The 143612-nt window shown below is 39.8% G+C and overlaps 12 protein-coding genes and 1 pseudogene across 15 annotated transcripts; 8 read left to right on the top strand and 5 right to left on the bottom strand.

Annotated features, from left to right (window-relative positions):
• The first annotated feature begins 12213 nt into the window (after positions 1-12213).
• On the top strand, positions 12214-14454 carry LOC147862939 (uncharacterized). The gene has a single exon (XM_087321162.1). It carries the CDS (start codon positions 12214-12216, stop codon positions 14452-14454), a length of 2241 nt encoding a protein of 746 aa, XP_087177288.1.
• A 1442-nt stretch (positions 14455-15896) lies between these two features.
• On the top strand, positions 15897-19517 carry LOC147862938 (serine/arginine-rich splicing factor RSZ22A-like). 2 transcript variants are annotated; one of them, XM_087321005.1, is made up of 6 exons: positions 15897-16056; positions 17108-17196; positions 17574-17838; positions 18248-18343; positions 18468-18650; positions 18732-19517. In XM_087321005.1, exons 1-6 carry the CDS (start codon positions 15968-15970, stop codon positions 18781-18783), a joined length of 774 nt encoding a protein of 257 aa, XP_087177131.1. In that variant the 5' UTR covers positions 15897-15967; the 3' UTR covers positions 18784-19517. The 2 variants fall into 2 exon arrangements, with proteins under 2 accessions (XP_087177131.1, XP_087177132.1); XM_087321006.1 differs by having other exon boundaries at positions 17574-17844; positions 18278-18343.
• Positions 19518-22510: 2993 nt separating this feature from the next.
• Positions 22511-26021, top strand: LOC147862937 (uncharacterized). 2 transcript variants are annotated; one of them, XM_087321594.1, is made up of 6 exons: positions 22511-22766; positions 23034-23759; positions 23977-24069; positions 24268-24636; positions 25240-25410; positions 25722-26021. In XM_087321594.1, the coding sequence occupies exons 1-6, from the start codon at positions 22518-22520 to the stop codon at positions 25962-25964; spliced, it is 1851 nt and encodes a 616-aa protein (XP_087177720.1). In that variant the 5' UTR covers positions 22511-22517; the 3' UTR covers positions 25965-26021. The 2 variants fall into 2 exon arrangements, with proteins under 2 accessions (XP_087177720.1, XP_087177719.1); XM_087321593.1 differs by having other exon boundaries at positions 22511-23759.
• Positions 26022-28684: 2663 nt separating this feature from the next.
• On the bottom strand, positions 28685-31767 carry LOC147862936 (protein NUCLEAR FUSION DEFECTIVE 4-like). The gene is made up of 3 exons (XM_087321345.1): positions 31370-31767; positions 29748-30595; positions 28685-29637 (listed from the first exon to the last, which is right to left on the bottom strand). The coding sequence occupies exons 1-3, from the start codon at positions 31700-31702 to the stop codon at positions 28992-28994; spliced, it is 1827 nt and encodes a 608-aa protein (XP_087177471.1). The 5' UTR covers positions 31703-31767; the 3' UTR covers positions 28685-28991.
• A 17461-nt stretch (positions 31768-49228) lies between these two features.
• On the top strand, positions 49229-58886 carry LOC147862935 (Metallo-hydrolase/oxidoreductase superfamily protein). The gene is made up of 8 exons (XM_087321569.1): positions 49229-49416; positions 49644-49758; positions 56958-57083; positions 57410-57568; positions 57837-57955; positions 58040-58234; positions 58324-58414; positions 58545-58886. Exons 1-8 carry the CDS (start codon positions 49271-49273, stop codon positions 58626-58628), a joined length of 1035 nt encoding a protein of 344 aa, XP_087177695.1. The 5' UTR covers positions 49229-49270; the 3' UTR covers positions 58629-58886.
• A 928-nt stretch (positions 58887-59814) lies between these two features.
• Positions 59815-69501, bottom strand: LOC147862933 (cytochrome b-c1 complex subunit Rieske-4, mitochondrial-like). Its single transcript, XM_087321633.1, has 2 exons — positions 69284-69501; positions 59815-60688 (listed from the first exon to the last, which is right to left on the bottom strand). The coding sequence occupies exons 1-2, from the start codon at positions 69447-69449 to the stop codon at positions 60066-60068; spliced, it is 789 nt and encodes a 262-aa protein (XP_087177759.1). The 5' UTR covers positions 69450-69501; the 3' UTR covers positions 59815-60065.
• On the top strand, positions 61907-62666 carry LOC147862934 (uncharacterized; annotated as a pseudogene).
• A 6604-nt stretch (positions 69502-76105) lies between the features above and the next one.
• On the top strand, positions 76106-81957 carry LOC147862932 (Ribosomal protein S21 family protein). The gene is made up of 2 exons (XM_087321823.1): positions 76106-76705; positions 81634-81957. The coding sequence occupies exons 1-2, from the start codon at positions 76153-76155 to the stop codon at positions 81681-81683; spliced, it is 603 nt and encodes a 200-aa protein (XP_087177949.1). The 5' UTR covers positions 76106-76152; the 3' UTR covers positions 81684-81957.
• Positions 81958-85343: 3386 nt separating this feature from the next.
• LOC147862931 (uncharacterized) lies at positions 85344-89892 on the bottom strand. 2 transcript variants are annotated; one of them, XM_087321616.1, is made up of 7 exons: positions 89144-89892; positions 87434-87622; positions 87120-87211; positions 86899-86958; positions 86716-86785; positions 86124-86327; positions 85344-85808 (listed from the first exon to the last, which is right to left on the bottom strand). In XM_087321616.1, exons 1-7 carry the CDS (start codon positions 89870-89872, stop codon positions 85401-85403), a joined length of 1752 nt encoding a protein of 583 aa, XP_087177742.1. In that variant the 5' UTR covers positions 89873-89892; the 3' UTR covers positions 85344-85400. The 2 variants fall into 2 exon arrangements, with proteins under 2 accessions (XP_087177742.1, XP_087177743.1); XM_087321617.1 differs by having other exon boundaries at positions 85631-85808; positions 86137-86327.
• Positions 89893-92033: 2141 nt separating this feature from the next.
• Positions 92034-95830, top strand: LOC147862930 (pentatricopeptide repeat-containing protein At4g13650-like). Its single transcript, XM_087321168.1, has 2 exons — positions 92034-92051; positions 92314-95830. The coding sequence occupies exon 2, from the start codon at positions 92950-92952 to the stop codon at positions 95329-95331; it is 2382 nt and encodes a 793-aa protein (XP_087177294.1). The 5' UTR covers positions 92034-92051; positions 92314-92949; the 3' UTR covers positions 95332-95830.
• Positions 95831-111324: 15494 nt separating this feature from the next.
• On the top strand, positions 111325-115102 carry LOC147862929 (GTP-binding protein YPTM2-like). Its single transcript, XM_087321131.1, has 8 exons — positions 111325-111468; positions 112745-112817; positions 112918-112965; positions 113067-113114; positions 113599-113670; positions 113771-113926; positions 114025-114128; positions 114646-115102. The coding sequence occupies exons 1-8, from the start codon at positions 111455-111457 to the stop codon at positions 114737-114739; spliced, it is 609 nt and encodes a 202-aa protein (XP_087177257.1). The 5' UTR covers positions 111325-111454; the 3' UTR covers positions 114740-115102.
• Positions 115103-120937: 5835 nt separating this feature from the next.
• LOC147862928 (vacuolar iron transporter 2-like) lies at positions 120938-123910 on the bottom strand. Its single transcript, XM_087321274.1, has 4 exons — positions 123547-123910; positions 122296-122381; positions 122076-122190; positions 120938-121545 (listed from the first exon to the last, which is right to left on the bottom strand). The coding sequence occupies exons 1-4, from the start codon at positions 123870-123872 to the stop codon at positions 121251-121253; spliced, it is 822 nt and encodes a 273-aa protein (XP_087177400.1). The 5' UTR covers positions 123873-123910; the 3' UTR covers positions 120938-121250.
• A 4561-nt stretch (positions 123911-128471) lies between these two features.
• LOC147862927 (serine/threonine-protein kinase UCN-like) lies at positions 128472-130638 on the bottom strand. Its single transcript, XM_087321418.1, has 2 exons — positions 130096-130638; positions 128472-129773 (listed from the first exon to the last, which is right to left on the bottom strand). The coding sequence occupies exons 1-2, from the start codon at positions 130506-130508 to the stop codon at positions 128672-128674; spliced, it is 1515 nt and encodes a 504-aa protein (XP_087177544.1). The 5' UTR covers positions 130509-130638; the 3' UTR covers positions 128472-128671.
• Between the last annotated feature and the right edge of the window lie 12974 nt (positions 130639-143612).

Here is a 143612-nt window from a genome sequence, read left to right as displayed (position 1 = left end):
CTTTGTTAATAATCTTTATGTATAAAACACTATCAAGATTCTTTTTATTTTAGTTATATATTTATCTTTTTGTAGACTTTTAATGTGAAGCTTTCCTACTTCACGATAGTGATCTCTGTTGTCTCTCGGAGTCCACTCTGCTTGATCCAACTTTGTCAGAATCATCCTATTTCTTCCAACACTCGCTCTCCTTGTGGCCCTTTCGACCATAATAGCAACAGTTAGTGGCTTTGTTTTGCCAGCTTTTAACACCACCTTGACTACCCCTACCCGTGAAGGGTCCACTATTATCGACACTTCCTCTTTGCCTCTAGTTCTGCTCTTGTTGGCCGCCTCCATTGCGTGCCGATCCACGACCTCCACCACGACCTCGGGGCCTATCTGCCTCCATGTACAACACCTTGTTGTCTGTGTGCGTGCTCATCGATGCACCCACGTGGTTCTCCTCTACAAGGAGCATCAATTAAAAGTCAAAAAAGGACGGGGTATTCTCTCTATTGCAAATAGTCATCCGAATCGACCCATATTTCTAAGCTAAACCACCAAGACAGATCTACATCATCTCTTCTTCATCCACCGTCACGATGATGGAGCCGAGTGAGTCACAAATTTGCTTGATCTTCATGGTATAATCAGTGATCGACATACCTCCTTGTCAGACATTATTGAGCTCTTGCCCCAAGCATCATTCGGTGACTTTGCATCTTTAATGTAGCTGAGCATTTGATCGCTCACACAAGATGCAAAGCAGTACAAGACTCGGCTTGATGCTTGCTCTCAAGTTGTGTGACGACTTTGGTGCTACAATCGCTCCTTCCACATAACTCCAATATTTGTGGCCAAGAAGATATTGGTGCATCTTGTATGCCAAGATGCATAGTTTCTCCTGTCGAGCTTTTCTGATGGAAGCAATTTAGTTAGGCCTTTGTCCATGTTCACGTTGTTCGAAAGAGCAGCTCTTCGTCGTTGTGTTGATTTGCTTTGTCGGTAGCAGAGGATTCTCAACCCTCGCGCTTTGATACCATGTAGAAAAATAAGATGAGGAAGCTTACGAGTTAACAACACAGACGACTAGACCAAATGATAGACAACAATGATAGACAACAGTTAGAAATACACCCAGAATGAGAGAGAGAGAGAGAGAGAGAGCAATCAACAAAGTATATTTCAAAATAACAACACTATGTACATCAAAATGTGCTCAGTGAGCACTCTTTATACAAGTCCTCAAAGGATTGAGAGGTACTTCAATGCTCATAACTGAGCTACTGACACTGACTCCTAAAATATTCCCATTACTATGAAAGGAATATAGTCCATAACGGCCATCAACCTATTCCTTAGCCGACCAGTTGTCGGCTTCTTCAGCCAACTCTCATTAATCAAATCGGTTGTCATCTTCCTCGACCGACCGACCTATCGGCTTTTAGCCGTTCGACTCAAGTTAAGCTTGTCTCTCAACAGTATATTTTTGGGAAAATAGGTCCCTCCAAATGGGAAGAGCATGAGCCGAATGGAATGGAATGGAATTGATAGGTAAACTCGACCAAGGCCGAAAATCAATTTCCAAAAAATCGACTAATCGACAATCGATGGATAATCAATTCGGTTATTAGCCGAATAGGGAGGGGGCTATAATTGTAAATGGCCTAAATGTGCCCTTAGTGGGCCATAATTGTGAATAGCCCATATTATATATGAGTATAAATATACTTAGGGCAAATTAATGTAGTTAGAATGTAGATGATGATAATTATTGTATAGTTATTGTAGGTTGTTGCCACTATAGTTTGTAACTAAGAGAGTAAGTGAGAGTGAGAGTGAGAGTGAGAGTTGTACCTTTGCCGCCGTTTGCTAGACGAAGATGAGCTCAAGCTCGGTGCCTGCAAGTCTCCTTGTATTCCCCTGTCTATATAATGAATTATTTCTTGGGGTTTGTGGACCCCTGTGGTTTTTCCCTTTCCGGGTTTTCCACGTAAAATACTTGTGTCTCTGTATTTCTGTTCTTGGTTGTCTGTGTATTGTCATTCATGATATTTGCACCCACATACGTTGTCGCGGATATCCGCGTATATGTGTCGAAAAGGGGGTTGGACCACCAGGGTCTTGAACGAAGGAGATAATAAGAGAAAGCGAGAGAAAGGTGTAGTGAATATGTGGGTCCATTTCCGAATACCTTCGCCGGCACATGGGCACGGATATGGGTACCTAACCGATCCAGACTAGTTATCGGATGCCTGATGATGAACTGTTGAGAATCAAGCTCAACTTGGTCTAGTGTGTGAACTCACCTTGAGAGTGAAGAGACACTCCAACGGTCAAGAGTCACCATTATGTCACCACTTTGTATTCTAGCATTTAGTATGAGTCATAGAATCATATTCTATGACACATAACTTATGAGCTTTCACATTCCCCATGCTCCATGAGTCTTGTAGTTAATGAAGAGAGAGGGTGACTACATAAAGCACCCTCCTCCCACCTTGTATAATGTTGAGTCCTTCTCCTTTGTTAATATACTTAACCTTGCGTATACTCTGTGTGTGTGTGTGTCTCTCTCTCTCATACACACACACACACACAGTTCACACCTATTCCGCTTCACAAGAATCCATCTATTGATTCTTTACATGGTATCAAAGCGATTTGGTAGCTCGATCTAGCCCATTCGCCTCATCGTGATCGTGTGTTGTGCTCATCGCTATCGTAGCTTTACTACATAGCTCGCATTCGAAGAGAGAAGAAGAAGAAGAAGAATCGACATAATGAATACTCAAATGGGGAGCGCTCTCCCTACCGAGAAGTTGGATCGAAACAACTTCGCATCTTGGGAGTACCAAATGCACCAATACCTTGTCGGACAAGGCTATTGGAGCTACATCAAAGGAGCACATGAAGACCGACCCACCGAAGCGGCTCCCGGATACGCGACATGGGAGCAAGCCGCACGCCGCGTGATGTATTGCTTGGCAACATGTGTTCACAATCACATGCTTGGCTACATTCGCAAAGCCAAGACGCCGAAGGAGGCATGGGAAAATCTACGAAAGATTTTCGCCGCCAACACGACCGCGAGGAAGCTTCAACTCCGCCAAGAGTTGAACAACATTCAACAAAGGGACATGTCCATCACAACATACAGCTTGAAGATCAAGGAGCTTTGCGACTCGCTCGGCTCAATAAGCGTAAGTATAGATGATGATGAGATGGTGCAAATATGCCTCGGCGGCCTTACACCACGGTTCGGTGCGATGCGAACCGCCGTTCTAGCACGGGAGAAATCTCCCTCCTTCGTCGAGCTCCAATCAATGCTATTGGTCGAAGAAAACCACATGCGTACAAGGAGCAATGAGTCGGAAGGCCACATGCTCTACACGCACTCTAATGGAGGAAGAGGACGTGGATGAGCGAGAGGCCAATTTGGCCAAGGACAAGGCGGACGAGGTCCGACCTACGACAACACATCCCAATTTCGGCCGCAAAACGGAGGCCAACAAGGAACCTTTGTAAGAAGGGGGAGCTTCCACTCCGGCCCGAGCCTTCAAAACGCAACCGAATGCGGATATTGCGGAAAGCTCGGCCACCACGAAGAAGAGTGCCGAAAGAAGATGCGTGAATCGGCTTCCACAAGCCGACAACTCACGAATTACGCACACAATTCCGACTACGAAGAGTATAGTGGAATGTACGAGAACAACTCCGACTACGAAGATCATGGCGGAATGTATGCACGCAACTCCGACCGTGGCGGAATGTTCATGATAAAACATAGAGCAAACTCTATGTCGGCCTTTACCTCAACTAGTGCCTCCGGTCCGGAAGATGTATGGTTCGTCGATTCCGGTGCCTCGAACCATATGACATCGCATCAAGAATGGTTCCGAGAACTTCGAGAGCCGAACCGACCCGGCTATGTCGAAACCGGAGACGACACTACGCACCCGATTCGGCACATCGGCAATGTTCCGTTCGGAAAAGAAGGTAAGCAAAATTACATTACAAATGTCTTGCATATACCGACCATTACGAAGAATTTGGTCTCCGTCGGCCAAATTGTAGAGCAAGGGATGCAAGTTCGATTTAATCAAGGCGGTTGCTTCATTGAAAAAGAGGGCCGACTCATCGCACGCAGACGAAGAGAGGGCCGAATGTTCATTCTCGACTCACACGAAATGAAATACGCCATGTTCGCAAAGGGCATGAAAGCCGACTCTGACATAGAGTTATGGCACAAGCGGATTGGCCATATAAATATCCAAAAGCTCAAAGCAATGAAATCGAAAGGAGTTGTCATCGGACTCCCAACATTCAAAGAGAAGGAGATTGAAGGTGTATGCGAAGCGTGCCAATTCGGCAAGCAACACCGACACCCATTCCCGAAAGAGCGGAACGTGAGCAAAGGTCTACTCGACGTAGTCCATTCCGACGTATGGGGACCGGCGCAGACGGCTACATTCGGCAGATGCCGATATTACGTGCTCTTTATCGACGACTTCTCCAAGCACACTTGGATCTACCCGATGTGGAAAAAGAGCGAAGTGTTCGGACACTTCCAAACTTTCAAGAATGAAGTCGAGAAAGCCACGGGCAGACATGTACGTTGTCTTTGATCGGATGGCGGCAAGGAGTACTTCTCGGACGACTTCACGGCGTATCTCTGAAAGGAAGGAATTCGGCAAGAATTCACTTGCCGACACACTCCGCAACAAAACGGAGTAGCCGAGCGCAAAAATCGGCACATCCTCGAAGTAGCACGGGCCATGATGAACGAGAAGCATATGCCCAAGTCATATTGGGCCGAAGCTGCAAATACGGTCGTCTACCTAATGAACCGGTGCACAACATCCGGCGTGCACGAGGTCACTCCGCACGAAAATTACTTCGGAAAGAAGCCGGACTTATCGCACATCCGAATATTCGACGCGATAGCATACGTGCACATCCCCGACGAGAAGCGTCAAAATCTTGACCCAAAGTCAGAGAAATGTATCCTCGTAGGATACTCACTAGAGAAAAAAGGGTACAAGTGCTACAACCCTTCAACTCGAAAATCTCGAGTAAGTCGAGACGTCATTTTTTACGAGTCTGCATCCTGGTACACACCAGAGACAACTCCGACTCCGACTCCGCTCGACCCGGAATTCGCCGAACAAGAGATCGAGGATGAAGAATGCCTTACGCGCATATTCAAAGAAAGTCCGATCATGACCCGATTAAGCAGACCACAAGAGCCTTTGAGCGATCAAAGCACATCACGGCCTTGCCCAAAGATGGACAAAGGCAAGGCGAAAATGGCAGAATACGAAGACGATCTCTTCGACGACGATGAATCGACTCACTCACTCGACAGTGAGTTCGGCGGTTTCGAGGTACCAATCAGAGCTAAGAAAGCCCTCATCTCTGCAAATGAAAAGCTTCGCCGATCCACCCGTGAGAAGAACCCCGTAAGCCGATTCAGCTACAACGATTATATGGCGTACCATTACGCCTTTATGATGAAGGTAGCGATAGTACGGGAGCCGGAAACCTTTTCTGAAGCCGCAAAGGACCCGCGATGGATCGAAGCAATGAACGAGGAGATGCAGACACTACGCAAGAACGAGACGTGGGATCTCGTTCCCACCTCACCACACAAAAAGGCGATCGGATGCAGATGAATTTACAAAGTGAAGTACAACGTCGACGGTTCCGTCAACCGCTACAAAGCGCGACTCGTAGCGAAAGGCTACGCCCAAATGCACGGAGTTGACTACGAAGAGACCTTTGCCCCGATGGCAAAAATGACGACGGTACGGACCGTAATTGCACTTGCTGCGGCGAAAGGGTGGCACCTCGCACCTCCATCAAATGGACGTCAAGAACGCCTTTCTACAAGGCGAATTAGAAGAGGAGGTGTACATGATACAACCACCTAGCTTCGACTCGAGCACCCATCCGAAAGTTGTATGCCGACTCAAGAAGCCACTCTACGGCCTCAAGCAAGCACCGCGTGCTTGGCATTCGAAGATAACGCAATATCTTCATCAAATTGGATTCCGTATGTCAAAATCGGACAACTCCCTCTACATACAAAGCGATTCCGAAAGTCTGATCATCATCATCTTATATGTGGATGACCTAGTCATTGGAGGTGAGCATCTCGTCGAAATCAATAAGGTCAAATCCCTCATTTCCGACAAGTTCGAGATGACGGACATGAAGGAGCTCCACTACTTCCTCGACATCGAGGTAATTCGAACTCCGGCCGGAATCATGATCTCTCAACAGCACTACATCCTCAACTTGTTATACAAGTTCGGTATGACTGAGTGCAAATCCGCGGCAACCCCGCTCGATCGCAATCTCAAACTAGATGTGAACTCTGGCACCAAAGCGTGTGAGCCGACTCAGTATCGGCAACTCATCGGGAGTCTCATCTACCTCACGATCACACGACCTGATCTCAGTTATCCGGTCAGTCTCCTTAGCCAATTCATGCAAACACCGTGTGATACTCACTTGGATTGCGCTAAGCGAGTTCTACACTACGTGAGTGGCACAATGGATTGCGGCATCCTCTACAAGACCGCGATGCCAATATGACTCGAGGGGTACACAGACGCCGATTGGGCCGGCTACAAAGCTGATAGAAGATCAACCTCCGGATTTGTTTTCTCCCTCGGCAGCGGAGCAATATCCTAGAGTAGCAAGAAGCAGCCTATCGTCGCTCTTTCGAGTACATAGGCAGAATATAGGGGCGCAACTGTAGCTGCGTGTGAAGCCGTATGGCTCAAGAGGATTTTGAAGGATCTGGGCGTACCCATCAAGGATCCGACTTCCCTTTACTGTGACAACATGAGCAATATCTATCTGGCTCGGAACCCGGTGTTCCACGCGCGGACAAAGCACATCGAAGTGCACTATCACTTCATTCGAGAGCGCGTTCTGGCTGGTGATGTCGACCTACAACACATTAGCACCAATCTTCAAACGGCTAACATCTTCACTAAAGCCTTAGGAGCCGACAACCTATGGCAATTCATGACCGATCTCGAATTGACGATCCCTGACATGCCAAGCTTGAGGGGGAGTACTAAAGACACTATGCAATAACGCGTAGATTCCGCAACCGCGCACTACGCAATAACGCGTGGAATCTGCAACCACGCAACGAAGCAGCGAAGAGCCGATCTACTGTGCAAAGCCGCGAAGAAAGACGCAAGGCGAAGCACAGACTTCACAACTACGCACGCAAGCCGAAGCACAAACTTCGTAACTACGCACAACGCAAGCTGGAGCACGGATTCCACAACTCTGCATAAAGCGAGCCAACGCGAGTCGACGCGGACTCCGGAACGCGAGTTGAAGCGGATTTCGGATACCGTCTGAAACCGACCCGACTTGAGCTTGAGGGGGCGTGTCGAGAATCAAGCTCAACTTGGTCTAGTGTGTGAACTCACCTTGAGAGTGAAGAGACACTCCAATGGTCAAGAGTCACCATTATGTCACCACCACTTTGTATTCTAGCATTTAGTATGAGTCATAGAATCATATTCTATGACACATAACTTATGAGCTTTCACATTCCCCATGCTCCATGAGTCTTGTAGTTAATGAAGAGAGAGGGTGACTACATAAAGCACCCTCCTCCCACCTTTACGTTGAGTCTTTCTCCTTTGTTAATATACTTAACCTTGCGTATACTCTCTCTCTCTCTCTCTCTCTCTCTCTCTCATACACACACACAGAGAGTTCACACCTATTCCGCTTCACAAGAATCCATCTGTTGATTCTTTACATGAACACACGGCTCAAACACATATTCTGATCCGGACTTGTCGCCAGATTCCGGAGGATGAGCACACGGTCCCAGAGACTTACCTAAACACGCAAGCAAAGGAAAACGGAAGATGAGAATGTGGACAGAAACAGAGAGAGACACTCAATGACATAGGGAGATCCAGATAGCAACAAAGGTAATTGATTCGTCAGTTGCAGAGAGGAATACAACCGGGCATGGCCGGTAACAGAGCTTTGAGCCCTTAACACACACACACAGACACTAGTGAGCCTCTGGTCAGAAGGACCCGGGCTTCCAGCTACCAACAGATAGAAAGCAAGAAACGAGTAGTCGACTCTGCAATCCGACAGAGCTTCCGCCTCCAAAATGATCATTTTTGTAAGCAATTCTCCTTGATTCTCTCACATCACACCCTCTTATTCCTCTCTTTTTGTGGGACATTAAAGTACCCATTAACTACTCTACCTAGTACCTTTAAATACTCTTACTCATATTTACATTTCTTTGTACATTAACCCGTGTTCATGTGCATACTTGCACACCCTCTTTCACGCGCATCCGACGAAGTTTCTCCTTATGGCCAGTTTTCCCCACGACAACATATACGTGATAACCGGTTGTGGCTGGTCGATTCTCAACATATACAACAAAAAATCTGTAATAAGAGAAGATAAACAAAACTACATGTTATTCAAAGAGATGTTAGAAAACAATTCGGCTAGTTGCCGAATCAACAAGGGTTTAAAGATGGTAGCCGATCGGTTGCCAAAAGCCAATTGCCAAATTCTAAATTCATCTTTATGTCCTAGTCGATTGAGTTGAAGCCGTAATGTCCGAATCGACTGGACCCATTCCTCTTACGCCAATTTTTTGCCTTAGTGACCGGAATCGGTCAACCAATAGACACTTGGTCATCCCGTCTACAACATTCTCGGTCGTGGAGATCTTCTACAGGCCGAGCTTTCCACTAGTTATGCATTCTCGAACGAAGTGACATCAAACTTCGATATGCTTTGAGGCATTGTGGTGCACCGAATTATTCGACAAAGCATCGACTCCCTGATTGGAGCCGAGTTAGGATCAACTTACCGAAACGTACAGGCCAGTTGACCAAGCCATTAAGCTTCTTTCTCTACATTGGACACGGCTACATATTCAACCTCGATCGTCGATGTGGCCATGCACTCATGGAGTTTCGACTTCCACGATATTGCACCATTGCCAAATTGGATATGCTAAACCACACGCTCTAATACCATGTTAATAATTAGAAGATTAACTAATGATTAATTAGTATCTAATTATGTGAATGTTTAATCACGTGTGTGATTAAGTTGCGGAAGATTATGTGATGTGTGTGAGAGGAAGAGAGAGAGAGAGAGGAAGTTACACTTAACAATAGTAAATGGGGGATGATTAACGAGTGTAGCACAAAGAACTCTTACTTATATTAAAAAGACATCATCAAGTTACAAAAATGTAACCCACAATGAGGTATATATACATCTCATGTGCAAGGGTGCACATGTGTGAGGAGAATATAAGTACAAGGGTGTAAGTCCTGCATTAAATGAACTCAATAGTAGGGAATCTTGAGATCTTTCACTTAAATATTAGGAACAAATCCTTTATAGTCAACATTCAAAACAGATTCTATTTATGTAACCAGTGTTGCCTTTTGACGGCCGTTTTGAACGTTTTTGGCAAATTTAACCGTATATGAAAGTTAATTTTAAAATGAAACCGTCAATCTTGACGGGCATATGTTTTATGAAAACGTAAAAATGAAGGCTTAAAATTTCATAATACCGTCAAATTTTACTAAGACCAATACTATAGTAGTATAGTCCTAGGTAGTAGGAACAAATTGTTCAAGTTGCATTGGGAGTGTAGGAATTTGAAAGGCTCACATATGTCACTAATAACTATGTGTGTAACAAAAAGGTAAAAAAACTAATAGAGTCTAAATTATGAATCTTTACTTCCCTTTTCCCCCCTTTTCCCCCTTTTCCCCCATTTTCCCCCATTTTCCCCCATTTTCCCTGTTTGTTCGTTGCTCCCTCAGCCCTGCACCTTGCTGGAAGCTTGTTGCTCGTTGCCAGCTACTCATAGATTCAACATCTCCTGCAGCAGTCCTCCTCAACCATCTAAGGTAGCTCTCTCTCTCTCTCTCTCTCTCTCTCTCTCTCTCTCTCTCTCTCTCCAATCCATTTTTGCTGCTAGTCTTTCCAGAATGATTGATATCATCTGAATAGTTGTGATTATTCATTCCTGTCTTATATGGTTGTGATATGTGCATCACTCGTAGACCTGAACACTGCCAAACAAAAATTCCAAGAAGCGATTCAAGTCACCATTATATGTAGATGGATCCGGAGGCTTTTATATTTCAATTTATGACTTTGACAACCAGCCTTCTCAGTGGATGGATACTATCTTTCTGCTTGTCTGAAATCAAAGTTAAGAAACTGATCTCTCGTCTTGCAGTTAGAAGACAGAATGTGCACGTTGGTCTACAGTTTTCTAATTGCACCCAATCTTCATTTTTTTGGACATACTTGGCCAATTTCTTGTATCTTCCTTTCAATTCTGTTTTCACTTTGTTCAGGTGCTTGTGCTACCTCTACTTCCTTTTGCTCTTCTACAAAAATGGCTGGAGATTTTGCATTACTCAAATAGTTTTGTGATTGTCATTACTCAAATAGTCACTTAAAAACTAACTGAAACAAGAGGGGGGAACATAACATTTGCACTGAAAAAGAAACAACAAAATGTACTGACCTCTTCCACAACGGAAGCAAAGTCTTAGATAACAAAAACACAATCTCCATGATTAAATAAACATTAGTACCTCATAGGTTTCATTCAACTCTCTGCAGAGGATGACACTCCACCAAATTGCAACCAAAAGTTCTCTACTTGATTTCAGCCCTCTGTAGTGGAAGAGACCACGCCAGATGCAACAGACACATTACTTGAATCCAAACCACCAGTACTAACACCACCTTTCCCCTCACCTTGATTGTATACATGCTGAGCAGTGCCTTGAGAATGGTCATCATAAGTGTTTCCATAGCTTGTCGAGTTTCCATAGCCTTGTTGAGCTGAGGTAGGGTGAGCATAACCAGATTGTGGTGGAGGAATAGACCCTTGAATAGCATAGTTTGGTGGGGGTTGTATTGGCCCCTGACTACCATATAATGCACTTGATCCTGGTTGTGAAGCTCCATAGCTAGAAGGTTGTTGGCCATAACTACTTGGTTGTCCATAATTAGTTGGCAACGACCCTTGAGTACCATATCCTTGAGTATTATATCCAGATTGAAGTTGTCCATAACCACCTTGAGAAGAACCACCAGATCCTGTTGAATCCTCTTGAGGGGGATACCCTGGTTGAAAGGAACCCCCTTGCCCATAGGTTGGAGCAGATTCTTGTTGGTTATAGCTCGTGAGTTGATGTTGACCATACCCAACTTGTTGACTTGTTTGGCCATATTGATTAAAACCTGGTTGTTTAGCAGCTTCTTGATTAGGCACTGGCTGGAGATTTTGCTCTTCCGGTTGATTTTTCTTCTCCAGTTTTTGAAGTATGTTGGTTTCCCCTACTTCCTTTTGCTCTTCTATACCCTTTGATTTCTCCAGCTATAATATAGGTATATATATACGATGAAATTTCTTCGAGAATTCACAAATAGTTTGTTGTAAATAGGTGAAAAGAAATCTCTAGAAATTCAATCCAAGGAACTGAGACGATAGATCAAACCCTAATGGTGAGAGTCTCTATAAATAGAAGACCCAAATTTAGACCAAAACAAGCAAACTAAAGAAGCAAAATTTAGTCAAAAAGAAGATGAAAGAGAGAAATTACATTTATTCTCTATTTCTCTTTTCCTTTTTTATTTCTTTTATTCTCGACCTTCAAGCTCTGTCCAACTCGCAGTGACGAAAATACAAACAGCATAAAAACAAACCAACAAATAAATAAATAAATTCAAGGAAAATATTTCCTCTTGGAATTTGGAAGAATAATATCTGTTATTGGGTTAATATTATTACAAAATACCCTTTGGTGTAGTATCACGTAATTACAGCTGATACCCTTCGTATTTTTGTTCTAAATTCTAATACGTGACTCCCCCCCCATTCACACCTTAACATCTGAGTTTGAGCCTCGTCCATTGACTTTTTTCCTATTCCCGATGCTCCACTTCAAACCCTTGTTGTTCTGATCCACCCAAATTCTTTTACTAGTCCATCAAAACTAGTATTGCTCTCCTCTTTAAGGGCAAAAGTTTGGGAATTATATTCATGTAAAATCTCATTGCCCAACAGGTCATAACTAATATGTATGGGTTTAATGATGCTAGTGATTGTTTTGAACTGATGGTATGATCTTTTCTTACATGACCCATTTCTTCTTATTCAGAATAATTATGGCTCCTAAAAGAAAAAACCAACGAACCATCAGTCCGATGTTTGCATGGAAACCACCCAACGATACCAATGACATAAATCTAAACAATGAGTTAAATGAGGATATGGATATGTTTGGGACTGATTTAGAGAGTTTAACTCGAGAGAGTTGTTCCTCTAATATAACTAAAGAAAAGCCTAAGAGAAAATTCCGTGAAGCATGGAGAGATAAATTCCCATGGATAAGATGCATTGTGCAAGGAGACAAAACATTAATGAAATGTGCATGGTGTGAGAAATACGCTAGTCCTGGGCCTTGGGGTCTTGGTTCTGGATGCATTACTTTGCAACTTGATGCAATTTTGACCCATGTCAACTCAAGTGGTCATAAATTATGTGCATCAAAGTGGATATGTGATGTTGAAGGGAAAGCAATGTCCATCCCAAAGCATGTATCACAATTAGATGATATTAACAAAAATAAGGTCATAACAACAATGAAACTCATGTACTTTATTGCAAAAAAAGATTTGTCTATCGCTACATACCAAGAATTATGTGATTTGGCTGTGCTACTAGAGGTGCCTAATATGCCTAAGCAACATGATTATATATCTTATACTAGTAGATATGGGGGATATGAATTTTTGGTTGCCTTCGGGAAATATCTTCTAGAAATTCAAAGCTCAAACCTAATAAATTCCCCATACTACTCTTTGATGCTAGATGAAAGTACTGACAATGGATTAGAGTTGCATCTCATTATGTATGTTACATATTTGCAATGTGGTGGTTGTGGGCCTAAGCAAACTGAATATATGGGTTTGCTGAAAATTCCCAATGGTAAAGGTAGAACTATATATGAACATGTTAAGCATCTATTAGGCGATCGATGCCTCAACATGAACAAGTTGATCGGATTGGCAACTGATGGTGCATCATCAATGATTGGTAGTGAAATTGGAACAGTAACATTAATGAAAAATGATATCCCAAATTTGGTTGGTGTACATTGTATAGCTCATAGAGAAGCATTGGTTATTTCAGATGTATCTAAAGATATCCCTGAGCTCATTCTTGTAGAAAAAATTGCAAATAAGGTATATGCATGGGCTAACAATAGTACCAAAAGGACACATGAAATTTTAGAGCTCTTGGAACAAATGCAATTGGATGCTCATAGACCATTACAAATTCATAATATTCGTTGGTTGTCACGTGGTCAAGTCATGGAAAGACTAGTGAGTATAATGCCTGCAATACTTACTATTTGGAAGAAAGAGAACTTAAACGAGTGGTATAATAAAGCTTGTATCTATAGTGTGCAATTTTGCTTTTGTATGATGGCTGATGTGTTGCATTTGATGAATATCTTGAGCTTGAAACTTCAAAAAGAGAATTTGGATGTAACTTCAATTGGTGCAGAAATTGATATTACAATTTCTAATTTGCGGAGGTCTTTCTTGAGAAATGACACATTTGCGGATGGAACAATGTATTTATCCAAGTTCTTAAGATGTTCTAAAGTTGGGTTTTTGGAAATAGAGGATAAAGATGGCGTTACATATAGACATGAACTATACGTCAAACAAATTCCTATGGATAAAGCAAGTCAAAATGATCCAAATCCCAATATTGCAAAATCTAAGGGAATGAGGCCATTTATAGATGGATCACTTGAAAGTTGTATTAAACTATCTCAAAATTATGTGCAAAATGTTATTGATGGACTAAATGCAAGATTCCCTGACTTAAGCCTCTTCAATGCAGCAAAATTATTCAGCCCATGCCATTATGCAGATGATGATGTGATTAGGGATAGTAAAGCAAAGACATGGTTGGGAATTTTGATTTCTCACTTACAGCCAAATGTTGATGTCAATGCATGTCCTCAAATTTCACATGATGCAAAGGCTTGTGAAATGGAACTCTATAGGTTTGTTGACACTTTACGTTTAAATTGTGAAGGCTATACTATGCATGAAGCTTGGCGTATGTTTTGCAAAATGAAGGATTGGCAAGATAGTTTCCCTCATTTGATGAAATTATGGCAAGCTACTTTGGTTATTCCTTCTAGCACAGTTTCGTGTGAGAGAGGGTTCTCTAAGCAAAATCTCATCAAAGAGATGAAAAGAAATCGATTGAATATAGAGCATTTAGATGATTTAATGCGAGTCTCATTGAATGGGCCACGCATTGAAGAAATACAATGGGATCGTGTACATGAAATTTGGAAAGATGCAAAGGATAGAAGGATATAATATATTGTTTCGTACAAATATTCGATGTATTTACTTTTTGAAGGGCATTTTTTTTGACAAACCGTCAATTTGACGGGCAAATTTTTTGGAATACCGTTCTCATGACAGGCAATGTTAGCCGTCAAAAGGCAACACTGTATGTAACTACTAAGTTACATGGTTGACTAAAACAAGTAGACTTAGTTGAGCTAGATATCTCAACAATAAGTATCTAGGTTTTGAGAAAGGAGAAAAAGAACAAATAGAGCACATGAGAGTGTAGGGAGAACGCCGCAAATGCACAAATTCTATTGTACAAGAAACTCAAGTATTTTTAAGGAGGTTTTGGTAAGAAAATCCATTTTGCGACGAATAAATTGTGCACCATGGGCATAGAATCCCTTTCAAATACTCAATTCGAACCTAAAACCCTAAACCCTTAATTTTTGCAACACTAGCTTTTGTGGTAGGTGAATTTGTATTGTATGCTTTTCTCATACACGATCATTTGGGGAAGTGAATTTATATGGTCATACATTATCTCAAACTGTGCATGGCCCCCCTTATATGGTCTAGTTCTCATAGGGCGACATGAAGGTTATTAGTTGCAATTGCGTGCACACTATAGCTAATAATGTCCTCCAAAACCTAGCCACAATTAAATGCATCCCTAGTTGTCGACCATGCGTATCAACACTCCAACTTTATTGACTTGCTCATTCATACACAAAAGTTACTATAACAACGAGAATTCTATCCCTACGTACTAATGACGAAGCCGACATTAAATTACGAAATTTGGGGGGAGGGGAGGGGGCATGGTTGTAAATGAGGGAATGTGAAGATTGTCATCAAGGAGGAAGGACAGACGGTAGACACGAGCACCCCTCAGGCAGGTCGGAGCACCAACAAGAACGGGTGGCGTTTCTAGAGGTGTCATATGGTGAGATGCAGGCGAGGATACGTCACGTTGGGATGGACGTTGGATCTACGACAAGTACATTGTACGCATCGTGATGGCCAAACCAATGCAGCGTCATTTGAGTGTTCGAGCCACACCGGGACGAACAGATGGATGGATCTCTTCGGAAGGCCAATGAGAGGGCATGCATGTAAATAACAAAAACGAGGCATTTCATTGAAGTTGCGTATCAAGTTTATTTTAACCCTAGTTATCATCTCTCTCTGTCTCTATCTCTCTCACGACATGCCCGAATAAATGGGGCGTCATCTGAGTGTCCGAGCCACACAGGGACGGACAGAGGGACGGATGGATCTCTTAAGAGGCCAGCACGAGGGCATGCATGGAAATAACAAAAACTAGGCATTTCATTGAAGCTGTGTATCAAGTTTCTTTTAACCCTAGTTATCATCTCTCTCTCTCTCTCTCTCTCACACACACACACACACACACACGCACACACACAACTAAGGTTCTTCTGCACAGAAGACGAAGACGAAGAAGAAGACGAAGGAGGAGGAGGAGGAGGAGAAGGAGAAGGAGAAGGAGAAGGAGAAGAGTTAGTGTTCCGCCATGTCGCGTATCTACGTCGGGAACCTGGATCCTCGATCTACTGAACGCGACCTCGAAGACGAATTCAGACAGTACGGCGTTCTCCGCAGGTGCGGTTAATGTTTCTTCTATCATTTCTTCATCTCCCTCCGCTTTGTATCAGATCCGTAGTTCGTTGTTTTCAGAAGCTCTCGAGTTTTGTGGAGGGGTAGGAATAGCATTCATCACATCCTTGTTTCTTCTTCGTTCCGAAATATAGATTTGTCAGATCTGTAGCTGATATGTGTCTCGACCTTGTTTTTTTCTCTATTATTTCTTTTTGAATTCCTTTCAAGTTTTTTCTCCTGTTCTTTAGTTCTCTGTCCACTTTCCAGAGACGAAAATGATTAATAAGGATATTCTGTAAGATCTTTCGTCTGTGACAGAAGACCGGACGATAGACTTTCTTGTGTCTGATTAGAGTTAGGCAATAAAATAACTTACACAGGGACAAAATTTCTATAACAATGCTCTAAGGTCTACATCCGAGAACAAAATGTTGATCTGGTAAGAGTTTCCATAAAAAATTATATCCTGCTTCCCACAATGAAAACCTAAAATAAGAGTTTGATGATGAAGTATGTATCACAGTTTTTCAAAGTTCTACATGTGAACGTTAATGGCGTTGTTCTGAGATATGCATTGGAGAGCAACATGTTTATGGCAAACAGTTGTGCGTCTGATTAAAACTATTCTCCAAAGAAGGAGAAGTAGATCAACATCTGAGAACGAAATTCTATAAAGATATTATAATATCCACCTATATTTGGAAAAATGCTTGCATCTGTGAAGTTTTTGAATATCATAGCTTTTGATGTTGAAGGTCTTAGCAAAACCAAATCGATATGCAAGAAGAATTGTAGTTGAACTAGGACACAGTTTTGGGGGTTGTAGATAAGCTAGTATCTTGGCCAGATTTATTTTTTCCAGTTTTTAAACTTTATCTTTCCATCTTTTTTGTGCTTATCATGTGGTCCGATGTTCCTTTCCTTTGGACCCCCATCAAAGAATGAATTTGGAAATGAAAAGATCAACAATTGCTCGTAGGAGGGTTTCAGAGTGTTGATTTCTGTGAGCTGTTTGATTGTGCTGTAAAAGTGATGTACTTCTTCTTCTCTGCAGCGTTTGGGTTGCAAGGAAGCCTCCTGGATTTGCATTTGTGGAATTTGAGGACCGTAGAGATGCAAATGATGCCATTCGAGCATTAAATGGTATAAAATGCCAATCAGAAATTCTATATCTTATTTAAACCTGAAATTTCAGGTTGCTTTCTGCTTTACGACTGGTTCATTTTTTCTCTATTCTTCCCTGAAAATGTATGTGTTAATATTGGTGAAAGACTTTGACGAATCAATATTCAATATCAGGCCAAAACCTGACATCTTTATTTAAACTCTACAATGTAAGTGTTAGTTCAGGAATGTGAATAACCTATTTGTTCTAATATTGCTTAAATCTTTCTTCAAATTTCAGTTTAATTCTTTGTATAAAGCCTAGTGTTTCAATTCTATTTTTTCAGAATAATGAATATGCGTTTCTATTACAATATTGGTTAGTACTCCTATAATGTTTTTTTGGAAATAATCAGGAAAAAGTGGATGGAGAGTTGAGCTTTCTCGCAGTTCAGGTGGAGGTGGTGGTGCAGGTGGTGGAGTAGGAGGTGGTGGTGGCCCTCGTGGTGGGAGCCGTGGTGGTAGTGGAGGAGGAGATGATATGAAATGCTATGAATGTGGAGAGGGTGGCCACTTTGCAAGAGAGTGCCGATTACGCATTGGACCCACAGGCCTCGGTAGTGGAGTTCGAGCACGCAGCCGGAGCCCCCGTTATCGCCGAAGCCCAAGCTATGGACGAAGGTATATGTCATTACCATCAAGCTAGAAGTCGATGCTCAAAATAAGTTACAATTATTTATGTGACACAAAATCTTTTAGATTTCATGTGACTTTTTCGGCAACCTTTTTCAATTGCTCAGTTTATATTCATACATTCTCTAAATCCTAGGCTCTATAGCCATCAGGAAATATTTGTCGCTTCATAAAATTGTTGGTAATATTTAGGAAATTTGATACCTCACCATTTTGTACTTTACATTGATTTTGGAGTTTGCATCTTCTTTGAGAATCATGTCCCACGATCCAAATGGGATTGCAATCTCTGTCGTTTTTGTAAGAAGCCATAGTAAAAAATAAAACCTTGGAAATGGCAGTTTCTTTTGACACCACAGCAATAGAAATGAATATTTATGTATGTGTTGTGTTACAGTGGTGCAAGTCCCCGCCGCAATGGTGCAAGTCCTCCTCGCCGCAAGAGCCCTGGTGCTTATGGATATAGAAGGAGTCGGTCACCTATTCGCACAAGGTTATATATATAATATTGCATTGGACTTTCATTCATTTTTGTTATACCATATCATGTTTTTTTGAAACAAAACAAAACATGGCCAGTAGTAGAAATGCATGTTTTTGTGTGCTTTGTATCATAGTGGTGCAAGTCCCCGCCGGAACGGTGCAAGTCCTCGCCGCAGGAGCCCTGCAGCTTATGGATCTAGGAAGAGTCGGTCACCTATACGCACGAGACCAAGCTATTCTCCTCCAAGAGAACGAAGTTTGAGTCGGTCACCAGCTCCTCGACGAACAAGCTACAAAGATTCTCCTATTGCTAATGGGTATAGCTGCCTTGACAACTAACCTATGTTTGTATAAGATTGTAAACCATTATTTAACTATATGCATGGTTATTTTATCAGAAGGAGTCCTCTTGTAAAGGAGCGCCGTGTTGAGAGAAGCATCAGCCCTTGATGAGAATGTATGTTTTTCAGCTGTCACACAATTAATGCTAAGAACGCTCTTGATATGACAAACATGCTCTTGGCATCATAGTATGCATGCTGGACTTTTTTGTTGCAACCGGATTTAGATCTCAGGAGTAATGACCAACATCAGAGTTGCTAAATTTATCTTCATTTAGCTCTGGGCAGAATACTGTAAGCTCAGATGATGGATAAGTCTCTGCTCTGCGTGGTTTGATTTTCAAACTCATTCAGCCTAACCTATATACATGCGCTTCAGTCTTATTGTTTAATTATTATTATTTAGAATTGTAGAAAGTTGTGGAATCAAACATAAACAAAGCTCATGTAGGATTTTTTGTTGTGTTTTGAGGTGTGCGTCTGCCATGGATCGATGTGGTATGGCTTCTCACTTGCTGCTGCTTCTTCATTCTTTTTCTTCTTCTTCTTCTGCTTCTGCTTGGAACTTTTGCCTCTAAAATGGTTTTAAGATACTGCATCACCGTCATCATCATCGCTACTCCTAAAAGAGGGTTAATCAGCTTCAAAGTCTGCAATCTTCATTCTTCATTTAAGCATATGTTATTTCAAAGGAGATCAATAGGAAGGCAACTTCCCATTGAAATACCTTCTATGACGAGGATGCATATGGTACCTCTGCTCCTAGCATCTACATGTTGAAAGAAAAGCCGGTTCTTCTTGCATCTTCATGAATATCTTCTACAATGAATTTATATTATTCCCTGTGGTTGCTTTATGATCTTCGAGGAAAATACAGTTTCTCTTGCATCGTCAAGAATATCTCCTACCATCCTACAATGATCATTTTATGTTCTTTCTTGTGGCTTCTTGGAAAGACAAATTGATCCCTTCCTTTCTTCTTCATTCTGTCCTTAATCTACACTGTTCATAGACGCTTTTTAATCAGCTTCCAGATCTGTGATATCTTCCATCTTTGTTTACCATCTTCTCTTCAGTGGGGGTAGTATTGAATGCTTTGTCTTGAAAGGCAAGGTCTATGTGTTTGGAAGTCTCCTACGAAGATGCTGATATGCATGTATGTATCTTCCACATCCTCAGGTAAATGACAGTTTTTGCATCTTCGTCGAAGAGAAGACTGTTCTTGTCTCTCTATAAATGATCTCCTAAGGTGGCCTTTTCTTGCTTACGGCTTCTTTGCAAAGACAAATCTATACCCTCATATGTCCTCCATCCTACCTAATATGCCTCACCATTGCTAAGGTATTTAACTATTCATCACTTCTCACCAAGGCATTTTCTTCGAGGGATGGTGCGACTTTAACCCTTACGTCTATAAATATATCTTAAGAAGTTACACATATAACTATATCACTAAATATAAATCTTGTCTCTCTATAAATGATATCCTAAGGTGGCCTTTTCTTGCTCACGGCTTCTTTGCAAAGACAAATCTATACCATCATATGTCCTCCATCCTACCTAATATGCCTCACCATTGCTAAGGTATTTAACTATTCATCACTTCTCACCAAGGCATTTTCTTCGAGGGATGGTGCGACTTTAACCCTTACGTCTATAAATATATCTTAAGAAGTTACACATATAACTATATCACTAAATATAAGACAGACCTTTTGTCTTCATAAAACCTTGTGTTAAAGGTAGCCAACCATATATGTCTTCGAAGGAATGCCATACCCTCCTTTATAATTCTGTCATTGTGAACAATCTCCTATGCTGTTTTCACTTTTTTTCTGGTAGTGTACGGTTTCTTTACAAAAAACAGTTCTTGCATCTTTTTGTGGACTTCACTAGGGGAACGAGTTTTATATGCTTCTGGATGGTTCTAATGGATTATTAGGAAGGCAAGTTGTTTTGGAGGATAATACATGTACACATATATGGTATATATCATACTAGCTGAGTTTATTAGTTTTCTAAATGTAACTAACTTCTGGTTTGTACCCTCAAATGTCTTTGTGTGGATAATAAATTGAGAAAATCAAGTAATTTTGAATATGGATAATTTTTGGTCGTCTACTCAAGGAATTCAGTACTACAAAATTGGACGTTTCTCCATGTCAAGAAACAAAACACATTGATGCTTCTTAATACATGATAACCATCTCTTAAGGTCATAGGTTTGGAGGAAGTAAAATGATTCATGCTTATAAAATCACCTTCATGAGGTCATGTTTGTTTGCATTGGAAGGAAGTGAAAGCCTAAAAGATGTTAAGTGAAAAATATTTAGTTCAAATGCAATCTTTCAAGAGATGACAAGATTAAGTGAATGAGGCTTTTTTGCATGTCAATATCTCACATTGTCATGTAGTTGTAAGTACAAAAGTTGGCTCTATCTTTTTGTGAAAGAACCTTGCATTCTTGTGCATGCACATAATGCCATGCCAGCATCTTTGAATAGGTTTGGAGGTTGAAGTTTCACATGTATACCATAAACGTTGCATTTGAATGTGTAAACCACACTAACCATCATAGACCCCATTTTTTTTCAATCCATCAATGGATGCACATGTCTTGGCTAGAGCATATCTTTGAACAATGTGATTTCTAGGGTTACATTGGACAAGTCCACTTGTTCTTGTTGAATCTTGATGGTGTAATGGCCTGATCTTACCACATTATAGTATGAGTCGATACACAACAATCACACCATCACATACCTCATAATTGTGTATCTCCAATCCTCATTGTGTTGATTCCCTATTTTACACTTGTTGTGATTAAGAATGATGCCCCATTCCTAGTGCTTGCTAAATCGCCTAATGATGCACCAAAATATCATAAAACCACTTATTGATGATGAATCATGATGCAACATTCAATTCAAGAGTGTTCAGGACCAACACATTTTGGATGCTAATGTTGAATATCTTCCAATGCTACAAATTGAAGTGGGGAAGTTGGTGATTCACCAATCGCCAATCAACTAGATTTTGAACAACCAACTATAAATGGCTTCCAGATACATTCTCGACACACACACACAATCAATCTTGATGTTAGACCTTGACTTCAACACAACATTGATGCATGATGACTTTGAGTGATCTCAGTGTCTTGACCAATGGTCATTTTCGAATCCCACCCATACTTCTTGTGTTCTCTTACAACACATTCTAAATCTAGTCTATCTTGGGTGGAGACATCGTCAATAATGGTATCTCGAATCCGTGTATGTGTGTGTGTGTCGATGTTGTGTCTATGGGTAGCTTAGGTTAGGTAATAACAAAATGGACATAGAGGAGGCTAAGGGAGTGGTATCAACTTAGGGGTATCAACAATGCTGCATTATACTACATATAGAGCGGCAGAATCTACACATCAAGAAACTCAACAATTCTCCTTACATGAATCCATCCCCATTATCATCAGGATTCACCATCTTCTTTCTTCTCCTTCTTCATATTTGGGTTGTACACAAAAGCCCGCCATATCCAACAACAGGTGAAGGAAAGTCGCCCCAGAAGACGGAAGACGGAAGACGGGGTTCTCTCTCTCTCTCTCTCTCTCTTTGCTTCCTTGTTTTGTGTATGCAACAACATCTTTGTCTTTCGAAATTTCCCCCCATTTTCTTGGCCGACGCAGAGAGAACTGAGTCAACAGAGAGGGAGAGAGAACCATTGCCATCTCTGCTCTGCTCTGCTCATTTCCTCTGATCTCTCTCTCTCTCTCTCTCTCTCTCTCTCTCTCTCTCTCTCTCTCTCTCTCTCTCTGTTCTCCCATATGCATGCATGGCCACAATGAAGAATGAACCCCTCACCAGATTCCCCCCCTCTCCACGTCCTGCGGATCCCCCATCGCGCCGCCAAAATCTTCGACGAACTGTGATCAGGACACAGGAATCCGAGAGAGAACCAGAACGAGAAGAAGACGATGATGAGGATGATGAGGATGAGGAAGAAGAATCAAATTATACTCGTTTTTCTCAATCGTCATTACAGCACCAAAAGCTTCGAGGAACTCTGATAAAGAAAGTGGAAGAGAAGAAAGTAGTAGTAGTAGAAGAAGAAGAAGCAGAAGCAGAAGCAGAAGCAGAAGAAGAAGAAGAAGAAGAAGAAGAAGAAGAAGAAGAAGAAGAAGAAGAAGAAGAAGAAGAAGAAGAAGAATTTTCTCCCAGGTATTATATGTCGCCATTGCAGCAAAAGCTTCATGGCAGTATGATAAATCATGTGGTTCGGAAGAACGAAGGCGAAGAAGAATTTCTTCCTTGTTCCCAGTCGCCGTTGCAGCAAAAGCTTCGCAGAACGCTCATAAAGAAAGCGGAAGACGAAGAAAATAGTTCTGTCCGCTTTCATCAGTCGCCATTGCAGCAGAAGCCTCGTCAAACTCGGATAATGAAAGTGGAAGAACGAGAAAAGGATCAGGAAACAGAAGAAACACAAAAACTTATTAGTGATTCTAGACCAAAGCAACAGGAACACAGCTCTGCTGACAGCTCTAGCTGCAGCGATGGTGAATATTCTCGTCCTCGCATTCGTGAAGACCTTCTACCTCACGACTTCTTAGCATGGCGCAGAAGATCTCCCTCCTTGTCTGACATAGCCAACAAAGAGTCGAGCTTTCTATATCCTTCTTCGTCTTCTTCTGTCTTTAACAGAAGCTCAGGACAAGAACAAAGGCAGGCTGACTCTCCTCTCAGCTCTCATTCTTGTCGTCTCCATAGATATTCGAGAAGCCCAGGCTCCTGTCGAATGAGTAATCTACCGCGTTTAACATCCTCAGATCTCCACGTCTACCAAGCTCGCCGGAACTTATCCGATATGAAGTTGGATCAGCATCCCTCTTCCTCTTCTTCCTCTTCTTCTCACAGACCTCAAAATCTTCCTTTCCATGACTGGAAGGAGAATACTGTATTTAGTAAAAAAACGGACACAAAACCACTGCCAAAAGAGTTTTCTAATAAGCCTGAGAATCCAAATGAGAGTGAGAACGAAGTATATCAGAACCTCGTAGAAATGTTTCCTCTCATCAGATCTCTGATGGTATCTAGCTGAAGACCTTGTGTATTTTTTTTTCTAGTATTACAATAGATTAGTTCATTGGCATTTCATCTCACAATACATTTGATGCTTGCCGTTTCATTTCATCGGTCACAATGTATCACCATCATTGTCATTTTATCAGCTACCGCAAATTTGCTCTTTTGCTTCTTTCCTTTACTTTTTTGGCTGCTTTACCTTTTCGAATTTGTGGTATCAGGAAACGTCTGAGGATGGTAGCCGAGGGAACTTTCAGCACCACGCTGCCATGGTTTATACTCGAGCTCCATCAAGAGATGAACAAACGAAGAAGGTAGGAATGAAGAACGCGGTCATCATCATTATTATTGGTCATCCACATAACTACAGTATTAGAAGCTGATGAGCGGTGTAGCTGTAATTAACTTCTAATTGTGTAAGCATGCATGAGAAGGGATAAACAACGACTGCTAGTATAACAAATCACATTCTTTCATTGCACATAATAAACTGCTATATAAACTAATTGCAGGTTGCAAATTGGATGAGGAATTTAAAGAATTCTCGAAGAAAAAATAGCATTGATGATACTATGACTTCTGGGGCTCAGAAAGGTGGTTTTATAAGGAAAGTCACAGTTGAGGATATATCATCTCGAAGAGTTCCTAATGATGATAATGAAATGGAAATAGTTAAGCTTCGAGGTCAAGTCGAAGAGCTAGAGCGTAGGCTTGCTACTCGAGAAGGAATGTTAGAAATTTGCTATCAACATGCAAAGCAAAACAGTGATGGAAATTCTGAAGTCATAAGGTTGTCTGCTCACATCGAAGAGCTACAACGGCAACTAGCCGAAAAAGATATGCAATGGGCATCAGCAAGGGAGCTTCTCCAGCATAAAGAGGTGAAGTTTACACTAAGAATGATCTATAGATCACAATGCAGTTAATTTCTACACAGTGGATTAAGGCGTGTCATTTTACGTGTGATTATCGCACTAGATCTTTCCAATATATTGATTCTCACTTTGCCACTAAATAAAAGAGGTGTAATTTTACCAAGATGGCGGACATTAGATACATCATGATGACTTTTAAGCATTTCCCCATTACATATTGATTCCTGTGGAGGGTAGTAATAAAGAGGTGTTATTTACCCTAAGGGTGATCGATATAGCACAAGAAGTCTCAGGCGTTTTCCCACTTTGCAGATTAGGACCTAGTATTATGGTTGTGTATGTGAGAGGATTAGTGTACCTAGCCAGGTAGCAGCTGCTGTTTCCAAAGCTTATAATGTTGAAACATTGTATCCTGGGAAATATGAGAAGTACCCTCTTCTCTTTTGCTTTTTCAATTTGTCAACTCATATGTGGGAAATCCATACTCTGATGGCGACAGGAATTTGATGTCCATTGAATGGAAGCTTTTATATGTTATACTTATGTATAATGTAATAAAGTGCTCAAAAGCATCCATATACCTGCTAATTTTGGTCTACGTATATGTAGAATGAGATAGAAAGCATACAAAAGCGCATGCATGATGCAGAAGAGACTTGCGCATTGATGACAAGAAGGAATGCAAGCAATGAGGAAGAGCTTAATGTTCTACGATGTGAGATCGCAGCTCTACGATGGCAGATGGAGATAAATGCAGGGAAGCGTGGTCAAGCATTGGAGGTAATTTTTCATTTATCTGTTCATTCCCGCTAATTTAGTGAATACCATTAGATACTTTGCATTATATGCAAATCACACAGCAATCATGCCCAGCCTCTTATTGCACTAACTAAAAGTGATCAACAACTACAAGGCCTATACATATCATGTGGCCTTCATAAACAGATAGATTTAAATAATGGTTGAATAAATGATAGTAGATAGATGCTAAGTAAAAAGTGTTTGTTATGTGTGATACACGGGTACTAGAAAGGCGTCTATTCAAGTGTTTCCAAAACTTAAGAAGATATTGTTTTTGCTTCATTTTACAGGGCATTCCTGATAGTTCGGTATCTCAGATTGATGTTGTGGGTAGCACACATACAGAGTCTCAAGTTTCCCAAGTGGAAGCAGTTAGGAAGGTATACTTTGCTGCCATTATAGTTGCCAGGATTGTTCCGACCGAGGAATGTCTAGCTCTTGTTCATGAGTTAAGAATACAGTTACAATATATGTTACACAAACCCACGTTTGGATTTGACTTGAACAAGGAAGTTCATGAAACCAAGTGCTAGTGTTGCCACTCTGAATATTGAATCGAAGATTCCATGAAAATCAGGAGGCCATCTCTCTGCTTCAAGTTGAGTGATGAATTTATTGACTTGTGTGTTTGCGTTGTACATTTTCTCCATCAACAGAGGTGTTCTGAGTCCTGACGATGGATAGTAGAGACCGCCTTTTGGAATTCTCTTTGCGAAGATGTCTAAATGGCTGTGTAAAGATGACTGATAACCCAAGACAGTAAGATAGTGGGTTGTTGTATTTTTTCAAAATTTCTTCATGATGTGATTTTTTTTCAAAATCACATGCTACACTAATTCAATGCATTCTCGCAGTTCTATGAGAATAAAAAAAATTGCCTCATTATGTAGATGGGCAGATATCATCATTATTCTAACAATGAATATTACTGCTGAATTTCTCTGATGTGTCGTTTGCTTCGGCAGAAAGTGTACATCCCAAGGAAGCGGGGCATTTTCTAAGTTTCCATAAATGCCTACTTATAAGAGGGGTGTACGATGAAGAGAAATTGTGACAGGCTAAGTTAATAACCAAAACTCATAGAAGACTGTGTGCCAGAGGATTACTTCAAACTATCTGAACTGTTCATGTAAGTTCTGATTATAGGTGATATATCCCATTTCTATGATTGGTATTCTATGAAGGCTTAGATTCCTTCCTCAGTGATATGTGTTGTATTGTCTTTGTACATACACACATACACACACACAACAAAGAAGGCTTTTCTAAGGTGGGCTAAAAGGCTTCTGTAGCTTTAGAAATACATAGAAAGACAGGGTTAGATATTTGAAACTTAAAAGCCCTAAACGGTAAGAATAGACACCAGTAGGAACAAGTTAATTGATACAAAAGTAGGAAAGTGATAAACTTTAGGGTATGACTATATATATTCTGGACAAGGTAAATATGCTTGAACAAGTTTAGGTGCATTTTGCAATACATAAAAAGCTACAGTAGGGCTATTGTGGTGTTTTCTTTCTGCGAATCTTTATATGCCAGTTAAGGGTGTTTTGGTACTTACCCCAAAACTTTATATGTTGCATTAGCTTTGTAAGTACAACTGTGATTACTGTGACAAGTAGTCTGAGGATTGTGACATGTTGGGTGTATTTTGGTGTTTTCATCAAATCTTTATATATTATGTTACAGGTATTGTAGTGTTGTAATAGTGTTACAGGTATTCAAATCTCCAAATGGTTTCTGTAAAGTCTCGCTCATTGTAATATGTACTTCATGCAAGTGTGAGGTCAAATTGTAAATTCTTATCAAGTCACATGCTTAGCCCATGGAAGTGTACGCATATGATGTATAAAAAAGACCATCCTATTGATCTATTTGAGAGAAATGATTCCTCCCAACAACCAGAAATCAAAGCAAGACACAATTTGAACATCTAAAGCCAAAAGAATTTATCTAGACTTCTATAGGCAAAATACCATAGAGTGTAGAGAGGAATCCTAAAAACATAGACCACAATCACTAGGATATAAGACACATGGGACATACCATCACGAGATCATAGAGATCAATGCTTGCCATATTTGGTTTGTACAACCAAATGCACTTGTTCACCTTCATCATTCCCTCGAATACAATGTCCAATCACCACTAAACCATATACATACTAGTTATGCAAATTTTGCAAGTGAACACTCTGAAATCATTCCGTATGTATTTTAATGACACATTGGATCTGATCTACTCATACTCAACATCATCCTCCCATATGCTTTCTTTGATCTGTATGCAAATTTGCACATCCTCCCATCCATTTGTGTGGTATCTATGAAAAACTTTCATGCTATGTTAGGCTTATCTTGGTGTTTTCCTTGGAAGAGCTATATATAATCACTCATGAGAAGAACGAGCACTTTCTTTTGTTTTCATATTTTTTAGCTGTTTTGTTTAAATGTTTCCCACCATTTCACCAATTGATAAAAAAAACAGATATGTATTCACATATATGAGTGGACATCCTCTTGAATCAATCTCTACCTCCCTATCTTTTTCAGAAAATGAGTTTCTTAATTGCACTAAACAGTTTGGCTCACCATAACTGCCCATCTATAAAGCTGCATTTGGAAATGACAGCATCCCAAATATAAAATTGCAATATTCCTCAGTTGTCAGTATGCAACTTCCAGGATGGAGTGTCCTTCACCTCAAAATTCTTCACTTTCCTACGTGGTGTAACTTGCTGAGGATTGCAGTGTTTGTCCTTTTATAAATATTTCAACTAGTTTGTTTTCCATGTTTTTTTTCTGTGGATGATCATCTACTGGTTTTCACCATTCAAAGTGTTTTCAGTAAATTTCATTCTGGGTTGTTTAAGTTTACATTTTGAAAAATAATTATAACCATCCACTACTAGCACATTTGACTACGTGGATTTTGAATGATCGGTACGTCACATTGATGGATGATAATTATTCTTGAAGTGAAACATGCAACAAATTTTTGGAACCAAAACGTGTAGTTTTAAGTGGGCATAATTGAAGTGGCTCTTCTTGGTAGCGATGGGGATCAAGATACACAAGAACATAATCTTGAGATACATCACTGTTATGAAGATTAAGTGAAATGTCATAATCTTGCGATACATCACCATTATGAAGACTAAATGAAATGTTGGATTCGTAATAATGTTCAGGACAACAAAATTATTCAAAAGAACAAGCAGATTGTATCATAGGGAATTATTGGGGTGTCATCATAAATCATTATCCAAGAGAGGTATGCTAATTTGAGTCATTATGCAATAGCATGCATAGGGAGCAATTGCTCATGGTTCTTCGGTATTATTGTGTTAATACCAAAGTAAAAATAATAATGTACATAATACATACGAAAAATGTCTTCACTCCATCTCTTTGTTGTAGTAACTTTAAAATCTGAAATTTCATGTTTGGAGTAAAAAGATCTAGAACGGTTTTTATGAAATATCTCATGTCAAGGTTTGCTCCAATGACAAAATAAGCAAAAATTGTCAGGTGCGAATTGACATACTGATCGTCCATCCATCAATGAAGATCATCATCTGTCACGTATTCTTGTGCAATTGATGTCGATGAAGAGACTTTTGGGAATGAGAAAGAGGTCGGAAGGAGAGAAGCAAATGAGCCAACAGGAGACCGGGGCGACAGAGCAGAAGTGTCGGAGGGAAGAGACGTGTAAGAAGAACTCTGAAACTGTTCAGAGAGTGTCTTATACACTGGGTAAAGCCTATAAGTCAAAAGTATACATGAAAGAGCTCCCATCACACATATGCCAGCCATCACAATAAATGCAACACGAAAGCAATGTGCCCCAGTGCATATGAGCTCAGATGTAGCTATACCATATTGTCGGAATACCTCGAGATCATAAAGGTTTCCCGTCAAAAGGGTCGAGAAAACAAATGATGCAACGGGGTCCGCAAGTGTAATGAAGTTGTAGAGCATTCCAAAATGTCGCAAACCAAATATTTCTGAAATTGTGGGAACGATCACAGCAATTTGAATGCCATAGCAAAGACCCATGAGAGATGAGGCAATATGAAGAGTGTTCGGAATGGCAAAGGCAAAGAGAAGATGAGTAACAACCATTAAGAGTTGGGCAATTCCAATCCACACAGGTCGAGGAATGATCGATATGCCCATTATCTCAAAGCCAAATAGATCATTATCTCTGTTATGATAACATATATACTCATATTAGACAAAGTGGAAAAATAATAAACAAACAATAAATTAAAACAGTGATGAGAAAACACACTATAATATATAATATATACGTACTTAACGAAGTACTCTGATAGCGCGCCACCTCCGAGTCTCCCTATGAATCCCCAAATACTCGAAAGCAATACAAACGTGGAGACGCCAGTGTAACCTTGAGCCTCAGAGAGTTGACTTAAATTATTATTTGCCGTCACTGCTGTCCCTACTCCACAGAAGAACGCGAAAAACAAAAGCCAAAAGTCTGCTTTCACAAGTGCTTGTTTGAGATCAAAATCTTCTCCTCTCCGAGGCCCCTTCTTGATCTTCTTCGCACCTTCACCATAGGCTAAGAGAATATCGGCATTTTTTTCTTCTGACACTCTTTTCATCCTTAAATCCAGGAAACCATCATTAATTGCATCTCCAACCCTACTCTTCTTGAAGAATACAATTTGGAGACCAATTCTTAGTGGAACAACTATGGGCGATAATAGAAAAATGAACATGATAATAACTGCTATAACCAAAGCTAGAGAGTTCGGGAAGAGCTCATCTATGAAGACGACCGCGAACAAATAAATTGCAAGAGCAATGGAAACGATATATATGAAGTGGAATTGCCGATGCTCTTCCTCAATCTCAGCATAAGATGCTCCTCCAGCAGGTGGCACAGGTCGGATAAAGCCCATACAGAAAAAGCAAATGAGAGCCGGCCCGATGGCAAGGAAAAGGAGTAGCTGGACCCCATCACTACTCAGTAATGAGATGAAGATTTGAGTGAAAATGGCACCACTCAAGCCGATAAAACCCTTAAGGAACCCAACAATAGTGCCACGACTCTTTGGGAAGTTTCGCATGCATGTGACCAAAACAGCAGTGTTGAACCATGTCATGCTGTTCCCGCCCACAAAAATGGCTACACACATCTGGAATACCCACCACACACATGATTTACAGAGATTTAGTGGCATTATGAAAGAAATGACACTAAATCTAGGAACACATATTATCATATTTCCATACAAAGAGGTGAAAGAAAGTAAGAGCCACATTTTTTCACTGAGATTTAATAGCATTATGGAATACGCAAAATGCTAAATATTTTGTGTTCCAACATGAAAGTAGAATATGAAGAAAAAAAAAGGGTCAGCATTACATGTTTCCCTTGTTTGAACTCACATTTTACCTTAAAGAAAGAGAGAATTTCAATTTGTCAAAGCACATGAAAATTCAAGTTTTTGACATTTACTGGCATTATACAGAATAATAAATGCTGCAAATAATTATGACAACATGAGATTAACAGGTATAACACATGCCCATTTGCTTTTGAAGTTTACATTTGGTATTAAAATGTAGTGGCACTTGGCTCCAACATCAACATCTCCATTAACCCTCAAATGAAACCTCCAATATCCCAATATGGTACGAATCTAATGATCAGATGAGCACGGGCACCACACATACACAACCTCCATTCATTAAGGAAATAGAAATCATCCATGACATGGCCTTCTTGAGTTTTCTTTTGGGATTCTCATGTTTACCTACCCTAAGTTTCTGTGAATGCTACCCTAAGTAATGCTCATAGAAGTCCATTCTAAAAGAAAACAACAAATCAACATACAAAAAGATATAAACAGAAAAGTTCCAAACCAAACAAAGACACAAAGAGGGAAAAGGAAAAAGGGACAAAGAACCTGCCAAAGAGGGCGAGAGGCAATGGTTTTACTCGCGACAAGCCAGAGCGAGCCGAAACCGAGCAATCCTTCGAGAGCAGCTATGGAGAGGATGACCCAGGGAGGGACATGGTTACACAGGATCCCGGCGAGGAGACCCACATTCTCGCCGAAGTCTTTGGAGAGAGCCAGGTAGTTGAGCTCAACTTGGTTGAGCTCAAGCTCCGATTTGAGGGTTGCCGAGTAGTTGGCATATGCGAATGTGTTCCCAGCAAATGCTTGGACCCAGATGGCTGCCACTAACCCAGCCCACTTGATCAGCTTCTTGGTCTCCTCAGCCTTTGAGTCATCCATCTCACTCTTCTCTCTGTACCTCTTCTCTATCTGCCAGACTCTATCTCCTTGCCTGTCTCAATCTTGGTAGAGAAAGATCTGTGTGTGTGTGTTTCACTCTCTCTCTCTCTCTCTCTCTATGTGTCTCTCTGGCACTATCAGAGAGAACAGAGAACAGAGCATTGCAGAATTGTTCACTTTTTATCTGGCTCTATATGTACATGTGTTGTGATTGTGTGAGATCCAATACATACTACACTTCCTTCCTTGAAGAAAAGGATGTACATAACATACATACATACACACATATCTATCTATTTATCTTTCTAACTAACTACGGTCTCTTTCCAACTAACTATGGTATCTTTCTCCGGACTCGTCCCTGAGCAGCATCATGATACTCGCTCTCTAGGCTCGGCCCTAAACACACCCATCCATCAACCACATACAACTTCTCTCAAGACTAGCCACCATTTATCTTCGCCCCCTACTAGATGGTGTAAAAGAAAAACACTATGTTGGCTAACAACTTGAATCTTGGGCCGATGTTATGCGCGAAGTTATATGGATTGTAGGATGTCTTTTTTATGTGTTTGGACAAAAAGAGAGAGCATGTGTGTAGAAATTTGCCTTTTTTTTGTCCCTATGGTTGCAGCTCAATCGGTATGATTGTTTCGTAGTGGCAAGAACATCAATCTCGACGATCTGGCTATGGCGTGATGCATCTAGTAAAATAATGCATATATGTATTGATATTGAACCCATGTGCGCGTACACATTAATAAAAATTTGGGCTAATTGATATGATATAGCCCTAAAACAATGCTCTCTTTCTTTGTCACTTGGAGAGGATCATAGTATGAACCATACGTGCATTCGCATTCACGAACGTTCCAATCATTCATGTGTGGTGAACACCCTCGAAGTATGGTAAATACCATACTTTTGTATTCATTATTTATTATAAGGTAAAATTTACTTTAAGGTAAGAAAGTTAAGGTAAAAAATGTAAAAGAAAAACATAAGAATGTTTTGATAGCATACACATTCGTTTTCATTCGTATGAAACGAATGTTTGCCAATGCATTCGAGTATATTACGTACTATGGTGAGGATTTTTTATTTACCCATGTTGTTGGGCTCAAATCTCAATATTCTCATTGATTTAAATCAATATTCATGTTAAATGTAGGGATTGAACAAATTATGTATGTATGTATGTATGAACATTTGCATGTATGTTATGTATGTACGTATGTACGTACAAGTGTTTGAAGGAGATAAATATAAAGCATAGAGAAAATTTATGTGGTCACACATATTAACAACAAGACCCTTCTCCTGTCCTCAAAGGTCATAATGTGGTCGCTTCCATGAACATCAAAAGCTTCTTAATAATGTCTTTCACGTGTTAACTTTATAGGTCCTTTTTTTCCAAGAGTCCACGTGTTCTTGCAAAATTTAATTGGTAGGCTACATTTTAAATAGACCGATTAGTATATATATATATATATATATAGGCCTTTTTGTTACTCAATTTGTTGCCAACTTTGATTGATAAGCCATAATTCTAATATAGGTCAATAACTGTCTCTCTCTCTCTCAAGTGTGTTTAGACAAACACATACCTTCTAAAGGTATTTGGAAGTGTAGTTCAAAGGTAATGAATGTGATGAAGCTTGAAAGTACCTTACGAGTTTGGATGGACTCAAGTATAAATCACCAAAAGTATTTGAATGAATACAAATACTTATTGAAAAAAATATGAGAATATGGAACTTTTTTTTTTTTTTTTTCCCAAAAAAACACTACTTCCCATTAGTTAGCAAAAGAATTACATCGAAGAACAGCCATAATCAAAACAGCATAATCCTCACCTAACTATTTACAACAAGAGTAACCCACTGCTGCCTCTTTTTACATAGAGACCACCATGGTGACCACATATTCACAACGAAGCCAATGGCGGAAACAACCATCTTGGTGCTTGGTAATTCCATTTAGGACCAGACGCTGAATTAACCATCATAGGAGAGCGACCCCATTTCAGCAAAAACTTTGAGCGAGCCCTGTCTGCTGCATCCGAGTTCCCTTCAATTGAGTTGTACTGTCCACGCAGCCAAGATACCAGCTCGAACCAAATGTTTAGCAACACCTCACCGCTTGGGAGTTTTCGTTGCTGAAAAACAAACATACATCGTCTGGTCCAAATGTGCCAGACCGAGAAGCATGCCACCAACATCCATATCTCCTCAAAAAAACCAGAGTTTGTACCAGGTTCTACTCCAACACTTTTGAATACACTGCCGCCCTGCAATATAAAACCATGACCATGTGGATTTAATTGTTCCGCCCAACCTTCCTTAGTTAGTTTCAAACCCTGTAAGGACCCCCACACAACTCTCCCATTCACCCCGCATGCTACCACTATCCTGAGACTTCGACCCCAAATGCTGATTGCCTCTGCACAATTCCAAAAACAGTGAGGTATCGATTCCAAAGAGTGACCACATAACAGGCAACCAGCCTCCCCACCACGAGACCTCCTCCACTCCCCTACCGCTAACGCCTTATGACTAAGAAGCCAAAACCACACCTTGATTTTTTCTGGCATATCAGATGCCCATAGTCTCCGCCAAAACGACTTCAACAAGTCATCTGATATGCCTTTATCCCTCCAACTATTGCAAGTTTGAGCAGCACCCACTGATTTGGAGCCAATGATTTGCCTTCCGAGCTTAGTACTATAATAAAAAAACCCCACCAGTTTGTTCGTTCCCGGTTTTTGCCACCATACCTCTAGTGGATCCCACTCCAAATCATGTAGAGGCTTGTTGTCCAATAGCCATAGTTTACAATCATTATCTAGCTTCCCTGGGTTTGGGTTTAATTGCCACTTCTTACCTTCCAACACTGCCACCCGCACTGCCAACCACTGACCATTGTCGGACAAAGCACTTAGGTTTCCCCACAAACGATATTCATTAGATGGACACTTGCCACGGATAATTTGTCCATCACTCTCACCTACAAACCACCCAGACCAGACCCCCTCTTCCTTATCCAACCTATCTAGACCATCAACAGCCTTATTTATCAGTTGGGTCACCTTCTCAAGCCTACAAGAAATGCTACCAAACTGACCCTCCCTCCTCTTCATTTTGAAAACATCCCACTCTCTTACTGAACTAACATTGTACCCTAACATGCAGCCCCATGGCAAATATTTTTTCTGTCCAAGCATCATGCCGTCCTCGTTTCTAATCCTAGGGTTCCAAAATAACGGTTGTCGGAGTTGTTCCTCCAATGTTTTCGGTTGCATTAAGACCAACCCATCTCTTACACTTGACCAAGCCATCATTATGGCACGGGCCACCCTGTCCTCCATGCTATTTGGTTGTTTCAGCTTAAAATCTGGACTGAACAACCACCACATCTTTGCCTTCCAAGGGCCGCCATTCCTTGGACACCAAAGGTCAGCTCTATCCCTAAGAAGCAACTTCCACAGTTCAGGACCAGGTTGTAAACTTCGCACAAGTAGCTTACCTAGTAAAGCTTTACTTTGGTGAACTGGATCCACCAACCCAAGTCCACCTTGGTTTTTCGCCTTGATCAAACAACTCCACGCCACTTTAGCTGATGCCCTCTCATGGTCTCTACCCGACCATAGGAACCCTCTCACCATTGCCTTAATATTTTTGATGCAAGTTTTGTCTAACACCCAACATGCCACCGAGTGCCACATGGTGGCTAACGAGAATATGGAACTTACTCAACAATTTTTCCAAACCTAAAAGGGAAACGTGTTGAGAGGGATTTCCCTATTTATTGCAATAGCTTATATGAGCAATAAAATGTTGGAAATATGGCATGTTAGGGTTCTCTTTCACATATGACTTCCTTTACAATTGAGGATGTGTGCATAGGGCACAAGAAATTGACCTCTCGAAAGGCCAGAGATATTCAAGTTATAAAGGCCAAAATGATCAAATGGACGGAAACAAAAAGTAGATAGTAGGTAAATGTTGTGTTTAACCATTTTTGTTACATGACATTCGTTATAGCTAGAGTACAAATTGGATCAAACCTTTTTATAAAGGTGAAGATGCAAATAATGTAAATGACTATAGACAATCGTAGTTGGCTCACTTTTGCTAAATTTATTTGGATATGTAATGGAACTAGAGATAAGTGTTTCGGTTGAAAAATAATGTAAGGGGGCAAACATATAAGTTGGCTTTCGAAAATACCGTTGACCACCTTATCACCCTTCAATTGTTAAATTAAGAAAGTCATTATTGTTGCTTCATAGATGTTGAGAAGGATTTTGACGTGGTATCTCATGAGCATATTTAGAGGTGTGTGGAAGAACTTTGGGTATTGATTAAGTACATGATTGCAATTTCACCAATCAATGAGAAGGCTATATGTCTCGTGCATGTATAATATGGAATTTTAGAACTTTTCAATACCATTATTGTTGTTAATAAAGGATGCTTACTCTCATCAAATCTATTTAATATATGCATTGATGAATTAGAAAAAATAGTTGACAAGTTTGTAAAGGGCAAAGGCATTGAATAAATTTTTGTTCATAATGTACTCACCATGCTTTTGTTCTACGAAAATGATGTGGCGACTTTTACAAATACTTTAGGAGATGCATACAAGCTCATGAGGCAATTGGAAAAGTTTCAGACATATACTGAGTTGACTGCCAACAACTTTAAAATGAAGATTATGCTTGTGAAGAGCAAAAATACAGTTTTTCTTTTTCCAAAAAAATATTATTCATTAGTAGAAATCCTACATACATGATGAAATGATTAGTCTAACAACATTATAAAGGTTGTAGCCATGATAGGTCAATAATAGAGCTCAAAGACTCAATGGAAAACTAAAAAGAATGGCATGATTGGACTTCTATATGTAACGATTGTGTTGTGAAACCCCTTTGAGTATGATTCATCCTAACCTTCTTCCATTCAACGATGAACACATACTAGTGCCTTTGACTTAGCTGAAAGTTTCTATGGACTACTTCAATACCTACTTCGGCTGTTGCATTTGTTGACACCAAAATTCCCATGATGCCCAAGCAACTATTTTCTTCAACATGTCACCTTGTCCTTATGAAGGCTGACCAAAAGACTTTATATCCTCATTGAGATCTACATTAGAAAAAGTTCCTTCCAAATCTTTAATGTGTTTCTCTATAGTCTCCAAGGTCACATTTTCCTTGCTCTGTTTATCACAACTATACCATCACAGGCATGCAGAGGATTCATACTTTAATTGATTTCTTCCAGACCGAACCTAGTATCTTGATTGTCATAATCTACATTCTCCAATGTGACATTGTCATTGCTATTAAGGAGGCCATTATTTTCAATCGAAGAGGCTTCAAGAATACAAAATTATCTTCGTCTTCCACATGAAACACTCGCCCATTACCACCGAAGACCTGACATCCAAAAATAGAATGAGTCTACTCTCCTCATCCCCTCATGAAAATATCTTCAACCCCCAACATCATCATCCCTCATCCTTATCAAGAAATAGAAATTTTGCTTCTTTTTCCACATCCACCCTCTCGCTGATTAACACTGAAGGCTTGTACCTACAAAAACACAAAATGAGTATAATGTCCTCATCCCCTCCTGAAAATATGTGTCATCCCTCGACACCATCTTCGCTCATCAAGAAATAGAAAATCAACTTTTTTTTCCCACATCCACCCTCTCGCTGATTAACACTGAAGGTTGTACATACAAAAACAAAATCAGTATATTGTCCTCATCCCCTCCTGAAAATATGTTTTAGCCCCCGACACCATCTTCACTCATCCTTATCAAGAAATAGAAAATCAGCTTCTTTTTCCCACATCCACCCTCTCGCCGATTAACACCGAAGGCCGAGCGAAAATACTGATTATGCTTATAGAGTCAAGAAACAAATGTCATACACCATCCTACTTGAGAAAAAATCACTTCCCAATGGGATAATGAAAATGGAAAGAGTTGTTGAGTACATGCTCAAGGTTTACAAAAGTTGCTTACGTTGATTTCCTAAAATCATATTGCAAGCAAAATCATCCAAAAACATTTGTATTCTAGTTCTATGCAATATATGAAACAAGGTTTGGAAGATGGGTCGTGTCACACTTCCATGACGATGCATCAATAAATTTCTTTGTTTTTTGGAAAAAATAAAAAATAAAATAGATTTCTTTGTAAATGAGTTCTATTTGCAATGCCAATGTATCATGAGATGGGAAAATGTGGAGGCTCAACGCTTCATACGTTATATTACATATGTTGCACCTAACTTCAAAAACATATTCTTTGATGAGTAGAGAAATCGCAAGCACGGATAAATCTTAGATTGCATGTTATTGTCCACAATCCAAATTATTGCTTATATATCACTTAGTTCACATTCACTTCAATGTAAGAAGAGACCTTGTCACGAAGTTGCATGCGTGCATGTCAAATGCGAGCTAAACCAAAGAGGATGGTTGTCTTGAGGTGTTTATGTTGGAATGCTCAAAGATGTGGATTTCCACACTCGGTTTCTTTCAAATAGTTGAAAATCTGTTTTTAGAATTATCGTGCATGTGTAGAACTTGTATGTGTGTGTTATGTTATATATACATATATGTTTGTAACCAAGTAGATAAGTGTGTATATGTATTTGTAGGATCAAATGTGCAAGTAAGCTAATGCGTAAGTGTGGATGAATGTTTAAAGTGTGTTATAAGGTGTCAATATACATATATGTGTGTATGTTTGTACATCCATTCAATTAATTGACCGTTTGTAGCATTCATTCCCAATGGATACCCCAAGTGTCGAAAAATAGAGCCTTTCTTCACCACGGATATTTGCCATCTTAAACTTTCCAAATCCTTTTCAGTACATTATGTGAGACTAGACTTCCTCCAATTAATATGTAATCTGGAAGCCAATGCAAATTGGTTCCATACAAGCATCCCCTTCTCAAGCTTCTCTCGCGGAGCTTGTAGAAACATGAAAGAATCATCTGCCAAAGCTTGTGCTACTAGTTTTCCTCTAGAGGGAAAGTGTAGAAGCAAGTAGGATGTTTGATGACAATTATTCTATTTGACAGCAAGGTATGTGCAATGTCAAAAGACGAATTGGAGGAAATGTCATCATATTCCATGACGTCATTTATATCCGAGGAAGACAACGAATCCTCTACATCCGAACCCGAGAGGACATGGTGGATCCCTTGATGTATTGTTCCCCCGTGTATTTTGCATTCAATCAAGGTACGTATGAATTGATGGTTAAACATTTATCGAGACTAGTTAAGGTCACAATAGAACAATTAAAAGATGTCTGAAAGGGTGCACCTCCCAATCCTAATGCATGGTGTCGCATGAAGAGCCAACTCTCATGCTAAGAAATGAGAGTGCAATCTACATAACCTTAAGGTGTTGCCAAATCTTCAAGTAAGTTACATAAAAAAGATAAAATTGGAGTCATATGGGGCACATCCCATCACCCATTGTCACAGACTCTTAAAGAGTTAAAGAAACATTGGGCGAGTGATCTTCATGATCACGACATTGCTAGTGCATACATAAACTCACTAATTGACCAATGCCATTGCCAATCAATACAAAAGGAAACACCAGATGACATAGGGGGAAAGATTGTTGCCAAATATAACAAGACTAGGCAGTTAAAAGTGACTTAGGTAGAACCCTTTAAGTTACAAGATATGCTTATGCATGTTCAAATCAAGTATCACACATGCTTGCGGAAAGGGGGCAATCGTGTGACTAGGTATGATTGCCATCGCACAAGTGTGCCTCGATGAGTGCTTCCTTGCACTCAAAGGAGAAAGGGTTCATCGCGATGTGGTTGTACTTGCAAAGAAACATGTGATTCTGTGGAGCGGAAATGAGTTAGTAGTGTGTGTGTGTGTGAGAGAGAGAGAGAGTCAACACAAGGTAGACAAAAAACTAAAAAATTGTATATTAACAAGGAATGATAACTAACCAACCACATACAAAGAAGAGGAGAAGGTGCTTATATAGTCACCTTCTCTCTATATTCTCTTACTAAAACTACCCCTCAGGAAAGGGGGGAAACCTTAACGACCTTATAATTATGTGTCATAAGAGTTATGCCTATGACAAGGGAAGTTGATTTTGATTCTCAACATGCCCCTTCGAGCTCAACTTCAGTTGTTGGACAATCGACTTTCTTCTAGGTGTTGTCTGGGTTCCGACTTTGATGATGTCCGGCTTCGGCGACTTCGGTGACCAACTCATTTTGTGTTCGGTTCTATGACAGTCTTTCAATTTTTGTTGATGTTCGGTTCTATGACAGTCTTTCAGTTTTTGTTGATGTTCAGCTCACTCCCCCTCAAGATCAGCAAGTCGGGGGTCGAAAGACCAAGATCTGTCGTGAATTGCCGAAGCTTGTCGACTCTTAGGGCTTTTGTGAAAATGTCGGCCGTCTGAAGGTTTGTGCCGATATGTTGAAGGTCGACAGTGCGATTATCAACTGATTCTTGCTACTCCAATATATTGCTCTACTTCCGGGGGAGGAGACGAAACTGGAGGTTGATCGTCTGTTGGCTTTGTAGTCGGCCCAATCGACATCCATGTACCCTTCAAGTCGAATTGGCTTTGCCAATTTGTAGAGGATGTTGTAATGCATCGTACCACTTACATAGATTCTTAAGAATCTCTTAGCGCAATCCAGATGAATATTACATGGTGTCTGCATAAACTAGCTAAGGAGGCCGATCAGATAGATGAGGTCGGGTTGGGTAATGGTAAGGTAGATTAGGCTTCCAACATGTTGTCGATATCGTGTCGGCTCGCACTCTATGGTGTCAGAGTCGACATCAAGCTTCAGGTTTTGATTGAGAGGGGTCGTCATAGGTTCACACTCTATCATCCCAAACTTGTATAAAAAGTTGAGAATGTAGTGTCGTTGGGAGATCATAATGTTGTTCGGGTCCGAATTACTTCGATACCTAGGAAGTAATGGAGCTCTTTCATATCCTTCATTTCAAATTGGCTGGAGAGGAACTTCTTGATGTTATTGATGTCAACTATGTGTTCTCCTCAAATTACCAAGTCATCGACATATATTATGATGAATACTTGTCCTTTGGAATCGCTCCAAATGAACATGGAATTGTTGAACTTTGACATCCGAAAGCCGATTTGATGAAGATATTGTGTTATCTTCGAATGTCATGCTCCAAGCACTTACTTGAAACCATAGACATGCTTGTTGAGTTGGCATACCGCTTTTGTGTGTGTGCTTGACTTGACGTCGGGACGTTGTACCATGTACACCTCCTCGTCTAATTTGCCTTGAAGAAAAGCGTTCTTTACGTCCATTTGATGGAGATGCCATCCTTTTGTTGCTTCAACGCAATTACGGTTCGAATGGTCATCATCTTTGCCACCGGTGCGAAGGTCTCTTCATAGTCAACACCATGGGTTTGCGGTAGTCTTGTGCGACAAGAAGGGCTTTGTACCGATTGACTGAGCCATCAACATTGTACTTAACCTTGTATATCCACAGACAACCAATTGCTTTCCGGTGAGGTCAACAGGGAACAAGGTCCTAGGTGTTGTTCTTGTTGAGGGCTTGCATTTCTTCATTCATTGCCTCGATCCATTGTGGATCTCGAGCAGTTTTGGCAAAGCTTTCCGGCTCACGTACAATTGTGACTTTCATCATGAAGGCATAGTGGTATGCCATGTAGTCATTGTACTCGAATCAGTTGATTGCATTCTTTTCTAGGGTCGAGCAACAGAGTTTCTCGTTTGTGTATGCAAGGGTTTTCTTTACTCCAGGTGTCCTCATGATGGGTACACCAAAGTCGTTCTTAACCGAGTGTGCTGGCTTGTCTACACCACTTCCACCGGAGTGGTTGACTTCGTATTCGGGCAGCTTGGCTTTTCCCTTATTTGGTGCGGAACTTGTCCATGACGTGCTTTGATTTCTTGGAGGTTCTTGTGGTCCATTCAACCTGGTCGAGATTGGACTATCCTCTGGTATAAGCCTTAGTTGATCATCGTCCTCCGTGGCAATATCCAGCTCTTCCTCAATCAGTTTAGATGGGGCTACGTCGGGTCCATACCATGATGTTGCTTCGTCGAATACAACGTCTCAACTCACACAAACTTTTCAAGTAGAGGGGTTTAGGCATTTGTACCCCTTTTGCTCAAGTGAGTACCCCATGAGGATGCACTTCTCTAATTTCGGATCAAGCTTCGACAACTTTTCATCGGGATTGTGCACGCAAGCAAGAGTGTTGAATATCCATAGATGGGATAGATCCAACTTTCTTCCGTAATATTTCTTGTGGGGGGAGATGTCATGCACGCCGGATGTTGTACACCAATTCATTAGGTATATGGCAATATTCGCCACTTCGGCCTAGTAAGTCTTCGGCAAGTTCACCCTTTTGCTCAAGTGAGTACCCCATGAGGATGCACTTCTCTAATTTCGGATCAAGCTTCGACAACTTTTCATCGGGATTGTGCACGCAAGCAAGAGTGCCGAATATCCATAGATGGGATAGATCCAGCTTTCTTCCGTAATATTTCTTGTGGGGGGAGATGTCATGCACGCCGGATGTTGTACACCAGTTCATTAGGTATATGGCAATATTCGCCACTTCGGCCTAGTAAGTCTTCGGCAAGTTCTTCTCGTTCATCATTGCCTTAGCCACCTTGAGTATGTGTCGAATTTTGCTTTTAGCTACTCCATTTTGTTGAGGTGTATGTCGGCAAATAAATTCTCGCCGAATTCCTTTTTGTCAAAGGTATGTCGTGAAGGCATCAGAGAAGTATCCTTTACCTCCGTCCGACCGAAGGTGTCGAAATGTCGACCTATTTCCTTTTCGACTATGCGCTTCTAGAAGTGTGTACAACACTTCGTTCTTGTGGCGCATTGGATAAATCCAAGTGTGCTTGGAGTGATCGTCAATAAACATGATGTAATACTGGCATCCACCGAAAGTTGCCGTTTGAGCCAGTCCCCACACATATGAGTGGATTGCGTCTAGGATGCCCTTGCTTACATTTCTTTCTTTCGGGAACGGGTGTCGATGTTGTTTGCCTAAGTGATAGGGTACACATATGCCTTCAATCTCCTTATCTTTGAAAGTCAGGAGTCCGATTGACTCCTTTCGCCCGCATACCCTTGAGCTTTTGGAGATTGATATGGCCGATTCTTTTGTGTTATATAGCCCTTTGTGAATATAACTCATTTCATCTTATGAGAGTTGAGAATGAACATTTGGCCTTCTCTTTGTCCATGAGAGATGAGGTGTCCTTCCTTTTCAATGAAGCAACCCCCGTGGTTGAAATGGACTTGCATGCCTTGTTCCACAATTTGGCCGACTGAGACCAAATTCTTTGTTATGGTCAGAACATGCAAGACCTTTTTAAAGTAGGTTTAGTCAATGTCTTTTCCGAATGGGACATTGCCGACATGCCGAATGGGTGAATAGTGTCATCTCTTGTTTCCACATAACCGGGTCGGTCGGGCACTCGCAACTCTCAGAACCATCCTTCATGGGACGTCATGTGGTTGGATGTGTTGGAGTCGACAAACCATACATTTTCCGAACTAGAAGTGTTGGCCAGGCCAGAGGCCGACATAGAGTTCATAGACATCTTGCCATACTCATCATAGTCGGAGTTTGTGGCATAGTTTGTGAGTTGTCGGCTTGTGGAGGCCGACTCACTTTTCTTCTATCGACACTCTTACTCGTGGTAACCGAGTTTGCCACAGTATCCACATTCGACAAAATTGTATTGTCGACTTAGTTCGGCATGGGAGCTCCCCCTTCAGCCGAACGCTCCATGGGTGTTTACGCTTTCTTGTCAATTGTAGGAGTTTCCCTCATGGCTTGGACCTCGTCCGCTTCTTGTTTGGCCGAATCGTACTCTCCTTTTGTGATTTTGTCCTCTACCACCGTCTGAGTGTGTGTAGAGCATTTGTCCTTCCGAGGCGGTGCTTCTTGTTCGTATATGGTTTTCTTTGACCAGTAGCATCAACTAGAGGTTGATGAAAGAGGGAGGGTCCTCACTTGCTAGGACGGTGGTTCGCATGGTGCCGAACCGTGGTGCAAGGTTGAAGAGGCATCTTTGCACCATTTCATCATCATTGTTTGTCTTGGACTAAGACTTAGTCGCAAACACAATGTACTCCCCTTCCGGAATACTATCCAAAGGTGTGGTTGGAGAGATGGAATAATACACACATACAATTATGAATTATTTGGTTACGTTCTCCGGTACATATACATAGTATCCGGTTATCCGACACACTATTCGATACACAATTCGGATATGAATGAACATGCGTAAGATTAAAACATAAAAGTGTAGAGGGCAAGTACAAAAGATAGAACAATACAGACTTATATTATTCGTTGTTTAATCACTACAATTCGGACTCCTTATATAGGTAGGCGATTCTGATATAAAACGGTGTTCACCCGGATCAGTACATCTTTCCGTATCCGGCACCTCATAATACTATTTACATTACAATGTTTCGTTTATTACTAATTACTTCTTTTTCTATAATATCCTTCGGTTCCTATTTTATCCGGTTCACACCTCTTTCGGATTTTGGTTCTCTGTCCTCACTCCTTCGACTCCAGTCACAGCTTCATTGGGCAACACTTGGCACGCCCTTGGAACAATGCCTTGCACGTCGAACCCACACACCCTCAACTCTCCTCCAAAATGTCCAGTATGCTTTGTTGATTGTCTGTCGTTTGGTCTGGCGGCGTACTCCTTTGTTGTGACGGTTCCTCCTCTTCCGTTTGCAGTTGCTGTTGTGCTTGATTCTCCGGTTGTTCCGCCCGTTGTTCATCTTGTGCGGTTTGTGATGCGTCCTCCGAGTCGTCCATCCTTGGATGCATCGACTCCTGCTCCCTCGACTGATGCGGTTGTGTCTACTCCCTTTCGTCCTCCGGTCACTCTTCATCACACAGATCTACCCGATCAACTTGGTCCACCCCGATCTATTGCATCCAAGTCCAATGTCAGCTACAGCTGGTCATCATTGAACACTTCCAAAATTCTCCGAATTTCGTCAGTTTGTACTTGGGCCATTGCCTAAAAATCGTCGGATAAATCTTCTCGAACCGTGACGATACTTTCTTCATCCATCTTATAGAAATTATCACCGGCTTTTGCCCTATTTTCTGCATATGCTTGGAGCACCTGTAGTTCTGCCACATGTGCCGACCATTCCTTCCATATCACAGCCGAGCAGAGCATTCTTCAAGTTTTTCCTGTATCCGTTGTCGCCGGTTATCGACAATTATCTGGATCCTCTTTATGCCATCTCTATCTTTTCTTCCGGGGCCTGCTTTTCTTGTTTGAGGCGCTTAATCTGTTGTATTGCTGCCTTGGATTGAACCTCGTATGCTGTCAGTTGAGCTTGATATCTCGTTTGGACCTTTATTAGCAGTTCTTTGGAAGCGTTCAATTACCCAGTCTCGATCTTCCAGTAGCCTTTGTCTTTTCCATTGTGGTTTCTTCTCTCATCTTCTCCTTCGTTTCCTCAAAGAATTTCTCTTGCGATCACAGGGCCTCGTTCTTTTCCTTTAATTCCGCCCACACCTCCTTGAGCTTCTCTCATTTCCGGTCAAACTCCTTTTCCATCTCCTTTGTGATCTTGATATAATTTCTCGAAATCGGCATGCTTGTCCTTTAAGTGTCAGTTGACTTGTGCCCCCAACCGATCATCCCGATCCTTCTATTGTCGGAGCTCTTCCTGTAACCGTTCGATCTCTATTTTGGCCATCCTTCGGAGTTTCTCTCTTTCCTGTTGTAATGTCTCTTTTCTTCCTTCATCTGGTTCAGACTTTCTTGAACCATTCGGAGTCCTTCCCACAACTTCTTCTTCTCCTCTTTCACATTTCCCCGCAGTTGTTTCTCCTTCCTCACCGTCATTGCTTGCGCGGCGATATGGTCGCTCAAAGGAAGGTAGAGTATGTAGGTAAAAAGAAACAAGTACGGTGCATTAAAAAAAAAAACACCCACTTTTTTTATTTTGGGAGAGAGCCTTTGAATCCTATAAAAGGGGGGGAGAGGGCTCATTCTTGGGGGGAAAAGGGAGAGATGTAGAAAGCTACCAAAATTCAAAGAGAGGTCAGCTAGGATTGCGAATAAAAAGAGGTGTGCAAGACCAACATTGACAAGAGGTGATGTGGACGTCGTTTGTTGGGACATTGCAACGAAACTCGGGGATCTCCCCCTAAAGCTCTACTCATGAACTTATCTTCTCCATTTATTCTTCTCTTCTTCATCATCTTCTTCTTCTCCTCAACATACTTGTAAAACCTCTTTATAAAGGGTATTCTTTTGTAATCTAGTGTTGTCAACCTACAAAGTGGTTTATTTTGGACTTAATATTGTGAAATCCTTTCGTAATCTCATGTTTTTTGGGTTAATCGAGTGCTTTGCTCTTAATCGTTGTTCAATTCACCACTTGCTCTGGCTCCTACAAGATTTCGACTATGAGGAGGCTTCAACTCTAACGAGGTTTCAACTTTGACAAGCCTTCGACTTAGACGAGCCTCCTTGGTCCAAGATCCTCGTGGTCCCGCTCAAGTAGCACACACATGCACGTTGTCGCGGAAATCCGGGCGTGCGTGTCGAATAGGACGAGACCACAGGGGTCTTGGACTAGGGAGTAAGAGGAGGGAGAGAAGCTTGGGAGTTCAACTGAGAAGGAAGCGAAAGACTAAAATGTGAGAGATTAAGATTCAAGAGAATAAGATCTAAACAAGACAAGATACATTATGGAAAACACCACACCAATCGTGACCGTGTAGGCCGAATGTAAACCCTCTAGATGAAACCCTAACCAGATAGGGGAAAAGAAGAAGAAGAAGAAGAATACGAATGAAACCCCTAAAACGAGATCCTAAAACCCAAAATTTCGAAACCCTAATGGCAACCCAAAGAAACCCAAAAGTGGAAGCCCCTCAAAAGTGACCCCTCACTCCCTCTTATAGTAATAAGGAGTGAGGCACATTACAAAAAGGAGTGGTCAAATCCCCTTTCTTTCAAAGGAGAGTATTTGACCTCGATCTTAGGAGGTGAGATTGATGGGTCTTAACTCCCTCTCCTCTCATCGACATACTCAATGACCACTACTTTCTACACCCATACTTCATGTGCCTCCCTCTAGTCTACAAAGTGCACATCACCTTTATAGCTTTACATCTTACTTTTCCTCCTTACATTTGTCTATTATTCCTATGTTACATTTTTCCTAAGTTCACGTGCAATGTTGCACATCTTGTTTTTATTTGTCCCACCCGAGTTTCTCACCGTAGCCGGAAATCTTCACGACAACGTAACTTTGTGACAACAGCGAGAAATATGTCAGAGTGGTAGATTTGTGCCCTGTGCAAATTGTAGGGATCAAAGGTCAATACTTGAATATGCCAAGAGGATACTTGAAAGGTACGTGACTGGTACCAAGACAATGCATATTGTGGATGAGGCTTGATATTGGTTTAGAATATTGAGCATGACTACTCCCACTCTATGATACAATGTCTCGCTCCAATGCTCTTATTGTAATTGGCAAGACCTTGCAAGTAAATGTAAGCATTTACTCAAAATTCGGATGATCATTGAGAGGCATATGCCATCCCCATGTGGGTCGCCACTGTTTATAGATCATGCGACCCCAAACGAATTATATCACAATTACATACATGCAAAAAGAGGCAAAACCAATTGTGGGGTCAAAGGTAGAACCATCTAACATGAAACATGGAAGTCTCAAATGCAAACAGGTAGAGAATCTATTCAATGGCTCAAGCAAGGGTTTAGATCCTTTGATTGGGTTACTGTTGAGGATTGTATGCAAACATTGGTAGATCTGTCACAAAAGTTGTATAGTTTAGGTGCACCGAAATCAACCAACGAGGTAGGCACAAGATCCACAAGTTTGAAGTAACAAATTGGTGTGAAAAAGAGTAGCAATGCTTGACATTTCACAATAACTTACTACCAGCTCCCCACACACATTCAAATCTCATGTTGGAAGACTACACAAGTGCAGTTGAGCTAGGCAGTTCTCAATATGTGAGATTGAGAAGGTTCGGTGTTTCCATTGTGATGGCTTGACCTTTACTTCAAGGGTGCAAAACTTGTGGCTGCATCAAGGGTTTTTTCTAGCTTATGATCTTTGAAACTTTTTGTGGTTGGAAATTTGTGCAATTTGAAGTTTCTAGTATGTTCAAAACACATTTTTGGTTTTTTCGTGGCTGAAATTTTAATGACAAGGTAAAATGTGAGATGGAAAGGTGTTTGGAATGACCTCTTACTTTTTGTTTTACATTGGGAAATTGATTTGCACGTGTTTTTATTTTAATGGTGGAAGTTTTATGTATCTAAAACTTTGAGATATTGATGTCAACTATTTTTTTAGACGTACACGCTTTTTGAAGTTTTGATGTCAGGCTTCGAGTTGGGCTACAACCTTGACTCGCCCAGGCTACTGTTTTGAGTATTGCATTGAGCCGATCAGGGCTACTACTAATAATCGGCAACCATTCGGTTAAGTTAGAGAGGGTCAAAACCGAACCATTTTAAAATTTTGAATCATGAACCGAACCGAACCATGAAACCGTTAAACCGAACCATTAAAAAAATAAATCAAACCGTAGCCATTAAACTGGTAAAACCGCAGTTTCGTGGTTCGGTTTCGGTTTTCAGCTCAAGTCAAATTTTAAATTTTAAAAATTTAAAATATTTCATTATTTAAATTTTCAAAAATTTAAAGATTTTCTAAAAATATGCGAATAAGGCATGAAAATGAAAAGATTGCTTAAAAACAAAATTTTTGATTTTTTTAAAAAATGTTTTTATAAAATTTTAAAATAAAATAAAATAAAAAACCGTTTAAAACCGCGGTTGTTTCTGTCTATTGAAACCGAACTGAACCGTTGAAAAAAAACCCGAACCTGAACCCAACCGTTTAAACCGTGAAGCCGTGGTTTTGCGGTTCGGGAACCAAACCGTTGCCGATTGTTAGCTACTGCCAAGTTGGGCTATTGGTGACAAAGGTTGTCAAGAGTCGTCGGGCTATCGATCGGAAACTTGCAAGCTTTTTTAGGTGAAGATCTGACGGTGCAAATCGCACACGTCATAGGCCATATGTGGTCATGATTCACTCATCAAGCCTCTTTAGGATTTGGATACATACATACATACATACATACATACATACATGATAGATTGAATGAATGATACATGATAGATTGAATGAATGAATGATGATGATGATGATGGCACCTCAAGCTTCACCTCCACCTCTCTCTCTCTCTGTGCTCATGTCTAAAGGAAAGGAACAGGGGATCACTCTCCCCTGTTCTCTCTCCTGTGAAAATGAAGAAAGAGAAATTATGTAATGGAAATGAATGAGAGGCTGACACACAGCCACGCCATGCCCTCCTCCTCCTCCTCCTCCTCTCTCTAAGGATCCTTCTCTCTCTCTCTCTCTCTCTCTCTCTCTCTCTCTCTCATCATCATCATCATCCCCCATGGCTTCCCTCTCCCTCTCCTGCTCTCCTTCTCCTTCCTCTTCTTCTCCACATCTTCATCATCATCATCATCGCCTTCAGCCTCAAGCTCTTCGAATTTCTTTCGCCAGGAAGGATCCATGGCCTCCTTGCCTTCGTATCTCCAGGTAAATTTTACTTCCGCCCTTCCTTACCAAATGCTAGATGCTCCCATTCTTTGCAAATACCTTTTATGTTTCTTACTTTTGAGTTTTCTTCCACATCTTTGTTCCTCTCCCCTGTCTTATATTGCAGATTTATTCTTTTCTACTTACTTTTCTCTCGTACCTTTCGCTCCTTCATTTTCATTTGACACAGTCGAGTGATCATGTGGCCTTTTGCACCTTGTCTGTAGCTCTATATTGTCTGGTCAAAGGTCCTTAGCATCCTCATCTTCTCGAACTGCAGATCAACCTACAAGTATTCAAACTCCATCGTTAGATGCTCCTCTCCAGCTTACTTATCTTGAGGTAAGTCCTTTTCTAAACAATTCGACAAATGAATGGATGTAATGATTTTTTGAAGATCTCAGGGTTGAATGAAAGTAATCATTTGCTAAACAAAATCATAATTGAATGGATGTAAACAACCATTTCCCAAACAATGCAAGAAGTGAACGGAGAATGGACCTTTCCAAAACATTTTAAGGACGAAATGGAATTAATCCTTTTGTTCCTTTTGTAACCAGAATCACAAATGAACAAACACAAACTGTTTCCTAAAATAAACTAAGAAGCGAATTGAAGTAAATACTTTGCTGGACAATCTTACAAGCGAATGGAAAATCTCTTCTTTTCTTTGGACAGTTCTCTTATCGGATGTGAAATCCTCCTCCTTGTTTCACAAATCTCAGACATGAATAATTATCAGGAGGTAAATATTGTTTAGCTACTTAGGGAACCTCAAATGGATTCTGGCTAGGAACTATCTCTTTCAGTCTTTTAGAAACTCTTAGAAGTGAATTAAAACACCATCTCTTTTGTGAAAGAAGCCTGCCACATGATTTGGAGGCAATCGTTTTCAGTTATATAGAGTGAATGGAAAACCCCCTATCTTAGGTAGAACATTTATCTGGAGGAATCCTTACCTGCAGTTTAGAAAATCACCCCCGTCAAAAGTACTTAGAAAATTTCATTAATGAATGGAAATCTCTCTTGTGGAAACACTGTGTAGGAAATCCTTTTAGTGAATGAACCCCAAAAAGACAAATTTCCTGATTTGGTTGTTCATCCTGTGTCCTTTGTGTGTGGCATCAATAGCTGATGACAGCTATTCTCTACCATTGCCATGGGGTTTTGCTACTTATGCTGATCCACCCTGCCAATGATTATTCCATTCTTTGTAATCTGCACAAACTACAGATCGCAACACATTATGATACTGGATTTCTAGCTTAGATATACCACCCAAGGACATTCATACTCTTATTGTGAGTTTGGGAAGGATGAGACACCACTCTGGCCAGCATTCTCGCTCCAATGCTTTTGCTCTCCCTTTGTTTGTGATCTCATTTGCATGTCTTGCATGAACCTACCTATCTTGCCATTTTTCTTTTAATATTTTACTTGTTGGGTCAACTGACCTGCAGTCTCTGTCATACTAAAAACACCCGCATTGGTTGATTAAGTATGTTAATTCTCTTATTGTTTTACCCTATGGCATTCTAGCCACCTCATACCTGCCGGACTACCAACATTAGCTGATGATGAGAGGGTCTGACTGGGACTGTTCTCCAGGAGTAACACCAGCCGTGGGCGTATTGGGCTCTACGGGGATGGTTGCTTTGTTGGTTTGGCGGTCTTCTTCAATCAAGTTTAGCTCAGTCTGTATCTGATTGGCGAGCTTCATGCAAGTCTTGTCCAGATTCCCAAGTAGCTTCCGAATTTCGGCAACAGTGGCTGCATAAAGCTCTATGTACCCAAATTTGATCTCAGCTCATATTCAGCTACCTTTTCAAGGTCTAGGAAATATACCGCTTTGCTGTGAACCTTATGGTTCTCTTTATGAGCGCATAATAGTTGTTGGTCGGTGACATCAGTGGCTGATGTTGTAGGTTGCTGATTGAATTGTGCTGTCCAGGGTTGTGGTCATCATCTAGCAGAAATTCACAAGTGTTTAGTGAATTTGATCATTGGTGTGGCATGCAAGGTGGTTGGTGGATTGCAGTTTCAGCTGCATGTCGGTGATAATCTGGTTGGCAGTGAACTGCTGTTTGTTGAACCGGAATATTGTATGTCCTTCACAGTAGCATGGGCCTTTTGTAGTGCTCAGATGTTCACCGTTGTAAATTCTTCCATTTCTTTGATGCAATGACCACATCAACTAACTGTACCACTAGTTGATGTACCTTGGAATCGGTCAAGCAGGTTTCGGTTGTGTTGGCGCATTGTTCTACTGTACAGAGTTGTTGATTTGTTGTCAGGATCCTGGCCTCCTTCGTGATGGTTTTCTGCAAATGCTTCTTAGAAAGAAAGATATCTTAACGTCTTTTAAGAGGCCAAAATGGCCTATAAGACCAAAGAAGAGATTACATCTTAAGTGTTGTCTCATCTTTGAGATGGTGCTCCATAATTGACTCCCATTCTTTGGCTAAGTGGTGTGCCTGTCTGCTACTTGGTTTCTTGGTGACTCTCATGCCTTCTTCTCCACGGCTTTAACCTGGTCTCTGTACTTAACGAGCTTCGTCTCCATGGCTCGTGTGCATTTGTAGTATCCCTCAGTCACCTTTCTTGAGTCTTTGGTGGATTCAAATGTGAGGATGGTGTCTGTACTGCTTTTCATTGCTGTAAATCAGCCAAATGTGGATAGGTGGCAGAGAGTTTGCTTGATTCCTGGGCCTCATGAAGCTCGTGGAGAATCTTGAGGATGTTCTCCAGGGTGGCAAGGTTGCAGCCTGTATACCAGCTACTTATTCATGGTCTATAAGTTTTCCACTCATTAGATAGAATCCACTGCCTTTTTGGAAGCACTTCGGTCCTTGATATGAAAGAAATGATCAATAGAAAGCTTTATAAACTAAAAGGTAAAATTGGTGCCAATAAGAAGGCTCAAGCAGAGCTATAGGAATTGATGAAAGGCGAGGGGGTGGCACACACCTTCTCCTCATCATGTGATAAGGAAGCAGCCAAAGAAAACATAAAAAGTAAGGGCAAGGCTCCTAGGGAAGGTCCAATGATATGATGATGTGCATCTCTGAAGCTTCCAACCTAGGCAAAACCATGCTCACAATAGACGAGGGGGAGTTTTGGAACAGTCTCAATGATAACACGACAAGTGGAGCCACTATACTTGGTAGAAGGTTGAAAGTTGTTTAGAAGAGTCAACAACAAGCATCTGAGAGGCTACATGCTCAAGCTCCACTGTACTTAAGAGATATCCAAAGAGGAGCTTGAAAAAGAAAGATATATTATCTTTTTGAGAAAGCCAAAATGGCACATAAGAATCAAACCAGAGATTACATCTGAAAATGTTTTCTTTTCTTTGAGAATAAACCAAAATAAATGTAACTAAGTAAAAAAGTAAACAAAATAAAACGTGACCAAAGAATCTCATTATCAATACATGTAACATTATCAAGCCAACTAGATAGAATTTTTTGTTTTTGAAAGTTCTCTACCATAGGTCGATCCAAAATGGATAGATCTATGAAGCAAAGGAAGCACCTGCGATGGCAGGAGATAATGGCTGTTATTTGTCAATAATATAGGTGGTGAAATCGTGGTCCATGATGCCAGGGCCTTGTGCATGACAAATTGCTATTGCCTGTTCTATTTTAAACCCTTTGTAATGTCCTGATCGGGGGCCTACTTATGTAACCCTTGATTTTCTTGTAGCATGAGTAGGAATAATGGGGCTAAAGAAAGTTGTGATTAATCATTGATGATGAGCTTGTGTGGTTGTATTGTTGTCCAATTCAGTCCTAGCATGAATAGTCCCAGATATTATTGGTCGTCATATTCCATTACCTTATGTAGCAAGCCAAAGCCTTGGTTAAAGAGACAATCTTATCTCCCTCTTATTTTATAAAAAAAAAGTACAATGACAGACATAGTGTTCTTCATGTTCTACTCCTTGATGACACACAATTGGCAATTTATTTCTTCTAGAGGTAAAACGTACCAACGGAAGAGATGGCAGAGGAGCCAGGAATTGAGATGAGTTTGTGAGTTCCGATGATAGCACAATTGCCATCTCTGAGGCTTTGAGCCTAAACCCAACTATGTTGAGGACCTCAGCCAAAGAGAAGATCATTGAAGAAAAGATGAATGCATTGGAGAAAGAAATAGACAAAGAAAGGTTAGAGGAAGAGGATAAACAATATGACTAAACGCCGAATCCCACAATTTGGACATCGATAAGCTGGGACAGTTCGATCAATGTATGAGAAGGAAACTGGGAAGCATAACCTCACAAAAGACCATGAAAAAGACAAGAGTGGCTCTGAAATTAAACCCACTGCATGTGGTGCAAATGAGACCATTGCCTGCACAGCGGTGCCAGTCGACCACAACACCATATGTCTAGTTCGGAGTCTGATGAAAGGGTGAACGAAATAGAAGATCTCAATAATATACAGGTTGTGGGCGCCTCAATGAGTGCCACTCAAGCTTCTAGCTGGAGCTCCAAATGTTTTTCAACAAGGTAGAAGGGTAAGAACAAAAGTCGAGTGGAACTCTTAAAAACAAGTTCATGAGAAGAGATGGGACCCAATGGGGTCACATGAAGAAGACTACAATGAGCCTTGTTACAAGGATGCACTTGAATCGACTAGTGTCTCACGAGGAAGTGAAGGTCAGTGTGAGAACTAAGCCCATAAGGCACACGACAAAGTTACGAAATGAAGATCAATAGAAGACATGTATGTTGCGACCATGATCTTGGGGATAGAAGAGAAGAGGGTGGGGCATACATCAGATTAGACGGGTTATGATTGGGAAAGAGGCAGCTATGTCTGTCAAGGGTATGCTTGGGCATATAAACGGTGGATAAAATGCACATGGTGGATTGGGTGGTCAATGTGGGTATGGCGAATCTAGAAGGCAAAAGATAAAGAGGCCCATGGATTTGTATGAACCTTATTGATTGACTGTATAACTAAGTAAGAATAAGGAAAAGCAGGCAATCTAAAGGAAGTACGACCTCATCACAACAACTGCTTTGCCCATGCCTTATTTTTGTGGGGGTGGATGTCATGTGAAGAGAGAAAGTGTGGAGTTTATGAAGGTTGGAGGTTCTGGGAACAAGGGAAAAGAAAAAGATTAAGATGACAACAAAACACAGTTTAAATAGTTAGAGCTAGCCATTGGTAACAAAAGGATCAAGGGTTCAAAAGCCACGAAAAGTGAGCTTGCATAACTGACGGTCAGGAAGCATGCAATCAAGTTGACATACATTTTGCAGAAGCCATGGATCCATGCAACAAAAGAAAAAGTGCATGCTCAAGAGAAAAAGAAATAGCGCGTGCTAAGGAGAGAGGGTACATTTATATTTTTTGGAAAAGAGCTTCTGAAAGTAATATAATGAGCAAAAGAGTTTGTTCAGGTTCGCAAGTTTTGGATTTCGAACACTTTCACTTTGACAACAAAGTGAATATCTTGGGATAGTGAATCACAAGGGCATGTAGGAGCCCTATGATGACCATGGTGATGTCATCGATTGTAGACTCGCTATGCTAGATCAAGGGAATCTCCTCAACTCTCCATTTTTGGTATCTTAAATTCTTCTTACACTAAGTAAACGGGCTCAAAATCTAATGTAATCTGGTTTAATTTTGATTCAAAACACGTTTTGTAATTTGCGAGATCTATAATCACTTTCTTCCTCCTAATCTACTTAAACTTCTTTAAACCAAATTTACATGGACATATATGTCTAAGTTTTATCTGCAGATGAACTATGTGTGAATAATGAAGCAACAAAAAGAAGATGGGGGATTCCCTTGTGAAACTGTTGGTGAGTTGATCTAATAAGGTTGGCTCACAAGAAGTTAATTGGCAAGGCTATCCACGAATGAAAATGTTCATTTTCTTGTGGGATCTGCGAAGACGTTCTTTTTTGTTTGCTGAACGGGCCACTTGTTGTCTGCTAGGACTCAACACGAAAGAAGTGCTTGGTTAGGCTCTCTACGAGAGAATGTAATGCAGAGACACTCTTTCTTGTGGATCTGAGTAGACTACTCAACTCCCAAAGTTTCGATTTTGTGTATTGAAAGTTGCCATGAAGAATCTTGTGGAATCAGCTATGGTTATGGTTAACGATAAGCATAGTGACTAGAGCAAAGGATATTGCTTTTTCAGAAGCTATCTTTTTGGGTATAATTGCCCTTGATCAAGAGTTGGCCTTGAATCCCTCATGCAAGGTGTCTCCACGACACTCGGAAGAGGGTTTAATTAATCACACTGCTACTTGATGAGCATTGCATGCGTCATTGACTGTGGCAGACGAGGAGATCAACGTCTATTCTCTTCATTGTCTACATGAGCTGGTTTGATTACTCAAACCTAGACTCGATTTGGCTACCAGACCCAAGGCTTGGCATTGGGATTGGGTTCACACTGATTACCCTTTCAACTCACGTTTCCCTACACAGACTTCTAGGGAACATTATGTTCCCAAATTACCCTTCAATTTTAACAAATACCAAGAATACTAAATTATTTCACAAAATAAAATGAAAATCTTAAACTACCTTGACAAATACCCAATACAAACATAAACACAAACTACGCATATTGTTACATATAGCCACCTTTCTTCAAATAATTCTACACATGCATGCAAGTTACATGTACATGTTCGTCCGTGCATAATTAAAGTAAACACACTCAAACCCTGTACACCCAAATTATACATATCATACACGTGCACATTAAAACGAATATATATGTATATGTGCCTTCACCCAAATTAAGATCAGCACTATTATTCCATGAGCACCAATAAATGTTATAAGTAACACAAACAATTGTCAGTTGGACCACAAGTGCACATATATGCGCATGAACACCCAAACAATTGTCACACATGAATACTCACAACATTACACACACATTACTTATCTAGAAGTAATTGTTTCCAATTATTGAGAACATTACAGAAATGAATGAAAATTCCTCTTCCTATGAGAGTGGGTTTATCCCTTTCAGTTCAGAATGGCTTAGAACTGAATGGAAGTTTCCTGCTGTGGTGAGAGGAGCTTACATATCTGGGGGCGAATCCGTTTAGTTATTATGAAGATGTCAGAAAGAATGGAAAACACCTCTTCTTGTAATAGAAAGCTTACTTATCTGAACGTGAATCCTTTTCAGTTGTTGAGGATATCTCAGAAATGAATGAAGAATCCCCCTTCCGTCTTTGTGTGAGAAAATATACTTCTCTGGATGTAATCTCTTTCAGTTTTAAAGAAACCCCTGTTTTCTAGCAAGAGATCTTGTTTATTAGGCAATCCATTTTAATTGATGATCACTAGATTTTATTTTCTGTATTAATCAGCTCTTTTTTGGGTCGATTAGGCAATATAATTTTTTTTTGTAAATACCATGTCCATAGTAAATAGCGATGATAGTCTATCTGATTGAATTCATACAAATGAAATTCCAATTGTTCACGTGATTATATGAACCATTGTCTTCAATATAACTCCATAAGGGAATCTAATATTCTGATGCAGGCAAATACTTGGATTTGGAATATCTTAGGATTACAAATTTTGATTGATCCAGTGCTGGTTGGGAATCTTGATTTTGGCATGCCATTGCTTTATGATGCTAGCAGAAGGAAGCTGAAAGAGTTTAAGGTATTACTTTCTGGATTGATCATTCTTCTAGGTCATCAAGTTTTCAAGCTTGTTGCTACATGCTAGATAGTTTTGGATAGCATATGTAATTGGTTAATAAGACATCTGTAAAAGAATAAGAATGCAAAGGATTGAGTAATGTTATTCAGGGTTTTGGCTACAACTATGTGAACTTGTACCAGCCACAATATTCCACATCTATTGCACCCATGATAAGCCTTGTCTGTAAAAATGACATTCACACTTAAATGTGTTCGGTTGATATTAGTGTGATGATTATTCTTGAAAATATTGTCAAAACGTAATTGTAGTTTTGTGCTTAACAGTTGGAGGATCTGCCTGAGTTAGAGTTGTTACTCATAACCCAGAATTATGACGATCATTGCCATGTAAAAACTTTGGAGCCATTGTCAAGGATGTTTCCAGATATTCAAGTAATTTCTACCCCTAATGCTGAGGAGATATTGAGTAAGCTCTTTAAGAAGGTATAATGTAGATATCATGGTATTCCACAAATTCAATGTAAGGAAAAGGCCAAAGTAGCTCTGATTTTTCGTTATATTTCTGAAACACCCTTGTTCAATCACGAAAAGAGTGGAAAAAGGGATGAGTGGAAAATCGGTGTTTCAATGAAATAATGGAAACTCGGGGATATTTTGTGAAAATAAAATAAATCAGAGTGGTTCAGATGTTTTCCATCTATTTATGAGCCTTGTTTGGTGATCATTAAATTATTGGGTATGTAATTTGTAGGTGGTTTATTTGGAACCTGGTAATAGTATTGACTTCATTGGAAAAAACAAGATAGAGCTTAGGATTCGTGCATCTGCTGGTCCAGTACTTGGTCCTCCTTGGCAGAGACCAGAAAATGGGTAACCTTTTATGCTTGCTTTATTGTCAGCAATAAGAGTACCCAAATTGACTACTTATGTGCACTAATCTGTTAACTCTGACAGCTATTTTGTGGAGTCCAAGGAACCCTCCTTCAGTATTTATTTTGAGCCACATTGTGTTTATGATCAATCCCTTTTGCGAAATGAAAGGGCAAATGTTGTGATTACACCTGTTGTAAAGCAAATTATTTTAGGCGGTTACACTTTAGTTTCTGGACAGCAAGATGCAGTAGATCTTGTAAAGCTATTACAACCAAAGTAAGGTTATTGTGTTATATTAAAGGTCTTCAATACTCAACTTGTTTAAATTAATTTCTTTGGCTGAAATATATCTTGGATATTTGCAGATTTGTTGTGCCATTGCTAAATGGGAATCTGGAGGCCAAGGGTATTCTATCAAAAGTTGTTTCTGCAGAGGGCACAGTAGAAGAGTTCAAGGTAGGAAAATCTGTGAATTTGTTCCTTATAGTATTATAGGTTTATTCATGTGATGAAGAAGTATATTCATTAGCTACGAGTTAATTTATCTAGTACATGTACCGTAAGGATTCTACTTCCAATGGTGCAGGATTTGCTTCAAAAGGACTCTGTGGATGTTCAAGTGTTGGTGCCTGAACCAGGCATTCCTTTAAATGTACCAGTGGATATTTGATGGAATTATGTGGAGGAATATGGCTAATCCAAAAGCCCAAATGTTCATTTGTATACTTTTGGGAGTAGGGAGGTGCAAATTTGGTCAACAATGGTATATCCATGTGCAAACGTAACCCTTAATAATAGGGTCCAGGGGACATGAAATACCTCGTACATTTCTTAAATTATATAGACTCTACCTGCTCTTAAATATGTTAATATTTGTACAAAGGAAATTCCAAACATGGATAATCTTAGCTGGAAGCATTACAACAAAGTGAAGCACTGTACCTCATACATTTACAAGTTTAAAAGGAAAAGTTCTAGTGACAACGTAGCAGATCCCAAAGGGTGAAAAGGGAATATTTCACCAAAAAGGGATGTAACCAAAAAACACTAACGAAATTTTCGGAGTTTCCTATGAATGATTTAGTTAAAGCGTAAAGAACATGCTGAGAAGTATTAAAAGGTGAATTAGGTGTAGAAGGCAATGTTAGACCGTTGGATAACTTAGAAGAACACTGGGTCAAACACCTCTCAGTTGAAAGATGCATTCCAATTTATCAATGATGTATAATATAAAGGAAAATGATAAAGGAAAATGATAAGACACAAACAGTGGAGTTCGAAGATGGCTTTATTAGGACACATACAATGAACACAAGTGCTATTGCCTAGTTGTGACACAAACCTGAATCTTGTACTCCAACCTAGGGATGTTTGATTGCGAATGTCAATGTCAGAAAACAAACTACCTATTAGACATATGCTTTGATAGGCCAGCACTTAGTTGCTGGAACTGCCACTTAAAAGAATAAACTAAACTGTCACAATATCTATTGAGCCCTAGAAGTGAGAATTCTTGAGCGTACTAAGTGAAAATACATTGTTTTACCCACATTATTAAGAACCTTTCACTATGTTCAAATCCACAAAGGTTAAAAAATTATAATGTATTTGCCACATTTCAAATTTGCACAAATGACATTCATTATATCTCAAAAAACGTTTGCCCAAAAAAATATTGTTACATCAATTAAATCATATTCATAATGATCTCATGAACAAGAGCTCTATGCCACACAAAATCTCTTCACCTTTAAGGAGAATGGAATTCACATAATCATTTCCTAATTTTTTTAAAACCAGTTAGGGAACATTTGGCAAATTCATTTCACTTAACAATGGAAAGTAGAATACATTAGTTAATCCAAAAATAATATTGATCTCCATGTTATCCGTAAAGAGTTCAAGTTCTCATTTACATTGGAAAGGGACTTATTGATCGATTGTTATTCTACCAAAATAGTAAATCCTCATTAACATCACATGGGGGTGGTGGAAAGAAGCAAAATGCTCGATAACCATATAGAATAATAAACGCAAATAAAATGCTTAAAACTAGGAGTGTTAAAAGCATCCCTTTAATTGATTGAAGTTTTGTGTAACCAGCAATTCAACCAACGAGCAATTTCTGATCATCTAAGAACTTGTATGTCGGAACCTCAAGGTTGTATGGGGCAGGTCCTTTCCTCACTCTACCAGATATATCATAATGAGAACCATGACAAGGGCAAAACCAACCTCCATACTCTCCAGCATTAGGCAAAGGAACACAACCAAGATGAGTGCAAACTCCAACTACAACCAGCCATTCAGGGTTAATTACTCTATCTGAATCTGATTGAGGATCCCTCAGCTCACTAAGGGACACAGTATTTGCAGATTTAATATCATCATCAGTGCGATGACGAATAAAAACTGGTTTGCCTCGCCATTTCACTGTGACTGTTGACCCAGGTGCTATGTTGCTAAGATCAACCTCTAACGATGCAAGAGCTAAAACATCCTTGCTAGCTGACATACTTAGGATGAACTTTAGGATAGCCAAACGGATCATCGATGCATAGATAAATCTTCCTCCAGTCATCACAAAGTACGTGAATGCTTGCTTGCTTGGGTCGCCGGGAGGATATCGTTCATGAACTGATTCATCATATACAATGTTGGAGTCTGGACCCTTCAAGACACCAACAGCAGATGCTCCTGGGGCATTTGCCACAACCTCACTAGAGAAAGCTACACATTACGAATATGTTTTAGAATAAGCACATCTATATAGTAACCAGAGCAAAATATAAAAAAACCTTACAGGGAAAAATGCAATCATATTGTTGGAGATTAGATGCTGGCAAGAGATTACAAACAGTTATGGTTTGAATCATTGTGCCAAGCTATACCAGTCAGAGAGAACTAGATACCATGCATACTTCAGACATGGCCTCTCAACCTTGAACCACATCATAAGGCAATCATCTTAATCCAGGTAATTAAGATAAACTTGACATCTTAACATATTTTAAATCAACCTAACCTTTCCACTGAGCTGAGGTCCATTCAGCACTAGATGCATAGAGATTCCCCTGATACATCAAGAGGCATTAGCTCAATTCATCGGATCCAATTGTGCATGGAACAAACACAATTAGTTTCCATTACTATATAGAGGGGCTCTATATCTCCAGGACATGGGAGGAGGAGCATGTGTCATATGAAGACGGCTTGACTTGTCTTCATATATTTTGGCAATGGGTTTGTTCAAAATTGTTGAGAATGATTAAAAGTTATAACAGCTAGCCCAACGGTTAGTTAGCCCAACAGCCAGATCTTGGCCTTTATAAAGAGGAACTTTCTCCTCCTGTAAATATGGGCGATCTTTGTATTTTTCTCCCTCCTGTTGTGACATAACAATGAATATTATTGAACAAATGTGCCTTCTCATTTTTCTATATGGTAGCAGAGCATAGATCTGCCCCTCTACAAAACCCTAGATCAGCCCTCTGCAAAATCCTAGATCCACCCTTCTGCTGGTATGACAGCGATTGGAACAGCACTGTCCTAGCATCCAACAGAGGAAAGGGGGATTTTTTCCTTTGGGGATGACATTGCTATGTGATTGAGAAGCGACTTGAGAAAAGAAATCAGAAGAGGAGAGCAGAGATAGGCTAAGTTGAGAAGATGGATGAGGTGTTCTCAAAATTGAACGAGGATGAGGTGAAAACATTGGTGAAATACATGAAGCAGGCTGAGATTGTAGCATCTAGAGATTGTAACTACCACCTTGACGTGAACTCCTCCCAATTGAGTTCAAACTCGATGGACCAGCCACATACTTGAGCTGGTCACGTCGGATTATAGGTGCCTTGGCAGGGAAGCCTTGATGGCTACGTAACAAGAGAAGAGAACGAACTTCCTGTCAAAACGAGCAATGAATGGAAAGCATGGAGAGCTACCCACATGTCTTTGTACACGTGGCTTCTCAACTTCATGGTTCCATCGATCGCCACAACTGTTGATGGAATTTTATGTGTGAAGGAGATTTGGGAAAAATTGCAAAAGATGTATGCTGGGAGGGGAAATAACATGAGAGTATTTCAAATCGAGCATGAGATAGATGCCGCCTGGCAGGGAGATAGGATGATTCAGGAATATGCCATAGAGCTGGAGCGTCTATGGGCAGAATATGATCATTTCTCGCCTGTGACAGTGTGCAATGATCCTCAATGTAAGAGCAAGGAAATTTCTGCTCAAAGAAGAACCATGCAATTTTTGAAACATCTCAACCCGTCATTTGATCAAAGAAGGGCCGTTCTTCTAGCCAAGGTTGAAATTCCCACACTTGATGAGGCAATTGTGACTATGATACAAGAGGAGAGTAGAATGAAGCTACTCTCTAACACTACCGGACTTCTAGGGGTACGATCGGCACTAATGGTGTCAAATTCAAGCGGAAGTGAAAATCGAAAATGCTACAATTGTGGTGAAGCTGGTCATTTAAAGAATGCTTGCCCTAAACCATCTTGGAGGACGTGGACAAACTAGAGGTCATGGTCGAGGGTGCCGAAGTGGTGGAAGAGGAGGTCACCAAGCAGACCTGATGGTAGCAAAAGAAGAGGAAGGAACTAAGGCGGTGTTCACCGAAGAGGACGTGGACAAACTAGAGGTCGTGGTCGAGGGTGCCGAAGTGGTGGAAGAAGAGGTCACCAAGCAGACCTAATGGTAGCAAAAGAAGAGGAAGGAACTAAGGTGGTGTTCACCGAAGAGGATCAAGCTCTCTTGGAAATACTTGAGGAAGCAAAGAGCCTCAGATGATACTTCATTCGTGTCAAGAGGTAACATTGCCACCTATGCTTATTCGGCCACAACTACTAACAACACAAATACTCTTGCCTCTACACCAGAATGGATAATTGATTCTAGTGCTAGTGAATTCTCCTCATATACTCACTTAGCAATGCCAGAGAGCATTCAAATGGCTGACGGTACAACACAACCTGTATTGGGTATAGGTACAGTAAAATGTACCAACTCTGTGACATTGTCTAATGTTTTGCATGCTCCTTCTTTCCCAGTAAACCTATTATCCATAAGTTCTATCATGCATTAGCATCTATGGCAGAAGGAACAGATGTAAGGGGATCTAAAATGAGTTATGAGGAGTTGTTGATACTTTACCACCAACGTATGGCGTTTTGAGTCGGGTGTATTCACACCTTTTTGAAAAGGCTGATAAAACAAAACTTGTTTGTGATGCATGTGAATTTGGTAAGCTTACTAAAAGCTCATATGCTAGTTCAGGTCATTGGAGTTCCCATGCATTTGACGTAATACACTTCGATGTTTGGGAACCATGTTCCACAAATTATATTAATGGATATCGATTTTGTCTCTTTCATTGACCGCTTCTCTCATGTGACTTGGTTATATTTGATGAGGAATAAGAATGAAGTATTTGCTTGTTTTAAAGATTTTCATAGAGCAGTTCAAACTCAATATGGTGCAATAGTAAAAGTGTTGAGGTCTGATAATGGAACAGAGTATGCTAACATCACATTTAGGGCATACCTCTTAGATCAAGGAATACAACATCAAACTACATGCCCATATACACCAAAACAAAATGGAGTAGCAAAGAGGAAGAATAGACATCTTCTAGAGGTAACAAGAAGCATGATGATTTCTATGAATGTCCCAAAGCATTTGTGGGGACAGGCAAATTTGACGGCTGCCACATTGATCAATAGAATGCCCTCTAGAGTATTGGAGTGGAAGTCTCCATGTGAGTTGTTGCAAGGCAATAACTCTGGAATCCTTCCTTTGAAGGTGTTCGGATGTGTGTGTTTTGTAAAGGACAATAGACCATCTGTAGGAAAACTTGATCCTAGAGCTGTGAAATGTGTATTTGTGGGATACTTTGCCACACAAAAAGGCTATGTTTGCTGGAGTCCAGTAGAGAAGAGATTATTTGTGAGCATGGATGTGCATTTCAGAGAGTCAAAGCCATATTATAAACAAGAGGTAACTTCACCCTTTGATGACTTAATTGAGACTGAAAATATGAGGGAAGGAGATAATGGTGAGAGGTTGCTAAAAATAGGATCAATTCCTTTGTTGATCCCTACATCAGCTGAGAAACAAGTGAGTGTAGGAGATAAGGAAGAAGAAGGAAAAGAAGACGAGGAACCTATATGTGTTGGGACTCAAGGTGAGGGGGAGCTAAAGGTGTATACAAGGAAGAGGAGGCAGAAAGAAGGAAATATGAAAACGTCTTCAGTGCCACTTGTGCCATCAAGTTCCATATCCCAACCTGCCTCGACTTCTAAAATACCTATAGAACTCCCAAACCTAGAAATCACAGGTGATATGAATTCCTCTCCTTCTCCTATAGAGGTGAGGAGGACCTCTCGCAGTAATGCAGGAGTTTCTCCTTATCGTTATGGTTTTCCTCATGATATTGCTCAGTTTATCTCTTATTGTAACATATCAGCTACACATAGAGCATTCATTGCATCATTAGACTCTGTCACTTTACCCAAGCGTTGGTAGGTTGTTAAAGAAGATCCAAAAAGGAAAGCAGCCATGCAAGAAGAACTCGGAGCTCTTGAGAAGAACAAAACTTGGGAGATTGTGTCACTACCACTAGGAAAGAAGGCGGTTGGGTGCAAATGGGTGTTTACAATAAAAACAGACCCCAGAGGGAAAAATAGATCGATACAAGGCACGATTGGTGGCTAAAAGATATAGTTAGACATATGGCATTGACTACGATGAGACTTTTGCACTTGTGGTGAAGATGAGCACTGTTAGAACGCTTATTTCCTTAGCAGTGAATAAGGATTGGAAATTACATCAATTAGATGTAAAAAATGCATTCCTTCATGGAGAGTTAATGGAGGAAGTGTACATGGATGGTCCCCCAGGTTTTGGTACAATTCAAACAGTAGGTAAGGTTTGCAGACTAAGGAAGTCACTTTATGGACTAACGCAATCTCCTCGCGCCTAGTTCGACAGGCTAAGAAGGGCTATGGTGGGTATGGGATACCAACAGACAAATGCAAACCATACAGTGTTTTTTCAACAACACAAGTAGCATACTACATTACTTGTTGTGTATGTGGATGATATAATTATCACGGGTAACGATGAAGGAGAAATTGCGCAACTGAAGATGAAATTGGGTAAAGAGTTTGACGTGAAGGATCTAGGATTGCTACGATACTTTCTTGGAATTGAGGTAGCTCGTGGAGCAGCATGAGTTGTTCTATCTCAGCGAAAATATGTATTAGATCTTCTCACAAAAACTGGAATGTTGGGTCTAGGCCCGTAGCTTCTCCAATCGACCAAAAGATCAAGCTAACTGAACTTGCAGGAGAGAAAATTGATCGTGAAAGGTATCAAAGATTGGTAGGTCGGCCAATTTATTTGACTCACACCCATCCAAATATTTCATTTGCAATAAGTGTGGTAAGTCGTTACATGCATGATCCGAGGAAAGATCATATGGATGCAGTGTACCATATTCTGAGATATCTCAAAGGTGCCCCGGGGAAGGGATTGATCTTTAGAAAACATGGTCAGTTTAACATTGAGGGCTATTGTGATTCTGATTGAACCAGTTGTGTTGATGATAGGAAATCCACATCAGGATACTGCATGTTTGTTGGGGGCAATCTGGTCTCTTGGAAGAGTAAGAAACAGTCAATAGTAGCAAGGTCAACAGACAAAGCAGAGTATAGAGCTATTTCTGTAGGAGTTGCGGAGATGTTATGGTGAAGAACTCTCCTAGTGGAACTAAAGGTGAATCAAAAAAATCAGATGATGCTGTGGTGTGACAATAAGTTAGCAATCAGCATTGCCAACAATCCGGTACAGCATGATAGGACCAAGCACATCAAAATAGACAGATTCTTTATCAAGGAGAAGCTTGGTAATGGAATATTAAAATTGAGTCATGTTTCTACGGAACATCAAGTAGCAGATTGTCTTCTTACAAAAGGGACTTGGGCAAGTAAGTCTTACTAGATTGTGTGAAAAGATGGGCTTAGTAGATATTTTTCACCCATCTTGAGGGGGAGTGTTGAGAATGATTAAAAGTTAGAACGGCTAGTTAGCCCAACAGCCAGATCTTGGCCTTTATAAAGAGGAACTTTCTCCTCATGTGAGCGATCTCTGTATTTTTCTCCGTCTTGTTGTGACATACCAATGTATATTATTGAACAAATGTGCCTTCTCATTTTTCTATAAAAATACAGCTAAAAAAGCTTACTCACCAACAAACCTACTCCTAGCTTCATCTGGTATCCCCATCATCATCGGTGAGGAGATTAGGGAATGGGAGAAGAGGATCTATCCACAAAGCTATGACATAGGACCCCCATCTAGACTCATAAAAGGTTGCAAGACTTGGGGATCCACAAAGATATGTTTTAAAGAATCAAGACTACTATATAATAACAAAAAAACTCTTCAAACACTAAATGATCAAACCAGTTTTGCCCCTCTTCTCACCAGCAATCTTTGATCTCTTCATAAGTGTAGGAGAGGACCAAAATTACATGGTGGGGGGGGGATCGCAACTCTCTTTTTGGGAACATGGTTATGGTTAGCTAGTCATTGAAACTTGAAGTATGTCAGATCCTTGTTGTTAACCATCAGGCAAGAGACATGCAAATCATTGATGTAGATCCATTTGAGTATAGGAAAGAAGAGTAAGGTCATGTAATATGAATAATAGGAAATAGTAAAGAGACACCTTTGGAATAATTACATTTAGCCTCCCTTTTTAAATCTCAACTATCTCTTTTTGAGTTCAGGCTATTGTTGTGAGCCTCATGCATAAGCCACTTAGAATTAAGTGGTTGGAAAACGGAAGAATGTGTGAGAGAATATAGGTAAGAAGCCTTCTCAGCTTTTCCTCGTCTCTAAAAGGAATCAATTTATATTTCAACAGGGAGGCTAACTGATATAATTCCAAAAGTACCTCTTTACTATCTCCTATTATGCCAAATACCAGAGCATCCATATATTTGTCTGGCAGGCACCTCCAGAATGGCCTTTACTTTGCCGAGATACGGATGGATGTTGTCCTTATTATTTGCTGGAGTAGCATACTACTTGAAACGCTGAAGGGACACTTTATTGGGTTGAGGCTAAGGTGATTGACATGGTATAATTTAACGCAGAGTGCCAAATGTTGCAGGTGGTCTAAACTGGCACCAAACACATCAAATTCATCGGAGACACCCTGCCATGGCCTTACTTTTCTATCCTATACGCATGTGGATTTATATTACAGGATTTGTACATCCACTGCTGAATGTTAAAAAAACATGGCATGCCATTTGAGTATCAAGTAACCAGCCTTCAAATCCAGGCCAGGTCATGTAACGCTTGGACGAGGATGCATCCTTACTGGAGCACAAAGTGTAGTTACTCTGGCTCAAGGAGGATCAGCTGCACATAATAATCATGCTTGGGATCCTCTAAAAGGGAAGGAAGGCTTCCATTGATTGGCACCGACTACACAATGCAGAGGGCATTCAACAAGGAATGCCAGTTCTGGTCTTCCGAACATGCTCCGGCATAATGCTCAGCAAAATCCCTTTTCCTCCATTCTGATCTTAGCCAACAATGATTGACCACCTAGCACCGCCTGAACAGAATCATGACCCAGGGTAGTTTCTGTAAAAAGGATTGTAATTTTAAAAAGATTTAAAATTTGTATTTACACTAAGCTTGGCTAGATGGACGTTTTAATCCAACTTCCATTCATGTGGGATCCCACTCTATAAAAAACAGATGTGGCCAACACACAATAATCAATTCACAACCTGCTATTATTTTTCATTCTCAGAGAACTACCATGGTTCTCTGTATTTACATCCTTCATTAAGCTCTTCTTACAGGCATTTGCTGCTTCCATACACACCCATTCGGCTTCTAACAACTTGGCACCCTCAGACATTCCAAAGCTTTGTGAATTGACTCACTGTAAATCATAACCAGGGTCAATCCCATCTCCACTACCATCACTTAAACAACCAGCTGATGAAGTAGTCAATGGGAGGAATGGTGAGAGACAACTATACTTGGCAAGCACCAAGGCATATACTGAATGAGGGTTGAACCAGATGCCTTATTCCCTGAAGTGACATGCTTCTTTCTCAGTATTGAGCCTGCTGCATATCAAGCTTTATAATATTATGTGGAACCATCACTGCATACCAGGAAGAAGTAGTTAACTAGACATACTAGGCAGTGGATGCCACACGTCGAGATTGACCATTCTCTGTCTCCCCCACAATCCAGGCGAGGTTCACACGATGAAATGGCTGAATATCAAGGAACCACTGCCACAGAAAGCCAGAAGTGCACTAAGTATGGGCAGCCACAACGGCCATGACAGTGACCTCTTTGTCATCCACTGATTTGAGCAATAGCAGCTTTTTCATTGATACATTGGCAGCACATGCCACAAGGTCAGTCACAGTGTATGGTCACAACCACCTTGACAACCTTCAGCATACTGACAAATCCCTACCTGTTAGTTCCATTTCACCACCCCCAGTGGTCGACGTTCCACTGGCTGCTCCCAAACCAATAATAATAATATGTTCTGAACTTGTACCTCCACCTACTTCCAAAAACAGAAGTTTTGAGCTTATGTCTAGAACATTGTTAATTACTTCCAAAATCGGTCCCCATAGACCATAGGTAATGGAATACTCACCAAACTATGTCAAGCAATGAAAGTCATTTTGAGATTATGTCAACAGCCATGTTTGTATACCGCTATAATGAGTATCTTGTATTTTATCATTCCAATTTCAGGTTTCAGAGATTTTTATCTATGTATGGATGATATATCATAGGAGCACATGTAGCTTTTGTGGTTGTTGGAGACCATTTTAATTACTTCCAAAATCGGTCTCCATAGAACCTAGATGGTGTAATACTCACCAAACTATGTCAAGCAAAGAAAGACGTTTTTTGATTATGTGAACAGCCATGTTTGTATGCTGCAATAAGGAGTATCTTGTACTTTATCATTCCAATTTCAGGTTTCAGAGCTTTTAATCCATGTATGGATGATGTATCATAGGAGACCATGTAGTAGCTTTTGTGGTTGTTAGAAATCAAGAGGATTAGATCTCTCTCTCTCTCTCTCCGTGATCCAAGATAATAAAAAACGTTTTGAACTTATACCTCCAGGTTTATTTAAGCATTACTAACCAAAGCCTAGGATAATTTCTTCATATACACACACTATATATATGTATAAAGAAACAAGAACACCAAAAATACTGCTCTGAGATGAAGAAGACCAAAAGTAACCTCTATTGATTGGGTATCTCCAAGTTGCCAAACCCGCAGGAGCATTGATCCTTCCAAAGTCGATACCTCTTAAATACATCCCATTGTCCACTGGGAAGGAATAGCCAACCTTGGTTGTAAATATGCGAGAAAGTGAAGAAACCTTTCTACCCACACCCCTTATCATCGTCACAGACCTGTATAAAAATAGCAATCAACATTGCCCCTATCAAAAATATGAATCATTATTACAATGTATATGAGTACAAGCATATTTGGACTCATATAATCTTCTAAATCCTAAATGATACAGATAAAGAGAAGAAGCTTCTATTCATGATGGTCTGCGTTTGTATTTGCTGTCAATAGAGAGAAACTCATCTGCCATCATCTATTTATTCCCAAAAATTTGCTTAATACTTAATGGGAACGTCATAATTAGTCATTACTCTCACAAATCCAGATTATTCGGTCAAGGTATCATCATCTAGAAAACATAGCATCTCAAGCATAAAACGCATTTTCTATATTGGTTTGTCAAATGCATATGCATAACCCTCGTGAATGATTTAAGTAGTAACACCAATAAAACTGAACAAGAGCTATAAATGGTAACCTAATTCAAAAAAACTGGGCATTAGAAAAATACGAATAAATACATAAAATCATACTGAGGCAACTATTTCAAACAATCATCTGAAGATCTCGTTTTCATATGCAATCAAATTAATCCAAATAATTGGATTTTACTTTCTTTTCTTAAAAAAAAACTTGTTATAAATCCAAAAGAATATGAATGAATAAATAAAAACTTACAGTCGCAACTATTACAAACAATCTATTGAAGATCTCATTTTCATATGCAATCAAACTAATTCAACGAATTGGAGTTTACATTCTTTTCTTAAAAAAAATCTTTGTTGTACTGTAAACCTTACACTTTCTTTTATGACAGAAAAGAACCTAAAATATCTTGACACAAGAAGCTATAAAGAAAACCACTTTATACTATTTGAATGCAGTATTCAGGGCAATGTTTCTTCACTAGTCGGCCAAACTTCCTTCACATGCATGAATTAATAAATTTATGGAGAAAATATCACAAATTAACTTAGTGGATAGTTCTATGAGTTTCTCCAGGATTTTGTTATTTTTAACAGAAATCTCGAAAATAAGAGAAGATGAAGAAGACGATAGATAAACCTCATAAATTTATCGAAGCTTTAGATTTCCACAGAAAGAGACTTAAACTTGATAAACTGATCAAACTTAAGGTTTCAACACAGAAACACATAAGAAGAAGAAGAAATAGAAATCCACATGATAAACTTATCAGAGCTTTAGGTTTTACGATAGAAAGAAAGAAAAATGAAGAAGTAATAAATGATGACCTGATGAACTGAACAAATCTCTAGAGTTCCACATAGAAACTTGAAAGAAAGAAAGAAAGAGGAGGAAGATGAGAAGGAGGAAAACGCGAAAACCTGGTAAATTGTACAAATCTGTCAATTTCAACATAGAAAGATAGGAGATGAAAGAAGACACACACTTGATAAGCTCAACAAAAGCTTTAAATTTGTACACTGAACAGAGCTCTACGTTACCACGAACCTGATGAACTGGAAAAGTCTTGAAATTTCATAACAAAGCTATCGAATTTCGCACAGACAGACACCAAAGAAAAACCAACGAGAGAGAGAGAGAGGTGCAAAAACCTGTTTTCGCAGACTGCACACTCTCTAAGAGAGAGACAGGCAGACAAAGAGAGAATAATGAGATGAGGAAGAAGGAGAAGGAGATTAAGTATGTATATACTTCCTCTTAACAAAATATGTTATCCACCCCTTCTAATTGTTCAGAGTTTCTCTTGAATCATTTCTATGTTGTTATCGGACCGACCAAGAGTCACCGAAACCCAACGGAATCAAAGCATTTTGTAACATGTATGTGTGAAAATCTACTAGACTATAGACGAACTAATGGAACAAAAACAATAGGATCAACTAATTTCCGGAGTATAAGGAAAGAACACACCATCATGGGAGTGGGTTTTATATCTTCTTCTTTTTCAAAAAGATTTCCTTCATTAGTATTAAGAAAAAGTGTCGGAAGGCTACAAAATGTACAATCAGAGAGTGTTATATACAAAAAAGATGATTAGGGCAAGGGCCAAGGGGTGATGATATTTCCAGATTGGACCTTCAGAGGAGACCGTGAACAAATGCAACTTCCTCCATAACTGCAGTAATTTTTTCCTTTTCTTAAGAATAACCTTCGAAGAGCCTGACATATTGTCATATTGCCCATGCACTACGCTAGTAAGCTCTCCCATAATTCCGGCAATATATCTAAGAGAAGAGGAATTATGGAATCATATCGTCTTTTACAACAATACTTCCATAAGATCCATAATGTAACCATAGATATTGTTTTCCATACATGGGTTGCACACATTTGCTTGCGAGGTTGCTGAAAAGGGGAGACAGAAATTAGATGCCTATTGATGACTGTCATAGCCTTTGGGGCATCATTTGCCTCATACAACAAAAGACTAGAATGAGAACCCCCCATACCGTTGATCCTTAGGAGAAGAGACAACTTGCATTAATCGTCAGGCATAAAGAAATAACTTTATTCCATACATGTTGGGCTAGTGAACAAAACCAAAGAGCATGCTTGGTAGTTTCCTGCAAGTCGTCGCAATAACAACATTGTCTAAGAATGGTTTCCACATTTCCTTTCAATGACTGACCTAATGGTAGTGTTGCATGTAGTAAAAGCCATCTGAAGAGAATATATTTTGTTGGTCGCCTGAAAGACCAAATCCATTTCCAATAAACCTTCAAATGAATGCTTGAAACACACTTATTCCAATGCTTTTGAGTTGCAGGAGTTGGAATATTCTTAGACATGAGTAAGGTCCTACCAAATTTCATAGTGTATTGAAAGAAAGTAACTTTCTGCAATTGATCCATCATGGGACTAGTCCAAGTGGGTTTTATGTCTAAAACAGGTACATGGAATGTAAAAAAATAGAGACAAGTGATGTGACATGTGAGTGGCCTCTTGATGAATAATACGTGGAACAAACATAAGTGATATGTATGTTTGTTGCCCTACCTTGTTGCTATGTGGAATGTTAACAAACACTCAACATCACTGAGCACACGATGTCACAAAGCTCCCACTTCACAAGGTGAATTTGGTGGAATATCGGCAATAATGGCTAGGGTTCACGATAAGGGGCTCACTAGAGTGAACAATGTGTGAATCGAACATTCAAAGATTGAGTTGTGACATCTTGTATATTTGAGCTATATTTGTAAATTCAAAAGAAAGAATTTCCCTAATAAGTAAAGGAATACTAATTTCATAATTATGAATTAATATAGGCCTATATATTTAATTTAAAGGAAAGTTCTAAACACTTGAACATAGCCATTTTTATACTTATTAAAAGAAATTCCTAGAAACTTCTCAAAACTTCTAGAGAAGCCTAAAAACATCTCGACCACCCTAATGATGGTCATGAATAATCTATAAAAACCATTCAAGGAGGGAGGAGTAAATCAACGAAGAATGAAGAAAGCAATCAATCAAGGAATAAATTAAAGTTGCAAATGATATCATCAAGGAGCAAGAGTGTGAAGTGAAGAAGAGGAAGAAGATAGCGATAGGAGAGAATACGAGGGAGAAAAAGGAAGAGCTACCCGTGGCAAGGAAAACGAAGAAAGGGGAATAACATATCACAAGAGCTTTCACCCATCAAACAACAATTGAGAGTTTGAATATTTCTCCCTACACATATATGAGGGGTGTAACTTAAGTCATCTTACAATCTCCAGACGATTAAAATGTTATCATTTAAGTTGTCTAAATTGATATGTTCAATAAGTGTAAGGTAAGTCATCTTACAATCTTAGGATGATTAAAGTGTTATCGTTACAAATAGCAAAAGGATTTTGTTTTCACTTCATCATCTTCGACATCTATTCCACGTAATCAAATGCTCTTTCGTCTAACCATCTCATTTACTTATTCGATCTCTCATTGAAAAAAATATTGTGATTCAACTCGGTGACCACAACCTACATGACAATGTGTGACCCCTTAACAACACATGATCACAACACGCTTGGCACAAGGACCCAACATTATGTCCTTGATTACTTAGGTACTCAAAGAAAGTATAACATTTGTCGTCGAATAATTAAGGCTCTAGACATCCCATTCCTAGGAATGGGAATTTCATAAAGAGTGACCCTTTCTTAGTCATCTTATCTCATCACAACTTATGGACAATAACGATATGCTAAATACTATGAATGGAAATCATGTCATGGGACAAATGTGGAGGCTTACGCTTCACACATGATTATTACTACTCATGTTGCACCTAACTACAAAACCATATTATTCACAAAATGGGGAAACCGTACACATCAATACATGTTAGAAGCCCATCCAGTTATTTGCCATTCAAACCATTGCTTCCATGTGACTTAGCTCACATGCATTGCGACGTGAGACGGGGCGTTGGGGCACAAGTGATGAGAGTGACCAACTATGCACACTTTGCCTGAAACAAGTTTGAGAGTATGAGTATTACAGTTTGATACAATGCTTTGCCTTTGATCATATTCGACCATGCTTTCCACAAATCTTCGATCGAGCCCAATCCTTGCACGAATTTTTCACAAACACAACGTGCACTCTCGATTGCAATATTCATTGGTAAAGTTCTTGAACATTGAGAGTCGCTACTCACTTTCGCATGTATCACGGGAAATGTTATATTTTTGGTCTCATAGGTCATATTTGACCTCCGAAGATGATAATAGAATCTATCTAGCTCTTGGCGTACAACATTATGTCTAGAATATACTCTCCTCCTTTGTTATTATATTACGAATGTTGTCTTCGCTCATATAAATAGAGTAACACTATGTTAATATGTAATTCTACCTATTGAGAATCAAACTCAACCTATGTTTAGTGTGTGAACACACCTTTGTGCACTGAAAAGGTCAAAGGTCACCACTACTTTTTACACATTAACTATGTGTCATAGATTAATATTCTATGACACATAACTAATTAGTTTCCACATTCCCCATGACACATGAGCTTCTATAGTTACTAGAGAGAGTGGATGTTAGTGAGTTAATGAAGAGAGAGGGTGACTTTATATAAAGCACCATCCTCCTACTTTGTAATTGTCAGTTAATCCCCCTTGTAATACTATTACCTTTTTACTTGCTATTCTCTACTCCTTATCAATATACATCATTAATATTCTATTTTCCTATCTATCTTGTGTCTCTCCTCTCGCCTCTTTCACACACATATAACACACAATGTCTCTAATCTATTCCGTTGCATAGAGGCTCGATTCTTTACACCACCACATGTAACATTTCACCATATCACCAATGTTGATATTCAAAACTACCAGTGATTCAATTGACCTTGGTTTGTTGTTGCTTGGGGGCTGCACCCCATCGGTTTGTTATTACCATGGTTGCCATTGTATTTGTCAATGTCGTCATCGCTACCATTCGGACACCACCACTAATGGATGTTGCCACTATTTACATCACCGTTCACAATTTAGTCAACAAAGGAGAAGTTGAACTAGCATAATCGAGAGCGAGAAGGATGAGGCAAAATCCACTTACACTTGCCCATACTTAATCCATACTTAACCGGTAACCAAGCCAATGGCTGATAGCTCATTGCCAAGAGCCATGAGATGGCAAATTGTGGAGTTGATTCTATGGTCAAGCAAGACAATTGGATCGATGATTAGCTATTAATAGTCAAGAGGCAAGTGATGGGCGATAGGCAATTATCAAGTTGAATCAATAGCTATTTGATAACTTAGACGACAATTGATAGTTGGACTAATGACAATGAGCAAATAGTCTATAACAAGGACAACCAAATTAGGTATTGTGGACAACAATGGATGAAGGATGATGAAGCAATGGATGTGCAAAAATATAGAGACTTGTGGCTCAACCACCCTTCAAAATGTGCATCTAAATGTTTCCTTGCATTAGAAATCTCACCCCTTTTTATTGTGCATAATAGTGAATAAAAATCAATATTAAGTTTTTAAATTTATATTGAAAAGAATGAAGTGCCACCTTTTCGACAAGGCCTTGGGGCATCTTGTGAAAAAAAACTGGCACAATATTATAACTTGATTAACTATATTAAAAATAATGAATTGCTCAACTTCTTGACAAGGGATCATTACATAAAGATTTTGCTTCAAAACAACGAGGGGTAGATCAATTATATCGATAACAATATTTTGAATCAAGGGAGCTCAATCGCTTCAACGATTGTTGAATTATAAGTTGAGACATTTCTATTTATACTCCGTCATAATCATTCTCATTTTTATATGGACAACCCCATCATCCCTAACTTTGGCTCACATAGGGTCTCCAGTTTGTCGTGCTGGATCAATTGCTAAGCCAAAGGACATAGAGAAGCACTTGGACACCTTAGAATCACGAAGTCAGGAGGGCATATTTGGGATGTTTTAAAACTCAGAATTGTTGAGTGGGGTAGGGTAATAATACATAGCCATGAGTTCCAAGCAACTTTTGGTAATATTCGTTCCAAAATTACCCGTACGCTCGCGCACGCGCACACACACACACACACACACACACAGACCAGAGTGAGGGTTGTCCTAAGTTCCCAGGAGGGTATGTTTTGACATTACCCAATAACATAATAGAATACAGTAGAACAGAGAGGGGTATCTTGGAGAATTCCCAAAACCCTTTCAACTTTCAAGTTTTTTTATGAGGTTTTGCTGAAGAGAAGTAGAAGAAGAAGAAGCAGCAGCAGCAGAAGAAGAAGTAATAGAAAGGATGGATCTGTGCAGACGCCTCGCGAGCCTCAGAGGATGCAAAAAGCACTGCGTTTCTCCTTCAGCTCTCATGGGACCTTCTTCCAGGTCCCCTCCTCAAGTAATAGAAGGAAGAACGATCAAAAACTCGTTTCCTTCCGCAGAGGATCTTCGGAGAATCTCCCACGGAGGTAGAACTTTCTCCTCTCTGATAACGAAATGGCAGAGTTCCAAAGTTCAAGAAATTTCTGACCTTCGTCCATGTCATCGTCATCATCTCTTTCTTCATCATCAGAAGCAACAGGTACGCCATGTCTATGTAGAGGTCATTGATAATGATATAGATGCTGCTGTTAAGGTATATAGGAAGAAGATGCTTAACACTAAAATCGAAGATAAGCTCAGAGAGAAGAGATACTACATGAAACCTTCTGAGCGTCGGAAGCTTGCCAAGCATTACAAGAAGCTTAACAGAGCTAGACGAGAACTTACTGCAAAGATTCGAACTGTGAAGCATAGAATGGAGAAGATCCAAGAAGTAAGGAAAATAGAAAAAGAGGAGAAACGTGCCAAAGGTAACGTAAAATTCTTTGGTTGTGTTTGCTTTGGCAATATAGAGAATACAGAAAGCCTGGTTTTACTGTGTACTGACTTTGTGTGTATGTGAATCCAAGTTCTCAAAACTTACTTGAACACCCTCACTAGAATATTACTAGAAAGTGGTCTAGTCAGGTTATTTTGTTGAAATCTGAAATTGTCCGACCTTGACAATACAAAATTCCACTTCTAGAGGGATATTTTGGTAAATTTGGAAGCTTTACTTACCCTTCTGTTAGACAAGGTGATACTATTAAAGGGGTTATTCAGTAAAATTTGAAAGCTTAACCTCTCTTTAATATCAAATCCTACTATCAGGGGTATTTTCCCATTTTTGAAAACTTAGGGGGCATTATGGTATCAATTTAAAGAAGTTGTGGGTATGTTTTGGTGTTTCTCATGTTGGTATCAGAAATATTTCATGGTTCTAAGGTTTTGTTCGTTTCCAAAAATAAGAAACAAATTCATAAACTAACTAAATACATAAACAATTATATTATATATATATGTGTATATAAAGCATTGAACTAGTTTCTGATGCTAGTTTCAGTGATAAACTATTTTCGGAATTAATTAGTTTATAAATCTAAGTAGTATCTAATAGAATTTTATTATTAAAACAAAATATTTTGTCAAAAATATCCTTTACAGTTTGACAAAACAATTTTGGTTTTGTATTGATCATGTATTTTTGGTTATCATTGACTTGCCCTATCATTCTTTCTTCTTTGCTAGTGTATTTCCCTCCTTTTAATAACCATTTCTTGGAGTGTTCTAAGAATCAGTAATAGGCAATGGTTTGATTCAGTTCAGTTTGTGAGTCTCAAACTCAAATCATTTAAATTTTTTGAAACTTAAACCAAACCAAACCAAATAGTTCAAGCGTTTAAATCAAAACTATTCATACCGAACCGTTTGAGGAACTTTCAAGCACAAACCAAATAGTTCAAGCGATCTCCAAACCACTAATCTGTAGATTCATGGTTGGGTTCACGTTAAAACTAAATTATTGGCGATCGTAGACTTAATTATTGGCCCAATTGTTCATCATGTCAGCTCATGAGCACTCTGTAATGCTCTCCCACCGTGAGGAAGACTATAGCGCGACCTCTTGCCACTCCTTGCAAATGGAGCAAATGCTCTAAGCAACGAAGATTCTCGTCCTCAAGGTAACACATACCAGTTAATCCATCATGCAGTTCATAGCTTCTGAGCCAATTCCCAAATCTTGTTGGGTTCTTGCTTTGAATCCCAAAAAGCTTCACCACTTTAGGTTTCTAAGAGTATTTTTAGATAGGGGGAAAAACCTCATAAAGAGGGAAAAAATGCCCCTGTAGTCCTAAGTGTGTTCACACACATCATTGTCCTAAGTGTGTTCACACATTACTGTCCTAAATGTGTTCACACACATCACTATCCTAAGTGTGTTCACACACATCACTACCAACCACTTTATACCCAAGCATCCTTTGCTGTCTTGCAAGAGCGAATATGGGGAATAATGGCACGCTTCACAAACAAAGCTATCAAAGCATGTACCTGAGCATCTCTGCCATCCCAACGAAGTTGGTACAACAGAAACTGTAGCATGAGCATCAGCAGGATGATCAACATCCTCGACATAATCAGTACCATCAACATTTGTGTTCTCAACAATAGGATGTTTTTCAGCCCCTTGAACCACATTCCACAACCCCTTTGCTACTAATACATGGTGCATCATATAAGCCCAAAGAGGGTAATTTGTTCTATCCAATTTATCCTCAACAGCAACCATCCGAAATATATCATTGCTCTCAGCAATGGCCGAGGACTAAACACGTTTTGATGTAAAAAATGGATTGTTGAAGGGAATAACGTACCTCTTTGACTTGAAAGATGAACAAGTGAAGAGAAAAGGGAAGCAAATCTGATTTCTGAGGGTTATAGGAATGTCTTGGAAGACTCAAGGAGGCGTTTTCTAGGATTGAATCGACTTGGAAGCAAAAAAAAAAAAACACAATTGAAACTAAGCAGAGAAAGAAAACACTTAGAAATTTGTTTTTTCAACAGCAGAAAAACGCCACCACAGATGGCACAGACGGACTGCGTATGAGAGCCGTTGTGTTGCTGCTCAAATGTCGCTTTGATTTTGATGTTGAAAAAACAAATTTTTGCGTGTTTTCTTTCTCTGTGCAGTTTCAGTTGTGTTTTTTTTTTCTGCTTCCAAGTCGATTCAATCCTAGAAAACGCCTCCTTGAGTCTTCCAAGACATTCCTATAACCCTCAGAAATCAGATTTGCTTCTCTTTTCTCTTCACTTGTTCATCTTTCAAGTCAAAGAGGTACGTTATTCCCTTCAACAATCCATTTTTTACATCAAAACGTGTTTAGTCCTCGGCCATTGCTGAGAGCAATGATATATTTCGGATGGTTGCTGTTGAGGATAAATTGGATAGAACAAATTACCCTCTTTGGGCTTATATGATGCACCATGTATTAGTAGCAAAGGGGTTGTGGAATGTGGTTCAAGGGGCTGAAAAACGTCCTGTTGTTGAGAACACAAATGCTGATGGTACTGATTCTGTCGAGGATGTTGATCATCCTGTTGATGCCCATGCTACAGTTTCTATTGTACCAATTGCAGAGCAACTTCGTTGGGATGGTAGAGATGCTCAGGCACATGCTTTGATAGCTTTGTTTGTGAAGCGTGCCATTATTCCCCATATTCGCTCTTGCAAGACAGCAAAAGGATGCTTGGGATACTCTTACCACTTTGTACCAAGCAAGAAATGAGGCTCGTGTTGCTTATCTCCGAAAACAATTGGAGATCGAGCACATGAATGAAGGGGATTCTATGGACAGTTTTCTTACAAAAATCAAAGATTTCAAGAACCCAACAAATCTGGCCCAAATCTTTCTCAGGTCTCCCAACGTAGGATATCTTCTCTTGGATAGACCACCTTGAGAATGTCGCTAACTATCATTGGCGGTCTGATGACGAGAAGGCTCACTAGATCTATACGCTTCTTGAAGGTGTTGCGATAATGTGGTCAATACAACAACCCATTGCAATCAAGCAATCATGATAGAATTTGCGGCCCCTCATAGGCAGTGGGTTGTTGTATCAACCACATTGCCACAATGCCTTTGACAAACATATTGATCTCGTGGGCCTTCTGGTCATCAAACCACCATTAATAGTTAGCAACATTCTCAAAGTGGTTTGTCTAGGCAAGGATATTCTTCGTCAGGAGACTAGAAAAAGATTGAGCTTGACAGCTCGGAGTTCCCGCTGCTTGAGGGAGGTGGGTGGGCTGATGCTGTGAAGATATGAACTTCATTATGGATTAATTATTATGCATTACATGGAGGACGAGGTTTGTCATGGCTTGGAACATTTGTTCCATTTGTGGGGAATGGCCGGAGTTCACACTATCGTCCTCAAGGTCAATGAGCATTTTGGAGCGTTTATGAGCTGACATGTGAATGGCTGGGCCGAGGCCGAGGGGTTGGCTATAGGGGAGAACAACCTGTTATCTCCACCAATATGTGATATACACAAGAAGGAAGGGGAACCTCTTTTGCCCTTTTCATGCCCAGGGCAGACACTCCACTTATATAGAGGCTCAAATGGGCTGTTACACATGCGCATAGCCCATTTGGGCTATGTGCATGGTGTCTCGCATGGAGCCTCCCATGGGAATGGTTGGGACCTTACCAGGGTGGGACTGAATTGGACTTGGCCAGTGCGAGTCCACAATATGTGATATACACAAGAAGGAAGGGGAACCTCGTCTGCCCTTTTGGCATACGTTCCACTTAAATAGAGACCTGAATGATTTGGGCTACGCAAATGGCACCTAAACGTTATACCTGGCGGCCGCATGGGCTACGTGCATGCCTCATCTCTTGCATGGCTCCTCGCAAGGAAGTGGCTGGAACCAGACCAGGACTGAACTGGACTCGGCTGGCCCCTCTCCACACCTCCCCCTTTTGGACCGAACCTGGGCTGATCTTGGCATATGGTAGGGTTCGGATTGGGCTGGTGTCGTGGTGGCTGCTGAGTTACTTGGGGATGTCGGGCAAGGAATGCGCTTCATGCGCGATACATGAGCTGTAGCGAGTGTGCCACCCTCCAATCACCTGAGCTTTTAAGTGTTGGGGCTGATCTGCTCAATGACAATGTAAGGACCTACCTAGTGGTGGAGGAGGGATTCATATTCCGGGATAACGCAAGGGGAAATATAGATGGTCTGTGTCCCCCAGATGGAAGGTGGGTCGAACAGGGTGGTTTTATGCCTGATTTTCTGTTGCTGTGTGACCGGCAAATTGTACTGCACGGTTTGTCACAATAGTGGGTGGTTCAAGTAGATCGACCATTCCGTGGCGTCCGCGTGCTAGGGGTTCACCTGTACCTGATCGGGTGGTTTGGAGGCAGTCGAGAATCTTGACCATATAGCGCGTGGAAAGGGCTGATCCTAGTTGATGCTTGCACGAATGTTATATGTGCGGATTGCAAAAGGTAGGGTCTGGTCCCAATCCTGGTGTAGAGGATCCACATAGGTGGAGATGATCTGCTTAATTGTTTTGTTCGTCCTCTCAGTCTGGTTCAGTTTGGTTCCAACCACTCCCATGCGAGGCACTGTGCGCGTAGCCCATGCGGCTACCATGTGTAATGGTTAGGTGGCCTGGACATAGCCCATTTGGTCTACGCGCATGTGTAACAGCCTATTTGGGCTTCTATATAAGTGGAGTGTCTGTCCACCAAAAATGCAAAAGAGGTTTCCTTCCTGCTTATGTATATCACAATATCCAAAAACCTGGGTGTATTTTGGTGATTCCCATTTATTTTTTCAATATTCTTTGTTAATGTGATTTCTGTTAGCTTTATGGTTCATGATTTCTCATTTTCATGTCTACTTCAGCTGCTGCTGCTGCTGCTGCTTCTCAAGGACCAAAAGCGAATGGAAGATAGTAGTTGCTTAAAAACAATGATGGTGAAGTTACTCAGAATTCCTCTCTTTTCACTAACTAATTGTGATGTCTGAACTTCTTAGGATAATATCAACTGATAATTTATTTTTTATCTTCCAAATTTCGTCAATCTTGTAAAGAGTTGTAGTTATCATAAACAACAGCACCAAACATGTCTTTAACGATGGTGAAAGTACTCAGTTTTTCTCTTTTTAGCTTAGTAGTTGGTATAAGATAAGAACTCCGAAGATAATAACCAACCATCCTTTGATGTTTTTTTCTTCTAAAATTCTAAAATATTTCATAAGAAAGTGCACATAATATTTGTGCATGCCTTAACAATAGCAAAACTACTGGGTTTTGATCAGGTTTATCAATTATGTCAGGCTTGATAAGTAGCATGGGAATAGTTTCTATGTAAGGCTTGTTCCTGATTAACATTTTCGACCAATGCATCATGAGTTATGTGTTCTCTTATATGAGCTTGTATCTGCCCTCTAGATGAAAGAAATATTTGATCTGTAGTTTGCAGTATGGATTACATATTTTAGAAGACCAGTTAAGTGTGTAGAGAGGTGGCAATATTTCCAATTGTAGCTGGCATGATATTTGACAACATCACCTAGATGGAGTGCCATCATCTCAATTCTAAACTATTCTCGGCTCCCAAATCAAATATTCTTCAGTCACGTGGTATGATACTGCCATATTTCAACTGTAGCCTGATGTTAGGCGTCCACATACTCATTTCATGGAGTGCCGTTGGTAATGGAATTATTTTTATTGTCTAGTTCTTTTGTTATGAAGAGCCACTGAGGTTGCCTGGAGGGGATTTTCTCCAAAGGGGTGTGGGTTGGTTCAAATAGACATGGGCTTCCTTTGCAGTCGTTAGTGATAATTTGGCTTGCGCGACTACTTTGGCCATGGGTCAGATAGTTTTTAAACATCTAGCATTTACGTGATGCTGTATCGTTAAATGCAAATTTGAGTAGAAGTTATACTACAGAGTCACTTCTGGTGAATATGTATTATATTCATGTGTATTGCGTAGAGGAAAGGGTTACGAATCGTTTATATGAGATATTACAACCCATTGTGATCCATTAATATCCTCATCTCATTCTCATGGTACTTTTTCTGGTTATAATTCATATAGTAGAATTTAGTTTGTTGATTTTCTCTTGTCAGATCACTTTCTCTTTCTAAGGAGTATGTAGTTTGACAGAACTGCATAGATAATATACCGCTGAAGGTTTTGTATTCCCTTTAATAAACAAACCGAATTAATTTGTTTTCTGCTTGTAATGATTCATTCTATATGTACACTTCTTTTGTATGTGAACATCACATGCATGTGTCCAATGTGTGGTTAAAACTTTAACATGGTTGATGATGTGATCAGATGAATTTTGCATACTTGTTACCGACATCCATATAATTGATCCTTGGCAAAATCTTAGCTGTCTAGTTCTGATGGTTAATACGTGGTCTAGATTTATCTTTGGGCGTCAAAGTTCAAATTGTATTTCATATTGAAAAGTGCACTCAATATAGCATATGTGCAATATATTGCTATATTTGGTGAAAAAACATCTGATTCATTAGGTCTTTTAACTTTTGCAAGGGAGTATGTCTCAGATCACTAAGTAGGAAGTTCTGTTATTTGCAATTAGTAGCAAATGGGTACATTATGGAGCAGTTACTTCATGTAGAGTTACTAAGAAAGTCACTAGTATGGTTGTCATGTTGTATGATACAATACATATAAACCAAAGCTGGTAAAAGCTTGTAAGCTCACTTGGTTGAGGCAGTGGTAGGTAAGATGAAATTGAAAGGTAATAGAATAGGATCCATTTTCTCAATAAGCTCTTTTCACTTTATGATGCAACCTCTCTAATGGGATGATTATCCATATATAGACTGATTGTATGGTTGTCATGTTGTATGATACAATGTCAAGAGTTTTTTGCGCTTTCAGATAATGTTTACTACCCTCTTGAGTAGCTTGCTAACCCATAAATTGTCAATGGCTTCAGTTCAGGCTGTGGTAAGCTGATACACACACTAAGGTCACTTGTAATAGATGGATCCACTTTCTCAATAAGCTCATTTCACTTTATGATGCTACCTCTGTAATGTGATGATTATCCATACATATTGCTTGGTCAGACCATCATTTTCTGTCACAACCAGTTGTTAGATAACTCCATTTTTTTGCAAACTATACTTTTCAAGAGTTTAGTGATGAATATCATACTGTCTTCCACCTTGGGACTATGAAAGCGTTTTGTAAATATGGTTCTTGGAGAACCTTAAAAGTGTGCATTATCTCAAATTTGAAATAGTGAAAGATTGAATTTAAGTTGGATGCTTACATGATGTGCAATCATCCTATTTGTGCTTTTCAGTTGCCATTAATTGTCTATATTGTATTGTTTTCCACTTTCCAATTGCCAATAACTAGTTTTTTACAATCATTGTTTCCTTATTTCTTTACCATTCGTTAAGCACTGTTTTGATTGGCTATATAAAAATCAATAGTAAAGAGAAACAAGAATGGACAAGGCCATAAATGTTCTTAAACAATGTTGTTGCACTTAAACAATGTTGTAAGAGGTAGAATTCTAAAGGTATCATTTCAATAATATTGTTGATGTAAAAGAAAGGCCAAGGGGCCAAGGCCTTGAATATTGAACACTATTGGAAGATGGTAGAATCCTAAAGGTGATAGTTTGAAGAATATAGCTGTATCATGTCAATTCATGGTATTTATGCATATATTATATATTTTTGAGGCCACTATCGATCAAATTTGATCTATGAGAGAGAGAGAGAGAGAGAGAGAGAGAGAGAGAGAGAATTAGAAGCTTTTGTTGTCCATAAAGAGGCTAATTTTGACTTATGAGACCAAAGTATACATGTGTTCTTGATATGTGTCTCCTTCCTAAGAAGGGGTATTCATACATTGAAGCACAAAGTCTCTATGTGTGAATAAGGCATACACATATGAGCTCAACCTTCTAGGTGGTGTCTTTAAGTATGGCACTTGAGAGAGAGAGAGAGAGAGAGAGAGAGAGAGAGAGCTCAATTGGTAAGGTTGCCCAATAGAGAGTAGGTGGTCATGAGAGAGAGAGAGAGAGAGCTCAATTGGTAAGGTTGCCCAATAGAGAGTAGGTGGTCATGGGTTCAACCCCTACATTCTATAATGGCATCTAGTGAATTAAGAGATATATATCAAGTATATAATAGAGGCAAAAAAATTGGGTTTCATCTAGTGAATTAAGAGAATATATATGAAGTATATAATAGAGGTAAGAAAATTGGGTTTCAAACCCACTAGGGTAAGCTTATTATGAGAGGAGATCACATTCGATGTGTCTCCTTCCTATGATGGGGTTTTAGTCGACAATTAAAACCCTCCATGTGTGAGAGAAATATATTGTTTACATCGAAATAAGTGCCTTAACAAAAGCAAGAAATATTAGTTCCGACAAAATAAGCTATGAGGTCCACATAACAAAAGTTTCATGAACAAGTTGGAAAGGCTTACATAATTAAATAATGTCATTAGAAAGCAAGCAACATATGCAAGTACAATCATAAACATGATCATTTAAAGAATGTATAGCTTTAGTTTATAAACGAACATTTATATTTTGTAAAGTTAAATGCATATACATAATTGAGGAGAATACAAGACAGAGCCTCTCGGAGCTCCTCAGATGATCCTAGAATAACCATCATTATTGTTGCCATGAATGCTTAGATCATAATCAGTGCCTTGATCTATCGGTAAATAATAAGACGTGGGGCCTGCATATCGGAAGTTTTCATGCGATTCCACGGCATGTTGAAAAGACTTCACCAATTGCTGAAGCTCTCTCTGTCTCTTCAGGAGTTGCTCCTCCGAAATTGGTTTTTTCAGCCCAAGGTAAACAAATCCAAGCCCTACCAAAACTAGCCCGAGGACAAGAAAACATACTGAAAAGTCACGAAACGCATGTGGAGAGTTTGCACTTCCAGGAATCCCTTCCACATTGATTCCAAATAGCCCTGTTATGATGGACAATACGAGACCACAACCTCCGAATACAGTTAAATTGTGTGTGATCCGTACGCTCTTATCCTTGAAAGAAATACAAAATAAAAAGTACCATATTGATAAAATCTATTGAGAAGAAAACCTTATGGATGCAATTTAAGGCAACAGTTTTGACAGAAAATACATAATTCAAAAGCCTCGAGAACAAATCTCTACCCTAGTCACATTTTGAAGATTTATGAGCCGCTTAGATCAGAACTATGTGGCAATAAAATCCTACAGTATACAATTTGGGAAACTCTTTTTAATTCAATTTGGGAAAATTCTCTATGCTTTTGAGAACAAACCTCTAACCCTCTCACTATACTAAACAAAAGCAGCACACATATTGATGAGTACCTGTAAAACAGACCTCACAGCATTTTGCATTGCATCCTGGACAGTAAAAATGCGATCACGGACAGCTTCCTGTTCTGCAATCATCTCCCGGGTACTGTGTCTTATAGCAGCCAATATGGCTTGTGTTGAACTTCCTTTCAAATGATTTGCCAATTCAAATAATATTTCCTCCCTAGCATGTAATTGCCACTTCACCCGTATTACCTGTACAAGTTGGAGGGAACAAAAAAAATCAAAAGCTCGTTAGCATGCTTGGAACAAGATTTTACTCATAATACATCTAGATTCATGGAAGCTTCTTGATATATTAAACACACACAATTTACTCTGGTCTTAAACTTGTTTAAACCTGGGAAGTACACATGCCTAGCTCCTATCATAGATGTTGAGGAGGTAATCAACATCAAAACAACTTTTGTTTTTATGAGGATCTTCATTCATCTATGGATTTTCTTTTCTATGCAGCAAATCCAAGACAAATTTGATCATACTTCTGAATGGAGAAAAGTGAAAAATGATACCTATACAATTAAGAAAATAAAAGACAAACATAAACAAAAGCAAAACTTTTTTTGTGTAGTGTAATTCATACCTGAGTAGATAATCTCTTTATTTCTTGGTTTAATATAATGCTAAGTAACGCCAGATCCTCATTTCCTCTCCTGAAGAAAGGTTTTCCCACATTTAAAATGCATCACAAGTGACAATAGAAGAAGCATGTGGATTTTTTTCGCACTAATATTTGTGTGCTAGTGGAACTGAATTAGAAAAACACCTGTTGACAAACTTCAGTTCCACTTCATCTGCTGCACCAAATACACTTTTCCGAAACAATCTGCATTAACAATGAAAACGTCCAGAAAACTAGCCTGATATTGTTTCAGACAAAGAAGCTTGTACTTCTTTTGAAGGTAAATGCAAGGAAGAAAATAAATGGTAAGAGTTTCAAATAATAAACCATGAAGAAGAAAGATGTCATTATTGATAGAAGAGAACCTATCATCCCATCTTGCAAGACGATTGGCAAGATGAGCAATCACTTCAAGGACTGACTTCGGTGCTTCAGCACCACCAGCTCCAATGAGATCCTAGATCAACAAAGTATATGGTTAAAAATACAAAAATAAACACTCAAAAGATAATAATACCATATAAAGCACTAATGAAGTATTACGTTTAGATATATAGATATAAATTTTGAAACATCATTAAATGAAAGAAGTGGATTTCTTATCTGCATAAAATTAATATACAAATATAAAGAATCTCTATTTCACTAGTACCTACTGCAAATGCAAAAAAGGAATTACCTGAACTTCAAAAATCCCAAGAACATTTAGATGATTTGAAGTTCCTTTCACATGTAAGGATGTTAAGAGAAATTTTTGTGCTTGCCAAGACCGTAGGACAATGGGAACGTCATCTTCTCCACGATGAGGATCGCCAATAGACAGACCAAGCAACTCAAAGAGAAGACCACCAGCAACACGGACTGGCACCTAAATTTGAGTCATATGTATTAAATCCTCAGGTACTCTTATTAGCCAGAGAACTCCATGTTAAGATATTAATATCTTTGTAGAGAATACCTCCAGATATCCATATTGAAATCTTTTGCATGAAACTGATATCATGAACCATTCATAAAACCTCAAAAAAACAAAAACCTCTACATAGATGGCTAATTTCATTGAATGAACCATTCATGTATGACCTCCATAAAAGACATTTTGTTCTAGATTGGTATTTTCATTTAATTAACTGTCTGTACTTTTCCGCATAAAATACATGGAGTGAGATAATTTGTTCAAATCATGCATGCATACCTCATAACACACGTTAATTTCTAGATTAATTTCATTTGAATGAAACAATTCATACATACCTCATAAAACACATTTTATTTTGGAATATTTCATTCTGTTATACCTCACAAAAACCATTGCCTCGTTCTAAATTTCTTTTTTTGCTGGAACAATTTTTACCTCATTATACACATGTTTTATCTCTCAAAACCTCTAGAGTTTACATAGATTACTAATTTATTTGCATAAACGTTCATCTCTCAAAACCTCTAGAGTTCACACAGATTACTAATTTCATTTGCATAAATGATTCATATGAACCTCGTAAAACAAATCTTTGACATTTGTGAGGACCACACAAACATGCCTCATAAAGCATTTTTCATTCTCTCTAAATTTGTAACATTCATTTGCATCAACCATTCACACACCCCTCATAAAAAAGATGTATAATTCTACATTTTGGTAATTCATTCACATACCTCTTAAAACACGTTTTCACCTACATGCATGATCTATTCAGACATCACTCATTAAACACACGTCTCAGAACCATTCAGATATATCTGATAAAAGATACGTTTCATTGCACAACCTAAACACACGTTTCAATTGATATTGCTAATTTCATTTGCATGAAAACAAATCACACATGTTTCATTCTCTTAAAATTGGTTGTATTTCCTGCTTGAAACATCCTCAGCAAATGTCCCTTCTTTGAAAAACCTCTAGAATATACATACATTGCTAATTCCTTTAGCACAAACAGTGCATTTCGTGAAACGTTCATCATATCTCAGCACAAGTTTCATTCTCTCAAAATTCTTCGGGGTCTAGATAGATTGCTACTTTCATTTGCAGGAAAGGCATAAACAAATAATTCATAACAAAACCTCTCTCTCTCTCTCTCTCAAAGCTGTCTAGAGACTATATAGAGTGCTGATTTCCTTTGCATGAAGGCCCCATAAACATTTCATAGAACACAACTCATTTCTAGATCCTGATTCCATTCACACACCTCACAAAACATGTTCTTCATTCTATGCTTGTAATTTTTTCATTTTCTTAAAACTCACACATACAATTTTTGCATTTCCAGAAATGTTCATGCCATAACTCACAAAGCACATATGTTTTGTTCTCTCGCATGTTTATAGATTGTATGTTTTAGATGCATGAATGAGATCATTTCGGAAAAAGCAGACAAGGACGTACCTCATAAAACAAATGTTTCATGCGTTCGCTAATGAGTTTGCTTTCGTCTTTGAGTGCACTACTAACGGCAGGATGGAGCCATTTATGGGAGTGAGAGAGCCATGCCTCGACACGAGGGTGACCTGCTAATACATTACACCACCATGTGGGCCCTGATTTCGGTTCCCAGTAAGGAATCGCCACATCAGCAACGCTAAGAAACTCGAACTCGCTATTCTCTGAGGACAGTGCTACATCATCAGCCCACAACCAATCAGCATCAATCTGAACTGACCCAACTAATGCTTCAAGCCGATTCCATCCTATAGGTACCCAGTGGTGACTACTCCTCGTTTTCCTCTTCTCTACCACTTCTTGTTGTTCTTGTTCCGGATGACGAGGGTGTTGATCTTCATTACTCGTTTTACTGCCAGGTTTCTGAGATGGTAATTCTTGGAGGAAGAGGTTTGCGCTCGATTTCGGCCCAAGCTCCGGAGTAGATGAAGATGAAGGGATCTTTCTTTGAGAAATAATGTCTTCGATGGTGCCAACATCAGTGGATTTCACAGCCACCTCAGCGTCAAAGGAGCCTTTGAACAGGCCTGGTTCATGGCTATCAAGCTTCCCAGTCAGTTTTATGTGTTTCTTAGGTCCAGGGACGAACTCGTAAGCACAGAGGAGGCCATCCACCCAAAGCTGTTGCTCACTATTAGGGTTAGGGTTTGAATATTCAGAAGGGTTCTTCATCATGGGAATCTTGATACATGACACGAGAAGCTGCACCTAACTAAACCCTAACCCTAACCCTAACCCTAACCCTAGATTGGGTGCTAAACGTGTCTGCATGGATGTACATTGGTATATGTATATATGTCTGCCACTTGGTGGACATGCAGAGGTGCCACATGGCGGGCATCCCCGGTCAAGCCCTGTTGTCCGGCCAGCCGGCCGGCCAACACTCGGGGGGGCTTTGTAACATATATAATGTCCTGTATCTCGCATGTATCGTTGTTAAACACTCTCGATCTTTTGTACTACTATCCGCTCTCCCGCGTCTCTCCAACCTGCTCTGTTTCCGCCACACATAACTAACTCCCTTCCCTGCTTCGCCAAATCCTCTCACTCTTATTATCTCAGGTTTTCCTTGTTTTCATTTCGACTAGTTCTTGCTTCAATTGTGATTGGGATATATTGATTCTAAGGATAAGTTTTCCTTGTTTTCATTTCGACTAGTTCTTGCTTCAGTTGTGATTGGGATATATTGATTCTAAGGATCACGAGAAGATATCTATCGTAGTTTGCAATTCTTGGGGGGAAAGATGGAGTTGGGGATGATTATGATGTTGATAGTTGTCATGATTTTGTTAATGTTTTGCTTTATGATCCTACAAATTGTACAGAAGAGGATGTTGTGGAGGTGGTGATGGAGACTAAGTCCATGTTGGCAACATTTGACACGTTTATAATGCCTTATTGTGTTAAGGATGTAAATAGAGGTCTTTATGATGTGATTTTTCAATCGTCAAATCATCGTGCTACTTTGATGGCAAAGGTAGCAATATTTTTTGATAGAAGATTATTGCGTGATGGAATGGGTTTTTGTGGTCGATTGGCACACGCACACACACGCACACAACATGTGTTCACACAAGACAACAATTAAGGGATAATGTTGGCAATTACCTAATGGAAGTATTACGTTTAAAATTTATTGTCCTCATGTACATAACACTTGCTTGTCTCATGGCACAAAGCATGCTCTTTATTTCTATGAGCACCATCATTTGGTAGAGAGCATTGTAATTCCTTGGACGATGAGTGATTTGTGTTATCATGATTATTACGTTGGCATGGGATTATGGGTTTATTTGGCAACAACTATGGAATATAATGTTGATGCAATGTCATTAACCTATTCAATACGTTTCAAGGATTCTTTGAAATAGCTTGAAGAGCATCGGTGGATGGATTGGTATTTAAGAGTTCAAAGCTGGTTTTTACAAGTGATTGCTAATCGCTCTATTGTTTTGGTCCATCTCTTCAATGATTATCAGGTAGAACAATAAAGGAATGCATGCGTTAGATTATGGATGGTGGTAGAGATTTTGATATGTACTTGGAATTCTAGTAGATTGCCACTTGTAGCAAAGGTCTTAATGTAGAAAGCAATACGTGAGGGCTTACCCCTGGGATTAGCACTAAAGAGATGTGGACTAGCTTGTTTGTACTACCACTGAATGGAAGATAATAGTCGTCATTTCATACAATGTCTGATTGTTTATCGTGTATATCCAAGGTCACATTTCTCACATTTCGTAAGTTTTATCATGTTGTTATTTGATCCCAAGATAGATAGATGTATGTGTTTGCACAATTCATAGAACTCTGGAGATAAATCCTTCGATAGAACTCTGATACAAGTTTGGTGTAATAGAGAGATTAACCCTTCGATTAGTAATGATAACAAATATAAATATGGAGTAATAGAGAGATTAACCCTTCGATTAGTAATGAAAACAAATATAAATCTGGAGTAATATAGAGATTTAACCCTTCGATTAGTAATGAAAACAAATATAAATCTGGAGTAATAGAGAGATTAACCCTTCGATTAGTAATGATAACAAATATAAATATGGAGTAATAGAGAGATTAACCCTTCGACTAGTAATGAAAACAAATATAAATCTGGAATAATAGAGAGATTAACCCTTCGATTAGTAATGATAACAAATATGAATGATAAATCAATTAATAAGAACAAATAATAATTATCATCAGTCTCTTTTATTCCGTCTGTGTACGTGTGATCCCGCAAAATTTGCAGAGGAGAAAGAAACGCCATCGCCAACACCTGTTGCCTGACAAATCCAATCTTCTCTCGCCCCTGTGGAAAATCATCCTTTTTTCCCGTCCTGACCCAAAATCAGTAACTCTCTGTTCTCATCTCTCTCCCTTCCTCTCCCTCTCTCTCTCAGTGATGCTAAAATTTAGTTTCTATGCTGCTGGTCAAGATCGATTCCGGAAATTTACTACCAGTCAGTACAGAGAAGCACACGGAAACATATTGTTTATACACTTCTTTAATTATCTTTTTAAACATTCTGTGGACTGTGATTTGTTAACATGTTGCTTGAAATGGTTTCCTTTTCACGGCAGTTTCAATCTTTATTAATTTTTCTTTCCGTCAGATAGTCCTGTATTGCTGGGGATGGAATCATTGGAGTGATTTATGTACATTGAATGGGTTCCATCTAGCTCTGATGGGCATCCAACCTTTCTTTGGTTATCTTTAAGGACACGGAACCAACATTTCTTTGGTCATTTTGAATGATGACAACATGGAACCAACCTTTGGAAAATCTTCAAGTATTAAATAAAGTGGGCAAAACACATTTGTTGTGAGGTAGACAAAATGTTTGGGCGAGCAGGATAAGGTTCCATTGTTCAAATTCTTGTTATGATCATACTCACGGGTATGCTGAGATTGAGGAAAGCACAGATGAATTTGGATATTCTGCCCCAATTACAGTGAAAGGTAGCAAAGGGAGATATAATGATTGAGAAAAGACAACTTTCAGCAGAATGAGTATGAATAGGAAAGGATAAGACAACTTTCAACAGAATGAGTATGAATGGGAAGGGATAAGACAACTTTCAACAGAATGAGTAGGAAGGGATACAGAAAAGCATTGATGAATGACATGGGAAAATCTTCCTTATGAGTGAAGTTCGGTTCACAGTCAAATTTAGATTGAAAATGAAGATTTAAGAAGAGAACAACCGATTTACCAGAAATGTGTAGGTTTTGATGATATCATTAGTCTATGGATTCCCCTTGCTGTACAATCAAAGAAAATATTGTTGTGAACAAGAGATGGAATCAAGATCCACAACAAGTAGCTCTTTTAAACTTGATAAAGTCCTATGGCAAACAAAAGGATTTGCAGAAAATCAACATTATACATGCTGATATCCTTCAAACAAGTTCAGTTTCAAATGACATTTATATCAGCACTGCCCTTATCAGTGCATATGCTAAATGTGGAAATATGGCAAAAGCACATGAGATCTTCAATGGGCTTCGTGTGCAAAGTGTAGTCTGTTGGAATTCTTTAATATCCGGCTATGTCCTCAATGGCCATGGCAAGGAAGCTTTCACTTTGTTGGCAAGGATGCAAGCTCAGGGTCTCTCTCCAAATGCAGTTACATTTGCTTGCATTTTGAAAGCTTGCAGCAGTATGAGATTAGTGAAGCAGGGTGAACAGATACATACTGAGGTTATTAAGCGGGGATTGTTAAAGGATAGCATTGTTGTTGGTAATGCATTGGTGGATATGTATGCGAAATTTGGTATGCTTGTGAAGGCACTAGAAGTCTTTCGAGAGCTTCGAAGGCGAGATGTTATCACCTGGAATGTACTGATATCTGGATATGTTCAATGTGGCTTTGCTAGCAAAGCCTTGGAGTGCTTTAATGAGATGCTCGATGACGGTCTTTCTCCAGATTCTGTCACGTTTGCTTGTATTCTGAAAGCTTGTGGCAGCATTGGAGCTATTGAGAAGGGAGAACAAATACATGCTGAGATCAGAAAGCAGGGATTATTGAATAAAGGGATCATTCTTGGCACATCCTTGGTTGACATGTATGCTAAATGTGGCATGCTCAACAACGCACAACAAGTGTTCGATGAGCTTCCTGTACGAAATGTTGTTACATGGAATGCCCTGATAACTGGATATGCTCAGCATGGGCTTAGTAATGAAGCTCTGAATTGCTTTGCAAGGATGCAAAATGAGGGTTTCTCCCCCAATGCAGTCACTTATTCTATTATATTGAAAGCATGTGGCAGTTTGGGATTGGTTGAGAAGGGGGAAGAGATCCATGCTGAGGTGAGACAGCAAGGGTTACTAAAAGACAATATAATTGTGGGGAATGCATTGGTAGATCTGTATGCTAAGTGTAATTTGCTTGCCAGAGCACGCGAGTTGTTTGACGCGCTTCCAATGAGGAATGTTATCTCATGGAATGCACTGATTGCAGGATATGTACAAGGTGGACACAATGATGAAGCTTTGGATTGTTTTCAGAGAATGCAAGATGAGGGCATCTTTCCAGATACAATCACATTTGCGTGCACTTTGAAAGCTTGTAGTAGCATAGGATCATTGGAGAAAGGAGAAGAGATATATAATGAGATTGGCAAGCAAGGTTTATTGGATAAAAATCCAATTATGCTTGGAACTGCATTAGTAGACATGTATGCCAAGTGTGGTGCACTTGCAAAAGCACAGGAAGTGTTTGATAAGCTTTCAATTCGCACCGTTGCTTCCTGGAATGCACTCATCTCTGGATACTCCTTTTATGGACTCGATGATGACTGCTTAAATTGCTTTGTAAAGATGCGAGAAGCAGGTCTGTCACCGAATGCAATTACCTTCACTCACCTTTTGAAAGCCTGTGGGAACCTAGGATCAGTTGAGATGGGAGACAAGATGCACACTGAGGCCAGCAAGGCAGGTTTATTGGAAAATAACAGTCTCCTCATCACTGCATTGATGGACATGTATGCCAAATGTGGTGTACTGGGAAAGGCAGAAGAAGTGTTCCAGCAACTTTCAATACGAGATGCTGTCTCCTGGACAGCACTCATTACAGGATACGCTCAACTCGGCCAAATCCAAAGAGTTTTTCTCACATTCAAAAGGATGATAGGAGAAGGTATAACACCAGATGCAATCACATTTGTTGCTTTACTAAACGCATGCAATCACGCTGGTTTAGTGGAGGAGGGGCAAGGTTACTTTAATACAATGACCAATATCTATTTGGTTTCACCAACTTCTGAACATTACACTTGTATGGTTGATCTTTTCAGCCGTGCAGGGCATTTTGACAAGGCTGTAATTGAGATAAACAGGGCCCCACATTCTGATCGTTTCCAACTGTGGCTGGCGTTTTTAGGTGCTTGCCAAAAATGGCACAATGTGGAGCTTGGGAGATGGGCCTTTGAGCATTCAAAACAATTGAATGAAAAGAATGCTGCCATTTACATCTGTATGAGTAACATATATGCAGCTGCTGGATTGCAAAAGGAAGCAGATAAAGTTGAAGCTCTTGGAATGGAAAATGGGGCATTTAAGATATCTGGAGATTGCCGGTGGATCAGTGACAATAGAAACATGCATACATTTACAGTTGCCGTGTGAAAGATAATCTTTGAGGCAAGTCTATTTGCACCAAGCTAGAAGAACTTGGTTACAAGCTATCATACCGAGTGTCACAGACCATTTCTAAGAAAGATGATGTGCTATGTGACCCTGGTGAGAATTTGGATACTGCATATCTTCTTATCAATACACTTCAAAGCACACGTATACGTACATATAGCCAACAACATGCATATTTGTGATGATGCCATCTCTCCACATCCCTGATACAAAAATATAGAAATGCCAATATCAAACAAAGATTGGAATATCATGTTAGTATTCTTGGGGATGGAAAAAGTGGACCTATGAGGTGAAAGCTTTCACTCACTTGAACTTTAACCACTGATTTCCAACTTGCGCAAAATTGGAAACTGGAGCTGCTAGGATACCATATAATTCTGAGGATGGGAAGTGTGTGTGTGTGTGTGTGTTCCTTTGAACTTGACTTTTCTTGACAGATTTATTGGTTTGTTAGCTGGAAATTGCAGCCTTCTTCGCATCAGATATCACTAATTTGTCATCATTTATCAAGCATGTTTTATACCACCAATCTGTTCTCCAAAGTAAATTCATGCCACCATGATATCACAGACAAATAGTTGGGGCACGTCATATATTTTCACTTCCATGAAAGCATTGCATGCAAACATATATACATATGCATTGCCCCTTTTTGTCTGGTGAGAGTGATGACATGTCCCTAGAGGTTTGAAGATGGATTACCCTTAGTGGAGGCGATTCTTCTTTAGAGCGTGGGAGTGAGGGTGTGAAATGTTCTAGTGAGAGTAGATGCAAGAGTAAATAAGGAGAAGTCAGAGATGGGGCAGTAAGTGCAAGTTGCCAAGAGAAAGTACTTTAGCAAGAAGCCCAATTGAGCCAATAATGGTCATTTTGTAGCTCATAAGTTCAAAACCTACCTTGATACACTAAATGGACCAAAGTACTTTAGCTATAAGCCTAATTGAGCCAATAATGGTCATTTTGTAGCTCGTAAGTTCACTGCCTACCTTGGTACACAAATGAACCAAAGGATTTTAGGAATAAGCCTAATTGAGCCAATAATGGTCACTTCGTAGAAATGTTCATTTTGTTATAAATCCTTTTTAATATCTAACCATGAATCATCCATAGTACTTAAGAACGAAGTGTTTGTGGTTGATGGCATGCATAAACTACCTAAAACAAGAAATGCTAGAAATCGAAATTTGCCTTATAGAAAATTACATATAAAACAGAGAATTAGGCTTTAGTTTGGGTTCAAAGTTTGTATCGAACCTCCATTGCTAGTTGGGGAGTTCAAAGAGTTGTTGGTCTACAAACTAGCCAATCTCTTGGAATTTTCTAAGTGTGACTTTCTCTAGCCTTGTGCTATTTAGTGTAACTAATCATCTTTAGTATGTAATGACAATTTGTCTATGGCACCTAACATTCTAAAAAGACACTTGGTATATTAGCTTAATTAGTTAGATAATCTTGGTACTAACATGAAAGTGCCAATCAAAGTGCAATCATAATGTTCTAAAAATAAACTTATTATTTTAGCTTAATTCGGTGCAATCAAAGTGCAATCTCATATCATCACTTGAGTTCTACTTAAATGGCAATCAAAATGTCATAAGAAATTCATAGTGAGTCGATTGATAATAAAAATGGAAATTTGTACCATGGTTTGAATACAAAGACTATAACAGACGAGGATGACGCCATGGGAAACTTGAGTGGATACTTCTTGTCAATTGATTCATTGGTACACTCAAGTGTACACGTGAAAGCCATCAAGCCATGTAGTGGTTGCTTCCCTTTTATTTTTCAATTGCAAATTATCTTGAGTTTTTCACAATTTTATTGGGCAAAGAAAATGGTTAGACGTACTCTTAGGTGAAACATTCTCTATATTTATTCTGAAACAAAGCATGATGTAAGACACAAATTTTCTTGTAAGGAAGATTTGTGTGGACCATTTTTTTGCAAGCGGAGTTTTGGAGATGCATAATAAACCAAAAAATTGAGTTATTGCAATGCTAGAATACTAATGGAATCACAGAACCGTATTCTAAATGATCAATGATAATGCACTTGGTTCTTTATACAAACAGTTAACCACAAAAACTCAATTATTTAGTAGATTCAAGGAAGGTACGAAATCATCTTAGCCGACATGGTTGGCTTATTTTTAGATCAAATGCAAAATGCGTATAGGAAATTGGTAGATGTGATCACATAAGGTGGGGTTCACCTAATTTATTGAAAACTTTGTACTAACCTCATTTTAATTTGGAGTAATTTGTGGGGTGTGATAGTTTACTGAAACTTATGACGTAGTCCCTTTTTTGGGAGGTGAATGTATATTGTTTATATTTGTAAGTTATACTTGTAGGATCACTTTATATTTGTAAGTTTTTTCCAAAAAAAAACTACTTCCATTAGTTAAGGCAATGTACATAGGATAATTTACAACTCATATCTTACAAGCCATCTTGAATGTCAAAAGAAAACAATGTGTAGAGGAAACAACAAAAACAACTCCAAAACACCACATCATTCGATGCGCATAGCATTACCCGAACGCATACTCTCCATGTGAGCCTCATACAACCCGAATTCAGCATAGACGTCCTCCATTCACTTCTCATGGCAGCACCCATCTAGATGTTAGGTACGCTCGGAGGGAACAACCACCGTGGTGGTTGATAATTCCACTTCGCTTTACCATCCACCATCTGCAGCATTGACGAACCGGTCCATTTCAGAAGGAACCGAGCTCTAGCTTCTTCAGTTGCGTCAGAGAGCCCTTAAAGACTTTCAAACTCTCCTCGTAACGTAGAAATAAGGTCAAACCAAATCATCATTAAATTCTCAGCCGGTGGGGTTCGCTTACCTGCGAAAGTCTCCTTGCACCTAGATACCCACACTTGCCAAACCGTAAGGCCGACCACTAATAACCATATGTCCACGTAGCGTTCATGTAAGAAGAATGAACCTCCTTGCGCTGGTTGTATAGTTCCTTGCATCACCTTTAAAGAAGGACTATTTCCATTCCACCCTTGAAACCACGAAGCCGATTCAGTGACCAACCAAGTGACTGCTGCGCTTGATACATGAACCTCAACCCCGAACCGAGCCAAGATTCTTAAGCTCCTCAACCAAATTTCTTGGGCTCGTGGGCAACACCACAAACAATGTGCGATGTCCTCCAAGCTCGCACTGCAGGCCTTGCAACTACTCATGCCATCTCTATTCCCAAACCACTCTCCCGTTGGAACAACTCGATGGGTGATTAACTAGAAAAACACTTCGACCCACTTGGGAAGGGATGAGTTCCATATCGTGCTCTTAGTTCTATCCACGAAGACTGAATCAACAACTACATGGGCCCACTTGTTAGCACACTTCTCATGATACCAATCTAACTTTCTCCCCAAGCGCCTCGAGTATTTGAAGAAACCTAATGATTTATCTAGTTCTCCCCTCCATGTATATTCAACGGGGTCCCATTCTAATCACTCGAGAGGCTTGCCTTCAACCACGTACAAGATCCAGTCCTCCTCAACCTCTTCGACTGGTGGATTCACCTTCCATTTCTTTCCGTCTCTTGCCACAATTCTAATTGGGTACCAACATGCACTTTCATCTATTGATCCCACTGGACGATCTTCCCATTCTTTCCTAGACCCCTGACATTGATAATTTTTCTGGAATCATCAGATTGTCCAGACCATTCACCGTCTTCCTCATTACCAATAGGAAGCGAGTAGACAACTGTATTGACTAGGTCAAGCATCTTTTTGCCATTTCTGACCTTTCCCACGTCTTCATATAATTTATCACGATTACTGCCGGACAACCGCATCCAATCTGCCACTAAGTGAATCCCTAGACAATACAATATAGCCCACGACATACGCTTGCTCTGTCCAAGCATCTTTCCCTCTGGCGATTGTACGGTCTCGTTCCACAATAGGGGTTGGCGCATCCATTCAACACTAATACTTGGACGATTCCGACTTAGATGCCCACGGAGCATACTCCACGCCCGCATCACTGACATACAAGTACGATCGGCCAACCGGTTAGATTTCCTCAACTTTAAGTCCATACAAAAAAGCCATGCTTTGTGTGACTTCCATTGCCCACCCAGTCTTGGACTCCAGAGAATGCTCCTATTATGTATCAATGTTTTCCATAACTCGTTACCGGGTAGCAAGCTCCTTACCAATACCTTACATAACAATGCCTGACTATGCAATCTAGGGTCAATCAATCCTAAACCCCCCTTACTCTTGGGAAGAACCAACGTAGACCATGATACTTTGGCTGCCGCATTGTCTTTCTTGATCCCAACCCATAGGAATCCCCTAATACACACTTTAACAGTACGAATAGCTTGCTTGTCAAACATCCACACTGAAATTGCATGCCATAACATAGACAAGAGCACAAGGTTAGCTACTATGATCCTGCCAGCCAATGATAAGTTCATCCCTGACCAATTGCGAATTTTTTCACATATTTTACTTTGAATTTGTTGCAACTGAATTCCTTTGTCGATATCTACACCAATCCATGTTCCCATATACCTAGTGGCTTCCCCGTTTGCAATCCATTTGAATTTAGCATTTGGCTTCCAAACAAGCTCAGACTCCGAGCTGATCCAGAAACCCTTGGACTTATTCCAATTGATGGAGGCTCCCGATGCTTTGCAAAAGAGATCAATAGCACTATGTGCCCACTAAAGATTCACTTCATTTCCTTGGAGGTATAAAATCGTATCATTTGCAAACTCTGAGTCCAGCAGGGACTTCCTTGAGTTAGGGATCGAAAGACCATGAAGATTTGCCCCTTGACTATTAAAAAAGGCAGACATTGATTCAATAATAAAAAGGAATAGAAAGGGGGCAAGAGGACAACCCTGCCTGATGGATTGAGTTAGAAAGATTCGAGCTCCTTTCCTCCCTGCAATCAACACCTTACTCGAGCCATTCCTATATAAGGCTTGGGCAGCACACCTCCATTACAATGGTAGCTCAATGACCTTCATCACTTCTTCCAGGAAAGACCATTGCACTCGATCATAGGGTTTCTCGAAGTCCAACATTAGACATGCTAAGTTTTGATTGGTCTCCCTCGTTGTTGCAACAACCTCCCAAAACAAAATCACGTTGTCCATAATAGATCGATGCTCCACGAAACCGGTTTGATTGGACTGGATGATATCTCCTAGGAAGGGCTTGATTCTTTGCACTAGTATGTTAGCAATTTTTTTATAAATTAGATTTAAAATTGTAATGGGCCTCCATTGTCTAATATCGTGCAACGTAGTCTTCGATTTCGGAATCAAGTAGATCAAGCCTTCATTGAAGCTGCTCGGCATTCGTCTCGTTCTCCACATCTCTTGTAGTCCAGCTTCGAAGCTTGGAAAATTTTTCTCCCAAAACTCCTTGAAGAAGGCTTTGGGAAGGCTGTAAGCACCAGGACAAGACATACTATGTATCTTGTCTAGCCCCGCTACAATCTCTTCCTCCTCTATGGCTGACAACTGCGCTTTAGCTGCCTCTCCAATCCTGGTCTTCAAGCATGTAATTACATCATGCATCAGGTTACTCAGAGGGTCGTTTGTCAACGTTGGAGCCAAAGGGCCTCTGTAGTAATTAGTCGCAATTTGCAAGATTTCCTCTTGATCAAATGTCATTGAATGATCCTCCCGTTTGAGACTGTGAATATGCATTCCTCTCCGTTTCGGAGTCTTGGTAAGGAAAAACTCCCTGTTAACTTTATCTCCCTTGACAACCCACCATGTTGCCGACTTTTTGAAGAGGAATTGCTCATGTTGTTGTCTAACCTCCTGCAACACCCTAATGGCCTCATGCAGCCTGTCTTTTGTCCAACCACAACATGGGTCCACTTGTGTGAGCTTTTGAGCTGAGATGATTGCCTTCCTCATGCGTTGCAGATGGTATTGACACCTTACCGGCTCCTCCCTAGCCACTTTTTGAAGAACCAAAGAAGAATTAATAATCTTTTCCTCCAATATCTGTACCGGGTCGTGGGCTGATGGGGATGCCATCCAAGTGTTATTCATTGCATCCTTAACCTTCTGGATACCAAAAATCTTCAGAGGAATCCTCAAATTGCTCTCACTCTTCTTCTTATAAATAGGATCGATAGTCAAGGATACTGGAAGGTGATCCGAATATGTAAAACCAGCTAGAATGGATGAGTAGCCACTTCATTCCTCTATCCTGGGGCTCACATAGATGCGGTCCAATCTAGAGTGACATCCTTCACTCTCTTTCCAACCAAATCGTGAGAACCTTAAGGAATTCGCCTCAACCGCCATACTAGAATACCATGGATCCCAGATTCCCAACATAGAAATTAAGAAACCCCACGCTCTAAGCTCCTCCACTTGTAGCAAGTTCGAATGAGACCCAAGATAATCTTCCATTCTCTTTATCATGTTAAAATCCCCCGCCACTATCCAATTGTCGAAGCAGGGAATTTTGTTTGCCAGCAGTCTCCAAAATGAGGTCCTCTCATTGCTAATGTTAGGTGTATAGACATTCATCACCCCAAATTTTACATTCCTCCATTCCAGGCAACAAAACATGGCCCTACCTTCGATCAATAGGCCATGATCCAAGATGGTGATATCCGCTGATTTCCTCACCGAAATACACACTCAACCTCTCCTTTCTAACACGCCGTGAGCAAGAGCCCACCATGTGTACCAATCCCCTGGCAACGGGTCTTTGAAAAGTTATGTTCTTTCTCGGCCAAGGTGATGCTCTTGTAAGAGCAAAATATCAATTGTTTTACAAAGGCCATCAACTTCCCACTCTCTCCTAAACCAACGCTTCTCTAGCTGATGTTGTGACCCACCAAGTCCCTGCACATTCCAAGAACAAATTCTCATTGACTTGGGTTCACAAAAAAAAGCCAAGGGGGAATCTCCCATGCTCGACAAATATGTCTCCATCATATGCCATAGAAATTCCCATTCCATACTTATTTTCCATTCTTGATTCTTGGGTACTTCAGCACAATGGAAGTGGAACAAACCATGCTTCAGCCCTAGATCCTGTACCTTCCATATGCAAACCACTGGAACATCTTGAGCAAGTTCCATAAGCTCCCCTTGTATCGTTGAGCTCTTCCATAATGTTTGCAGCCCCACAACCTCATTTTCAGAAGTAAGGTACTGGAAACATAATGTTGCCCTGTTACAAAACGACTTCAAGGACGAGTCTTCTCCCCTTTCATCTTTCAAATCAGGCTCCAAGTCAAAAGAACAACCGGTCTCCGGTCTACCGTGCTCTAGTCCACCCGTGCACTCTTCCCCTTGGATTACCAATGTTCACCACGATCTTGGGTACCTCCATAACTTGCATCCTCAATTCTAGCAACATAACAAACTCAACACCTGTAGTCAAGGGATTTCCAACCTCAATCCGTGCGATCATTTTTTGTGATTCAGTATTCCTAATGTCTGCTTCACTTTCCTTGTCCTTCCCTTTCCTGATCCATGCCTTAACCATTCTCAGGTCTGATGAAAATCCATTTTCACGACCCTCGGAGGGCTCTACGAGTGTTTCGTGGGTCTCAACTCGTGGTAGTAAATCAAATGGAGTTGCTAAAATTATTTCGCCTTCTTGGGGTTCCATTTGTGATAGGATGTCAAATCTATTCGAAATGGAACCTCCACTTGTAGGTGGGCTGGTAAGACCATGGAGGTCAAGCTTGGCCACTTTCCTCGGCGATATCCATCCTTTTTCCCTCACTACTTGCTTCCCATTGTAAACCAGGACCATCTGGCCTGTCGTCCCTGAATTTGGGAAATCCGGCAACTTGATGCCTTGCTGTCCCCTATCCGCTCTTGCCTTCCCATACAGAGGGCACTGTTTGGCCATATGGCCCATCTCCTTACATGCAAAGCATTGACCCGGCAAGCCTTCATAACCAACCTTCACCACCCTTAGGACAAAGTCCTCTGTGTGGACTCCAATCTCCGATGGTAGTTCTTTAATGTCTCTAACCAACACCTTAATCTTGGGCATTTCGGCTACCTTATCTGCAAATTAAGGTATTGTTGTACATAGGATCACTTGAAATAGTCACATCAATAGTTCTCCGTGTTTTTCAAATAAAGAAGAAATAATTTGTGGATTGCATGCAATGAACATATGAAAGAGAGTGTTTTTCACTCACTTGAACCAATAAGAGCACAAAGAAAGAACGATACATTAATGTCTATTAGATGTGAAACATGGTAAAGGAAACAATTTAAAATTCAAAGTACGAGTAGTGTTTTGTAGGTATCAATAAAGAGGAAACAAGAGAGAGAGAGAGAGAGAGAGAGAGAGAGAGAGAGAGAGAGAGAGAGAGAGAGAGAGAGAGAGAGAGAGAGAACTAGAGTATTGGGTTTTTGCACATATTGAACAGTGATTCAATGCCTCATTTCCAAATTAATTTTGAGTTCTTGAGGTATTGGGGGCTATGGTTCAATTGGAATATGTAGAATGTCGTCACTTTTGATTCACAAATTGGGGTGAGAAAATACGTTGTCGTGAAGATCCGTCACTACGCGTGGATCGTGAGGAGGAACCATCGGGGTTCTGGACCGGAAGGACTCGAAGTTTGCACAAGCTTTAGTGAGAAAGGAATTAAGATAGATTGAAAGAGAGAGAGATTGAGATAAGATAGAACGATTGCCTATAGATTGAGAGAGGTTAAGATTAAACTCTTGACTTTAGATTTCAAGAACAAGATTGATACATCAATTGGATAACAAGTTTCTTACTTTTAATTTCTTGATTAATACATCGCTTGGATAACGAATTTTCTTCTTAATATTAATTTTGATATCAAGTACAAAGCTCCCCTTTTGATCTTTTTTATCCACCCTTTTATAGATGCTCCCATGCATATGATGCATGTGAGGGTACAAGACATGCATACAATGCATGTTTGCCATTTGGCGTTCATGCATCACATGTCAATCAAGCTCTAATATGAGGATTTACATGTAAAGCTATAATGATAGGAAAACCATTTCTAAAGAAATGATATAGCCTAGTGGTAAGTCTATTGCCTCTTATCTTGGAGGTGCAAAGTTCAAGTCTTGTTTACATCTTTTTCTTTTATGCACAAAGTACTATTAGGCTGTTGGACCAAATATCTTTAAGACACCATGCACCGCGATCAACCAACCCGACCGATTCGTACGATTTGCATTCGTTTGGTTCGGCCCAGTCCGCATTCCGAGTCGCTTGCCGATTTCGCCGGCTCACCAACTCCGTCACCGGCTCTGAACTGGCTCACTGGCTCCATCGCCACTCGCCAGTTCTGAATTGGCTCACTGGCTCCGTCGCTAGATGCCGTTCACCAATCGACGGTTCCCGTCACTGTCGCCGATTCCGTCTGGTCACCAATTGCCGGCTCCATCCGGTTTCCGGTCCTGTCATCGACTGGTTTGAGTTTCTTCACCGGCTGGTTCAAGCACTTAGCCACATCCGGCGACTTAGCCACATATGTCCATCTAAACAAAAGTGGCCCAAGTCCAACTACATATTTCTTATGTGCTCTTAACACATAGATGAAATATGATGGATCTCAATCTTCTTATATAGCTGGAGCCTATACTTTTCCTATCTATGTGGGATATTTCACAATATTATTTTTCTCTTTTTCTTTTGCAAAACTTCATACCCACATAACTTGACACTTAGATGTCTGTTTTCTTATATAGTGAAGTGCATTCGAAAGCTCTTCAAGACCTCCATCTTTTTGTACTAAGATATTAAACTTATTTCAAATTAGTATCTTCACTATTATTGTTTTATACGATTCATACTCGATTTCGTATGTTTTATGCAATTTTCACACCATTGCCGAAAATCTTCACAACAACATTGTAAAGTTGAAAGGACTTCTTATGTGGCAATTGTTCGTGCTAGAGAAGTGATGAAATCTCAACCATGAAGAGAGAGGACTCTACAAGGTTATATATCATCATATTCGACATTTGAGTTTGTGTGTAGGGTGGGGTTGAGGTTGTAGGAGTAGGATTAGTAATTAAATCCCTAGAACATACAGTTCTATACTTTGTTGTAAGTTACCAATCATGTTGGTGTTTTTTCTTTCATATTGAAAGTCGTTATTTACGAGAGAGAGAAGAATTTAGGAAAAAAAATATTGTCCATAAAGAGGCCAATTTTGACCTATGGGACTTGAGTATATATGTGTTCTTGATATGTGACTCCTTCCTAAAAAGGGGTATTCATACATTGAAGCACAAAGTCTCTATGCGTGAATAAGTATACACATGTGAGCTCAACCTTCTCGATGGTGTCGTAAGTACAACACTTAAGTTATCACTCCCTCTTAATATGTCATCATATCTTGAACGAATTGCACTATATGTCAAGCATGTGAAGAGCAAGTGACATTCATCCTCTATCATGCCTTCATTGCATACTTTTTGATACCATGATGCAACTTCGAAGCCTAACTTGTGAGAGCGACTGTGAAGTAGTGTGGGGACTCTACGAGCATTACTACTCATATTGGTAATGAGATAAGGTTGGATACAATCAATAGGCATTCTTGCCTTATATTGAGACCAACATTCAGGGTTAACATTTGCAATGTAATACAATGTAGTATTCTAGCTTTATCTTGTTAGCATCTTCCCACTTCATCCTTAATGATCCCACTAACCTTTCGTCAATCATCACATAATGAATAACATCCCCCAAAAGCTCTAAAAGATCATCCACACCCTGTCTTTTGAACAATTTTCTTATGTCAACAACCCAACTAGATGAGAGAATTTTACTTTTATGATTCTTTTGTAGCCTACATCCAACATTCCAAGCAAGATGTGGTAATCGATGATTTGGCATATTCTTGACCTTTGTAATGTATCTATATACTCTTAGGAGTGCCAATATCTCTATGGGCCGAACGCTAGTTTCTAAGAGCATAACCCGGTAAGAGGTAGTGCATTCAACTCCTAATTGCCTCCTTAAAAACACCTTTTGTGTTTTCTCAATCTCATTCCATGCACCATACTTGTCTTGCATGTTCAAGAGAGAGAGAGAGAGAGAGAGAGATTTACTATGGTCTCTCAAATATGACTTGTATGACCAAAAATATTAGTACATTTCACAGAATACATGTGAAGATGAGTAACGACTCTCAATTTTCAAGAACTTTACCAATAATGTTGCAATTAAGAGTACACATTGTGACTATGAGAGAGATGTATGGAATGCATATCAAATGTGATAAAAGGCAAAACATTATATCAAAGTGTGATACTTGGACTCTTGAACTTGTTTTAAGCAAAGTGTGCATAGTCAACTACTTCATCACTTGCGACCCAACAACATATCTCACATTGCAATGTGTGTAAGCTAAATCACATAGAAGCAAGGATTCGGATGACAAACAACGAGATGGGCTCTAACGTGTATTGATATGTGTAGTTTCCCTATTCGATGAAGAATATGATTATGTAGTTAGGTGCAACATATGTAGTATAATCTATGAAGTGAGCCTCCACATTTTTCCCTGCCATAATACATTGATGTTGCGAAAATGTCTTCTTTATAGAGGAATTTAGTGATGCATCATGAAGCAAGTGTGTTGCCTCCTATATTCCAAACTGATTTTCCATATCTATGCTTTTATGTGTTTCATTTAGAGAGAAATTTAGAGAGAGAGAGAGAGAGAGTTTCAATGAGAACAAGGGTTTAACACATGGGAGGACAACAATTAAGGCGTCATGGTGGCAATTATTGAATGGATGTATTTCACTTAGGATTCCGGGCTCTTCATGTGTTAAACACTTGGTTACCTCATGGCAATAAGCACTCTTGTTATGTGTATGAAAACCATAATCTAGTAGAGAGCATTGTAATTCTTTGCAAAAAGAGTTACTTGTGTCTTCTTGGTTATTATGTTGGCCAGGAAAGGAGAGATTTCGCCCTCAATTTAATTGTTTGTTTCGTTTGGGGGTCAAAGAGGTGGGAGATATAGTTGAGGATCCATCTCAAAGAATTTTGGAGTTTGTTGAAGCACGACAATTATTACGCATCCCGCCTAATAATGGGTTTATCTGGCAACAACTACAAAATATTGCATTGATGGAAGGTTCCTTACCTCTATAAACAGGAGACCAACCGTAGATTGTTTGATGCTCACGGGGTCAAACACTGTTTTTACAAGTGACTACTAATATTTTGTATCATTGCGTCGTTGAGTCTCTTGGATGGCTATCATCTAAGGTTGAAGAAGGATGGAGAATACACAAATATGATAATGGGTGGTGGAAAATCTTACAACATAGTTGGCATTCTAAATTGTCACTTGTAGCAAAGGTATTCATTTGGAGAGTTTTGATTGGAGGATTGCCTTTGGGATTAGCTCTAAAGCACCGTGGACTAACAATGGGTAATTGCTTCTATTGCACTGTTCAAATTGAAGATAATACTCATCGATTTATACAATGTCCGATTGCTTGTTAGATTTTGAGTTACATTTCTCAAAATTGGCAAGTTTTATCGCGGTGTTATTTGACACCTAGACATTGGGTGTTTGCACAATTTACACTGGTTGACCCAAAATCAAAGATGGAGTTTGTTTTCCTATTTATGAGATATTGGGGATTGCATTATAATTGGGACATGCGCAACGCTTTTGTATTCTATGGTAGACATGGAGTGAAAGCATATCTATGAAAGTTGAAGAGAGTACTAATGTGGCAAATTTCTTTACTGGAGCAAGTGGAATTTTTTTCCTTAATGGAGTGCTTGTCTTGCTTATTGGCAATTCAACATGTTCCACTCCCCATGTAGTGTAGTTAGTGGGTGACCATAGTCCATTGTCACACCCATTGTAAGTAGTGTTTTTCACACACATTTATTAATGTAATTGTGTGTTTTCACCAAGAGAGAGAGAGAGAGAGAGAGTTTCTTTTATGGCAATTTACAATACACTTTTCATTTACTATTACAAGAGATAGTTGTTTGTTTGTGATTCGTTTATATCCAACATGTTAAATACTTAAAAACAACATTTCTACAAAGAGAGATAGATAATTCGATTTTACTATCGCGCCTAAAGGTAGAATATGACCTATAGGACCAAAATGTTGAATATTTCCACGTATTAGTAGTGACTCTTGTTGTTTTCCTTTTTATTTATTACATGATCGTTGCAATTGAGAGTGCACACTGTGACATTGAGAGGAATGTGTCTATAAAGTGGAGTGGATCAATAATGTAGAAAGGAAACTTGAATTGGTCAAAGGCATATCATTGTATCAATCATGATCCTAATCCTTTTGAACTTCTTCAAGGCAACTTATACATAATTGACGAGTCTCCTCGCCTATGCCTCAATACCTCATCTTACATCGAACACAATGTGAAATTTGTATGGAAGGAATAGTTTGGATGGCAGGCAAAGGAATAGTTTCTAGCATGAATCAACAACTATGGTTTTTTTGTACGGAGAAGAAGATGGTTTTGTAGCTTGGTGCAACATATGCAACATGTGTGAAGTGTTAGGCTCCACATATTTCCCAAGCCAAGATACATATATATTGTAAAAAAACCTTATTCACGTAGTACCTATTGATGCAACATGAAGCAAATGTAGTGCATACAATTTCCCAAAACCATGTCTTTATATGTTGCATCCATTTGGAGCCTAGTATTGTGTGTGTGAGAGTATATTCATGTCTTGTATGGTCACATTCAAAGAGAAATGTGCTTACAAGATAGATCATGGTTGAAAATGTGGGGCAAATCTTGATATCATGGGAGGTCGAACATTATAGTAAACTAATATGCTTGGACTCCCCCTTATTGTTTGGGGAAAAACATGCATAACCAATGAGTCTTTGTATGAGTGCCCAAATTCCCCATCTCACATTAAAGAGAATGTGAGATAAGTCAAACAAACAATACTAGTTAGCATATGTGGGTGAGCATGGTTGTTGAACAAGAGAAGATGTTTGCGTAGTTTGTTGTAACAAATGTTATATAATTGTGAAGCATGACTCTTTGGAGCTCTCCTAAGTTGTAATACATTGGCATTGCAAAAAGCATTGTAAGTTGTAATAAATTGGCGTTGCAAAAAGCATCACAAAAATCATAAAGCATTTGAATCTTTATATACTGCATCCATTTAAATCACAAAAATCATAAAGCGTTCCATCGTCTAAACCATTTCTTTATATACTGCATCCATTTGAATCTTGTCATTTTGTTTTTTAGTGTCTTTTGAACTTTTTTACTTGCTCCCCATGTAATTCTTGGAAGTGAGTGGAGTTTATTTTTTATGAAATATTAGAGCATTCCCATTCCCATATTTTCAGTGGAAACGATTCAATCTCGAGGGTAGGACCATGTATAACGTTTGTATCTCAACTTAAAGAAACTTCATACAAAAACACTTTTGAGCGCTTTCAAACTCTTTTCAACAAGACTCGACTAAAGATGTTACGCCCACAAAAAGGTGTGAAGGAGTACATATTTATAAGACAACCGAACATTTATTTTCAAGTGTTATGCGCCCTTTCTTGGTTCCATCCGGAAAGTAACAATCGGCAATGGTTCGGTTCGGTTTGAGAGGGTCCAAACCGAACCGTTTAAAATTTTTGAAACCTGAACCAAACCAAACCATGAACCACGAAACCGTTAAACCAAACCGTTAAACATTTATTTTTTCAAACCGTTAAACCATTAAACCGTACAAACTGCGGTTTCGTGGTTCGGTTTCAGTTTTCAACATAGGTCAAAATTTTAAAATTTTAAAATTTATAATATTTCATTTTTAAAAATTTTAAAAATATTTAAGATGTTCCTAAAATGTGAGAATAAGGTCTAAAAATGAAAAGATTGTTTAAAAACAATTTTTTAAAATTACAAAAAAAAAACAAAAAACAAAAAACCGTTAAACTGCTTTTTGATTGTTGAAACCGAACCGAACCGTTAATAAAAACCTAAACTTGAACTGAACCGTTGAAACCGTTAAAACCACAGTTTGCGGTTTGGTTCGGTTCAAACTGAACCATTGCCGATTGTTACCATTAAGTAACACATTCATTCCACCTATGATTGAAGGTAAGAAAGAGAGTGAGTGAGGCAGAGAGAGGAGGAAAATGGTTGTCAGTTCAGTTGGAAAGGTCATCCAAAAGAGTCTCACAAGTTAGACCGCCACTACACACACGCGCGCGCGCGCGCACACACACTCCATTAGGTTGTAACGTGTCCATATCAAAGTTAGTTGGAGGATACTCACCTCGTTCACTTGAATTTGATAGAACATATATTGCATGCAACATGTGGCTTGCTTGCGTGCTTCGAGCATAGTTCAAGAATGTGGGCCTGATATGTAGACCGACAATCGGAGTGTGTTAGAAGAACGCTTTGTTCTGGTCTATCTGCCCGTGGGGTCACTCGGCTACCGAGGGGCCACTCTTCTCTGCTCTCTTTTGTATTGCCCGTGCCGGAAGAAAAGAAAAGGAAAAAGAAAAAGGCCGAAGTCCAAGGTAACCAAATTATTAAATTAATTAATATTAAAAAAGAGAGTTTAATATTAACAAGCAATTGATCTAATAATGATAATGATAATAGATGTTGAGTTAATTAATCCAATAGTAATTAATTAATATTAAAAAAGAGAGTTTAATATTAACAAGCAATTGATCTAATAAATCAAATAAATAAAAGTAATGTGATTTATTATTGATCTCAAAATCGCTTTTTGTTAGTGTGTTTAGTTAAGTACATAATGCAAACGTTAATTCAATTATTAATTAATAATTAGTTGTTTATTGAGTGGGCTAACCCTTTGATTACTGAGAAATTAAATCACAAAATAATAAACGATATTATTTATTGTATTTGTTGTTATTTATCTCCCAAATTTGCTTCTCTTTTATCAGTCTGTGTCTGTGTGTTGTGTTGTGTTGTGTTCACGAAGAAGGAAGAGAAAGAACGAAAAGAGAAGACAGGAAGAAGCGGAGGAGGAGCACGCCATCGCCAACACCTGTTTCCTCCAGATCCGATCTTCCCTCGTCTCGTCTCTGCCAAAATCATCCTTCTTCATCATGAATCCTGAATAGTAAGTCCCCCTCCCCTCTCCGATCTAGATCTTTTTACCTTCACCTCTTTGCAAATCCGTATTCTATGTTTCTTTCTTTTTCCCCGGATTTCTACAGGGTTTTCTTGCCCGTTTTAATCTTCTGAGGTCTTTGAAAATCATCATGCTATTAGATCTGCCTCCTTGAAGTATATTTATGTCTTCTTTTGTCTATGTTTACTACTCACATCTAACGAAAGAACAATCCCGGTTAATGTTATCGTGTGGCCATTTTTCTGACCTGTCGAATCACACCTCTCCAATGTTAACGAAAAAAAGTATGTCTAGTGCATACTATGGCCTGCTTTTAAGTTATGGATGTCGAAAGGAAAGAGAGACAATTGTTTTGAATTGATATATTTATTTAAGAAATAAACAAATCTCCTTGTTTAATTAATGTCCACATTTTAAGGAAGGTGAAATTTCTATTGTAAAGGATCTCTTATGAATTTCCTGTTTTTTGTGTGGAGATAATTACTGAAGAAGACTGTATATGTGCATTATTTGATCGACTGGTCTTTCTTTTTATATGCCTTCTGCAAAACATCTGTTTAATGCATCCATTGAACTTCTTTATCTTTCCCATGGACGTCAAAAGGAACACATTTTCTATTTTAAGGGATCTAATGGTTCTTGCGTTTGATTTTTCTTTCTATAGATCTACTGTGATCTCATTCCTTCGATTTCTCTTTCCATGAACCAAAATGTGTGTTTTAATGGATCTCATGGCCTTCCTTTTCTTTGATCTTTTCTTTCCATGAAACAAAAACTGTGTTTTAATGGATCTCATGACTTTATTTTTCTTTGATTATTTATTCCATGAAGCAAAATATGCGATATTTGATGGACTTCATATCCTTCCTTTCTTTTTTCGTGGGTTTCTCATGAACGAAAGTATGTGATTACTGGATCTACTGAACTTTCTTTTCTTTTCTTTTCTTTTCAATTTAATTGAGGCCCAATGAAGCAAAAAATGTGTTTTGGTGGATCTACCGCCCTTTCTTTTCTTTTCTTCCCAATGAGGTCTCATGAAAAGCACTGGATCCACTGGACCTGGAGATCTTTTCTTTTCTTATCTCTTTGATGCACGAAGAAACTGATAGGCTATGGATTTAATGGCCATTGTTATGGCTATCTTCTGTCTCTTGTATGCTTAAGTCCACATCAAAATGATGATAAATCTCTCTTTCCTGATAGCAGCCATTCCTTCAATGTTTGTTGTTATTGACGTACAAATTTATGGTGATGATGTCTTCAGTGATTATCTTTTTAAGCTATTGCTCATTGGCGACTCAGGTGTTGGAAAATCATGTCTTCTTCTTCGTTTCGCGGTAAACTTTTTATTGTTAAATTCTACCTCTTAAAGTTTTTTGTTCTATAGTAGGGATGATGTCCTACCACTCTTGTTGCTGAAATTTGTTTTATATATAGGATGATTCTTACCTAGAGAGTTATATCAGTACCATTGGTGTCGACTTTGTGAGTATCATAATTTCATTATTTGACAGCAATCTCTAGTTCTTTCATTTCCTATAATTCTTCTGGTATTTATGTGCGTGTTGTTGTGATTGATGCTGTAGAAAATCCGCACGGTTGATCTTGACAGCAAAACAATAAAGCTGCAGATTGTAAGTGATACCCCCTTCGATCCTATTTATAATCAAGAAAGGTGATCAGTGCAATGGTTAATGTTGTAGATCTGTTTAGGCTTGTTCATAGAGCCTCAAATTTGAGAGGAAAATGAGCAATTTTCTAAAATTGAAGGTGGTATTTATTATTGTATATCTACTCTTGTGCTTAGGGCCTGCTTGTATAGTGAGAAAAAAATTTACGGTTTCCTATTTTCCACTGTGTAATAAAACGTTTAGTTGAAATGTCAATATATCGAATTTCATTTAAACATATCTCATATACACGCTTGTGTATTTTAAGCATGTGACCAATCTTCTGAAAATCAAGGAAAGAGCCTGGACTGTATGCATGAAATCGTGACAATTGGCAAATATGAGAAATTCTCCCGATGATTGTGGTTCATATGAACCGTGTAATTTCAACTGCATTAGTGCTGGATACTCACTATTACAAAAACTTAATTTATTTTTCATTATACAGTGGGATACTGCTGGTCAAGAACGTTTCAGAACAATAACCAGCAGTTATTACAGAGGAGCACATGGAATCATTGTGAGTACACTGGTTTAATCATCGTTTTAAACATCTGTCTCTGGATTGTGAGCATTTTGTCAAGGTTCTTTAACCTATCTTTTAAACTTGTCTATTTCAGATCGTTTATGATGTAACGGATCAGGAAAGCTTCAACAATGTGAAGCAGTGGTTGAATGAAATAGATCGCTATGCAAGTGACAATGTGAATAAGCTTCTTGTTGGTAACAAGGCTGATCTAACAGCCAAGAAAGTTGTTGATACTGAAACTGCCAAGGTATGATAGATAGATAGATAATATATTTCTAACATTCAAGCACTTCCTTTGAAAGAAGCATGCAATGTCTTCATGGAGTTTTAAACTGAAATATATAGGCTTTTGCTGATGAGATTGGAATCCCATTTCTGGAAACGAGTGCAAAAAATGCAACCAATGTTGAGGAAGCCTTTATGACAATGGCAGCTGAGATCAAGAACAGGTGATTTGGTCTGAGAAGTTATATAAATGATAACAATGGTCATTTAGGAAATGCTCAAGTTAGTGATTTTTCATCTGAAATCAAGCTCTAGTAGCTGTAACACATTATTGATTTAATGCTTTTTCATTTGAATTTGAGCTGTACAAGTTCAAGAAAAAATTGATTCCTTAGTTTTTCATTATTTCCTGTGAACCTGTGTTTTTGTTATTTTCCATATCCTGCTTGGTCAACCCCTGAAAGAGAGAAAAATGGGATCAATCAACCATATAATTACTCATATATTTGCTCTTTCAAGGGTTGACCAGGATCATAGAAAAATAACAAATTTGAGGAAATAGTGGAAAATTTCTGCATATTTTGGATTCTTTTTACAAGTTAATTTTTCAAATATGGCTTTGAAAACATCACTTGCATTGAATAACTAAATTGTAACAAAGTGTTGGAAATCCTTGATATAAAGATTATTTAAATTATCTGAATTTATTTAAATCTGAATATATACTGTGTGCTCTCTCAGAATGGCAAGCCAGCCTGCCATGAATACAAACAAACCCAAGCTTGTACAAATGCAAGGCCAACCAGTTCAACAGAAAGGAGGTTGTTGCTCTTAGAGAATTCTTCTCTATTCAGGTGATTGTTTCTAATGTTGAAGACTTGCAATGATTATATTCACCACCAACAAGGAGCATATGATGCCAATGCAGTTTGTACATTTGAATATGATGTCCTGTCTCTTGGCTGAAAGCCTTTTGATTAAGGGTCTAACAAACCCTCACTTAGGGTGTTTTGCCTAATTTGTGCTGAAGTTGAAAAGGATTGATAACTAACTATCATTCTGTTGACATGTGCAACCGATTCATTCATTTTAAAATCAGTGAAGCTAAATTTCTATTGTAGTAGACTGTACAGACTTATTGTGGCTTTCCTAACAAAGCTATTCCTATTTCTGTCTAATATATTGATTCTTACGTGCATTTCATATCGTCTTATGAGTATGGTTATGCAGGTATACTCTAAAACAAAATATTGTAATATCTATGCTATAATCTATTCCTTCTCACTGTTGGTAAAAGTTAGTCTTTTAGTTTAGTCATGTGGCATGTTTATCCAGGCAGATTATATTGATGGTCATGGTATTATTGATGCATCTATAGCTTGTTCAGCTTCTATTGCACCCTGATTCTGTGTACACTTCCCAGTCTTATATCCCCTTCATTGCTAAATTTGAACTAAGTCAGATTGTTTTCCAGCAAATGATCACAACTTTGTCTGAATCCATACATTTAGCTTATTTGATTAGGCTGAAAATGTGCAATTGAAAATAGTTCCATAACTTTGTTTCAAAACTGCAATTCTGTGGTATAAGGAACATAGTTATTTCTTATGATGTGCTCTGAATGTTCTGAAATGTTTCTCATTCTGGTCAGTTCCAGTACTTGTCATGTAGAACTATATTTCAGTGAGTTATAATTTAAAGGAACCACTAGTGCAACACCCTTGTTCCTGTTGCCAGAGACCTTTTCCGGTGGATCTCAGTGGGTCTCAAGTCATTATAGATGGGGATATAGTTCGATGTGCCCCTTATTCTCCCCATACCACAAACGTACATATTTAGAGAAAAGTTCACAACTCTTGATCAGCAACCACTTTAAAGAAATGTGCAAGCTAATGGTGAAGTTATGATTCTCTTAACAGAAAATTGTCGTGATGAACATGAAGGGATAACATCTGTGTAAAGACATCCAGGTGCTTATTTAATGTGTACAGGGTTTGAGGAATTGATGGTACGCCAACTTATATTGAAAGGAAGCGCGTGTTGAATGTGTTACAAGATTCAAAGGAATTGATTGTGTGCATAGCTTACCACCTTTTATATTGAAGAGGTATATAAATGCTCAAATCCTCAAGAATATGAAAAACATATGTTTAGAGAAGTGCATGCATAGATAACATTTTTCTGTGAAATCTTGTGAAAATATGAAGAAATTGATACCATTGACATTGTAACCATGCTAATTGGGAGTGCTAATTTTCTTTTGTTTCTTTAAATTTGTTCCGTAACCTAGATGTGATATATATCACTTTCATACATTACAATGCATAAATATACATATTTGGGAGGAAACATGAGGTAGATGGGACATGCATTTGAAATGTGTTTTGCATTCTGTCACCAATGTGTTATGGCCCATGGCCATGGCCACGTGTTTGATGGGAAATTAGGCAACAACTTAAAGAAACCACCGTAAAATGCGTAATTCCTTGTGGACTAGTGGCTTAAAGTTTTTGAAAATATCTTTTACAATAGAAATAAAACAATAAAATAGATCATTGTCATGAATGAAGATGCTTTTGAAATCAATGTGTGGTAACCTTACGAGTTTTATTGAAGCAATGAGATATCCTTGTACCCATTTGTCATGTATGAAGATGCTTTTGAAACCAATTAAAGGTAAGCTTATGAGTAATATTGAAGGTATTATCTATACATATAGTAATGTGAAAGAACTCTACCTTTGACTAGGGACGTTTGTGATTTTCTCGATGTGTTTGATGGTTCTAGCTACAAGTCTACCCACACATTCTATACTTTGTGATTTTATGTTGCCTTCACCATGATGATGTTGTTAGAAATGCCATTGATTAGGGAGCAAATATAATCTCAATGCCAATTATTTATGAAAAACAACACAAACACCACCACAAAATTTAATGTGACAACCCCCCTATGAGGGATAGAAACACCATGGGACCAATTCCAGAAAACTATCCACTATCACCAAATAAAAGGGTACAAGAATGTGTTACCCTATTCACATAACAAAAGAAGAAAATAAACATTTGGGTGTCCATGGCCCATTTACATACATATGACGAAAAGGATTTCATCAAGAAACTTATCCATGCTAGTGACCTTAGCACATAGAATATTACCAACAATATCATGTATGCATATCAACAATATCAATAATTGTTGAGATATCAACTCAACTAGGTTTAGTTATTTTGTTAATTATATAACTTAGTAGTTACACAAATAAAATCTAGTTAGTATGTTGACCTTAAAGCCTTAAATAGGACTTTGTACTTAAATGGGATACATCCTTGTGCCTATATTCTTCTCATACATGTGCACCCTTGCACATGAGATGTATACATAACTAGACTTGCATCTACCCACCAAAAGGGGTAAGAAGAGGTTCCCTTTCTTCTTGTGTATATCACAATATGGCACCCTTGCAAAAGTAAATACAAATGCAAGAGTAGATTTTTGATCATCAAGATCCCTTGCCATGTTTATAACCTCCAAAACATAGAGGTACCTCACATATATCTAAAAGTGCATTTCACAACATCTCCGTGAGGCATATTACAATTGGAAGGATATGTACCTATAAAACTAACACCATGAGTAATATTTATTCATTTACTAACCATTGCATGTATTAGGGATCCAACCATTGAAGAGTAAGAAACTGAAGACGTGTTATCTTTTATTCCTTCAACGGTTAGCATTATTTAAAGTGAGCAACTAGGAGCACTTATCAGTTTTGGATGTTGCATGTCCTTGCCAATACTCAGTGTATGTACTTTTCTTGTGATTATAAATAATTCACAAATCTAATATATTCGTTGCATGAGACCACACATATGAACTGATTAAGTTGCCAGTAGGAAAGAAGGCACTCAGAAATAAGTGGGTGTACAAGTTGAAACCTGGAAAAACGGAAATCTACCTAGATACAAAGCCTGCATTGTGGTGAAGGGCTTCCAACAAAAAAGGGTGTAAATTTCGATGAAATATTTGCTCTAGTTGTCAAGTTGACATCCATCAAAACTATGTTGAGCATTGCAGCTAGCATGAACTTGGAGATAGAGCAGTTGGATGTCAAGACTTCTTTCTTGCATGGTGATCTAGAAGAAGAGATCTACATGCAATAGCCGGAAGGATTTGAAGAGAAAGGGAAAGAAAACTTGGTATGCCGGCTAAGAAAGAGCTTGTATGGGCTAAAGCATAGATTCGTGGTAGACTATAGATTCTACAAAACACAAGCCCACCATTGTGTTTTTGTTAAGAGATATGATGGTCTCCTATTGTATGTTGATGATATTTTTATAGTCAGACAAGACACAAAGAAGATTTCAAGTCTGAAAAAGGCTTTGAGTAAGTCTTTTGCAATGAAAGATTTGGGTTCGGCAACGCGAATCTTTGGGATGCACATAGTCTGGGAAAGGTGCTCCAAAGATTCAACATACAGAATTCCAAGCTAGACGGCTCAACATTGCCAACAAATCGCAAGCTGAATGCCAATCAATGTCCGAAGACCGAAAAGGATAGAGCTGAGATGAGGAAGATACCATATGCCTCAGTTGTGGGAAGCTTGATGTATGATATGGTGTGTACCAGGCCAGAGATTGCAAATGTTGTAGTACATGAGCAATCCCAGAAAGGAGTTTGGGTTGTAGTGAAGTAGGTATTCAGATACCTAGGAGGCACCTCAAGTGTTTGTCTCAGATACGACTTAGGGAAACCCGTGCTTGAGGGGTTTACAGATTCTGATACGTCGGTTGATGTTAATCCCAACTAATCCACATCAAGGTATGTAATGACCTATGCAAGGGAGCCGTCTCATGAAAATCAAGGTTGCAAAAGGTTGTGGCTTTGTCGACCACAAAAGCTGAGTATATGGTTGTTGTAGTAGCTGACAAGGAAATAATATGGATTCATAGGGAGTTAATTGGTCATCTAAGAATGATGCAAGATCAATTCCTACAGCTGTGATAATCAAAGTGCCATCCACCTTGCTAAGAATGTTGCCTATCACTCTTAGAACAAACATATCCAAAGGAGATATTGGTTACGAGAGAGAGTGGAAGAAAAGAAATTTCTTGTCATAAAGATCCATACGAATGATAATGGATCAGACATGCTAATGAAAGTTTTGTCAATGGACAAACTTAAAGCTTGTCGGCTAGGATAGGCAATGATGGTTGACTCTCCCATACAAGAGTGAAGGGGGAGTTTGTTATGAAATGGTGTCCCTCCTTATGGGAGAAGAGCTGATTCGGCTAAGGGCAGGCTATGTGTCAGCCAAGTATAAAGGGGCTAGCTAAGAGCTAAATGTCTAGTTGAGAGCCGACTATGATCGGCTAAGAGCTGATCCACCAAAGACTAAGTGCCGAATAGGCTGAAGCCGATTCGTCTAGGGATAAATATGTAAATACATATATGTGTATATAGTTGTATGCATAAACCCTAGACTAGAGTGCATTATCATTGTGGTGAGAACAAAGAACGATATAGAAGAGAGAAAAAGACAAAAGAGTGTGAACTGGGTGTTGTGCAACTCGAGCCCTCTTCAACGTTGACCCTCGAATTTGATCAGTTGATCAACGACATTGCACATACCAAGTTCTGGTATTCTTGCTTTCCTTTCTGTTCAATGTGTTAATCTGTCAGCTGAGATGAAGATCTATTCAAGGTTGTGGCCTTGACAGAACTGACCTTTCCCTAGTCGGCTAGGGACGCTGAGAACATACTTGTAAACACTTTGATAGTGATATGTTTGGAGTCTGTGGGCTCCCGTGGTTTTTCACAGTTAGGGTTTCCATGTTAAATCCGTGTCTGTTTATTTTCTATCTTGTTTGTTTTGTCCTTGCTTGCTTGTCGGTAAACCTAAAAGTCGGCCAAGTTTGATCCATGTATTCCTATCATCAAGCTACTCAAGCTCAAGGTTCAAACTAGCTACCAAACCAAAGACACCTCTAATGGAACTCAAATTCACATTGGTGAGATGCATTAATCAAAATCCATGTCTTTCGTTCGAGTACCGAAACCTCTCACAACCAATTTAACCAAACAAGATTAATATTTAACAAGTTTGTCATGCTTTCCTTTCAACTTGAGTATCCAAACGTATTTTCTAAAGCTTTTCTTCCCTTAGGAGGTTAAACTAACTTGTGTTATTCTTTCTCAAAGCTTTCGTTTAATCATGGTTAGACTTTATGTGATTACCTTTCTCAAAGCGTTCATTTCATCGCATTGACATAAAAACTTTATGGATGCCCTCTCCAATAAGAATAAGTATCTACTCAAAACTAATATACCTTATAATAGAGGGTGGTGGTTTTGTAGGAGAATTCCTAGCTTGCTCCCTTCTCAAGACATGCATGTAGCAAAATAATATCAAATTTATGGGTAGCTTCTAGGTAATTCATTATATTGAGCCCACATCTTTCTCTTGATCAAAGCTCTACTCTATTTCTCCTCTCTTAAATATACTTAGGTTAACCAAGAAATGAGTTAATAGTTCCTTTGATATCAAAGTTTGAACCCAAATCATTTTTTACGCAAGAACGTCTTTAAATGTCTATGATGATGCCAAAATATTCGCATCTAATGCCGTTAATCCAAATTTGACATTGACGTTTATATGATGTAAAACTAAGGTGAATATTACAAAACAAGAATATGCTGACACCTTTAGATTTGAGCTCCTTTGGATGAAAGGTGTTACTATACTACACGGGCACAATTAGGACTCCAAATTGATTCTATAACAGATAACTATGTTCACATATCATGCTACACGAGTGAGGTCAAGACCGAGAATTTGTAGAATAATATTGTAGAATTTGAGTCTATCCAGATTCCATTTGTTGCATTGCACCATATGTTTAACCTAATAACAATCGCCCATAATATTTGGGGAACTCATTAAATAAGTCTTCAGTAGTATTGAGAAATTTACACATTTAAAAGTGCACATGTTTTGCCATGCAAACTCCCCTCACTAGCTAGCACTCACAACTTCAAGGCATTTGATTTTTTATTTATGGATTTCGTATGCGAAAACCAAATTGTATAATCAGATATCACGCGAGTAATGTACTACTCTGCATTGCTTCTTAGAAGCCCATTGGGTCTCCAAGATGTGTCCTTTTTATTCACTCACAAAAAGTTCATCGAATTTTTCCTTTGTGTTTGCACTCTCAAAAATGTTGAGCGATCGATCTTTTGCAATGACAGGCGGTCTTTCCTCTTGTCCTAAAGTTTCATGATATAAAACTTATGGATGATGCAATATATATCGCCAAAACAAGTGGGTTATTACACCAAAGTTAGCGAATAAGGAGCGCTATTCCAAAGGCCGCGGCAGAAGCAATGGCCCCGATAAACGCAGTTTGAAGGGAACTGATAATGGGTTGCATGCCAGTGAAGTAGCCCTTCACGAATCCAAACACGAGGAGGGCCACTAGTGTGAAAGCAACCGATGTTAACAATGCAATGTCCACATCCTTCATCACCATGTATGGAAAGAGTGGTATCAGACCTCCGAGAATATAAGAAACCGCGATGGTCAACGCACTTTGCAATGCTCGCTTCGGATTTGGCTTTTCGAGACCCAACTCGAACCTTAATTTACATTAAAAAGCAAATTGCATTTAAGTAACAATGAAGGTGTAAAGACCCTATTAGAAACTAGCAAATGAGGGTGTGACTTTAGAAATAAGGTGGATCATTAACAAAAGGATTAGCAAATTATCACATAAATATATGCGATGCAATCATGATCCATGGCTATTCACGAGGCGCTGAACTCAAAATTTTATCAAAACACTTCTTTCATGCAATAATTTTATTCATCCATATAAGTTTTTATAAATTCTGCGGTTTCCATGGACAGACATTTTATGTGGTAAATCTTATAATGCCTTTTATGGGGTCATGAAAGCTTATCAGGGGGTTTGAAAATTAACTTTGTGAAGGCTCAATTTCAAGCTTTTTATTCGAAGAGATTACTATCAGGCAGGCGAAAAATCTTACGATCCGACAACTTTCTAGACAGAGAGAGACGAAGAATTGTGTTATCATCATCAGGTAGGGCCGAACAATAAGATTATGAAGAGAATTCAGAAAAATATAAATATAATGTAGCACCTTACCGCATCATGAATTCTACCCAATCGTCTGGTCGGTTTCTCAAGGCTTGCACGACCGGATTGTATTCTTCAGGCTTCAATCCAAACTTCGAAAGGATCTCTCGTACCTCATCAGCTTCTGTAGACATATAATCATTTGATCCATAATTTCAGAGTGTTGTTGCCATTTCCATATTGATATAATTCCTACACACGCACCATACAGAGAAAGAAACATCTCTACCAGTGTCTGGGACTTCCTGGATCTCTTTATGTTCGCGCGCCCTCTCTCTGTGGTAATGGTCTGCATCACTCTTGGCTGCCAAATAGCTGCATAATATAAATTAATTCCAGATTCACTATTAGCATGAAAATTCACTGATTTTCTGATGACTTTTTAAAATATATGTTACAATTCAAACATAATTTTTCTTTCGGCCCAGAACCTAGCTTTAATTCAGATGCTATCTGTACATGCATATATGTTAACAATATATGCGTGTATGTGTATGTATGTAATTATGCATGGTAGTCATCATTTGGGCTAAAGAATGATTTGGTAATCCTTTGAATCTTTTCGGTAAAGAAACAGTGATGGCCACTAGAAAGACCCCACATGATTTGAGAAAGACCCCCCTGCCATATCTCTTTGAGATTTTCTGTAAAGAAACTTGACCGAATGGCGAGAACAGCATGGTGCATGGTTTAAAAGGATAGTACAAGAAAACAGTTGTTATGTACATTACTGCAGGTTTCCCCACATGCATGGCTGTTTATTTGAGCCATTGGAAATGCAACTTTCGTGATATACTCAAATGGTGGACCTCTGACATAGGCTGCGAAATATGGACGATCCACAAGAATCACTCAAATGATTGATACTGGGACGGCAATGCTATAATCACCGTCGATTTTGCATTGTTCCTATCACATGTATCCGATTAATTCTGAGCAGATCAGAACAGATATCCCATAAGGATTACCAGAGATGGTACCAAAAATTACCAATATTTTCATCTTTTTACATTGATTGATGAGCTTGTTGATATCATCATCACGAATAATTATAGCTAAATTGACAGCTCTATTAATATTTGTGCTTGTACATCTCATTTTTGTGTCCAACACATTATGTACTAATTCGTTGTAATCAAGCAAATCTCTCACAAATCTAATCAGAAAACACATTTATCGATAGCTTTCGCCAATATATATCGAAATTCATTCGATTAAAACAATTGCAAGCGAGAAAAATACAAGAATAGAGCTTCAAATCAAAATTGACAGTTTAAAAAATCCTTGTTAAATTGGTCGATATATCGAAATTCATTTGATTAAAACAATTGCAAGCGAGCAAGAGAAATAAAAGAATAGGGCATCGAATATCAAACTTGACAAATTGAACAAATCCTTGTTTAACTTGACAAATTGAACAAATCCTTGTTTGGTCGACACGGGACAATAAAGAGCAGGATTAAGATAGAGATTTGCATACCCTCCGAGGCCCATGGCGATGGAACCTGCGGCCACTTCAGCGAGGCCGGCAGTGACGATGATAGACGAGGATGCATTGGCACCGGAGAGGCCGGCAGCAAGCGCAAACGGCACTGTCAGCCCATCCGACATCCCGATGATGATGTCTCGGATGACATCTCCCGCCGTGAAGTGCTGCTCTTTGTGCTCCGATTCGCGGGGGCCTGGTGGCACCATGAGGAGAGAGGCATGCAACCCTTCCTCTCCATCTTCATGCTTCTGCTTCTGCCTCTGCTGAATCTGATGATCATCATCATCTTTATCATTAACATTCAATTGATCTCCCATGTCTGGGTCAACTCACACAGAACAAGCACAATGAACAAGAACAAGGGACTCGTATGTATATATGTTTCTTCTCTACTTTCTCTCTCTCTCTCTCTCTCTCTGCTTGCCTCTATTCTAAGTACATATTCTTCCTCTCTCTTTTGCAGGTTTCTAAAATTGAGAGCCCATGAATAGAAGTGAAAGACCAATAATAATATGTAATAAAAAGCTCAAACCTAACCCTAGTGTGGGGACATGATAAATTGTCCAGCCTACACCACATTGTCCGGCCCACCCGGCCATTGTGATCTGTGGACCGAATCCATAACCGCATTGTCCAGTCTCCATGATCCACGGACCGGATCCAACCCACTTTGTCCGGTCACTTCACAGTGCCACATTTTAACTCTTTCCCCGTCCACAACGGTAAAGAAATGGCTTGTCTTCAATGTCCATGTCGTATCAAAGAAAGAATTCTTGAACATTGCATGATTGCATGGAAGCTATTATTACCAAGTGCAAAGAAGATTTGATTAGGCAATTTGCACTACTTTGCATAGAAGTCAACATGTAAAGGTAACTGAAAGACTAAAAGAAGTGCACTTCTATAATACATGGATGATGGCGTAATGTCTATCAAACCCTATTCCATTTTAGGGTAGTTTGGTAGATTTCCCTATGTCAAAACGGTTATGAAGTGTGGGGGGCAAATAAGAAACTCAAAAGTCAATGATTTTCCATCAATAATTGTGGTGTAATAATTAATGTATATAAAATTATATAACGACAAGGCTTGGGTAGTGAAATCTATCTTTTTGAGAAACTTATCAATGCTAAATAATCTTGGAGAGAGAGAGAGAGAGTATAAAGAATTAGTATATGCACGTGAATGAAGGTGTTATCATTAAATTCAAAAGCCAGGGGGATCGGGATCAAAAGGCATCATCTAAGAATAAATAAAATCCTATGTTTGTTGATGTAAGGAATGACATGATTGTTTGTAGAGGTAGGGAGATGCAACATTAGTATTGATACAAGATCAGATTGAGGTTTGCTTGTGTCACTTTCTTAACTAACCTTAGGAATCGTTCCAATGATAAATTAGCTAATTAAGGTGTTTCTTCTTTGATTGTACTACAATGTAAAGCTTGATTAGTAAAAATATGGTTTTCGTTACATTAAAGAAACAAAGTTATAGTATGAGGAACATTAAGATGTTAATATGTGTTAAGGCATAATGTGCAAACATTGCATTTATATAATAGCTATATGAGACCCTTTAGACGTGTGCCCAAATGATTCGTTATGCAAAACAATTATATTATTAAAATTCTAACTCAAATATATAAACACGATGATGGGGTCTTCATTATAAAGTCTCCTTATAACAATTGTTTACTTCGAAAAAAACGGCATTATATACGTGACATTGATATCTACCCATTAAGAAAACATGATAGCATCTTTTTGGGAAAAAAAAAAACATGATAGCATCGTCCTTTACAACACAACAATATTATAAATTTCGACATTTATAATATGCATGATATGGCTATAATTGGACAGCACTTACTCATTTATGGATACCCTTGTGACATTTTGACAACTTGCTATGGAGGATTTGTTCTTAGATGGAAAAAATAAGATAACCTTTATGAACGTTATGGAGATGGAGAAACTTCATTAAAGATTTGACTTTCTAATTAGTGATGGAGTAGAACAATCGCGACGGATTGAGCTAGAATGATGACAATCAATATATATTGGAGATATATGTAGTGAATGGCACTAGTCGTAGAAGACTGTGACGAGTGTCCCAACTAAGCAGGGGATCAATAAAGATAAATGAGGTCAACTCTCCACCTTGTCGTATTGTACTTTCATTAATTAAATTCTCCAAAGCACTGAAATAATTACAAGTTTTATGTACACCGACCTTAATTGATTATTGGCTTTCACCAAGTGCAACCACTTCAATTTATTATAATGTAAAAGGGACCAAAGAAAGTTTGCAAAAGCCCCTACCTTTGATGTTTATGCATTAACGAAAAAGCTCACATTTGTTTCATAGCAAGCTTTCCCATAGCCTTTTGTATTATGGTGGCGATGTATGTAATGAGACATTTTGGTGTATAGAGGCAATGTATGTAATGAGACATTTTGGTGTATAGAGGCAATGTATGTAAATTGAATGCTCTAATCCCATTATGCTTTACCATGTAATGACTTTTTGGCGTATCCAGAAGAAAGCCTTAGCCGACAATAAATTTACTTTTCTTGAATTTCATTAATTGGGGTTTGTGAGTGTGCAGTGCATATAATTGTTCAAGCAAACACTTTGAGGAATGGCCTTCTCGTCGACTTTAGGAATCAACCTCTCACGTTATTTTTCTCCACTCAACATGCTTACTCAAGGATAACGGGGATTAAGACTAATTATCCATGCCTAAAAAAACAACAAACTCCTAAGTTGAGACAAACACCACTAATTTGTAACATTTGTTTACAAGATGTTCCCTTTTCAAACTAGGGTCTATAATGAGTGATTGCATATGGCAAATACAAAGAAATGACCATAAAGAAATAGTTGGAAAAAAACACTAAAACTTAAGAAGAAGAAGCAGAAGACACAATATTTCAAAAAAAACTCTAAAACCCCAATATGGTCGAACCCTAAAACAAGCCCTCTAGTCCCCTTTTGATAGTGAGAGAAGAGGCGCACCCGCCACATTACGACAATAGACACACCATTAATTAACCATCGACATTTCATCATAAGACACATAAGCTAGAGTTTGATGGTCTATTCATTCAAAGAATATTTGGGCCAATAAAAAGTGGAATTTTTGGTTGAGGAAATTGTCGACCCATCAATATAATATGAAGCCTTTCAAAATTTTGCAAGAAGTGTAAGGTGCATGATTCCCAAAGTCAAAATCTAACTACATAGAAGATCTACTATGCTAACCCCAATCTTTGTCTCTCTATGATGAACACGTGGGATGACTTGGTATATCCTATGAATACCAAATGGCTTGATGTGCAAGTGTGATTTATTTTAAAAAGGAAGCATTGGTTCTTCAATGAATTTGGATGCAATTTCTCCCCACTACGGATACACATAAAACCCTTAACCTCCCACTTGAATTGGCCTACACGTAAACCTCTTAAACTTGCGTTCAACTTAGGAAATTTATTTTGCTACTCCATACAAAAAATATAGTGTTTTTCTAAGACTTGCATATTGTTGAGGTTTATTTTAAGAGATGACATATCCATGAATATATTACAAACCAAATAAATTGTACTCAAATGAACGCCTCACTAAATAAGGAAATTATACTAAATGCATGTTCAACTAAAGATTATATAAGTAATGTAATGGAATTTCTGTGTATCCTCTTTGAACTATCATTTTCTCTTCGTATTCTTGTTCTCTTCCTGAACGTATTTCCATATTGCAAACACGCAACATACATGGTTGTGAAAATAAGCATTGACTAATAATTGGAATATTGTTTAGCTTATTCTTGCACATATTTATGTGAACACTCATTAACATTTTTTGTTATCCATGTTAACGATTTTAAAAAGTATAATGTCGACAATGCATAAGGCATGTGAACGGCTAGCGAGTCGTTTTATAATTCGTAGAACAATGAGCATGGAATAAGAATATGCATAGAAAACCAAAGGAAAAAAAAAGTTTTCCAAAATCAAAGTGTAGACTACATTAGAACTTAGAACTAATCGAAGCAAATAATCACTACAATGACAAAAAGTCAAGGAACACGGAGAAGAGTGTGCATTGTGTACACTTCCTCACTTTTGAAGCAAAGCTCAATGGTCATTAGATTGAAGTTTTCTTCATCAAATGTAAACAATGAATGGATTGCATTAGATTATGGTTTCCCAAGTAATTAATTGTACAAAATGGAGCATGTCATGAGCTTGCAAAGAACAAAACAAGTTGTAGAAAATTTGTATGGCAATTTTTCGGTTTGATGTTAAGGATCCCTTTATTGGGGGCAAGGAGACACTTGCACAAGAAGCCCACGATAGTTCACATAACTAGATTTACAAACAATAAGTACAAAGAACTTAACAAATTTATGTTCATTTTCAGGTAGCATAAAAACAAAATCTCGGGCAATTCCCACTAACTTAGTACTATGAGGTGATAAGAAAGTACAAAGAGAGCATTGAACATTTGATTGGTTATGAGATCATTGAATATCGATGAGGTATATTGGATGTACACTAAATGTGGTGGTATATTGGATGCATATAAAGTTTTTCAAGGATTAGATGACCCAAATGTGGTATCTGGATATGTTAAATATGAACATGATGAGGAAGATTGATTTGCTTCGAGTATATGCAAATTCATGGTATGTCTCAGCTATTGAGGAAGTGCTCAATCGAGTCTATCAAACGAAGGATTCATGGCTAGCCATTGTCTTACACAAGATGGGTTGGGAAGGATAGTCATTTCCTTTCCATCAATTTTGTATTTCGTAGCTGATATGCTTTTTAAAACTAATGGAAGGATATGTTTTCTTGAAAATAATAATAAGAATAATAATATTGATGAGGTAATCCATTTCATGAGACATGAACTCCTTACCAAGGGTATTATGTTATGAGGAAGCTAAATTATGCCATCCATTAGTATATACACAGGGTGTGGATAAATACTTAAATTACGAAAAGCTCGATATGCCATTTTGGGATTATGGCATGGTTTTGAAGCTCAAAGAAAAACTTTGACGTCTAGGGGTGCACTACTTTATATTGAGACTCTTCTCGGTGACTTTAGTTTAAAAAACTTTGGAAGCCTTTTGTTTATGTAAGTTTCTCCTACGAGACCTTGCCTCGTCACGAGCACTTTCCACTGTCACAAGGTGTGATATCAAATCAAAGGTGCCTTGGGCATCCCTTTTGATTTCAATATCCCTATATTGACTATAACTAAATTGTTGAGACAATTCCACAAGAGGGATGAATGGGGCCCTAGTGATGTGATGAAGGGAGTCCCAATGGACACCTGAAAAGAAAGGATGCGCTTGAATCTCAAGAGCGTCCGACCAAAAGCCGAGACGTTGACGGGGTTCTTTCACTAGGAGTTTTGCGACCAAATCTTGCAAAACGCCTAGTTGTAACGTGTAGCTTGTCGGCAATGACGAAAGTTTAGAAGGATTAGACTTCGACAAAGAAGAAGAAACCGGAGTAGTAAGTGATCGGCCCCCACCGGGGAAAGACAATTCTTTATGGAGAATGTTGTGGAATGTCTCGTCCAACGTGGTTCCTTTGAACGGTGTCTTGCCGTATGTCATCTCGTAGAGCAAGACCCCGAGGGCCCACCAGTCGACCGCGAAGTCGTGGCCCCCTTGGCCCTCTATCATCTCGGGTGCCACGTATTCCTCGGTGCCCACTAGCGAATGTGACTTCGTGTGGTGATGATGATTAGGATCAGTAGTAGACGACGAAAGGGCAGAACCCGGGGGGCCATTGTTGACATTAGCACATCCTGATTCGGGGGCCAATGCTGAAGTGTGGGCAGGGGAAAATCGATTGGACTCTGGCGGCGTGCCCGGCCCGGGCGCCACGCGTTGGGCATTCCGTGACACCGCTTTCGGCACCATAAACTTCCTACCCACACTCAAGCACCCCATGTTTCTAGCGGGTCGGAATGTCCCATCCGAGCCGATGCCGATGCCAAGATCGTCTCCTCTCAGGATCCCGTCGGCCCCAGGGGGAATTCGGGGCGATTTGGGCGCCAATGAAGCCGAGAGGTCGAAATCGGTGAGCTTGATGTGTCCGTCCGACGTGAGGAGGATATTTTCGGGTTTAAGATCGCGGTACACGACCCCGTGGCGGTGGAGATGTCCCAACGCGAGCACAATCTCGGCCGCATAGAATCTGTAGGTATGTATGGGAGGATTAGAAATTTGAATACACCAGTCAGATGAATCAAAAACATTGTTTTTAGCATAGAATTGAGATGAAATGCTAAGGGTAGGAGTATTTTTCTTTTGATAGCATATGAAATGGAGATGGTGAGGGGTAATGTGCGAAGCAGATGGGGGTAGGGAGTGCTTTCTAAGTGCATGAAATGCTAAAAGGGGAGTGAGTAGCTTCTAATCACACACAAAAAATGATGTAGAGGTAGTGCCTATGTGTTGGGGAAACAACCCAACACTATGGAACCATGGGTTTGGGAAAGGGCATCGGAAAAGGTCACCTTATGGCCGATGGCGAGAAGCGTCTGTCGGGGAGGGACTTGCGGAGCCCGTCGAGGTCGCCACCGGCACAAAACTCGAGAGCGAGGAACCGGAAGTCGGCAAAGTCGAAGGCCGCGTGGAGATAGGGGAGGAAAGGGTGAGGCGGGACACGCCCGAGGATCCCTTCTTCGTTCTCCGATTGACGGAGGTCACTTTTGCGGGACCGCCTGAACGCTTTTACGGCCACCAAGCTCTCCCAAGCACGATAATCCGGCCGGTTTGGCCGGGTGTGAACGCTCTCCTCTGGTAACTCGTCCTCTCGTTGTATCTGTCTAGCCAAGAACACAATCCCCGTGGCACCACTCCCTAATGGTCTCAAAGGCTCCAAATAACCATTCAATAACACCTTCTTGTTGTTGTTGTTGTTGTTCATAATACCAATGGACTTCCTATTTGCATGCACCTCTTGATACTAACACCAAACCAAGTTTGTAATGGCCCTTTATATATGTGTAGAGAGATGCATATATAGAGTTTCTATATAAGAACCCTTTACAGTTATGAGTTATGCTATGTACCTTTACTATATATATTTAAACCAATTCTCACCAACAACAAAACCCACATGCATAAAATATTGATAGCTGGTTGCCACTTTCTTGCACACCAAGTTTCAAATATTCCAAGCCTTCTCTTGTTTGTACCCCAAGCTAATTCAATTATTCCAAAGTCAATGTTTCATCATCAAATTGAATAAGTTCTAGAGCCACAATACCTCACTGCACATGTCACTGTGCCGCACCGCCATCACCAATAAAACAACCCAAAACAAAGAAGATTTTTTTAACATGTTGTGTCCCATGTCTTTATTCGTGGAACAAGGGTAACGATAACTATAACTAAAAAGCACAAATAGAGATTTATAAGTCAAAACAGTATAGATGTGTGTATAAACATCTCTCTCTCTCTCTCTCTCTCTCTCTCTCTCTCTCTCTCTCTCTCAATAAAAGCACACAATTATATTAATTGTATGTAAAATGCACTTGTTACAACACTTCTTAGTCTCCTCTACCTATCGATGATTCCTATCCTATGTAGAGAGAGGGACATCCTATAACACAACTAAAAAACCTAAATATGTATTTCAAGAAATGATCCCCACATGCTTTAACATCCAGAAATTCCACTTGAGAATACCTTTCATCAACTTTCACCATTGGGCAAACTTACCAACTAAGCTACATACATCTAGGCTCACTTTTTCTTGCTAAAAACATAATAAGATAAACGTGAATGTATGTGAAAAACACTACTTACAATGGGCATCACAATGCATTATGGACACCAATACATGGGTAGTGGAACATGTTGAATTGTCAATACGCAAAACAAACCGTACACCAATGAGAGAATTTCTACTTGCTCCAATAAAGGAAATTACAACATTAGTACTCCCTCTAACTTTGATAGACATGCTTTGGCTCCATGGTTGTCATCAAATACAAAAGCTTTGCATATATCTCAATTATGATGCAACACCAAATATCTCAAAAATAGGAAAATGACCTCCATCTTTGGTTTTTGGTCAACCTATTTGAATTGTGCAAACACCCACTATTCTTGCGTCAAACAACATCATCACAAAAATCACCAAATCTAAGAAATTTAACTCCTAACTTGGCAAGCTATAAGACATTGTATAAAACGATGGGTACTATATTCCAATTAAACAGTGCAAAAGAATCAATGCCCTATTGCTAGTCCACGTTGTTTTAAATCTAATCCCAAAGGCAAACCCTAATCAAAACTCTCCAAATGAAGACCTTCACTACAAGTGACAATTTTATACAATGTCCTATAGCTTGCCAAGTTTGGAGTTAGATTTTAAGAATGCCAACAACATTTTAAGATGTGCTACAATCCATAGTCAAAGTTATGCACTTTCTATTCTTGTTCAGCTGTAGATTATAGCCATTAGAGAGACTTAATGACACAATAATAAAAGCGATTAGTAGTCACTTGTAAAAATGGCATTTGACCTCGTAAACACCAATCAACCCACAATTGCTTCTATTTGTAGAGGTGCAGGACCTTGCATCAACGCGATATTTTGTACTTGTTGTCAGATAAACCATAATTGGGTGGGATGCATAATAATTGTTGTGCTTCAACAAACTCCATAATTCTTTGGGATCGAGCCTCAAATATATCTCCCACCTCTTTGATCCCTAAACAAAACAACATATTAAATTAAGAGCACAGTCTCTCCTTTCTATTGCTGACATAATAATTGTCAAGACACAAGCAACTCCTTTTCTAAAAAATACAATGCTCTCTACTAGATAATAGTTTCCATACAAATAACAAGGGTGCTTCATGCCATGAGACAACCAAGTGTTTAATACATGAAGAGCGAGGAATCCTAAGTGGAATACACTTGTTCAATAATTGCCAACTTGAACCCTTAATCATTGTCGTCCCATGTGTTAAACCCTTGTTCTCCATGAAATATTGAGCAACAAATATCCATGGTTGTGAGTCTTAACACATGTCTTGCAATAATGAAAATTTACAAGCCATCATATGCATTAATAAGTCTAATATCGTAGCATCCCCAAGCCCTTAAGGGTTGCAAGATGATTCCACACAACCCATGTGATTCTCATCTTATCCCTCTTTCTAAATAATAAATATCGAAGAGGTTGTACACGAAATGCAAAGCCTTCTTTGTCTAAGGAAACAATGCCAAATACTATAATGTCTTGAATTCCTTAATACATTGTACAACCTTCACACATGCATTCAGTCCAATACATGAACTTATTTGTTAACTTCCTAGACATCCATTCAGTCAAATTTCCATTCATAACTTTCATTCCTAATGGATACCCCAAGTGTCGAAAAACTAAGCCTTTTCTAACTAGGGATACCTATCATCCTAGAAATTCCAAATCCCTTACAATACATGAGATGGGGCAAGACTTCCTCCAATTAATATGTATTCCGGATGCCAACGCAAACAAGTATGTCCTTCTCAATATTATCACATGAGACTCGTAAAAACATAAAATGATCATCTGCCCAAGCTTGTGCCACCAATTGGCCCCCATATGGAAGGTGTAGGCACAAAATGTCACCATTAGTTGCACACCTTCATAACATCACCAATAAGCGAGGAGTAATAATAGCAAACAATAATGGGCTAAATGAGCATCTTGGATGAACATATATCGAGAGTGAAATATATGATGTAATGCCCCCATTAAGCATAAATTACTTGGGACACTGTTGTTTATCTTGGGCTGGACTAACCACAAACACAGGGTGTCCTTCCAAATCACTTCATCAAAGGGGTGGTTACGGGTAGGATGTTAACCGGCACAGATATGATCCTGATCCGACTATTACCTGAGCGGTTACGGAATCACAATATAACACTATTTGCTTAACACGCGTAAGATAGAAGATTAAGCACAGACGGTAGTAAACAAGATACACAATCTTGAATTATGGCTCAGACTTATATTACTTCCGCATCATTACATCACTTTTCAAATCCTTTAATAGGCCTCCGGTTCTTATTACAAAACGGTGTCATACTGGAAACCGGCTACGAATCGGTCCAGATCCGGATCAGTGCAACTATTCCGGATCCGTTCGTTCCTATCATAATTAAACTAATTAATTACTAATACTAATTTCCATTCCCTACTCGTCCCCCACTTGTCCTCCATAATCTAGCCAACACATGGCATGCCCGTGGGACAGTATATTGTACATTGAACTCACGGGTTAGCCCGTCACTCCTCGTCGAGTAGGTCCAATATGCTCTAGTCCAGGGTTTCAAGTGGTTCTTTGTTCTGCTACTACTGCTCTTGCTACGCCTGTTGATGCTCTCCGATTTCTTTCGGCTGAGGCATCTTCCTTCTTACGTCGGTTTCAACATTCACTCTATTTCCAGTTCCTGCTCGCTGCTCCGACCTGGTCGCTTGGTTCTGGTTCGCACCAGCTTCCCTTGGTTGTTCTCCTTCGGCTTCATTTGGCAGCTCCTACTGCGGTTGTCGTTCCGCAGTCTGCTCCTCATCACTTATATTTATTGCCACTGTCCGTTTTTCTACTTCAAGTTGTCAATGCTCTCGTTCTAATCGCTCAAACTAGAGTTGTGTTCCGAGCTAATCATCATCAAGTGTTTCCATCAACCTCCAGATGGCTTTGAGGTGGGCTCCGGCCAAGGAAAATAAGTCGTCCGCCAACTCCTCCCGGATAGTGACAATACTTTCTTCATCCATCTTGTAAAAGTTGTCGCCCGCCTTCTTCCGGTTTTCGGCATCTGCCTGGAGGACCTGTAATTCCGTTGCGACTATTGAGTCCACCAGCCCACCGAGCTGTCGTCGATATTCCTCTTTGTCTGGTCCTTCCATGCCTTCACCATTTCCCAGATTTGGCCCACTCTGAGCTTTGTCTTGTCCTCCTAAACTTGCTTGTACTCCTTCAACTTCTTAATGAGAGCAGTGGTAGCTTGAGCCTACACTTCATAGTTCACCAACTGGGTTTGGTAGGTTGTTTGGACCCTATCCAAAGCCATTTTTGCCCGTTCTACTTCTTCATAGTGCTTCTTGGTCAACTCCGTTTTGTCCTTTGCTGCTTCTACGAGTGCCTTTGCAGTTACAACCGTCTTGTTTTGTTCTCCATTAGCGCCTCCGTTTTCTTGGCTAGTTCTGTCCGGATTTCTAAGTTCAACTTTTCTTGTTGTCAGTCAAATTCCGATCCAAGCTTCTTATGTTTGGCGTCTAGTTGCTTGTGGTCCCGATGCAGCTTTTTAAAATCTTTTGTTTTCTGCTTTAGCCAGCAATTTATCTGGGAGCACGCTCGATCCTCTCTATCCTTCTACTACCGGATTTCTTCTTTCAACCGCACTATTTCCATTTTTGCCATTCTCCGGAGCTTATCCTTTTCTTGCAAGAGTTTTTCTCACTCTTCCTTCAGCCATTTGTTATTGGCCTAACTTTTCCAGAGATTTTCTTCCAAACTTCGTTTTTCCTCTTCGGTTGCCCTTAATCCCTTTGTCTACCTTGTAGCGCTTCCTGAGTGGCAAATTCTTCTTTCAGTGTTATCATTTCTTACTCCCACTCAGTGTCTTTTGACGAGGTTGTACTATCCTACGGTTGTGCATCCGTTTTCAGAGCTTCCTTCTGTAAATTAGCTAGTGGCACCGGCTCTGCCGTTGCACTTGTAGTTTGGCCCATGTTGGCCATGATGGTTGCGTATTCGTTGGCCTTTTTCAATTCTTCCTCAAGGCTTTGGATCTGTGCCCGGGCCTTCTCTAATTCCTCGGTTGTTGGTAGCAACCGTTCCGCCTGACTTCGAACTTGCCATTGTTCGTCCTCGATCCGGTCGGCCACACCAGATACTTGCCCTCCGAGCCACTTTAACCATTGGCGGCATGTTCCGTGTTGTGTTAGGGCAGCAAACTGTTGGACTGGCTCCGGACTTGGTTCGTGCTCCTTCCTAAGCCATTGGATCAGCGGTTCCAATGTTTGCTCAGGACGATGTTCCTCGTGTTGCTGTGTTTGAAGACCCGGTGAGGTCATTTTCTCTGTAACCGGTTCTTGTTGAACCATTGTCACCGCTTCTGGTCTTATTACTGGCTCCTCCTCCATCCTGGGTTCTACCACCACTGAGTGGGTCTTCAGGTTATTGTCCTGCTCCACACCCGATCCTTACCCCTGCTATTCTGTGCCGCACTTCCTTGGGCGATGTTGAAGGGCTTCAGCTAGTTCATCTTCAACCTCTTCCTCTGCGGTTTCCTGGATCACTCTTCGAACCAAGTTGATTTTGATTGGTTTGGCCGTTTTCTCCAAAACTAGTTCCATCAGCTGTGCTTCTTCCTGCTAAGACGATTCCCTTGTCGTCCACCTGGGGTTGTGCTTTGTCAGGAGTTGTTGCCATTTGGATGCCTTATTCGGTGTGGTTTCCGGTCGGGTCCGTTTCTTCGGCTTGATGGCGTGTGTTGGGGTACCAATAATGTTAGCCACTGGGCTAACCCGCACCATGCCTTCTTCCTGTCCACTACGGATGCGATGCCTGCTTGTAGAGAGTTGGTTATAATTACCGGCCAATCCACCTTGAGGCCTTCAAATGTTGCTATGATAAATTCGGCCTGATTCTTTGGCATGGTCGGTGGTCGAGGATGCACAAATCCGTATTCTAATAAAACATGAGACACCTCGCTGAACATGGGATTCTCGTTGCCTGGTGTTCGGTATGCTTTGCTGGCGATGGAGTACTACCCGAAATATTCAATCAGGATTTCTGTGGAGGGGTTCTCGATGGAATATAGTTCGCTACTAGGTAACCCAATGAGGGCTTGGACGGTGCCTTCTGCGATCTCGTCGAGGTCAATCTTTGCTACGATCTTCTCTAGTTCTTCGTGTGGCGGCACATCCGCTACCCCGAGAAATCCTTCCAAACCATGTTTGCTGAACTAGTCTCTGGTAGCGGTCGAGAGTGCCATAGGGCTTGTGTCTTCTTCATCGGTTGTGCTGCTACAGTTGCCTGTTGATGCTTGGGTGATTGCCTATGCTTGTTCAGAAGCCTGTGTGCTCTGTTGTGCTCTCAAAATCCTTCTCTTGTGAAATGACAATCCTTCGTTTTCTCGGAAGTTTTGTATCCCCATTTCTTGAATCCCGTGCATGCACGTCGTGTACCATAATAGTATGATTGCGTTGTGTGGTGCGCTTTAAATGGCTATCGTCACGCCTTTTCATGGTGATCGTTCATCATATTGAATAGTATCTTTCTTTTTTTCTTTTTTTCTTTTTTTTCTTTTTTTTCTTTTTTTTCTTTTTTTTCTTTTTTTTCTTTTTTTTCTTTTTTTTCTTTTTTTTCTTTTTTTTCTTTTTTTTCTTTTTTTTCTTTTTTTCTCTCTCGTACGACCTAAAATACTTGGTCGTACTAGGTGTCATTAAGTTAGTCTTTAGTGACCGACTACATCGGCTCCGTTGTAGACAAAAGTGCACTAGTTTCCTTTTCTGTTTCCAGAACCTTTTGTTCCTCCAGTTGCTTGAATGGGTTCTCTGGCATCGGGCCTTTGTATGGTTTAAGACAGAAACCATTTATCCATTTGTCCAACACCTTGGCAACTAGCTTGCCCAGTTGGTAAGATTCCTTGAATTCTCTAGTAATCCAGAACGGTGTGGTCCACCAAAACCGCAACTTTCCCGGCATGCTACCTATCCGGGTCTAGAACACTAACACCAGCTTGCCAATGTTGAAGTCCTTCTCATTGCCGCGCCTATGCCAGTCCATGAAAGCTTTTTGTCTGCGTGGTTCGAGCTCTAACTGCAACACACTAGCTATTCGGTGTTCCTCTAGTTCGCACAATGTTGCCAACTGGATTTTTTTGGACTCCTCACTTCACCATCCCCGGACCTATATCCGTAAACTGGGAATTTGGAACTCCATAGGCATGACCGCCTCCAATCCTAATGCCAATGGGAACGGTGTCGAGGTATTCCGCGGGTACGTGTGTGAAGCTAGGCGGGACCACAGGGACCTTGGATCGAAGAGCTAAGAAGGAAAAGGAGAACAAGATAGACAGAAGGTGCGTAAGGCGTTGAGTATCGAGAAGCACACTGCACTACCGGCTCAGTTGGGATCACAGCAACACGCTAAATGAACAACAAACAGATACCGACAGTCAGTTAGAAGGTAAAGAAACTACAACCGGCTCCGCCGGGAATTGAGCCACGATCACAACAAACAACACACACTCCAGTCACCGAAATACAACGTGGAGCCTCTTCGGGAGCACACGGGCTTCCTACACGAGCAGAGGCGTCAGACCTAAGAGAGAAAAACAGAGAATGGGTGCTCGGTCCCTAGTCCGATAGCACTTCGTTCTCCCTAAACGGCCGCCCCCCAACTCAGTCCTCTCTCCCTCCTTTTATAGGCCCAGGAGGGGAAGGGGCTATTACATCATGCTTTTATTCTTTGCCGCTTCGGACAGAGATTCGTTCGATTTAATCCTATATTAAATCTGTCCTATCAATGCCTTATTCATTACGCCGGCCTAGCCTAATCTTAGATTATTTACAATTTGTGTGCATCCGTGCACGCGGTGGTTCACACGCCTTTGGTCTCCGTTTCTTCTTGTAGCCGGTTTTCCCCACGACAACGGTGTCGTCCAGATACTCGTTTTATACGTTGTCTGATAAGCCCATACTGCGTTGTGCAATTTGGTGTCCTAGTCCGTCCGGTTTCATTTACGATTTTTTGGAGATGTTCTGGAGCATCTTGTTCGTTGATTCCGCCAATCCATTCGCTTGCGGGTAGTATGGCATATTGTGTTTATGAACTACCAAATAGAATATTATTAGGCTTTCCACCATGTGACCGAGGAAGTGTCCTCCATGGTTTTTGATCAGCTCGATCGAACATCCGTACCCGCACCATATATATTCATAAAGGAAGTTTGTTGTTGATGCCGCAGTGTTGTCCCAAAGCGCTTTTGCTTCCACCCATTTCGTACAATAGTCGGTGGCTACGATAATGTATCGGTTCCCTGTGTACATTGTTGGTGGCTTAAATGGCCCCACGAAATTTAATCACCATTTTTGAAACGGTTCTAGTGGTAATACAACTTGATGGGGCATCTAAGCCTGCTTTGTGGGTTGGCCCAACCGTTGGCTGAGATCACATCCTTTGCAGAATTGGATAGCGTCTTTGAGAGTTGTCGGCCACCATAACCCACTTCTCCAAATCTTCCCGGCGGTAGTGTCTCCGGCATAGTGGCCACCGGCAACTCCGTATTGAGCTTCTCGTGGAATTGCTTCCTTTTCGTCGCTCCTTACCGCGCACCACCAGATCCCGTCGGCTCCTTTGTGGTACAATGTGTCATGTATCAATCAGAAATGGCGACCTTGGACTGCCAATCGTTTCCGTTCATCCCGTCTTAGCTCTTCTGGAGGCAGTTTGGTACTTAGGAATTGATGCATGTCGGTGAGCCATTTGTCCTCCCCAGCCAACCTCTCATCTACCGCCGTTGCCGAGGTAATCTTGAATAGATCGGCATCCGAGAACTCATCTCGGACTCCATCCCAGCTTCTCCGGATTCTAGCTGGCTCAAGTAATCTGCCACCGCGTGCTGTATTCCCGGTCGGTGGTATATTTCTAACTCGAACTCCTGCAACAATAGTGTCCACCTTGCTAATTTGCCAGTTAAAGACGCCTTGGACACCAAATAAATTAGTGCAAAGTGGTCAACATGGAACAAAAATTTGCGTCCTAGTAAATAGTGGCAGGACTTGGTGACGCTATAGACCATTCCTAGTGCTTCTCTTTCCGTTGTCGAGTAATTTTGTTCAGCTCTAGGGAGTTTCCGGCTCGCATAGTAGACCGGACGGTACCACATAGGTTCGGTAATCTGTATTAGAACACTTCCGATTGCTATATCCGACTCGTCCACGAACACATGAAAATCCTTTGTCCAATCCAAAGGTTGCACCACTGGGGCTTGCGACAACATCACTTTTAATGCTTTATATGCCATTTCATCTTGCTTCATCCATTGAAAAGGCATGCGATGCACGACTGCATGTAGTGGAGTTGCGAAGTCCGCTAGGTAACGAAGCATCCGGCTGTGCCACCGGATGTGACCCAAGAACCGACTCAATGCCCTAGCGTTTGTCGGTGCCGGTGCTTTTAAGATGGCAGTCACCTTGTCCGGATCCACATTGATTCCATCTTTACTAACGATGTGCCCGAATAGTGTGCCGCTTGTTACGCTAAAAACACATTTTCCAGATTTAGGCTTAATCAGGATCCCCGACACTTCTCCAAACACATCCGAAGGTGGCCTAGATGTTCCTCCTTGCGGCTATAAATTGCGAAATTGTCCAAAAAGACCTGCATAAATGCCAAGATGTATTCCCTGAATATTTTCATGATAATCCTCTAGAAAGTTGTCGGTGCCATATTCAGTCCAAACATCATAACCACCGCAATGAACACTCCCCATTCCGTGACGAATGTCGTTCTCTCCTGATCCGCCGGGTGCATCCGAATTTGGTTGTAACCGCTAAACCCGTCCGTGAATGGTAGCGGAAACGCGTCCGTCACTGTGGCGGTATTAAGCTTTCGGTAGTCAACACTGACCTGAATCTTTCCATTTTTCTTCGGCATGACGACAATTGGACTAAGCCATGTTGCTTGTTTTACTAGTCGGATAAAACCAACTCTTAGCAGTTTATCAATTTCTTCGTTGACCTTTGCTACATAATTTGGATTCATTCGATAACGTTGTTGCGCCACCGGCTTCGCGTCCTTGCTAAGGTTGATTTGGTGTTGGTACAATTGGGGATCCAATCCTCGCATATCCTCGTATGCCTAGGCGAACACATCTCGGAATTCTTTGAGCAATTCAATCATTGCCATTTTCTCTTCCCGTGGCAATTCCTTTGCCACGTTCATTGGTTTCGACACTTCATTGCTACTGAGGTCCATTTCTTCTAGTTGGGATGCCTTCACTCTTTGAAACACGACCATTTCTTGCTTGAGTGCTTCTTGCGCTTGCCTCAGCTCTTGAATCGCTTCTCAATCCAGCTTGTCAAATTTACCTTACCGGTGTGTGACATACAGCTTCTCAATCGCTTCTCAATCCAGCTTGTCAAATTTACCTTACCGGTGTGTGACATACAGTGTGACAACTTCGGTCACATCTACTTCAAATAACGGCACGATCTTCGAATGTTCTTCTAGGTATCGGTCGACCTCATCCTCTGCCAATCCGGCTAACATGTTAATACTTTCCGCATAGATCGGTGTCAAGTCCTTCTTGGTACCCGCGCACGGTTGTGTCGGCACCCGCACTTTCATCTTCCCTCGTCGAAAGGGAATTACGTATTTCTGCCAATTTTGCTATCTATATATGTTGTCTACAACCATGGCCTTCCTAACAATGGGGGTAAGCCCCTTGTGCGTTGAGTTTCAGGACCACTGCAGATATCTGGAACGCGTGCCCACCGAACTGGTATTGGCCATTCTCAGCCAGAATGGGCATGGTTCCCATTCTCTTATCCCCAGGGTATCGCATGTTCGTTGGTTGATCACGTTCACACCGAAAGCTCCGTCCACAATTGTTCTGGACATCTCCCTTCCTTTGATAATAATCGTAATCGTTAGACTGTTGGTGTCTACTACTATTGGCCCTTCCTCCGGATTGGAGAAGAATGTTGGTGCCGGCTTCGGGTTTTGTGATGTGAACGCCAATTTAAGTCCTTCCATAAATCGAGGAACAACAAGCGGCCCAGAAGCAACATGATCTGACATTGTTGTAACGCCTACCAAGTGGGGCCGTTGCCCCTGGTCTCGATTGCTTCTTTCAGAGGTCTCATCTGTTCTTATACTTTGGCCACGTTCCGTTCATTTGCTTTTTGTATCCATTCGGTTGCTTGCTTCATGTGGCCTCCTAGGTCTCCCACTCGGTCGTCTTTACTTTGGATCTTGTGGTGACTTGTTGGACATCAGTAACTTCGGTGGTCACCATGTTTACCACCGGTTGCTTCTCATTCAACTTGACCGAGCACTGGCTACTATAGTGGCCTTCCTTCCGGCAATAATAGCAGTACATCTTCCGGATGTTGCTTGATTCTCCTTTTTCTATACTCCCTGGCTGCATACCGGAAGTCATCCAGTTATTCTCTTCCGTCCTCCGTTGCTCTATTTGCGCCATGGCCGCATTTGTACCTAGCTCCCGACGATACTCTCTAGTCAGTTCCGTACACTCTTCCTGGCGAAATTTTCCCCTTCGGTTGTTGCGTAAGTGATTCCGGTACCCCTGACGTTCCGAGTATTGTCTATCCTGATCGGGGTACGTTCTTCATTTTGGATACCTTCGGTCATCTCCCTGTCGGTCGTTCTCGGTTGTAGTCCTCTCTCCACTTCTCATTGCGGTGGTAACATTCTCGGTTGTAGTCCTCTCTCCACTTCTCGTTGCGGTACTGGTTGTAGTCTTCTCGTCTTCTATCATCATACCCATCCCCGCATTCTGGTTGATATCGTTCCTCTCTCGGTGGCTGCTCGTTTTGGAGCTCAATCTGTCGAACTGGTGACGCTTGTCGATTTAACAGATTATGCTCACACTAGTCCATAGTATGTGACCGGGAGTGGCATAGCATGCAGTGTGTCCTCATTGTGCATTCTAACGTGGAATGTCCTAGGTTCAGGCACATTGTGCATTGCACCGCTTGGCGAAATTAGAGATCTTCTTCTTTAGGAAGCGCTCATTGGAGGGCCCCCATAGACATTAAGGTACAGCTCTTATCCATCTCCAAGACACGGTCAATGACTTGATCCATAGTGTTGGTCTGGAAATCTACTACCACACACATTGTTTGGAGGGGTTCACGGAGTGCCACCAAAAATGCTAACTTTACCTCATCTTCCAGGGGTGCTCGAGTCAGCTCGCTATGCAACATCTGGAACCGGATGATAAACTGTGGGAACGTTTCATGTTGCTCCTGATACATCGTGTAGAATTGGCTGACCAGTTCTCTCGGTTCTACCTATTAGTGGAACAGTCGCAGGAATTTAGTTTTGAGGGCGTCGAATGTGGCAAAGCTACCGGAAAGGTGATTTGCATGCCACCGTGTTGTCGGTCCTTCCCATAGTTCCTAATATTCGCGTATGTCCAATTTACTAGACGTACGCGAACGTTTGCAAACGTACGCGTATGATATGCGATATTCGTTTGGCTTTTTTTTTTTTGGGGTTTTTTTAATTTTTGATATTCATAATATTTTGTGAATAGAAGTGACATTTGACACACATACACACACACTCTCTCTCTCTCTCACACGAGAACTGATAGATTTTCTCTCTCTACAAAATCTAGATATCTAATATACATATTACATACTCCCTCACACAGACAAAACCCATAGCTCCTCTCTCTCTCTCTCTCTCTAGAGTCTAGATATACACTCAATCATTGTCTCCTCACACATGCAAAACAGGGCTTCTCTCTCTAGACCACACACGCTCTCTCTCTCTCTCTCTCTCTCTCTCTCTCTCTCTCTCTCTCTCTCTCCCCCTCACACACACACACACTATGTACACCATATGTATATATAATATATCTACGTACCGCGTATGGATTTCAATCATACTTGGAGCCTTTTCACGTATGAGTATGATATGAATATTGGCGTTTGAGTATGACACGAATGGGACGTATGGCTAGAACTATGGTCCTTCCAGTGTAATTCCGAACTCCACAATCATGGAACATTTGGTTTCCGCATCCGTCAAGCATTGCGAGACATGGTTTAAGCTTCCCATGTATCCAAGAAGTGACGAGAAATATGCGGAATAATCTCTGGCCACAACCGAAGCGTAGATCACTTGATGACGATCAAACACAAAAGAAATGGGAATGGAGGTAAGTACACCAACAGAAAGAGAGTACACAGGATGTTAACATGGAAAACCCTGAGAGGGAAAAAAACCACGGGAGTCCACAGACTCCAAATTGTCACTA

Source organism: Azolla caroliniana, unplaced genomic scaffold (assembly GCF_043228905.1).
Source record: "Azolla caroliniana isolate FFs.n. ecotype wild unplaced genomic scaffold, voAzoCaro1.0.p SCAF_6, whole genome shotgun sequence".
Taxonomy (NCBI): domain Eukaryota; kingdom Viridiplantae; phylum Streptophyta; class Polypodiopsida; order Salviniales; family Salviniaceae; genus Azolla; species Azolla caroliniana.
This window is presented reverse-complemented; position numbering and strand designations above follow the sequence as displayed.

Bases quoted from the DNA above. Each gene is read 5' to 3' on its own strand.
- LOC147862928 (XM_087321274.1), bottom strand. From the start codon at position 123,872: ATGGGAGATCAATTGAATGTTAATGATAAAGATGATGATGATCATCAG. The intron at 122,191-122,295 runs GTAGAGATGTTT...ATATGTCTACAG, and splicing joins CCAGGAAGTCCCAGACACTG to AAGCTGATGAGGTACGAGAG. The intron at 121,546-122,075 runs GTAAGGTGCTAC...ATGTAAATTAAG, and splicing joins TGGGTAGAATTCATGATGCG to GTTCGAGTTGGGTCTCGAAA.
- LOC147862930 (XM_087321168.1), top strand. From the start codon at position 92,950: ATGGATTCCCCTTGCTGTACAATCAAAGAAAATATTGTTGTGAACAAG.
- LOC147862935 (XM_087321569.1), top strand. From the start codon at position 49,271: ATGGCTTCCCTCTCCCTCTCCTGCTCTCCTTCTCCTTCCTCTTCTTCT. The intron at 49,417-49,643 runs GTAAATTTTACT...CCTTGTCTGTAG, and splicing joins CCTTGCCTTCGTATCTCCAG to CTCTATATTGTCTGGTCAAA. The intron at 57,084-57,409 runs GTATTACTTTCT...TGTGCTTAACAG, and splicing joins GGAAGCTGAAAGAGTTTAAG to TTGGAGGATCTGCCTGAGTT.
- LOC147862939 (XM_087321162.1), top strand. From the start codon at position 12,214: ATGGCTCCTAAAAGAAAAAACCAACGAACCATCAGTCCGATGTTTGCA.
- LOC147862931 (XM_087321616.1), bottom strand. From the start codon at position 89,872: ATGATGAAGAACCCTTCTGAATATTCAAACCCTAACCCTAATAGTGAG. The intron at 87,623-89,143 runs GTACGTCCTTGT...ACTCAAATTTAG, and splicing joins TGAAACATTTGTTTTATGAG to GTGCCAGTCCGTGTTGCTGG. The intron at 86,959-87,119 runs GTTCTCTTCTAT...TTGTTAATGCAG, and splicing joins CTTGCAAGATGGGATGATAG to ATTGTTTCGGAAAAGTGTAT.
- LOC147862932 (XM_087321823.1), top strand. From the start codon at position 76,153: ATGGATCTGTGCAGACGCCTCGCGAGCCTCAGAGGATGCAAAAAGCAC. The intron at 76,706-81,633 runs GTAACGTAAAAT...TGTCTACTTCAG, and splicing joins AGAGGAGAAACGTGCCAAAG to CTGCTGCTGCTGCTGCTGCT.
- LOC147862929 (XM_087321131.1), top strand. The intron at 113,115-113,598 runs GTAAGTGATACC...TTCATTATACAG, and splicing joins AAACAATAAAGCTGCAGATT to TGGGATACTGCTGGTCAAGA. The intron at 114,129-114,645 runs GTGATTTGGTCT...GTGCTCTCTCAG, and splicing joins GCAGCTGAGATCAAGAACAG to AATGGCAAGCCAGCCTGCCA.
- LOC147862933 (XM_087321633.1), bottom strand. From the start codon at position 69,449: ATGATAAGGGGTGTGGGTAGAAAGGTTTCTTCACTTTCTCGCATATTT. The intron at 60,689-69,283 runs GTTACTTTTGGT...CGTAATGTGTAG, and splicing joins GAGATACCCAATCAATAGAG to CTTTCTCTAGTGAGGTTGTG.
- LOC147862938 (XM_087321005.1), top strand. From the start codon at position 15,968: ATGTCGCGTATCTACGTCGGGAACCTGGATCCTCGATCTACTGAACGC. The intron at 16,057-17,107 runs GTGCGGTTAATG...TCTTCTCTGCAG, and splicing joins CAGTACGGCGTTCTCCGCAG to CGTTTGGGTTGCAAGGAAGC. The intron at 17,197-17,573 runs GTATAAAATGCC...GGAAATAATCAG, and splicing joins TGCCATTCGAGCATTAAATG to GAAAAAGTGGATGGAGAGTT.
- LOC147862936 (XM_087321345.1), bottom strand. From the start codon at position 31,702: ATGGATGACTCAAAGGCTGAGGAGACCAAGAAGCTGATCAAGTGGGCT. The intron at 30,596-31,369 runs GTTCTTTGTCCC...TGGGTATTCCAG, and splicing joins CCTCTCGCCCTCTTTGGCAG to ATGTGTGTAGCCATTTTTGT. The intron at 29,638-29,747 runs GTACGTATATAT...TTATCATAACAG, and splicing joins CTATCAGAGTACTTCGTTAA to AGATAATGATCTATTTGGCT.
- LOC147862937 (XM_087321593.1), top strand. From the start codon at position 22,518: ATGAAGAATGAACCCCTCACCAGATTCCCCCCCTCTCCACGTCCTGCG. The intron at 24,637-25,239 runs GTGAAGTTTACA...ACGTATATGTAG, and splicing joins AGCTTCTCCAGCATAAAGAG to AATGAGATAGAAAGCATACA. The intron at 25,411-25,721 runs GTAATTTTTCAT...TTCATTTTACAG, and splicing joins AGCGTGGTCAAGCATTGGAG to GGCATTCCTGATAGTTCGGT.
- LOC147862927 (XM_087321418.1), bottom strand. From the start codon at position 130,508: ATGAACAACAACAACAACAACAAGAAGGTGTTATTGAATGGTTATTTG. The intron at 129,774-130,095 runs GTGACCTTTTCC...ACATACCTACAG, and splicing joins TTCTCGCCATCGGCCATAAG to ATTCTATGCGGCCGAGATTG.